We start from the raw sequence: 121,896 nt of genomic DNA on the forward strand, positions 1-121,896 counted from the left end.
TTTACTGATTTTCAAAATAACGATTTGGTTCCCTTACATCTATCAAAGATTGCCCATGAGAGTTGGGTGGGGGTTTTTGTTGTTGTTTTGACCAGTAAGGGGATCGCAACCCTCGGCACGGTGTTGTCAGCACCACGCTCAGCCAGTGAGCGCACCGGCCATCCCCATATAGGATCCGAACCCGCGGCCTTGGCTACCAGCGCTGCACTCTCCCGAGTGAGCCACGGGGCCAGCCCAAGTTGGGTGTTTTTTGGTATCATTGTAAACTTAAGAATTTAAATACACAGCTATCATCTTTACTGATGTTCAAATTGTTCTCTCTAGCCAGTGGGAATCTCCTCAAATTAACTTCTGAGTTTTTTTTATATAACTCTAGAAGTCTTTGGTTGCTTCCTTCCTTTCTCAATAGCAAGATGTCCCAGACTAATCTTTAACATTTTCTGCCTCAGATGGGGAATCAGCATTTCTCCGAGGAACACCGACTTTTTTTTTTTCAGTGGAATATGGCCACAATCTGGGAAGGGTGTTTATTCCCCAGGGCAGTTCATGGACAGTTTGTTGCTTCTAGGTCTTTTTGTTACTGGACTCAGGTCCAGCTGCCCGCCCCCTTGAGAAGAAAAGAAAAAAACTCAGAAGTCAGTTAGAGAAGCAGATGTATTCAGCTGAAGGAGATGGTACACTACCCCATCTCAAAGATTTACATTTACTGAGGGGTTTTAAAGAAAAGGTTGAGGGAATGGAATGTGGGAGGTGAAAAGCAGAAGAGAAGGAGATGTGAGTTACAAGGAGTCTGTTTCTACGGGTCAGGTATAGGGTCTCGCCAAAGCCTCATCTCGTATCTGTTCTCATCTTCGCTATTATCTCAGGACCCTGCAAGATTTTGATTTGTGCTGGTGTACTTGACCCAAGGTCAGTTTCAGTTATTCAGCCTTGATCATTTCTCAAAACGCTACAAGTCTCAAAGAAAAGAACTGTTAGCTTTGCAAAGTACTAATTAGCTTCTCGGCCTTGTTTTCCTACTTAGTGAGTGAGATAAGAAAGTCAGGGGATGGGAAGAAAGAATGGAGAAAAAAACTGTCCTTTTAAAAATCCTACCCCCTTCTGCAGCCCAGGCAGCTTTAGGTCCCAGCATGGCTTCAGTCCTGCTCACTCCAACATTTTCAGTGGGCAGAGCTGGGAAATGTGTTGTTAAAGAAATAAAACAACATGTTTTATTGCTATGTCCAATTCAAAACCAGGACTACCCACATCAATCTTACATCTGTATCTCCTTTTTTTAAAGAAATCCCACCGTAATTACTCATTTGCCTTTTCCCACCATGAACAAACAGCCTCAGAATAAGAATCTTGGCACTATACCCTAACAGACAAAACTGGTAATGTACATGAACAAACAAATACACACACACACACACACACACACAATAATATTCATTACAATATTAGTTAAAAATTGGGAAAAACTTAAAGGCTTATAAATAAGGGACCTTATAAAAGAGGCTTCAGAGAGTACCTGGCACTGCCATCTCTTCTGCTACATGAGGACAGCGTTTTTCTCTTCACCACGTGAGGACGCAGCAACAAGGCGCCATTCTTGGAAGCAGAGAACAAGCCCTTGCCAGATACCAAATCTGCTGGCACCTTGATCTTGGACTTTCCAGCTTCCAGAACTGTGAGAAATAAATTTCTATTATTTATGAACTACCCAGTCTAAGGCATTTTGTTATAGCAATACAAACAGACTAAGATACTACCTATGGAGATGGAAGTGAGAAAGTGGATTGCCTTTGCAAAGAGGAAAAAAAAGTTCATGGCAAAGTAGAATTGAAAGATAACATGAATCTTTCCATGAATTTTTTGAAGTATCCTCGTATGCTTACCCCTCCCTCACCATAAAATTAACCATTTATTTTTAAGGTTTGTCCTTCCATTTTTTAAAATATAAGCAATATGTTATATATATATATGATATAGTATATACAACATAATACATATTATATTCAATATGCATATAAATTTCCATTCTCTCTTTTAAAATAAATGGAAGCATACTATGCATTCAATTCACTTAAAGTGTACAATTCAATGATTTTTAGTATTTTCACAAAGCTGTGCCATCATCACCACAATCAATTTTTAAACATTTTCATTACCCCAAAAAAACATTCCCATCATCAGTGTGGTTTCCAGTTTCCCTGCATCCTTGCTACCCCTTGTTATTGTCATCTTTTTTATTATGGCCATCTCAGTGGGAGTGAAGTAGTATGGTATCTCATTGTGGTTTTGATTGGCATTTCCCTAACAACTAATGATATGTGGCATCTCTTCATGTGCTTGTTGGCCATTGGTATATCTTTTCTCTGATGAAGTATCTGTTCAAATCCTTCACCCATTTATCAATTGGGTTATTTGTATTTTTATCATTGTTGTAAGAGTTCTTTATATTTGAGGGGTACAGTCCTTTACCAATATGTGATTTGTAAATATTTTCTTCCATTCTGTTGTCTTTTCATTTTCTTTTTTTTTTTAAAGATGACTGGTAAGGGGATCTTAACCCCTGACTTGGTGTTGTTAGCACCACACTCCCCAAAGTGAGCCACAGGGCCAGCCCTGTCTTTTCATTTTCTTGAGGGTGTCCTTTGAAGCACAAAAGGTTTTTTTTAATTTTGATGAAATTCAATTTACATACTTGTTCTTTTGTCACTTGTGGTTTGAGCATCATGTCTGAGAAGGCTTTGCTTAACTCAAGGTCACAAAGATTTACTCCCATATTTTATTCTAAGGGTTTTATACTTTTAGTTTCTGCATTTAGGATTATGACCCATCATTATGAGTTAATTTTTGTCTATGGCATGAGGTAGGGGTCTAACTCGATTCTTTTTTTTTTTTTTTGGATGAACACTTTTTATTTTTTTTATTTTTTTTTTGTTTTGTTTCTTTGTTTTTGTTTGTGCCTATTGGAAGCTTTATTTTTTTCCATATCAAAGTTGTTTATTTTATTTTTTTTTAATTTTGTCAATATACATTGTGGTTGATTATTGTGGCCCCTTACCAAAACCTCCCTCCCTCCCACCCAACAATGTCCTTTCTGTTTGCTTGTCGTATCAACTTCAAGTAATTGTGGTTGTTATATCTTCTTCCCCCCCCCCCCGGGTTTTTTTCTCTGTGTGTGTGTGTGTGTGAATTTATTTATTAATTTTTAGCTCCCACCAATAAGTGAGAACATGTGGTATTTCTCTTTCTGTGCCTGACTTGTTTCACTTAATATAATTCTCTCAAGATCCATCCATGTTGTTGCAAATGGCAATATTTCATTTGTTTTTATAGCTGCGTAGTATTCCATTGTGTAGATGTACCACATTTTCCGTATCCACTCATCCAATGATGGACATTTGGGCTGGTTCCAACTCTTGGTTATTGTAAAGAGAGCTGCGATGAACACTGGGGAACAGGTATACCTTCAACTTGATGATTTCCATTCCCCTGGGTATATTCCCAGCAGTGGGATATAGCTGGGTCATATGGCAGATCTATCTGCAATTGTTTGAGGAACCTCCATACCATTTTCCATAGAGGCTGCACCATTTTGCAGTCCCAACAACAATGTATGAGAGTTCCTTTTTCTCCGCAACCTCGCCAGCATTTAACGTTCAGAGTCTTTTGGATTTTAGCCATCCTAACTGGGGTGAGATGGTATCTCAGTGTGGTTTTGATTTGCATTTCCCGGATGCTGAGTGATGTTGAGCATTTTTTCATATGTCTGTTGGCCATTTGTATATCTTCCTTAGAGAAATGTCTACTTAGCTCTTTTGCCCATTTTTTAATTGGGTTGCTTGTTTTCTTCTTGTAAAGTTGTTTGAGTTCCTTATATATTCTGGATATTAATCCTTTGTCAGATGTATATTTTGCAAATATTTTCTCCCACTCTGTTGGTTGTCTTTTAACTCTTTTAATTGTTTCTTTTGCTGTGCAGAAGCTTTTTAGTTTGATATAATCCCATTTGTCTATTTTTCCTTTGGTTGCCCATGCTTTTGGGGTCGTATTCATGAAGTCTGTGTCCAGTCCTATTTCCTGAAGTGTTTCTCCTATGTTTTCTTTAAGAAGTTTTATTGTTTCAGGGTGTATATTTAAATCCTTAATCCATTTTGAGTTGATTTTAGTATATGGTGAGAGGTATGGATCTAGTTTCATTCTCCTGCATATGGATATCCAGTTATCCCAGCACCATTTGCTGAAGAGGCAGTCCCTTCCCCAGTGAATACGCTTGGTGCCTTTCTCAAAGATCAGATGGCAGTAAGTGTGTGGGTTGATTTCTGGATTCTCTATTCTATTCCATTGATCAGTGTGTCTGTTTTCATGCCAGTACCATACTGTTTTGGTTATTATAGCTTTGTAGTATAGCTTAAAGTCGGGTAGTGTTATGCCTCCAGCTTTATTTTATTTTATTTTTTTTTTTTTGCTCAGCATTGCTTTGGCTACGCGTGGTCTTTTATTATTCCATATAAATGTCTGGATAGTTCTTTCCATTTCTGAGAAAAATGTCTTTGGAATTTTGATGGGCATTACATTGAATTTGTATATCACTTTGGGTAGTATGGACATTTTCACTATGTTGATTCTTCCAATCCAAGAGCATGGGATATCTTTCCATCTTCTTGTATCCTCTCTAATTTCTCTCAGCAGTGGTTTGTAGTTCTCATTATAGAGATTTTTCACATCCTTGGTTAACTCAGTTCCAAAGTATTTTATTTTTTGGTGGCTATTGTAAATGGGCAGGCTTTCTTGATTTCTCTTTCTGCATATTCACTATTGGAGAATAGAAATGCTACTGATTTTTGTGTGTTGATTTTGTATCCTGCTACTGTGCTGAAATCATTTATCAATTCCAAGAGTTTTTTTGTAGAGGTTTTAGGCTGTTCAATATATAAGATCATGTCATCTGCAAACAGGGACAGTTTGACTTCATCTTTTCCGATCTGGATGCCCTTTATTTCCTTCTCTTCTCTGATTGCCCTGGCTAGTACTTCCAACACTATGTTGAATAGGAGTGGTGAGAGTAGGCATCCATGTCTAGCTCCTGTTCTTAAAGGAAGAGCTTTCAGCTTTTCCCCATTCAGGATGATATTGGCAGTGGGTTTGTCATATATGGCTTTAATTATGTTGAGATACTTTCCCTCTATACCTAACTTATAGAGGGTCTTTGTCATGAATGAGTGCTGAACTTTATCAAATGCTTTTTCAGCATCTATAGAGATGATCGTATGGTCCTTGTGTTTGATTTTATTAATATGGTGTATCACATTTATTGATTTGCGTATGTTGAACCAACCTTGCATCCCTGGGATGAATCCCACTTGATCATGGTGAATAATTTTACATATGTGTTGCTGTATTCTGTTTGCTAGTATTTTGTTGAGGATTTTTGCATCTATATTCATCAAGGATATCGGCCTGTAGTTTTCTTTTTTGGTTATATCTTTACCTGGTTTTGGTATCAGGATGATGTTTGCTTCATAGAATGAGTTTGGGAGATTTGCGTCTGTTTCAATCTTTTGGAATAGTTTGTAAAGAATCGGTGTCAATTCTTCTTTAAATGTTTGGTAAAATTCTGCTGTGAATCCATCTGGTCCTGGGCTTTTCTTTGTTGGAAGCTTTCTGATAACAGCTTCAATCTCCTTTATTGTTATTGGTCTGTTCAGATTTCCTACATCTTCAGGTTCAGTTTTGGGAGCTTGTGTGTGTCCAGAGATTTATCCATTTCCTCCAGATTTTCAAATTTGTTGGCATATAGTTGTTTATAGTAGTCTCGAATGATTCCTTGTATTTCAGATGAATCAGTTGTAATATCGCCTTTTTCATTTCTAATTTTTGTTATTTGAATCTTCTCTCTTTTTTTGTTAGCCATGCTAATGGTTTGTCAATTTTATTTATCTTTTCAAAAAACCAACTTTTTGATTCATTGATCTTTTGTATTGTTTTTTTGGTTTCAATTTCATTCAGTTCTGCTCTGATCTTAATGATTTCTTTCCATCTGCTAACTTTAGGTTTGGATTGTTCTTGTTTTTCTAGTTCTTTAAGGTGAAGTGTTAGGTTGTTCACTTGCCATCTTTCCATTCTTCTGAGGTGAGCATTTAATGCAATAAATTTCCCCCTTAATACTGCTTTTGCAGTATCCCACAGGTTTTGGTATGATGTATCATTATTTTCATTAGTTTCAATAAATTTTTTGATTTCCTGCTTGATTTCTTCTTGGACCCATATGTCATTAAGTAGAATGCTGTTTAATTTCCATGTGTTTGTATAGTTTCCAGAGTTTCGTTTGTTATTAATTTCTAGTTTTAATCCATTGTGGTCTGAGAAGATACATGGGATAATTCCAATTTTTTTGAATTTGTTGAGACTTGATTTGTGACCTAATATGTGATCTATCCTGGAGAATGATCCATGTGCTGATGAGAAGAATGAATATTCTGAGGTTGTTGGATGGAATGTTCTGTAGATATCTGCCAAGTCCAATTGGTCTAGAGTATTATTTAGATCTTGTGTTTCTCTACTGATTCTTTGCCTAGATGATCTGTCTAATATTGACAGTGGGGTGTTCAGGTCCCCTGCTATTATGGTATTAGTGTCTATTTCCTTCTTTAGGTCTAATAGAGTTTGTTTTATAAATCTGGCTGCTCCAACATTGGGTGCATATATATTTATGATTGTTATGTCTTCTTGATGCTTCAGTCCTTTTATCATTATGTAGTGTCCCTCATGGTCTCTTTTTATGGTTTTTAGTTTAAAGTCTATTTTGTCCGATATAAGAATAGCTACTCCAGCTCGTTTTTCTTTTCTATTTGCATGGTAAATCTTTTTCCATCTTTTCACTCTTAGTCTATGTGAATCTTTATGGGTGAGGTGGTTCTCTTGTAGGCAGCATATAGTTGGGTCCTCCTTTTTAATCCAGTCAGCCAGTCTGTGTCTTTTGATTGGGGAATTTAAGCCTTTTACATTAAGAGTTGTTATTGAAAGGTGTTGATTTATTCCTACCATTTTCTTGGTTGTTTGGTTGTCTTAGGTGTCTTTTGTTCCTTGCTTTCTGATTTACTGTTTGGTTTCTGTGTTTGTTGGTTCCTTAGGTTGTAGATAGCCTTTTTGTTTGTTTGTTTTCTCTTCATGAATGCCATTTTTATTATTCTAGTGGGTTTAGATTTTTCTTGGGTTTTTATGGCAGTGGTAGTTATTTTTCAGGAACCAAACCCAGTACTCCCTTGAGAATTTCTTGTAAGGGTGGTCGTGTGGTAGTGAACTCCCGCAGTTTTTGTTTGTCTAAGAAATATACTATTTGCCCTTCATTTTGGAAGGATAGCCTTGCAGGGTAGAGTATTCTTGGCTGGCAATCTTTGTCTTTTAGTATTTTGAAAATATCATCCCATTCCTTTCTAGCTTTTAGGGTTTGTGATGAAAAGTCTGATGTTAGCCTGATTGGGGCTCCCTTATAGGTGATTTGACGCTTCTCTCTTGCAGCTTTTAAGATTCTCTCTTTGTCTCTGAGTTTTGCCTATTTGACTATAACATGTCTTGGAGAAGGCCTTTTTGGGTTGAAAACGTTTGGAGATCGTTGCGCTTCCTGGATCTGAAGATCTGTGATGTTTCCTATACCTGGGAAGTTTTCTACCACTATTTTGTTGAATATGTTTTCAATGCAATCTCCATTTTCCTCCCCTTCTGGAATACCCTTGACTTGGATATTTGAGCGCTTAAGGTTTTCTGATATCTCTCTCAGATTTTCTTCAATGTCTTTGATTCTTTTTTCTTTTTCTTTTTTTTTTTTTTTTTTGTCTGCTTGTGTTATTTCAAACAGCCCATCTTCAAGTTCAGAGGTTCTCTCTTCAACTTCAACAAGCCTGCTGGTTAAACTCTCCATTGTGTTTTTTATTTCGCTGAATAACTTCTTCAGTTTGGCAAGTTCTGCTACATTTTTTTTTCAGGACATTGATTTCCTTGTACATTTCCTCTTTCAGGTTCTGTATACTTTTCCTCATTTCATCATGATGTCTGGCTGAGTTTTCTTGTATCTCATTCAGTTTCCTTAGAATTATCACTCGAAATTCCTTGTCAGTCATTTCAAGGGCTTCTTGTTCTATAGGATCTAGAGTTTGAGTTTTATTAACTTTTGGTGGTGTACTTTCTTGATTTTTTGTATTTCTGGTATCTATTTTTTCATGTTTATTCATTGGGGCAGGGGGTTTCACAGTCCACTGGTTTGAGACTGTTGACTAACTAAGATGTTGCTGTGATTGCCAATTTGGTATGGCTACCTCTGTGACTGCTCAGTTGGCCTCTAGTGCCTTGTGTGTGTGGTTGCCTCGGGTCTTGGGCCTCTCCAGGGAGCCTCCTCTCTGGTCAGCTTGGACTCTGCTGGGCTGCTGGATCACGGGGTGGTACCACAGGGTGTGTGGTCTCTGCTGAGCTTCCACTTCCCCGTGCTGGACTTCTCCCTGTTCCATGCGCTCTGGCCCGGGCTTCTGGATCATGGAGTGGTGGCCCCACAGGGTGTGCGGTTTCTGTCGAGTCTCCGCCTCCCTAGCCAGACGTCTCCCCACTCTGTGCGCACTAGGCTGGGCTGCTGGATATCGCAGTGGCAGCCCCGCAGGGTGTGTGTTTTCTGCCCAGTCTCTCCCTCCCTAGCCAGATGTCTCCCCACTCTGTGCGCACTGGGCTGGGCTGGGACGTGTCTTCTGCAACCCTCGTCTATCAGCCGGGCCTTCAAGATCCTGCTCGGCACCACCTCGCCCAGGAAGTCTACCAGGTTTCTGCTAGGCGCAGACGACCGATTGCTCTTGGTGCCTTTGTAGCACTCTGTAGATCTTTCTCGGGACTTATCACCTTCCTCCTGGTATCACGGTTATTTGTGTACTTGTCTTATCTCCTACACCAGAGCGTGAGCTCCTCGAGGGAGGAGCCCGCAGCACACGGTTCACCTTTGAATCCCCCCGGTGCGGACTGACTCCAGTGCCCACCCGCAGTTAGCTCTCTGGCAGGTTAAAGCGAACTTGGGAACGCTCTGACCACACTATTCCTAACCAGAAATCGGTTAGGCGTTTTTCCAAACTGGTGGCCGCAGAGATGGTATCTGCCTCCCGGTAACAGGAAGTTTACTGGCGGCCGGAGCCCAGGATGAAGTGGAGTGATAGTAGGCCCGACCCGCACTTCCCTGCCCTCCCGGCGCTGGCCTGGGATGCCCCACGCCACCAGCCCCGCCAGAGAACCGCAGAGGGAGTGGGAGGGGAGGCCGGCCCACAGGCCCCGGGAAGCTCCGCGCCGGGGCAAGCAAGTGGGAAGGCTCAGTGAGGAGCCGAACCAGGAAAGGAGGACAGGCCTGGCCGAGCCGGGCCGGAGCCGCCACCACCCGAGAAAATGGAGGCAGCCCTGGGGCCGGTGAGTGGCCCGGTGGGGCAGGTGGAAGCCAAGCGGGCGTCTGCCCTGCGAGCAGGGCCAGGCCGGGGGTCACTCACATGGCTGGGCCGGGCCGGGCAGCTCCCTCTCTGCCTCCGCGTCATTGCCGTCCCCATCCTCAGCCGCCGCCGCCTCGGGCTTCTCACTCGGTCCCACGGCACGGCTCGAGCACTCCCAGGAATCTTCTTTTATGCTGGCCTGAAACCTCGAATCCTGAATAGGGCAACTGGCCACCTTCAGCACGGCCCCGGCCTCCGGGATCCTGGCAGCGTCGACAGCGGCCCCAGCACATTGTTCCCTGTTTAGAAACTCGCTTTTGCAGCTAAGAAACAGTTCTTTTCCTGCTCCACACTTCAAAGCTGTTGCCTGTAAACAAGGCAGCCTCTCCTGCCAAGGGCAAAGTGGCGGTCAGCCCCCACGACCTGCCACCAGCCCTAACTCCATTCTTTTGCATGTGATATTCAGTTGTCCTAGCACTGTTGAAAAGATTATTTTCTTCTTTCCCCAATTTAACTGTGTTAGCACCCTTGTTGAAAATCAATTGGCCGTAACTGTAATAGTTTATTGCTGGACTCTCAATTTTATTCCACTGATCTATATGTCTATCTTTATGTCAGTACCCCATTGTCTTGATTACTGTAACTTTGTAGTAAGATTGAACTTAGAAAGTGTGAGACTCCAACTTTGTTCTTCTTTTTGAAGAGTGTTTGGCTGTTCTCGGATCCCTTGCATTTCCATATGAATTGTCAGTTTCTGAAGGGCGGGGAAGGGAGCCAGCTGGGATTTTTATAGGGATTGCATTGAGTCTGTAGGTCAAATTGGGGAGTATTGCCATTTCAGCAATATTAAGTCTTCCAATTCATAAACATCAGATATCTTTCCATTTATATGTGTCTTCATTAATTTATTTTAACATTATTTTGTAGTTTTCAGAGTACAAGTTTTGTACTTCTTTTGTTAAATTTTTAATTTATTCCTCAGTATTTTATTCCTTTTTTTTTTTTTTCCTTTTTTTGGCAGCTGGCCAGTACGGGGATCTGAACCCTTGAACTTGGTGTTACAAGGCTTCATTCTAACCAATGAGCTAACCATCCAGCCCAGTATTTTATTCTTTTTGATGCTATTGTGAATGAAATTGTTTACTCAATTTTATTTTCAGATTCCTCCTTCCTTTTTTGTTTTGTTTTGTTTTTGTTTTTGTTTCAATAGACTTTATTTTTTAGGGCAGTTTTAGGTTCATAGCAAAATTGAGCCAGATAAGTACAGAGAGTACCCACACATCCTCTGTCCCCACACATGCACAGCCTCTTTCACTATCAACATCCCACACCAGACTGGGACATTGATTACAAATGATGAACCTACATACTATTACCTATCATTTACATTAGGGTTCACTCCGGGTGTTGTATATTCTATGGGTTTTGACAAATGTGTAATAACATAAATCCACCATTATGGAATCATATAGAATAGTTTCACTGTCCTAAAAATTCTCTGTGCTCTGCCTACTCATCCCTTTCTCTCTATAACCCCTGGCAATCTCTGATCTTTTTACTGTCTCCATGGTTTTGCTTTTTCCAGAATGTCATACAGTATGTAGCTTTTTCAGCTGGCTTCTTTCATTTAGTAATATGTATTTAAGTTTCCTCCATGTCTTTTCATGTCTTGATAGCTCTTTTTTTTTGTTTATTTATTAATATTATTTTCTTTTTTAAATTCTGTGATGTTGCAGAGAAGTTCCAGGGGAGGGGGAGAAGGGAAAGTGAAAGGAAATAGGGTGAGAGAAGGAAGGAGGGGTGGTGTGGTTGACGCCTGTGGCACCCCTCTCATTCCTGCAGGAGAAACCAGGGGGTTCCAGCGGTGGCTTGGTCATTCCTGGGCTGGGTGCAGATGTCAGGGGGTTGTGGCTGAAGCCCTTGCCCCATCCCCCACTTAGCTCTTTTCTTTTTAGCACTGAATAATATGGCATTGTCTATATGTGCCACAGTTTACTTATCCATTCACCTAGGCATCTTTGTTGCTTCCAGATTTTGGCAATTATGAATAAAGCTGCTGTAAACATCTATGTGCAGGTCTTTATGTGGGTATAAGTTTTCAACTCATTTGAGTAAATACCAAGGAGCATGATTGCTGGATCGTTAGTAAGAACATGTTTGGTTTTGCAAGAAACTGCCAAATTGTCTTCCAAAGTGGCTGTACCATTTTGAATTCCCACCAGCAATAAATGAGAGCTCCTGTTGCTCCACATCCTCATCAGCATTTGGCGTAGTCAATGTTTTGGATTCTGGCCATTCTGGTAAGTGCGTAGTGATATCTCATTGTGTTTTAATTTGCAATTCTCTAAGGATATATGGTGTTGAGCATCTTTTATGTATTTATTTGCAATCTGTATATCTTCTTTGGTGGGGTGTCTGTTCAGGTCTTTTACCATTTTTTTAATCAGGTTGTTTTCTTCTAACTGAGCTTGAAGAGTTCTTTGTTAATTTTGGATAACAGCCAGTTATCAGACATGTCTTTTGCAAATATTTTTCCCAGTCTGTGACTTGTCTTCTTGACTTCTTGACTTCTTTGGTTTTTTAACTTAACAGCAGAATTGATGTAAATATACTCCTCATTCTTTTTACAACTGCAATTATTTTTTTGTTTATAGTTTAAATTTTTCCCAAGGCTTATATATTTGTATAATTTAGTAAGATACCAGTATTTGTTTTGAAATAAATAAAATTGTGTACCCTTCATCACTAGTTTTTTAATGTGGCAAATATTAGTATATTAGAGATGCCAATAATTGCCTGCCAGCCTACACCTTCTAAGGGAACTTATATTGTGCACAGACATTCTTTCCCTATCAGACACTTTACTGGACCATATAACCACTTATCATCACCATAACTGATTGGGCCAGGGAGTATGGCACTATATCCAATACATTCCCCCTTCTCCCTTTTTCCATCCTAACAGAAAAATCTCTTTGTTTAGTTATCTTGGCCAAATGAATTATAACAGGCTGAGCACCTCCTCAGCCTAAGAGGATGAATCCTGATTAGTCTAAGTCAACAATGATAATTGCCATTTCCCTTGCCTACTCTGCCATTGAGATGTAAGGAGGAATCTGTTGGAAGCCTTCTGGGAAAGTTTTTCCTTGCTCTCAAAAAGGAACACATGATATAGTGTATTAGTCCGTTTGTGTTGCTATTACAGAAATACCTGAGACTGGGTAATTTATAAAGAACAGAGCTTTATTTGGCTTATGATTCTGGGACAGCTGCATCTGGCATGGGCCTCAGGCTGATTCTACTCATGGCGGAAAGTGGCAGGCAGCCGGCAGGTACAAGCAGATCTCATGGTGAGAGGAAGCAAGAGAGAGAGAGGGGAGGTGCCAGGTTCTTTTAAACAACCAGCTCTCGCAGGAACTAATAGAGCAAGATCTCACTCAGGACCCCCAAACCCCAGAGAGAGCATTAATCCATTTGTGAGGGATCCGCCCCCATGACTCAAACAGCTTCCAACACTTTCACATTGGGAAGCAGATTTCCGTGTGAGTTTTGGGGGGAACAACACATCCAAACTCTATCATTCCACCCCTGGACCCCCCAAATTCATGTCACTCTGACATACAAAATACAATCATTCCATCCCAGCAGTCCCAAAAGTCTTAGCTTGTTCCAGCAACAACTTAAAAGTCCAAAGTCCAAAGTCTCATCTGAGACCAAAAGCAAAAGTCCTTCCAGCTGTGAACCTGTAAAAATAAAAAATAGATTATCTACTTCCAAGACACAATGGTGGAACAGACATTGGGTACACATTCCCATTCCAAAAGGGAGGAATAGGCCAGAAGAAAGGAGAAAGAGGCTCCAAACAACTCCAAAACCCAGCAGGGCAGACATGACATATTAAAGCTCCAAAATAATCTTCTTTGACTCCAAGTCCTGCATCCTGGGCACAATTCTTAAGTCCCACCTTCCACAAAGTCCTAGGGCAAGGACACAATGCAGCCAAGTTCCTTGCTATGGTGTAGCAAGGGCAATCTTTTATCCAATTCCCGATAAGTTCCTATCTGAGACCTCATCATCTGCATAGTCTTTACTGTCTGTTTCTTATCAGCATTCTGGTCACAACCGTTTAACCATTTAACTCTAAAAAGTTCCAAGCATTCTCTCCTCTTTTTGTCTTCTTCTAAGTCCTCCAAACTCCTCCAACCTTTGCCTATTACCCAGTTCCAAAGCCACTCCTACATTTTCATGTATCTGTATAGCAACATCCCACTCTCCTCAGTACCAATTTTGTTTAGTCTGTTTGTGCTGCTATAACAGAATACCCGAGACTAGGTAATTTATAAAGAACAGAGGTTTATTTGGCTTACAATTCTTGGACAGCTGCATCTGGTGCGGGCCTCAGGCTGCTTCTACTTATGGTGAAAAGCGGCAGGCAGCCAGTGGCACATGACAAGAGGAAGGAAGAGAGAAAGCGGGGAGGTGCCAGGGTCTTTTAAACAACCAACTCTTGGGCCGAGCCGTGGTGCACTCGGGAGAGTGCGGCGCTGGGAGAGCGGCGACGCTCCCGCCGCCGGTTCGGATCCTATATAGGACTGGCCAGTGCACTCACTGGCTGAGTGCCGGTCACAAAAAAGACAAAAAAAACCAACTCTCGCAGGAACTCATAGAGCGAGAACTCACTCAGGACCCCCACCTCCAAGGGAGAGCATTAATCCATTCAATGAGGGATCCACCCCCATGACTCAAACAGCTTCCAACACTGTCACATTGGGGATCAGACTTCCACATGAGTTTTGGGGGGACAGCACATCCAAATTCTATCACAGGGTCAGTTCATTTTCTGTCTCGTAGTGTTGTTAGCCCCTGTGATGTCTGAAGCTATAGCAGCCAACTTGGAATCATTAAAGAAGCCAGCCTCAGAGGAAAAGCCAACAGCTAAGCACAGCAAGCAGAAGGATGGGAAAAACCTGGGTTCCCAATGATATTACTGAGGACATGCCCTATCTCTAGATTATTATTACTTATGATAATAAACGTTTAAACAACTTTGTGTTTCTGTTTTGTTTTGTTCTGTTTTAATTTATAAAGAAAACAAAATTTATTGCTTACATTTTCAGAGGCTGGGAAGTCCAGAGTCCAGGAAACACATCTGGTGAAGGCCTTGTTGGTGGTGACAGTGATGCAGGGGTCTCACATGGCTTTTAAAGCCCTCAGAATCACACCCACACAAGCCATTACAACATCAAATGGATTAATCCATTCACTATGGCATAGTCTTCACAATCTAGTCACCTTAAGGCCCCACCTTTCAATTGCTATAATAGGATTTCCCGCCCTCAACAGTGACAGTATGGATTAAGTTTGGGGGGACATTCAATCCAAGACATTCCACCCCTGGCCCCCCAAAACTCATGTCTTTTTCAAATACAGTGTATTTATATTCATTTCATCCCCAGAGTCTTAACTTATTTTAACTCAAAAGCCCAAAGTTCAAAGTCCCATCTGTGAAATCAAAACAAATTATGTACTTCCAAGATATAATGGTGGAAGAAACATAGGGTACATATTCCCATTCAAAAAGGGAGAAATAGGCCAAAAGAATGGGATAATAGGTCCTAAGCAAGTCCTAAAACCAGCAGGGAAGGCATCAAATCTTAAAGCTGAAGAATTCTGTACCTCGATTTCATGTTTGATGTTCTCTGCACACTGGTATGGGGGTTGGATCCCCAATTCCTCAGGCAGCTCCACACCTATAGCTTTACTAGTCTTTGGCCATCCTTTAGCTCTTGCAGGCTGGCATTGCACACTGGTAGCTCTACAATTCTGGGGTGTCTATGGTGGTCCCACTCTCACAGTTCCACTAGACATGGCAGTGATGGGGTTTCTCTGCTGCAACTCTGACCCCACATTTCTGCTTGGCATTGCTCTGGCAAAGGCTGTCTTCAGTTGACTCTGCCCCTGTGACAGAACTCTCCCTGGGCCCCTAAGCTTTTTCATACATTCATTAAAATTGGGGTGGAGGGTCCCAAGCCTCCACAGCTCTGGCATTCTGTGTGACTGCAAACTTAACACCACATGAACACCACCAAGGCTTCTGGCTTGTATCTTTCAAAGCTGTGGATCCAACCACACCTGGAGCCAATTTAGCCACAGCTAGGGCAGCCAAAGCAGCTGGGATGCTAGTGCATGAAGCAGCTTCCCAAGGTGGCCCTGGGCAACAAGCCCATGGATGCCACCTCATGCCTGTTCCCTGAGACCATTCTGTCTCCCTAGACCTCTGAGCCTGGGATGGAGAGGTTGGCCCCAGAGACTTCTGCAATGCCTTCAGGGCCTTTTTTCCCTTCTCTTGATAATTCCTTTCTTTTATACTAATCTCCTTAGCAAATTGTTGGTGTGTCGCTGGGTTGCACCATTGTGTTTTTCTCCTGAAAATGCTCTCTGCTTCTCTACCATGTGACCAGGCTGCAAACTTTCCAAATCTTTATGCTCTGCTTCCCTTTCTATTATGCATCCTGGCTTTACATCATGCCTTTTCTGCCATAGTTCAGCATAGGCTGTTGCATGTGGCCATGAAGCTTCCTTAATGCTTTGCTGCTTAGAAATTTCTTCTGCCAAATACCGTGGGTCAGCACCTTGAAGTTTCACATTCCATAAAATGTTGGGGCATGAATGGAATGCAGCCAAGTTCCTTGCCAGTTCATAGCAAGGGTGATGTTTGCCCCAGTTCCCAATAAGTCCCTTCTCATTTACGTCTGAGATCTTCTCAGAATGGCCTTTACTAAATGTCCATATTTCTATCAGCATTCTAATCACCACCATTTAACCAGTCTCTAAGAAGTTCCAGACTTTCCCTCTTCTTTTTGTCTTCTTCTGAGTCCTTCAAACTCTTACAAACTTTGCCCAATACCCAGTTCCAAAGCCACTTCCACATTTTCAAGTATTTGTTACAAGCAATACCCCACTACTCTAGTACCAATTTTCTGTATTAGTCTGTTTCTTTTGCTTATAACAAAATATCTGGTACTGAGTATTTTATAAAGAAAACAAAATTTATTGCTTACATTTTCAAAGGCTGGGAAGTCCAAAGACCAGGGAATACGTCTGTCAAAGGCCTTGTTGGTGGTGACAGTGACACAAGGGTCTGACGGCACACAGGGCAGGTGGTGGAGCAGAGCATTTAAACAACTTTGAGTTGGGTTTTCTTTTTCTTTTTTTTTTTTTTTTTGCGACCGGTAAGGGGATCGCAACCATTGGCCTGGCGTCATCCGCACCGCGCTCAGCCAGTGAGCGCACCGGCCATCCCTATATAGGATCCGAACCCAGGGCAGGAGCGCCACTGCGCTCCCAGCGCCGCACTCTCCCGAGTGCGCCACAGGGTCGGCCCTGAATTGGGTTTTCTAGTACTTTTAGCAAAAAGCATCACAACTGATAAAATCAGATACCTGACTCAAGAGTAGCCAATCCCCAGGCTGACCAGCTGGACACAGAAAAATGCAAACTGCCATTCATTCACACTCATGCAAAAGCATGGAGCTTAGGCCCACACATTTCTGCTTAAATCCAGAGCCACTCTCCAGCCCTAGACTCTCTGAGGCCTAATCCTAGTATGTCTCCCATTTGTAGAATGCCAGGAAAATTTGTCCCCTTCATTGCAATTATCACCTTTAGTTTGAACTAGCTTGGACAGCTTCTCTATTTCTTGTAACCAAGTGAGTCTGACTACAGCAATTGGGAAAAGTTAGTACATTGAAAAATAACCCACCACCTTAAAAAAAAGATATGGAACATGTCACGTTTAGCCTAAAAAGTGTAAGAGATACCCTATACCACATTTTACCCTTCTAGCTACCCCTATAACAAACTAAAGACTAAAGGAACTAAAGTCCATTTGATGGGAAAATGTGGAATCTGGTCTAAAAACTCCATTTAAATTACTGTAGTATATTTTATATTCTATATTTTATACACTTTTCAGGAAGATATTACAGTACACATGGAAATTTATAGGGTTTTATCTTATTTCGTTTTTGCTGAATGATTTGAGACTAATGCAGAGATTTTGACACTTCTTGCCCAAGTACTTCAGCATGCATCTCCTAGGAACATTAGTATTCTCTTAGCTAAACACAAAGCAATTATAAAAATCAGGAAATTTAACATTTAGACATTGCTATTATTTAATATACAGTTCATATTCAAATTTCACTAATTTTTCCAATATGATCCTTTTTATATAAACTTTTTTTTCATAATCAAGAATCACACATTCATGTAGTTGTCATGTCTCTTTAGTCTCTTTTAATCTGGAACAGTTCCTCAGCCTTTCTTTGTCTTACATGACAATGACATTTTTGAGGAGTGCAGGCCCATTGTTTTGTTCCCATTGTTTCCTCATAAGCCAATTAGGATTATACATTTTTGGCAGAAACACTGCACAAGCAGTATTATGTCCATCACATCAGGACACACTTCAGGTCTGTTTGTATCATTTGGGATGCTACTTACCCTTTCAGCAAACATAGCTAGGAAATTACTTTGTTTGATTTAAAAAGAGAAGAGGAAAGAAAAAGCAGGAATTTACACCAATCCAGCTTCACAGGGTTCTTCTTTACCTTGCCCCATTCCACACTTGCATCTCCCTTCTCTAACAGTGAGAACTCTGGCTCCCAACAGGATCAATATAGTTATTTGCTCAATACGAGGATACTTCCAAAAGTTCATGGAAAAATGGAATTAAAAGATAACGCCATGCTGGCTGGTTAGCTCATTTGGTTAGAGCACGGTGTTTATAACTCCAAGGTCAAAGGTTCAAATCCCCATGCCAGCTAGCCGCAAAAAAAAAAAAAAAAAGATAACATGAATCTTTTCACGAACTTTTTAAAGATTTCTTGTGCTATAATACATACAAAATAGTTTCAGAATTGCGACACCTGTACCACTACCTATAATAACCTTATTAAGTGGAGTATATAAAGTCAAGCTACCATGTCCAAATGTTACTTGAATAAGTCATTTCCTTCTGTGTGTCTCCATTTCATGCGCAGTTGTTTCTTTGTTTCTGTTTGTATTCAATTTTAGAACTTCTTTCCCAAACTTGTTGATTTAACTTTATTTTATAAAACATTAACATGATTCCAAAAGTCAAAACTAGACACAAACACACACCCAGAGAAGTGCCATTCTCTCTCCATATCCCTTCTCTGCTGTCCCCACCCTCCCCCTATAGGTAACAAATCTCATTCATTTCTGGTTTTCCCTTCCAACATGTCTTTTAGTAAAAAGCAGATGCGTGTATATTATTTCCCCTTATTTCTTATGCAACAGGTGGCATATTAAATGTTCTCTCTCGGGCCGGCCCGTGGCTCACTCGGGAGAGTGCGGTGCTGATAACACCAAGGCCCCGGGTTCGGATCCCATATACGGATGGCCGGTTCGCTCACTGGCTGAGCGTGGTGCTGACAACACCAAGTCAAGGGTTAAGATCCCCTTACCGGTCATCTTTTAAAAAATAAAATAAAATAAAATAAATAATAATAAATAAATGTTCTCTCTCGTTTTTTTTTTGTTTTTGTTTTTGTTTTTTTTGCTTTTTTTACTTAATAGTAAAGCCTGGAAATCACTCCATAAAGCTGCCTGATGCTCTATTACATGTGTGTAATATGATTTATTCACTATGTATCCTATGTATATAAATTTAGGTTATTCCCAACATCTTACAATTACAAATAATATAGCAATATATAATCTTATGCATATGTAGTTTTGTGTTGTTGAAAATGTTTCTTCGGGATAAATTCCTAGAAGAGAGATTGTTGGATCAAAGGGTAAATTCATATGTAGTTTTCCTAATATTGCCAAATTCACCCTCTATGGTGATTTTACCATTTTGTATTCATGCCAGCAATAAATGAGAATGCCCCTTTTCCATAGCCTGGCCAACAGAGTTTAGTGCTTTTTAAGCCACTAGTAATACTCATTTTTAAAAAATAAAATAAAACCATAATCATCATATCCATCTACATATCCTAAAATTGATTTTTTTCCAAAAGAATTTTAGGTGGAAGTCCATGAACTATAAACACTTTGCATCCATGAGTTTACATTATGTAAATTTGGGACCATCTGGATTTTTCTTTTTTTTTTTCTTTTCTTTTTTGTTGTTCTTTTCTTTTGTTTTTGTTTGTTTCTTTGTTTCTTTTTTTATTTACAGCTGTGCTTTGGAGCAATTGTGATGAGACCCTGAAAGAAGGCAAGCACCAAGCCCCCATCATGTAGCCCTGCCAAGTAGTCTGGCTGCCACCTCAGCAGCAGGCTACTGTGGGAATATTATGCCCTGAAGATAATCACTCAAATTTATACCCACACACCCCTTTTCATTGTCATTGCTCTCTTAATCTACACTATCTAATGTGGTCACTACTAGCCACTTTTGGCTACTAAGCACTTGAAATATGGCTGGTCAGAATTGAGATGTGCTGTAAGTGTAAAGTACATACCAGATGTCAAATATTTAGCTTGAGAAAAAGAGAATGCAATATATCTTATTGGTATTTTTATGTTGATTACATATTTAAATGACACTATTTTGGATTTATTAGATTAAATAAAATATATTATTAAAGTTAATTTCACTTCATTCTTTTTACTTTTTTTTTTTAATGTGGCTACTAGAATTACCTAAGTGGATCACATTATATTTCTATTGGACAGAACTGCTCTAAACAAATAAGAAGTCTATATAACATCAGTCATCTCCAAAACAGTTCTTGTCACAAAATTTTCGTAAATTTAACTTACTAAAGAATAATATCTAAGACTTTTTTTTCCTGTGCATATTCTCTGGGGAATAAAATCAGTATCCCCTCTTGGTGATTTTTTACATTTTAATTTTTTAGAGCAATCCTCAAATCACTGGATATCAGTAGGTATCTGATGAAGACTGCTAAACTTAATGGTGTGGCCTCATTCCAAGGAGATTTTCAGTAAAAGATCAGGCTGAGATGGTTACCTTTCAGCTTTCATATCAAGGAAATTCATTTCATTAAAATTCAATTAATTCAGGCTTCCGGTCAAGATGGCAGAATAGATGGTCCCCAGTGTCACTCTCTCCCACAATTCAACCAATTTACAACAATAAAAAAGCAATGACAGCCAAGGTGGGGCTGCTAGAGCTCAGGGGAAGAGGAGGAGAGACCTATGGAGTGCATGAAGGCAGGAGAAGCCACAATGAGAGAAAGAAAAAAACGACTCTGACTGTTTCAAGCTTCAGCCACATCCAGGCTGGAGCTGCTGAGCACATGGAGCAGGAGCCAGCAAAAGCTGCAGCTGTGCCCTTCGGATGAAGTTGCTTGGAGGTGGCAGGGGAGAAGAGGGCTTTGATGGCCCCCAGGACAGCAAGACCACAAATAGGGTTCCCATGGACCCACATAGGAGTGAGAAGCCACAACAACTCAAAAAAAGGAGCCACTCAGAAGCCGGTGAGTCATCACGAGGGACCAGCGCATGGCCTGTCCCATGGGAAGTGTTTGCAGCACAGGTGGTGGGGAAGATGGGCCCACTGGGAGAACACTGGGGCACAGCAAGGACAGCCAATCTGCCCACCAAACAGCGAAGGACCACTCAGAGGAGACTGGTCAGGAATACAGAATTGCAGGGAGTGCAGTCTGATGAAAAGACTCAGGCCTAGATCAGAGTTTCTACACAACCCAGGTGCACCAGATCTCTCGAGAGCCAGAAGTACCTATAAAGTCAGCCAATAAAACCTGAGCTGCACAAAAAGCCTTCCCTAGGGAATCAGCAGCAAAGCAGCAATCTAGCTCAACCACAGAGCTCAAGTACTGGTCCCCACAGGAAGTTCCCCCGTTTTAGAAGTAAGCAAAGGACAACAAATTAGTTCCAGTGGAGAGTTTAAATGGTGGGAACAGCAAATAATCCAAAACAGAAATGAAAGAAAAAAAACCCTCAACCAGAGACAAAGTTTCATATTAACTAGTAAAGGTCTCATTTCACCAAAGAACACCTATAACACCTAGAAGGACCGGAAGTCCCCTGTGCTACCAAGCCAGAAAGGGCTGGGGGCCTCAGCCACACTACCCAACACCCACAACCAGTCCTGAGGGTGGGGGCTGAGGGCTCGGCCATGCCCCGCAACACCCACAGCCAGCCCAGCGGTGATGACTAAGCCACCACGGGAATTGCCCGAGCTCTCCCAAGCTGGGGCGTGGGGGGCCTCGGCCATACCCCCCTGACTCATGCAACCAGTCCAGTGTCAACCACCAAGCCACAGCAAGAAGGGCCCTGGATTCCCAAGCTGGGATGGTGAGGGGTGAGGGCTTTTGCCACACACCCCCGACATCTGCACAAGCCTAGCAATGACCAAGCCACTGCTGGAAGCTCCCCAGTCTCCCCTATGGGAACGAGGAGGGTGACACAGTCCTCAATCCTGCTCCTCCTCCTTTCTCCTCCTTCCATCCCATTTCCTTCCCCTTTCCCCTCTTCCCCTCCCTCCCAACTGCTCCACAACAACATCCTAGAATGTAAAAAATAATATTAATAAAATTACATTTTCTTTTAAAAAAATAAAATAACATTTAAAAAAATGAATTAATTCAATGCAACCCCGGTAAGTGTCCTCCTGGGTTCTGTGACAATCTTTAGTAGTAGATAATGCTATCACTGGGAAGCCTCCTGTTATTAGTCTGTTTATGTTGCTTTTAACAAAATACCTGAAACTGGGTGATTTATAAAGAAAACAAAATTTATTGCTTACAGTTTCTGAGGCTGGGAAGTCCAAATTCCATCTGGTGGTGGCAACAGTGACCAAGGGGTCTCACATTGCAGATGGTGGAAGCAGAGAGAGCAGAGAGAGAGAAAGAGACAGACTTTCCTCTCTCTTCTTTTAAAGCCCTCAGAACCATGCCCCTGACCACCATTTTTAATCCATTCACTACAGCATGGTCCTACAATCTAATCACCCCTTCAAGCCTCCACCTTTCAATTACCATAATAGGATTTCCCACCCTCTTAGCAGTCACAGTGGGGCTAAGTTTCTAATACATAAAACTTGGGAGACAATTCAAGCTTCAATAGTTTGGGGGGGACATAATTCAATTCACTACACCTCCTTTTACTCTGCTTGTTTCCTCTGAACATTACTTTTTACCTTTTCAACATCTGCAAAGGTTTTTACACTGGGTCTATGAGATGTGCTTTGATGAGCTCATGAACTTCTCAAAATTGTATTTAAAGTTCTGCATGTATGTGAATTCTTCTAGATGGAAGAGCTGTTGCTTTCCTCAGGCTCTCAAAGCATCTATGACCCGCAAAAAGTTAAGGACTAGATCTAAGGAAACTAAGTAGTGGCTTACCTTTTGTATTAGTTTTCTATTGCTGCAGTAACAAAGTACCACAAATTTAGGAGAATCCATTTCCTTGCTTATTCCAGTCGTTGCAGAATTCACACCTTTGTGGTTGCAAGATTGAGGTCCCCATTTCTTTGCTAGCTGTCATCAGCTGTTCCCAGTTTCTAAGGGCTGCCAGTTTCCTTGGGTCATGGCCTCTTCCTCTACCTTCAAAGCCAGGGTTTGAGTCCTTCTCACACTTCTAGTCTCTCCTGCCTCTTCTTCAGCCCCCCCCCCACTCATCCCTCTGACTTTCTCTGCTGCTTTTAAAGGCTCATGTGATTACATTAGGCCCATCTGGATAATCCAGGATAATCTCCCTATTTTCAGGTCCATAATCTTAATTCCCTCTGCAAAGTCTCTTTTACCACGTTAATTTAACATAATCACAGATTCCAGGGATTATGGCATGGACTTCTTTCAGGGACCATCGTTTGCCTACCACTCCTTTCCACCCATGTTTGTGTTACCCGCTCCATTCCAAGCACCGAGAAGGTGCAGCTGGTGGCTAGCCCCTTTGCAGGGGGCCCCTCAGCAAAGTGTGTGAGGCAATGCTTGTCCTCAACAGCTTCCTCAGTCTTCTTTTAGTTATCGATTATAAAGTTCCACCCAAGCTCTCCACCCACAGACTCAATGCACTTAGACCCAGGAACACCCCCCACCCTTCCTGCTCCTCAGACCAGACTGTGATCTCCATCTCTTTCTTTCCTACTCTTAAAAAATAAAAAAATTAAGTTCCTCAGTTACATCTGGGAAGGATCTAACAAAATAATTTGCTTTAACTTGTTATCACGTGGTAGAAGGGGTAAAAATAAATAAAATAACAAATAAATTGTTAATAACTAATAAGCAGTAACTCCTCCTTAATAATCTTAGAAGCAAAAAAAGATTTACAAAATGTATTAAACTGCATAGCAAATTTGTTATTAAATTTCTGTGACATAATCAAGGTGTTTCCAATGCTTATTAAATACTTCTACTCACCTATGCCTTTTTTTTTCTTCTTATCCACAGCAATCAACCTCACTTACTTGGTTTTATCTTGGGACAGTCATTCATCCTGCTCCCTCCTAGGAGACTCACCCTTTGTGCCAGCCTTTCAGCCCCAGCTCAGTACACAGGCCTCCAAGAGAACATCATAGATCTGCCTGTTGTGAAGTTTACAGACAAGCAAGGAAAGAGGCTGCGTGACACAGGGAAAGGCCCAGGTCTCCTGGCCTCTACCTTCTTGAACTGACTCCTTTATAAAGGAGATCTTTATAGAGTTCCTAGATATTTCCTCATAGCATCTGTGTTTTTTAGAGAAATAAATGTAAAAAAGATTTGGGAATAATTGTATTCACCAGCACAGATAATCTTTTTATTTTTAGCTTAAAACAAAATTTAGCAGCCAATCTAAGAAAGTCATGAAGAAAAAAAATTGTTTAAAGATTAAGCCAGGGCTTGCTTACAAACTCTCTCTGTCTCTGTCTCTCTGTCTCTATCACACACACGTGCACACACACACGCACCTATTTCTGCTATGCATGCTTGCAATAAGATTCAAAGATTAAAATCTGTTTTGTTGTTGATCGACTTTTGTTTTCAGAACTCAAAGTTTCCAGGAGTCCCCCTCATTAAATTAACTCCTAGACATCATATCCAAAACGGTGGGCCTCTTCGGCACAACACCTATTCACCTGCCAGAGCTTGCCACAATGGAAAGGGGGACATCACACTTTAATATGGCTGTTTTGATGTGAGACTACTTTTTATAATGTCTGGAAAACAAAACATCAATTCTCTTCCTCTCTCCCCCAAACTCCTTCACTTTTCATCATCAGGTGATGTGTACAGCACAGTCCTTCTCCCAACCCTTATATCCCATCTCTGATCTCTGCCCCATTCCTCACCCCTACACCCCAGTCACCTTTGAAGGTAGATTCACAGTGAAGGTAACAAAGCTTCAGCTTCAGGGCCACCCACTTGCAAGGCCCCTAAGAGTTGTGGAGGGGTCTTGGTGGGGAGGGGAAGCCAGGTTGCAATCAGAAAGCATTTCTAGGGCTGGCAGTTAGCTCAGTTGGTTAGAGTGTGGTGCTGATAACACCAAGGTCCAGGGTGAGTAATTCTGGTAAATTGCCTAACAGGATATTGGAAGAAAGGATTCTAGATCTCCAAAGCATCAGTAATTTGTTGTGATTTATTTTCTCATCCTAAATAGGTACTTTTGTACTTTTGCATATTTTTTCTTAAAGCACCTACCTCCCAAATTGTAAAATCTTCAGCCCCACAAAACCTGGGTCTGCCACTGCTCACCTCATCACAGTCACTGTGGCATCCCCAGGTCTCAACCCTCTCCTACTCCATTCCTAACCCTTCCCCCACCCCCAGCCCTCCCTCAAGGGTGGGCACTTTGAGGGTGAGTAGTCAATTTAAATACATATCACTTACTAGCTCTGTGGCCCTGGGTGAGATAGTGAAGTTCATTGAGCTTCATATTTCCCACCTGTAATGGGTGGACAATGATAAGACCCAGCCAGAAAGGTGATTTTTGAAAAAATGAAAGAAAGATGATTTTTGAGGATCAGAAATAATGGATGAAAAGTATCTATTGTCTCACTTGGCATGTAGGCACTGAATTTCTATTACCTAAGATTTTCAGTTACTGTGGTAGATGGAGATGAGGAACACAAACCACATTCCAGCCAGGTAAATCCCAAGAAGAGTTCTAGTCCTTACACTTGCTTGTCATGACTTACATACATCATCAAGCTCTTAACAGAGTGTTGCTTTAGGTTTGACCCTCATGTTAGACATCTTCAAGCCCAATCCTCGGTGTCTCACCCTTTGGTAGTCTCCCCAGATCTTCCTGTCTGTCCTTTTCTGCAGATGCTGGAGCTCTGCCTCAAAGGTCTGCTTCATGCCCCACCCTACCCCCCATTCCTCCAGCAGGTCTTTTTTGATCTTTATATCTAGTTTGGAAAAACATATTAATTTCTGCTTCCCCCATTTAAGCTACTTCCTAAGGATTTGTCTATGATCAGTTACTTTCTAATATTCACTGGGTACCTGTGTACATACAGGACATTTTGTTAGGCTCTTGGGAGAAAACAAGGTAAATAAGACCCTTCTACCTTAACAGGCTTAGAGGAAATAAAAAATGGATTCAAAATTACTACAAAAGGATAAAGAATGTGATAACTGCTGTAGAAGTTCAGAAAAATAATTTTTTAAAAAGTGTTGGGGCTGGAAGAAATAGGAAAGATTGAATGAAGGACTATTCAAATCTCAACCTTTGAGATGGAAAGAAGTTCCGTGATGATACAGAAGGAAGGGGAATGTGCTCCATCCGGTATGTCCAAGGGTCTGGCTTGGTGAAAGTGAATAGAGGAGTTTGAGATAAAGCAGGAAAGAGAAGTTGGGATCAGATTGTAGGGACCCTGAATGCCATGCTGGAGCGTTATCATGAAGGCAGTAGGGACCCCCTGGAGAAGGAGATGAAGAAAGAGAGAACGAGCAATTGTGATGGGGAAAAGTGATGAGAACTGTACATTAGCCACGCCAGTGAGGTCACAGTGGTGGGACAGATGGGAAGGGAGAGGCTGGCGGTGAGGAGCCCCCACCAACTACAACTGCAGCCAGCTTCAGTTTATGGAACAGAAACTGCAGGGGGTAGGGGTGCTCTTGGAAGAAAAACCTTTTACTAAACATGAAGACAAGCATTGAATAACTAAATAAGCAGACACATGGCACAGAACACACAAGAGTCAATGAAAAAAGCAATTCCATCCAGCCCAGGCTTCTGATCCTTTTATAGCAGACTCTAGCCCAGAGTTCACCGGCCTCTTCCCATATCCCCCACAACATCTGCCTCGGCTCACTTCCCTTCTACTCCATCTCCCCTCCTAGCTTCTCTTCTGCCCCCTCCCAACCAGTTCTGTGCTCACCAGACATCATCCTCAGCTCTCTCCTGCGATCACACACTCTCTGGGTTCCTCTCAAACCTTTAGGTTTGAGATCCTAAACCCAGACCCACGTATTCAGATGCCTGCTTGACATCCACATGAAAGACCCACAGACACCACTGTGTTCTTTACCTTCCTCTCAAAAGCTGCTCCTCCCACACCTTACACCAAAACCCCAGGGGGCAGCTCTCCTAGTCTCTCCCCCTCTCACTGCCTCTACCAATTCTCTATTCTCAACAGTACCAAATCCATCCTTTCCTCAGCATCCCCATTTCACTGCCTTAGCACTTCAAAATGGTTCCTGGAATTATTACAGTCGTCTGCTAATTAGTTCTCTGCCTCCTCACTGTTACCAAATTTATCTTTAAAATATAAATGTGATCCTGTAACTCCACTACTTAAACCCTTCAATGGGCCTCCATCCACCCCACCCTCCATCACCTCTTCCAGCACAGCATTCAAATTCCTTAGTGTTATGACCTGGGCCCCACATAAACTCTCCACCCTCCTCTCACCATTCCCACCATCATCATTCACGCATGCATTCACTCAGCAGGGACTCAGGGAGCATCTGCTATGTACCTCACACCACATGCAGCAGCCACATTTGCAGTCCCTGGACACCCAGCGCAACGTCCCATCTACCTGCATGTGCTTTCCAGCTGCCTGGAACTCCCACTCCAATCTCTACCTTCACCCACACCTGGAAAATTCCTCATTCTTTTGTTTTTGTTTTCTTGAGTTTTGGGGGGGCAGAGTTGGGGGGCGGCTGGCTGGTATGGGGATACGAACCAGTGACGTTGTTATTACCAGCACCAGAAAACTCCTCATTCTGCAAGACACAGATCAGGTGCTACCTTCTCTCTTTTAAGCCTTCCCTGAACTGTTCCAGGTCTATTCTGCTTTTCTGTCCTCACAGCATGCATGCTCTTCCACTGTTATTGCACCTGCCACACTACATGGCATTTACCTGTTTACTTGCCTGTCTCTTCTTCTACATTTTTATCTTCTTGGGGACAGTGTTTATACACATTTAATTCTTCCTTAGGTGCCTAACTTACACAAAGTAAAAACTCAAATAAATTTAGTTGACTCATTTCTAAGACCTTTTCCAGCTCTAAAATTCTGTGGTTCAGGAACAGGATAAAGGTGTTTTGTTTTTGTTTTGTCTTTTTTTTTTTTTTTTTTTTTTTTTTAGTTGAGAATATGTCATAAAATCCCATCCCACTCCATCCAAAACTATAAATTTGGATTTTCATATTTGGGATTTTCTTAAATATCCTGCAGGCAGCAGGCAGCAAGTGCAGATGCCATGAGACTGTTGATACTGTGCTGGCTCCTCTCTAAAACCTATCTGCTTTATAAGGAAACGTTAACTGTTAATCCCCTTTCTTCCTGATCTGTGTCTTTACTCCTGTAGTCTTTAAGCAGGGGAAAGATTCCTAGAGTGTTATACCATCTCTAGCCCCAGGAGGGCAACAGGGAGGCCCGGCTTGTGTTAAAACCCTTCTGGCCACCAGATGGACCCCAAACACCAGTTTTATGGAGGCAAGGACTTTGGATCAGTGACATTTCAGAGTTTTCCTGCATTCCCTCTCGCTGAAAAGTGAAATTTCTCTCATATGCGACCAAATACCTGTTAATTGTCTAGAGTTATATGTCATTTTGCATAGGAAGAGGAAATGTAGCGGGGGAAAGGAGCAACGCTAAAAACTTTTTAAAAATTGGTTAGAGAGAGAGAGACTCTCTTCAAGCCCCAGTAAAAGAACAAGAAATATGACTGTTGAGTAAGGATTTAGGTGAATCCAAAGAATTATCATTAATTTTTTTAGGTGTGTTATTTGGTGTTTTAGTTAAGAAAATAGCAAATATACATACTTAAAAGCAAAACAACTAAAATAGCCCCACAAAAAGTTCTGGGGGGATGATGAATCCCAACAGTGATCATGAAATTATATTCCTAAAAGCCTGGCACTCTCTCCTCATGGCTCAAACAACTAGAATGAGAGGTGTTGTGAACTGCAGAAACTCCTCCAAAGACACAGTTTTTCTGGGCCAAGGAAGAAACATTTGGCCACGTGCTGCTCCCCGGCCCTTGGTGGACTGGCAGGTGGGAAGGGGCAGGGCCAAGTGCAGGAAGCAAAACCTGCATGGAAGGAAGTTGCTTTGCCCTGAAGAGCAGTAAACTCAGGAGAGGGATTTTCATGTTAGTTCTGGACAGACCTCCGGAATTTATATTCTCTTTAAATGCTTTCAGGCCCTCCCATTAAAGATGGGTAGCAATCATTTACCTCAAGGAAGAAATTTCCATCAAAAACATTCACACCCAGATTGGATGAAAAGACTACACTGGGAGTGCATGGTGTTTTCATTTGGAAGAACTAGCAGGAAAACTTGTCCAGGGAGCCTCGTGGTTATTTTAATTTTGTTATCCACAGAAGAAATCTTCCATGCCCTGCTTTTCTTCTTCATATGCCGGTGCTGTTTCTCCTCAGCTAAACGAAAACTGTTCATATGGAGGCTGATTATAAGAGGTATTTTTAATCAAAAAATAAATGTTAGTACCCAACCACCCACACAATGTATGTGACCTTCCCTGACTCCCCCCAACTAAAGTCAGTCCCCATATTATTCTCCATCACAGACCATCATTAAGTGTTGTTTACTTGTTTGGTGATTATCCCCTCCAATAGAACATAGGTTCTATGAGGGCAGGACCTAGGTCTGTTCCCCATTCTCTCAGCTCTTAAAATATGAATATTTTCATATTCAGAATGCATTTAGTACACAGTCATTCGATGAATAAATGACTGACAAGAAAGTTTAGTGCCATCCACATTCTACCAAATCCAAGAGGGGTAGGGGAGTAGAATCCTGGCTGGTTTCTATGTTGAACATTCCTTCGAGCATGAACAAGACTATTAAGACTATTGCTATTTTTCAATAGAGCCCAATTATAATTACTGTTCATTTACCTATGTTCTCTAAGAAGGACTACTTAAGGCAATTATTGACATTAAAACATAGAAATGTGAAATTTCACTGTTGAGATGGCAATCTATTTAAAATATGTCCTAATTTTACTCACTTGTTAGAAGGCTCTTCTGACAAATCTCTATAAAAGCCAAGTCCTCCCCTAATTGAGCCCAATGGCGGTAGAGCCATTAGTATGCCACAAAGAGTTGTGCAGGGGAGTGAGCTAATCCCAAAGTCAAGTCCCAGCTCGGCCAATCACTGCCATGTGACCTGGAGCAAAGTCAGTTTTCTTGAGCCTCAGCTTCCTCACCAAATGACACGTCCCCTGAGGCCTGTGTGCCTGGCACATGTTGGACCCTCCCAACTATCCAATTCCCCTGCCCTCAGCACCAGCCAAGAGCAGCCAAGCTCTTCGGACCTACTCACCCAGCATTAGTAACCTTTTACTGAAGAAATGAGAACACAGGCCATGCCCCCCTTGCCCCAACTCGAACTTTCTCTCCAATGCCCATTTTTATACACTCTTCCATATCAGATGGATGTACACAATGCGTGCACACACTTCAGTTGTCCTACTTAATAGAACTACACTGCTCCCCTGCCGCCTCCACAAAGTCTCTGATTACAGCTTTTTACCTCATTATTCAATACAGCCAAGCATTCAAGGGCCAGAGAGGGTAAGTAAGTTACAGAAACTAAGGTTTTTCTAATCTTGTCATTAATGAGCTGCAGCTAAGGGGTATACATACAGCATTTAGCCACAGACATGGCAGTAAAGGGGTAAATTTTTTTAATTAGAAAAAATTAGGAAAAAGCAAACTACCCAATAGAAAAATGAAGAATTAAAAACATAAAAAGAAATGTAAAAGGCCTGTGAATATATGCTCAGGCTTCTTCATAATTGAGACAAATCAAAACAATGAGACATCATCTTCACCTAGAGGATTAACAAAAATTAAACTCAATAACGCCCAGTGTTGGCAGGAATGTGGAGAAACAGGTATTCTTATACACTATTAACAAAAGTATAAACTGCGCAATCAACAATATCAAAAATTTAAATACAAAACTCAACTACATTAAATCAACTTCTACTCATCAAAAATCTACTCATTTAAAAAGTAAAAAGATAACCAACAGATGGGAAAAGATATTTGCAAAACATTTAACTGATAGGCCAGAAAGCACAATATATGATAAAATTCTATAATCAGTAAGGAAAGGATAAGCACTCCAACCAAAAAAATGGGCAAAGGCAGTTCTCATAAGAGGAAACATGCATGGCCAAATAATACGTGAAAAGATGCCCGACCTCACTAGTAATCAGAGAAATGTAAATGAAAACCACAACAAGAAAGCATTTCACACCAATCAAATTCACAAAGATTGACAGGTTTAGCAATAGCAAGCGTTGGGTGAGGAAGTGGAGTAACTCTGACTGTGGGTAAGAATATGCATTAGAATGATCACTTCGGAGAATAATTCTAATATTATTAAAGATTCCCATAGTCTATGAACCAGCAATTCCACCTGAGGCAAACACCCTAGAGAAATACCCACATGTGTACAATCAGGAGATATGATATACACAAGAATGTTCATAGCAGCGTCACTTGTAACAGGAAAAAACTGGTACAACTTTAATTTCCATTAACTAGAAAATTGATACCTAAATTGTGGTATATTCATATAATTTGGAGTTATACAGTGAAAATAAACTAGCTCAGAAATGGTATCAACATGGAAGAATCTCAGAAATAAAATATTGAAGAAAAGATGTAAGTTTCAGAAGAATACATACAGCAAAATACCATTTATGTAAAATGTAAAAACATTCAAAGCATTGCTGGAGAGTGATAAACACCAAAGTCAGGATCCTGGTGTCCTCTGGATGAAGGGAAGGGATGGCAATCAGGGTTGCACAAAGGAGCATTTGCTCATGTGGACAATGTTATTTTTTAAGCTGTTTTTATTCTTTCTGTCTTTTCATATGTCTTAAATAGTGCAGAATAACACTTTTGAAATTTAATGTACATATACTTTCACCTAACTCCACTGCTAGGAATTTATCTTACATATGCATTAGCACATGTGATAACCATCTGCAGAGCATTTTACCATCATCATTGTAAAACCCATAAACTGTTTTTTCACCTAAAGACTTTGTTTTTTAAGAAACTCATTCAAAGAGGAAATTAGGACCCAAAGCACATTAGCAGAGCAGGCCGGCATGCCCCAGTGACATCAGGCGTTGCTGTTCATCTTGCCTGACCAGAAACAGTGCATCTGGCCTTGTGCCGTGGCGCTGTGCTGGTCCCACTCAGCTGGCTCACTCTCCACGGGGCTGAAACCCAGGCAGAGCTTAGCTGTTGGCATCATCACCAGAGTCAGCACTTGGCTCACACAGTGGGCATACCTAGGGGTCTGTAGAGCCTTCTTGGGCTCAGGCCTGGCCTTCATAGTCAGGAAGTTCATGGCTGAAGAGAATGAAGCTGAGTGTGGAGACAGAAGCTCAGGGTGCTGGGTGACCCCAGGAGAAAAGCCCCATTTCTCAGCCTGGTCTGGGAGCTGGGAGCACAGCCTAGCAATTGTTACTCAGAACCTCTGCACTGCACTGAAACCAGAACTGTGTTGCCTATATCTCTTTTATCTGACTACTGAATAAAATTTATTTCCAAAAATAAAGGGCTACAAATAGAAGTTTGGAAATCTTTGAACTACAGAATACTGATAGACATGTGGTTTTCAAAAGATAATAAAACTTTTTACAACCATTCTTCCATTTCTTCAGCTGTGGAAAACAAACAAACAAAAAAAGGCCTGATAATACCCACTTTCCCAAACCTTGCAGGGCTGCTGGAAAGATCGAATGAGGTAACAGAAATCTTCAGCTAAGAGGCCCTTAGGAAACAAATTTATTATTTCCTTCCTTCATAATGGACAGTATTTCCAGTTCAAATAATTAGTCAGGCAAACAAGACTATGTGTTTTTCTAGAAGGAGAAGCAGGAGAAGGAGCTGAAGAGGAGGCGGAGGGGATAAGAAGAAAAACAACAACAGCTCAGTTACAACTTTAGAGAGAAAGAAAGAAAGAGAGAAACTGTGTTCAAGCACCTGACACTAAAGGAAATGGGGGGCGAGACAGGAAGGGAAGCCTGGAGAGGGAGGACACTTCTATTAAGTACTTGCTGCATGCCAAGCACTGTGCTGTATGTGAGAGGCTTCAAACATTTCATTTAATCCTCACAGATTGAAATGCAGGGGTTGTTATCCCATTTTATAGGTGAGAAAACTAAGGTTCAGAGAGAATAAACAACTTGACCAAGGTCAGGCAGAGACACTACTTGCCCAGGATGGCTGCCTCCAGGGTGTGCACGTTCCCTCCACAGCCTTGCAGCTGGCTCCTCCTAAACGTGGATGTTCCCTGGTCCTCCTGTTCTTTCTCCCTTTAACATCTGCAGTATTTCTTTCATCTTTGAGTTATTTCCTCCGTACAGATACTCCTTCCTGATTTCCAGCCTCCTAGACGTTTCCCAGCTAAGAGCACACCGTCTTGACAATCGCCATCTCTAAGAGGGGTGCATCACCTCGCCATGCACACCCCCTCCACGTGGGGGTTGCCCTCTTCTCCCTGCCACCGCACTCAAAAATCCACATCCCTTTTGGCAATTTCTCCCCTTCCCGTATACACTATCACTCAATTACCTCAAGTCTTTCTTCAAAATATCTCTTACCTCTCGCTGTTGGTTTCTGCGTGTTCTAACACCACAGCACTGTGACCTTCTGTCTCCTGGCTCCTTGCAGAAGCCTCCATCTGCTCTGCCGTTGTGCTTCCACTTTACCCTGCACACTGCTGCCAGATGTATTGTCCTCACAAGCACCATCTTCATCACACCATCTACCTGCCCTCCACCTCTGCTGGATCTGCCTTTATGGGTCAAGTCCACACAGTCTTGCTCAAGGCAGCCTGCCTCTGGCCTCCCCGTGGCTTTCCAGCCTCATTCCCGCCGCCCCCTCCAATTCCTCAGTTTGGCGAAAGGGTCGCTCACTACATGCACTCCCCCCCCCCCCCCCCCCGCGCCAACATCATGCTCTGTTCCTCCCCTCCCCCCTGTGGTGCTGTCCCCCAGCAGGCTGTCCCCCTCCTGCCTCCTGCCCCCCTCTCAGTCGGGGCCTCCAGAGCCCTTCTCCCAAAGCCTGCAGGACTCATTATCTGTACTGTTCATCGGGCAAGTAATTAGGCGCGCTGCCTTGTAACTCTCTTCTATTTAGCCTGGAACAGGCATCGAAACTGACTAGTGCTATTTAATCTCTGTAGCTCATGTCTAGATCTAGATCTAGATCTGATCACCCTAAACAGTACAAAACACTCGAAGGTGAGGACTGTCGAATAGGTCTCGGTTTCTCTCTACAGTGCCTCATACGTAGACACTAGGTGCTGGATATATGTGTTGATTTCATTTTTCTTCCCACACATGTTGGACTCAAACAAATAGCCAGGGCTGGTCAGAATCGAAAGCATCAGCCTTAGAAGCCTGACTTTGGCCACCACAAATCTCCCTCAGGCCAGGCCAATTTCATCTTAACCCCTCAGCTCAGGGTCCTCCACAGGCATCCAGAGCCTCGGCGGCTCTCGGCTCTCAGGGGGGCCACTATTCTCCAGAAAGGTCGCTGACCTACGTCGCCGCCCCCACCCAGCCCCGCCTGCTGATTTGGTGATGGTGTTTCCATGACCTTCCCTGGTCCCGAGCTAAAAGGAAACAGGCCCGGGGATGGGGGGATGGGAGGGTGCCTAAACCCTGAACCCTGACACCCGCGTTGATGAAACCACCCCGGCCCCCTTCAGGGACCGTCAAAAGCACGCAGGGAACCCCTGCCCTTGGGAGAGAAAGAAGACACTGCACCTTTAAGTCTGCAGCCAGTTGAGAAAAACAAGCTGTGATTTATATAAGCGGGAAAATCATGTGATTTGCAGGAACGCTCCCTCCTCCGGCTCCCTCCCCGCGTCGCCTCCAGCCCTTCCCCGAGGGGCCGAGGGGCCGGCGGCGGGCTCGCGGGCTGCGGGGAGGGCGCGGGCCCCTCACAAAGCCGCCCGCGGGGGTTCGCTCCTCGGCTCTTCCCGGTGGCCCCCAGACGCCGGCGACAGAAGGCGGCGGCCTCCGGGCGCAGACGAGCTCGGTCCCCACGCGGCCTCGCAGCAGGGTGCTGCGCAGGAGGTCCCCGAGGTCGCACAACGCCGAGGGTCCCAGCTGCCCGCGCGTTCCCCCACCCGGGGTCGGCTAGGCGGGCGCCCCCTAGCGAAAGTGTGCGATGGGGAAACTGAGGCTTGCCCCCAACTTCTCAGGGAAGAAGGAAAGCCGGGGCCCCCCACACTGGGAACGCCCACGGCCGGGGAGAGTAGGGGGAGAGCAGCTGAAGAAATAATTTAGTAGAGGAAGGGCATGATGAAAGTAAGCCATTTCTAGAGCTGAGAGGCGGTTGTGTTTAGACCAGGGGACCTAGCCCTCAGAAAAAAACTGATGTGGCCTTTTCAGACAGGGCCAAGAGAAAAAAAAAAAAAAATGCCTGATTGGGAGGCCCTAAGAATCAGCATAGATCTTTTAAATATTAGAGGGAGGGTGGAGTAGCTGCGAGGAGCCCACGCCCACGTGAAGTTAACTCTGACAGCTTCTGAAGGAAAGGGAAATGCTTAGATCCTCTGCAGAAACTGGAGGGGGCAGGACCTGAAAAGGTCGTCTCAGCCATCCCCCTGCCGCTGGAGGAGTATACTGGGCCCCTCCGGGAAGTACTCACAGTGGAGGAGATTCACAATCACCTCCAAAAACAAGGCCAGGAGAAGTCAAGGGGCTTTCTCAAGGGAGAAGGGCTGGAAGGCGAGGCAAGAGTTTCTCTCAGTGCCACATCCGTTCCATAAACCACAGCCATGGGCTCTGAAATTGTCCAAGGAAGGAAACCCATAGCTTCTCAGAGTAACCAGTTCCAGGGGTTGAAGCTTGTCAGAGATACTGTCTAAATTCTGTTTCATTTTCCTCCACAGGTCATCTGCTGGGGATGAGGCATAAGCCCAGTTCACATGGAAGAAGAACATGACACACTTCACCAAGTTGCTGATCCTTATCTCACCACGACCTCCGCCACCAGTCTCCACACCAGCCACCTCGGCTTCCCACACAGCCAGCTGGGCTCCCCTTCCCCTGCAACAGAGGGTCCTTAGGCTGAGGTCACTTCAGGAACAGTGCCTCAGTGCCCTCTGTCACACCAACAGTGAGGAGACCCTTCCTGAGGGGGAAGCTCCAGTTAGGCAAATCGAGATTCCCGGTTTTTCTTTAAATCCTGAAGAAGAAAATTATAAGTTAACAGGAATGCGAGAAGCTAGCACTCCATGCATTCAGACAGTTTCCAGCGTCATTCACTCAGTGGTTTAGTGATTCAGTATGTGCCTGGCACTGAACTGGGCACTGGGGTACAATGTGAATAAAGCAGACGTGGCCCCTCCCTGAGCCCTGACACTCTGCCCCACCGCTCTGCCTCCCAGGACAGGAGGCTATGACAGATTTCCCTTCCTCCACCAGCATGTGTCTATCCCTAGCCCACCCACAGCTGGTGTTGCTCCCAACCCCAGCTGCATATGTCTCATGTGTTCTACCAAGAGCTTCTTCTATCAGAAGGCGCTAACTCTCTGGTCACTGGGTGGTGGGTATAAGGTAACCTAAAGGCCTGTCCAGAAAATGAGATCAAAATTGGCAGCAGCCTGGGAACCTCCCAAAAAGGATATAGCCACCAAAATTTATAATTTAGTTCAGACCCCACTTGACTCTGTGCCACCTGCTTTCTCTGATATGTTCTTTTTCTGATATGCCTGGCTGCCCCCATCCATGTCTCCTCTCTCAGAAGCTTCCCGTCCATCTCAGAGCCCTCCCTGGAGAATGCAGGTGCCATCTTCCTAATGCAGCTCAGCTGCTTCCACAGGGGTCCTGAGCCCCTCAGCCCCGCACAAACACCTACCCGAGGTCTCTGGGTCTGTTCCGTTGCTATAAGGCCTCCTGGTTGAGGGTGCTCAGACATCCACCCTTAACCACAAGTCTGTCAACTTCTGCCGTCCAGTCTTCCTATACCACACCAGCCCCTGCCTTATTCCCAGTATTTTCCTGATTTCTCCTATTTCTGGCTTCCCTAGGCCATTCACAAGTACAGCCTGATAATGTGCAAGGGAGGACCTGGCAATAAGCCTGAGGTGAAGGAACATTTTAAATGAACAAACAGAAATTATGGCCCCAAACTGAAAACACCCTGGAAGCCACAAACTCCGTTACCTTCAAAAGAAGCCAGATCTGGACCTCTGAGGTTTTTTTAAAAATGCACCAAAGAGTGTAATGAGTGAATTAGTGAAATCAGCTCATCATGGACACTGTCTCTTTCAGGAAATGGGGCCTCAGGAAGAAAAAGGCATCCCAGCCCCAGCCAAATTCCATTCTGTTTCAAATTAGCCTTCCAGTAAAATGAGGGGGCTGTACTAACTGGTCTTTAAGGTCCCCCTAGCACCAAAGCTCTGAGGCTTTGATTCCCCTAAACAACCTTTTGGAATGCTGCACATTCTGCTGAGTAGAAAATGCATTTGTGCTCCGGGCCTGGGTCTGCAGCTGATGCTCAGAATTGGGCTTTCATGACAGTATTTCCAGGCCTCTTTCCCTCTTTCTCTGTTCCCTGAAAGGGCCTCTGGTCTTTCCCAAGCTGCGTGAGCAGAAGGGAACATGAAGCTCCCCCAGAGCAGAGGGGCCTGCAAGAGGGAAAGTTGGCCCAGGCCCCAGCACAGGCGGCCTCCGACTGCAGGGACAGTCTTCCCTCCCAGCTGGCAGGGGACTTCTGGAACTTCTAAACAGCACATCCTTGGCCAGTCCAGGCCCCACAGCATCCTGTACCCCAGTTTACAAGCTTTTAGTGGTAACTAACACATTTGGCAAACCTCCTCGAGAGTGAGCCAATCCCGGCCTTTTTCTCCAGGACCCAACTAATGAAGGGATGCTGGGCTGGGACAAAAATGGGATCCAGCCAGACAAGCCCAGAGCCTGGGTTCTCTGGGCCAAGGCTGGAAAGGACCAGAGGGAAATGTCCTCGGCCGGCCTCACAGCGGTCTCCACCACCACACAAACTAGTCCAGAGATCTCGGGATGTATCAGTGATTCCAGGCAGGGCTCCATCCCCAGCCCACACTCCACCCAGGACCTCGCCAGGGAATCGCCAACATTCCCAGAAATACAAAGCACGGATTACTCTCCATGCCAGGAGCCACCCAGACCCTCTCCTCTGGCTCCTGACAGGTCCAAAAAGCGTATGTTTCCATCAGAGACAGTTACAGCCCCATCTCTCTGCTTTGAGACAATTTTAAAGAGAATGTTGTTTTGAAAGCTTAAGACATGTTCTGGGCTTGGCTTTGGTTCTAGCTCCATCTTCATCTCTCAAAAAAAAAAAAAAAAAAGAAGCACTTCCCATGTATATGGAAATCTTAGAGTCAGTGAGCTCAGCTGAAGGGACCTCCTAAATTATCCAAGCTGTGCCTGGTCCACATTTTGCCGGAAGGTCTCCAAGAAAAGATCCGTCCACTCTTTCCTCCACACTGTCTAACTAGACTCCTGCCATGTAATATTCAAATATTCAAGCAAATGACTCGAGCCCCATCCCCCCAACTGTAGGAATCCCATCATTGTGTCCCCTTAACCTCGCAGTCCCTCTTGTATTGTGCCCCTCCACGTGCCCAAGATGCTCGGAGGGTTCGTGCATCCTCTGGTGACCTCTAGCTCAGACTTTCTGCATTCCACCTCTCAGCCTTCTCCTGCACCTCCCCTCCTGCAGCTGTGTCCTCTCCCAGCACCTCTTTATCACCCTGGGCACTGCTTCCCTCCTGCCTTCCCCCAGCCACCACAGCAACAGACTGTCACTCAAGGTTTAGGGTCATAGAGGGGAATCACAGTAAGTAAATGAGACTCTACTAGTAGACATTACTCTCCTAAAAATTCATCAGCTATTCCCCACCTCAGAAAACCTCTCACTGTTCTCTAAGTCCCAACATATACTATCTTCTCCAACCTCTCTCTTCTCCTCCAGATCCTTCTATCCAAACTCCAAATCCTGTGGATTTCTCTTGCAGAACAGTTTGTCTTGCCTTCAGCATGCCCAGAGGGTCTCATTGTTCTCAGCAGAGCACTTCCCAGTCAGGGTTCCTCAGAGCATAATCCTCAGAAAAGAGGCATCTATCTCCAGGATAAATGCGGGCCCCTCCCCAGGAATGATAAAGCACAGCATTTTGTTTTCTATGTAACACTTTCTTCCTATCCACCCGCCACCAACGCCCCCTTACATCTGGTACCCCTGACAGTCAAGAAATCCACCCGAAATTGCTCCTGTTTCCTTTTTTCTTTTCTTTCTTTTTTTCACTCTTCTATGGGCATGGAGCACTGCTAATCAGCATCCCTGTTGTAGCTGAAAATGGTGATCCAATTAAAAATAAGTCAGCATAAGACAGACACGAAAAGACAAATATTGTATGATTCCCCTCACATGAGGTACCTAAAGGGGTCAAATTCTTAAAGCCAGAAAATAAAATGGTGGTTGCCAGGGCTGGGAGACGGGAGAAGGAGGAGTTATTGTTTAAAGGGTATGTAGTTTCAGTTTGGGAAGATGAAGAGGATGGGTGGTGGTGATGGTTGCACAGCACTGTGAATGTACTTACTATCACTGAACTGTACACTTAAAATGGTTACAATGGTAGGTTTTATATTATGTATAACTTGCCACAATATAAAAAATGTCAGCAACAGGGCCGGCCCGTGGCTCACTCGGGAGAGTGCGGTGCTGAGAACACCAAGGCCCCGGGTTCGGATCCCATATACGGATGGCCGGTTCGCTCACTGGCTGAGCGTGGTGCTCACAACACCAAGTCAAGGGTTAAGATCCCCTTACCGGTCATCTTTAAAATAAAAAAAATAAAAAAAAAATGTCAGCAACATTCACTCCAACTCTGAGAGACTTGCAGTTAATTTGACAAAGTGGAGGCTTTTCCCTCAGCAACCTTGGGTCACAGCACATCTCTGAACCCCTGTGCACAGAACTCCCGAGCTGAAGAACACCCTCACCTTCTCTCAGACTTGGCGACAGGCATTTTTCTGCTGACCCCACCCATATAGCTGTAGGCATATGGTCCCTTTTCAAACTGGAAAACAGAAGAGCCACAGAGCAGTTGTCACTGGAATAGGAGGCTTCAGACCTTGGTTGTAAACCTGGTGCAGTCATTAACTAGCTGTGTGGCCTTCGGCAAGTTACTTAATCTCTATCTCAATGTCCTTATAAAGAAAAACGGAGAAGATAACAGCCAGTCCCCGGTGAGATCACGAATGTACACACACTCTGAAAAGCATGTTTATCATCTCTTATTTCACTTGGTCAAACTAAAAACATCTCTAACATAAGACGGAAGTTGCTACCTGGAAATGAGGTAGCCAGCAAATAGCTCAGTAAATACAACATAAAGATAATACTTTGATCTTGATCCAACATCCCAAAATCATCATTTTCATCAAAGATGGAATGAAGCAAAGCCCTTCACAGTCTGGTCTCTACCAAGAAAACCCCATTTTGTGGAGACACTTATTTTCCCCATGTTTACCTTGTGTTCAGAGCCAGTATTCAGCTTTGTCCACAGGCTGCCCATCGAATTGCCTGGATGAGGCGTGGAGTGGGATTCAAGCAGGAACACTGCTGCGGAAGAGAGTGTGAGGGGGCACAGGGCAGTGTCGTGTGCCATCAGCACGTGTTCAAAAATGGCACCTTCTAATAACGTTCAAAGCACTCTAATAGGTTAACCGTCAAATGACTAATGAAAAGGTGCCAGCACAAGTAAGGTGGCTACAAGACCACAAATCTCATAAAAGAAGGTGGCCCAAAGGTGGCTTCAGTTGGTGGCATTGGCTGTCCCTCAGTATGACCATCAGCCAACCTGGCTCTGGTTCCACAGGATGTAGGAGTCAGCATTGCTCTCCAATAAGTGTCTCTCTTTCCTTCAGTCCTAAGGAGGAAGCTCAGGTCACCACAGCCCAGGTAAATCCACACCCTTCCTCCCTTCAGTCACCCCTGCCTCACAACGACCCTCTCTGGTTCTTCTCACAGTCTTCCCCTCCCTATAAGGTGAGACTGTTCAACGGCCCCTCCTCGCCTCTGTGGAAAACCCCAGAGAGAGAGGTCCCATGTCTCACGCACTTCACAGGGACCCCGCTCAGCCCAGATCTATGTCATCTGGGTAAGGCTTCATACTGATTTCGCCAATAATTATGTCATGCTTGTCCACACCCATTCCCACATCACCTCCTTCCGAGTCCCTTTCCCACTCACACAGGCAGTGCCAGCATGTGAAAATGAGAGCAGACCCGAAGGACCCAGGCTGGGTATCGAGGGACACAACAAGGGCCCAAGGTTTGGACCACGTGCAACTTCAGGCTGTGACCATGTCTTGCCCAGCCCCCAGAGCAGCTGCTGCACTTCAGCTGCAGAATCTGACAAAGAAGCTAATTTTTTCACTGAAAGCCAAGGAAGGGGTATGGAGAGGTTTCCTGTGAGCCATTCTCCTATGGGGCAGCTGCTTCCCTTCTCTCCTCTGGCCCTTAGGTGGCCTGTTCTTGCTGCAGCCCCATAGCCCTCAACCTACAGCCAGCCAGGGGCATCCGCAGATCACTACAGCCCAGGTTCAGGGACCTCTAGGGGCAGAGGGTTGTTGTGGGCCTCTGAGAATGTCACCATGAGTTCCAAAATGTTCTTCTTTCCCATTTTGTGGGATTCTAACTTTTCTTAGTACCCAGGCAAGGGCAGACCCAGGAGACTTTGATCCCATGGGCAGCTGGTGGAACACACTGTTGCTGCCAAAGGGGCCTCATCCTGGCCTCCCCTCCATCCTTCCTCTCAAAGGTGGCCTGTTTCAGAGCAAGCTGCTCTCATGCTAACCTTACCACACCTTCCCAGCAGCTTGGGAGGAGCCCTGGTGGTAGGGCAGGGCTGGGGGAGCTGAGCAGTGACTCCAGCTGGGAGCCCCCTAGAAGGCAGAGGAATTTAAGAACTCCCCATCCCTGAAAAGAGCCAGACTGGTTCCTCACAAGCAACCATGACGTGTCCATCATGGACACGAGCACAGCCTGAAGTGTAGGAACCACAGTCCTCCACCAGCGGCCCTCCCAACTCCTCCATGGAGGAGTATTCCCCTTCCGAGGCCCGCCCGGGCCCTGGCCTGCCCCCAGCCTTCTCACAGGGTGCTTGGAGGAACTGCAGCTCGGCTGCTCCAGCCTTTGCCCTCACAAAGGCACCTCTGTCACAGCCTTTCCCTCATGCCTCATGCTCCCCACTCTCTCGCACTACCCCCCACCACACACATGCACTTCCTACGGGAGCAGATTCCAAGCCGAGTTAATGTCGGATACTGTCTCCCAACGACATGCTGGAACAAAGGCTGCACATGACTAAGTGTGCCGGGTGCTTGTCAGGGCCTCGGCAAACGTAATTACAGGGAGAGGCAAAGCCACTCTCAGCAGCCACACCTGGCCATACAGTAAACAGCACTTCTTCCTGTCGAGCTGGGGGGAGCTGAGAGACAGGGAGGCGACAAACCACAATTTGAATCATTTGGAGAGAAGCTATAAATATAATAATGAGTCATTTGTAAAATATAATTTCATCCAAAAGCCTGGAAAAAATAGGGAAGAAGTTCTTATGCTATTTCAGGCTAAATTGTTCAAGGGTGTTCTGCCAGAATCAGGGGAGTGGACCCAGCTGCCCACCAAGAGCCAGGCTGCGATTCACACACAGGCCTTCCCAAGCTCCCCCAACCATAGTATTTCCTCGGACACCACTTTCCTGTTCCCTCAGAATATCCTGAGACTGGAATGCTCATACTTCAGAGTTCACTCCTTGGAGACCTGATAAGAATCATGGACAAGCCAGCCTGGCATCCAGGCTGTGCAGCCTGAGAACAGTTTGGGACAGGCATACTGTTGTTTTTGGCAAATGCTGCCCCAGCCTTGGGGCCCGAACAACGTTTCATGCACAGGGTGGCTTTTCCAGTGCAGCTCCGGGGTCTCTTCCAACCTGTACTCCAGGTGCTCTGGGTGGAAAGGAAGAGCCTTTATAAAGCTCTGTCTGGGAGAGGCAGCTGAGGTCAATAGGCTTGGCCTAGGTCACCACTGCCACTCTGGTTAGTTGTCAAGAGCATGAGCTGTGGAATTACAGCAGGCCACTTCATATCTATGTGATCTTAAGAAAGTTATTTAACCTTTCTGGGCCCGGTTACCTCCTCTATTAGATGGGGTTAATAACAGTACCTTCCTCAAAGGGTTGTTGAGAAGATGAAGTGAGTTAATATGTAAAGCAGTTAGAATAGGGCCTGGCACAGAGAGTACTCAAAAATGTTAATAGGATTATTGTTATATTTCTCACTGGTCATCTTGGTACAGCAGGAAACCATAGGACGAAGGCACCAGGGCACACGTGGTCAACCTTGGGTGGTCATAGATAAGCTCCTGGCTTGCCCGTTGACCTGAGCAAACTCCTTAATCTCTGTGGCCAGAGCATCCCTTTTAAACCTCCTTACACCCGGCTTTGCCTCTGAACTGAAGTGCAGGTAGGGAGACGGGAGAAGGGTAGCATTGTCTCTAGTGTTTAGGGCTCGAAGTCAATGGGTACTTTAAAGCAACTGAACGCTTCCCAAGATCTAACTTCAGCCCCTCCTTTTTTCTTTCCCTCTTTTCCGCCTCTTCTCTGTCTTCTCTCCCTTCCTTTCTTTCCTCTTCTTCATGCTAAGCCTCTCCTCCCTCCTTGTCTTGCAATCCCAGGGCAGAGCTGGAAGGGTGGGATGAAATTAAAATACTCAAAGCCTCTGTCCCACCCAAACCAGCAGGGCCTTTTCCCCTGTTGCTGAAAGCGGCCTTGAAAACCCTCAACAAGACTTCGCCCTGCAAGGTGGCCCCTACACCCATGGAGGCCAGAAGAGGTCAACAGAAAATCTACATGTCAAGATTCTGCATTTTCCTTTCTCAGAAACCAGAGCACCATAGCCAGCCCTAGTCCAGAGGGAAAAGTAGGATGTTTATGCAGCAGGAGCCTTTTCTCCTATAACTGCCAAACCATCACCCCTCTCACTGAGAGGGCATGCCCTGTGCTATGCTGTCCCCACCTCTGGGGTGGACTTCCTCCTCTCTTGGCCGGGTAACTTTTTTTCTCCAATAATTCTTTAATATTATAAAATACTTGTCAGTGTTCACATTTTCCTGAATGTCCTGTAAATTTTGTTTCTCCTTTTTTTACTACATTGGTTTGAATTAAGAATCTAAACAAGATGTATACGTTGTGATTGATTGATATGCCTCTGAAATCTCTTGCAGTTTGTAGTTCTCTCTCCATGTAAATGTCAGTATCTGTCTGTCTCTGTCTCTTTCTCTCTTTGCACTATTTTTTTAATGAAAAAAAACCTGGTTGCTCACCTTATAGAATTTCCCATCTGAATTTTTTAAAATTAAAACACAGTGGTGTAATTTAACATTTTTCTCTATCCCTTATTTAGCCTGTATGTTGGTAGTTAGATCTAGAGACGAGATTCAGTTTTGATTATTATTAATATCTTTTTTTTTCCTATTTTTTTACAATATTACTTCACAAAGGTGGTGAAATGTGCCTCCATTAGGGTATATTTACCTGTTGTCTTTCTTTTTGTCATGTTTTCAGTCATTGATGATTATTTCCTAGATCCATTAATTCATTAGAGTCGCAGAATTGTGATAGTCTAATTCTATCATTCCTTGTTCATTTGTTAGATGGAATACCTCATTTCCAGTGCTCATAATTGCCTTGTATAGATCCAGGCTTATATCTAGTATAATTTTCCTTCTACTTGAAGTACTTTTGTCAACATTTCTTATAGTGTAAATCTGCTGATGATTAATTCCTTCGCATTTTATATGTCTGAAAAAGTTTTTATATCACCTTCCTTTTTGAAAGCTATTTTTGTTAGGTATAGAATTCTTAGATGACAATTTTTTTCTTTCATACTTTAAAGATGTTACTCCATTGTCTTCTGGCTTTCATTGTTTTCAAAAAGACATCTGCTGCCATTTTTTGTTCCTTTGTACACAATGGGTCTTTTTTTCCGCTGGTTGCTTTTAAGATATTTGATTTAACATTGGTTTTAAGGAATTTGATTATGATGTGTCTTGGTGTAGTTTCTTGGTATAGTTATTCAGTTTCTTGTGCTAGGGGTTCATTGAGATTCTTGGATTCATAGGTTTATAGTTTGTCAAATTGGCAATAGATTTGACCATTATCTTTTCAAATATATTCTGCTCCTTTTTCTGGAGCTCTGATTACATAAATATTAGGTTACCTAAAGTTTTCTCACACATCAGTGATGCTCTTTTCTTTTTTTCCCCCTCGGTCTCTCTTCTCTGTTTCATTTTGGATAGTCTCTATGACTTTATTTCAAGTTCATTTGTTTTTCCTTCTTTAATGTCTCATCTGCTGTTCATATCACACAGTATATTTTTTTATTTTACATTACATTTTCATCTCTAAAAGTTTTATTTGGATTTTTTTTATGTCTTCCATGCCTTTATTTAACATGCTTAATCTTTCTTTTACTTTCTTGAACACATAATAACTGTTTTAATGTCCTCGTCTACTGTCTTTTTCTAATATTTATGTCATTTCTAGGTCTGTTTCTATTGATTGATTTTTTTTTTCTTTGTTATGGGTCATATTTTCCTGATTATTTGCATGTGTGGCAATTTTTGACTGGGTGGTAGGCATTGTGAATTTTAGCTTGTTGGGTGCTGGATATTTTTGTATTCCTGTAAATACTCTTGAGCTTTGTTCTGGGACACAGTTAAGTTGCTTGGAAACAATTTGATCCTTCCAAGGCTTGCTTTTAAGCTTTACTAGTTGGAACCAGAATATCCATTAGTCTGGGGTCAATTTCCCCCCACTACAGAGATAATACCCTTCTGAGTACTCTATCTGATGCTTTGTGATTTATGAGGTTTTCCATTCTGGCTGATGGGAACATAAACTATTCCTTGCCTTTTGTGAGCTCCAGGGATTGTTTCCTCTGTTCCTTCTGTGTGGTTCTTTCCCTAGTCTCAGGTACGTTCCTCACACACTTGCTCTGATCAGTATTCAGCTGAAGACTCAAGGAAACCTTCTGCAGATTTCTGGCTCTCTCTCTCTCTCTCTTTCTATCTCTATCTCTATCCTTCCTCTCTTTGCATCTCTCTCCTCTCCAGTACACTGCCCTGTAAACTCTAGCTGCCTTGGCTTCCCTGAACTCCCTGCTCTACCTCTTCATCTCAGGGAGACTATTGGACTTTCCCGGGTTCCTCCTCTTTGAGCTGCAGCCTGGAAACTCTCTCAAAGCCGTTGTCTAGAGCAATCATAGGGCTCAAGTCATTTGTCTTCCCTCTCTCAGGTATCCTTGTCCTGTGCTGTCTGGCATCCAAAACTATCACTTCATATATTTTGTACAACTTTTTAATTGTTTCAGGTGGGAGGGTTAATTTCATCTCTGCTATTCCATTTTGGCCAGAAATAGAAGTTGGCCTGGGTAACTTCTACTTAAATTTGTACAATCAGCTCAAGTCCCTGCTTTCAGAAGATTTCTCTACACCCCACCATCACTTCCACCACTACAGGTTGTATGCCCTTCCTTAGAAAGCTTATAATACTCTACTTGTGAGTATGATTATTGTTCATAAGTCTCTCTGCAGGGCTGCTATACTGCTTCCTAGTCTGTGAACTCATCTGGGGTGGGATTGCATCTACATTTTTTTGTACCCTCTCTGATATCTGGCGTACAGTAGGTGCTGAATTAAATGTTTATGAGAATGAATGAAGAGAAACCCATGTTCACTTGGCCATCACCAGCTGGAACTAAACAATGATAAGACCATACCTATAACTGGTATGTGCTGTTACTTATCATAACCAGCAGGTACTGACATTGAAAGCTGTCTCTGTGCACTTCCCTTGTCCTGAGCTGAGTTGGCAGTGTCCAGAGCACTCCCAAGAATGTGACTTTAAATATCCAGACCTTGACAATTCCAAGGCCTTCTATGGAGGGTGTGTGGAGCTGAGATACATGAGTCACCCAAGGTGCCAGAAAAGTGTAACTGCTTCACTAAGGCTGTCAAAATACTCCATGTCCAGATGTGTGGTAGAGGGAAGAAGATAAACATGGAAAATCCTAGTAAGCACTCACCCCAATGTTTGGCACATTCCCCATCTCCCACAGATGTATCCAGAACTCTCTGCCTGGGGCAAGGGGCATTAACAGAGGATCCCAGGCATGCTCAGTGCCAGCTCAGTGTCTGGACAAAGCAGCCCTATTAGGTGCAAAGCAGGGTCAAACATAATCAAGGAGCAGGTAAGCAGGTACTCAGGGCAGGTCAGTCCCTAGAATCACAGTCCACACACTTCCCAAATCCACCTTAGTCCTGGAAACCTGTGCTTTTCAGGCCTAATAGAAAGATTCTGCAGACCTCCCACTCTGTGCCCTACACAGTGTAGAGATACTGGGAGGACAAAATAAGTCCTGCTGCCTGTCCTTAAGGAACTTAATAATTTTCTAAGTGCAATGTTTCCCAAAGTGAGGTTCCCTAGCCACCCACATGTGAATCATCAGGGATATTTGTTAATAATGCAGATCCCTAAACCTAATCCTGGATGGAAGGAATCAGACCTTTTGGGAATAAAGCCCAAGAATCTATACTTTTAATGAACTTCTTACATGCACAAAAGTGTGAGAACCACTGCTTTAATGTTTCATCCCTGTGAAGACTCACTCATTGTGTTGGGGGACCTAAGAATTATGTTAGGAATTGAAAAGTCTCCAGTCATTGTCATCTGGCCTTGTAGTTCCTTTTGCACTATAACTCCCTTAGTGGGCTTCAAGCCTATCTCTTTCTAGTTGATTCTATGTGCTAGATATAAAACCAGAGGTCTAGGCTGGTCGGTTAGTTCACTTGGAGGAGAATGGTGCTGATCACACCAAGGTCAAGGATTCAGATCTCTGTACCGGCCAGCCACCAAAACAAAACAAAATAAAACCAGAGTTCTTGTTGAGATTAGTCTTTGAGTCTAGCGTCGGGCCTGGATATTTCTTTCTCTAAACAATAGGACTTAGTGCTTGTATCAGTCTATTTCTGTTACTTATAACAAAATACCTGGAACTGGGTGATTTATAAAGAAAATGAAATTTATTATTTACAGTTTCTGAGGTTAGGAAGTCCAAAGTCCAAGGAACACATCTGGTAGTAGCAACAGTGATCCAGGGGTCTCACATTGCAAGATGGTGGAAGCAGAGAGAAAGATAGTTCCTCACTGCTCTCCTTTTAAAGCCCTCAGAACCACACCCCTGATGACCATTTTTAGTCTATTCACTATGGCATGGTCCTACAATCTAATCACCTCTTCAAGGCCCCACCCTTCAATTACTATAATAGGATTCCCCACCCTCAACAGTTACAGTGGGGATTAAGTTTGGGGGGGACATTCAACCCAAGGCAGCACTCTTCCCAAACACCCAGGCTTAAGTTTAATTCTGAACTGTACCTTAGAACAATTTGATGAAATAGGCTGAGAGGCAGCCCAAACCTGGTTCTTGCCTGTAGGCTGTATCCCACTTACATCTGTAATGGGAGTGACGGTCCACTTTGTTTGGGGGAGAGTAAAAACCAGAAAGTGCTTGGGAAGGGGCTAGGGATCAGGTTTCAACCATATTCCAGTCTTATTTCATGCAATGCATTCCCCCAATCCCTGCTTCTGCTCATACTAACATATCTTGGAGCAAAGTTTTTGGGATTTTCCAGTTCTGCCAGTTTCCAGAATCTCAGCCATTTTTTACCATAGGCAGAAAGGGCTTCCTGTATCAAAGCTGTATTTTCTTTCTTCTCTGTTTTTGGGTAGGCTAGTTTGAATATAAGGTTACCTTTTTATAGCATCTTACTAACATCAACAAGAAGGAGCCAACCCAATCTGACACTCTAAATTTTTCTACTAAGTCATGTGCTGCTACAGCCACAGTAGGTACATACATGATCTGCATCCCAAAATGCAATAGGAAACTGCATAACTAGCTATATCAGATTGACAGTTTCTCAACCCAAGGTGACGGGTTTCTTACTGCTATTCATCTTTCTTCTTTGGTTGAACCAATTCCATTTTCAGGGCCTGTTTCTTGAAACTCTCCACTCATGGAACTAGTTTCTATATTAGTTAGGAAACTTTAAGTTGGAATAAACAACCAGCTTAACTCAACCAGCTTAAACAAGATGGAGAATCTATTGGTTCACCTTATTATAAAGTCCAGAGGAAGAGGCTTAATCCAAGAGTTCATACCATATCACCAAGGACTCAGTTTCCCTCTCCCATTCTACCTCTCACAGTGGCTCCATCATCACGTTTCGTGCAGTGGCCTCCCAACAGCTCCAGGTTCATAAAGTGACTCCATCCGTCACACTAATAGCTGCCATACAAGTCCTGAGACTTACATCCTCTCACTGACTTGAAACGGGTCAAGTGCCCATCCCTGAACTGGCCATTGTGGCCAGTGTGCTAATTAGCTTAGCAACAGTCAGGGGGATAAGACCCCATCTCACCCAAATTACATAGTTGAGAATGTGAAATCTTCTAAAGGAAATCCATGCACTATGGTAGGAAGCAGGGAATAGACTCTGGGTAGGCAACCAGCAAGGTATTTATAGTCAAGCAGCCACAAATTAGTGTGATCGACTAATTTTTTTCCATACTTTAGCCAAAGTAAACTTACTAAAACTCAAATTCAATCCCATCCTTCTCCTGTTTTAAATCCTTCAGGCTTCCCATATTCTTTAGAATAAAGTCAGTACTGTTAATAAGGACTGCTGGGTCCTATATGATTTGGCCACTGTTTATCTCCAATTTCTCTCTCTTCACTTCCTCCCTCACACTTCAGACAAACTCACCTTATTTAGTGTCTTAAATTTGCCATGTTCTTCCTGAGCTTTCACACATGCTTTTCCCCCTGAACTACTTTCATTGCATCTCTTTGGCTAATTCCTGCCCAATCCTCAGATTTCAGCTTAGGTGTCACTTCTTCCTATGAGCTTTCCCTGAGCCCCTTGTACTAAGTAGGGTACACTTCTGTGGACTCCACAGCACCTTGAACTTCTCATACATATCATTTGTTTGCTATCACTGGCATTTTATAAGGAGATTAGCACCATGTCCTTAAGAAATGACCATTTGAACTAAGGGGTAGCTGCAGAGACAAACACGGGACAGAGAGTGGTTAGGGAAACCTTTAGAATGACCCCCGTGTCTTTGGTCTGGGTAATAGAGGTATACGGGTGTCAAGGTAAGGAGTTTAGAGTCTATCATGTAAGTGATGGAGCTGCAGCAGGTAACCTCAGGTGCCCTGCACTCCATGCCACTGCTGACCTCAGATTCGGCTGCAGCTGAAGCAGTCCCCCACACACTGAAAGCATCCCTCTGTAGTGGCCACCCCATGGCTGGCTTTCTGTCTTGGGCAAAGTCCAGGGAGCTCATTCCGCCAGCATGCAGGGCAGCCCAGAAACGCAGGGAAGTTAATTTCTCCAGCACAAACCTCAAGCAACGGGGCATGAAAGACCATTGAATAAGTGCCCTTGTCTTCTATTCTTCTGAGGGACAATCTGAGATGCCTTCCACCCATTTCCTCAGGGCCCCAACTGGGTTGAGCCCCAATAGCCCACAGTGGTAAGCAGCAAAATGACACACACTTTATGGCTTATCCTGCCTTGGCCACACACCCCCTGATACCCACAGCTAGCCCAGCGAAGACCACCCAGATGCAGCAAGAAGGGCCCCAGGTTCCTGAGCTGGGGTGGTGGGTGGCAAGGGCTTTTTCCACTGACATCTGCACCTAGCCCGGCAATGACCAAGCCACCGCTGGAAGCCCCCTGGTCTCCCCTGTGGGAATGAGGGGGGTGCCACAGGCCTCAATCCCGCCCCTCCTCCTTCCTCCTTCTTCCATCACATTTGCTTCCCCTTTCCCCTCTCTCCCTCCTTCCCAACTGCTCCACAACAACATCCTAGAATGTAAAAAAATAATATTAATAATAAAAAAAATTATAACAATAAAAAAAGAGAGCATAACTTCTAAATGGGGTTTCTCTTCTCCATCTACCTAGTGGTTCTCCAATGTGTGCAAAAGCTTACATAAGCATCATCTGGGGATCTTGTTAAAAGCATGCTCACCTTGCCCTGCTTGACCTGGCCCCTGCTATTTTTCTGACTTTACCTCCCACCACATTCCTTTGTGCTTACATTGCTCCAGCCACACTGGCCTTCCTTCTCTTCCTCAAACACACTCATAAGTCCTCTATGCCTCTATGACCTTTGGACTTGCACAGCCACAAATGACAGATGCCACTACATGATCTCTGCTCAAATGTTACCCCCTTCAAAGCAGTCACTCTAAAATAGTGTGCATGCACACACACACATACAAACACATGCTCTATCCCACTGACCTGTTTTATTGTTTGCATAACACTTATCACTATCTAAAAATATCTAGCTTACTTATTTGTTTACTTGGATTTTGTCCACTAGCTCCATATTGGCTAGCACCTAGAAGGTGAGTTCCTATTTTACTGCTCTATGCCAACTCCTGGCATATTCAAACTGCTCAATAAATATTTGTTGGATGGATGAATAGATACATGCCTGCAGAACTCAGGAGAGAGAGAGCTGTGGGTATAGATTTGGGAGCTGGCATCACAACAGTAACAGTGGAAACCATTTCATGAAACAGTTTGCCCAGTGAGAGTGGGTAGAAGAAGTGAGGAAGACCAGAATAGAATCCAGGAAAGCATCAGTAGAATGGAAAAAGGAAAAGAATCCTGGAAAGGAAGCCAAGAAGAAGCAGCCAGAGGGGCTGGACATGCATTGGAGGGAGAACCGTCATAGAAACCAGGATAGAAGAGAGTTCAAAAAGAGGAAATGGTAGGCAGACCTAGCAAAGATGAAACTGGACCAAAAAAAAGGTGAAACTGGACAGAAAAATGCTCTTGGATTCTTGTCACTAGGAAGTCACCAGTGAACATCCAGTTCTAGTAAAATGACGGTAACCAATGAACATTGGATAAATGTCCCAGCCTCCCACCATTTAGGGGGACAATTCTGATGTCTCTGGGAGGAAGTAACAAGCTCAAAAGTACACCCTTTATTGGCTTTTCTTCCTTTCCTATTTCACGCTCCCCACTTCCTTTTCCCTACTGCTCTTCCCTGCTCCCTGGGATCTCCTCCCACATAAGCTATTAGCATTAGAATCCTGTTTCAGGCTCTGCTGTCAGGGAAATCCAAACTAGAACAGACTAGCTGCATTTCTCATCTCTTTTTCTGTTTTTTGATGAAGGAGCAAGACTTTCCCTTACATCTCATTGTCCAGAACTGGTTCGTGTGCCCATGTCTAAACTAATCATAACCACAAGGGAAAGGGATTATGAGGATTGGCCTAGAACAGTCATGCTTCATTCCCTGGGTCTGGGCATGCCATCCATTCAGAAGAAGATCAAGCCAGGTGCTGGCTCTATCTCCAAATCATCATGATCACCATGAAAAATGAGTGTGGGCTACTCACAAGGATGGCAGTCTAAACCCCAGTATATAAGCCCACCTGCACCAACCACAGCCAGGGACTGCTGTGCATTCAGTTCATACCTCCACTCTGATGGGTGCCATGCTAGGTACTGGGGACCAGAATGCAAAGACCATGTATTATTCCATTTCTACTGCTTATAACAAAATACATGAGACTGGGTAATTTATAAAGAAAATGAAATGTATTTGCTTACAGTTTCAGAGGCTGATATGTCCAAAGTCCAAAGTCCTGAGAACACATCTGGTGAGGGTCTTGGTGGTGGTGACAGTGACCCAGGGGTACCACATTGCAGAAATGGCAGAGCAGAGAGAGAGACTTTCATGTGCTCTCCTTTTAAAGCCCTCAGAACCACACCCCTGACCACTATTATTAATCCAGTCATTATGGCATGGTCCTGCAATCTAATCACCTTTTCAAGGGCCCATCGTTCAATGAATAGGATTTCCCACCCTCTCAACACTGTCACTGTGGGGGCCAAGTTTCCAGTACCTGGAACTTTGGGGGATACAATTTAAGCTTCAGTGAGTTTGGGGGGACATTCAATCCACAGCATTCCACCCCTGTCCCCCCAAAACTCATATCCTTTTCACATAAAAACACATTTATTTCATCCCCAAAGTCTTAACTTGTCCCAGCTCAAAAGTCCAAAGTCCCATCTGTGAAATCAAAACAAGTTACCTACTTCCAAGATACAATGGTGGGACAAGCATAGGGTACATATTCCCATTCAAAAAGGAAGAAATAGGCCAAAAGAATGGGGTAACAGGTCCTAAGCAAGTCTAAAACCCAGCAGGGTGGTCATTAAATCTCAAAGCTGGCGAATCATGTACCTTGACTCCATGTTCAACATCCTCTGCATGCTGGTGCAGGGATTGGGCCTCCAAGTCCTCAGGCAGCTCTGCTCTTATGGCTTTACTGGTCTCAGGCTATGCTTCAGCTCTCGCAGGCTGGCATTGCACACTGGTAGCTCTACAGGTCTGGGGTCTCCACGGTGGTCCCCCTCTCACAGCTCCACTAGGCATGGTCCTGGTGGGGTTCTTCTGCTGCAACTCTGACCCCACATTTCCCCTTGTCATTGCTGTAGTGAGGGCTCTATGCAGTGACTCAGCCCCTGCAACAGATCTCTTCCTGGGCCTCCAGGCTTTTCCACATATCCTCTGAAATTGGGGTGGAGGCTCCCAAGCCTTCACAACTCTAGCATTTTGCAAGCCTGTAGACTTAACACCACATGGACTCTGCCAAGCCTTCCAGCTTGTATTTTCCAAAGCTGAGGGTCCAGCCACACCTGGGGCCAATTTAGCCACAGTGGGAGCAGCCAAAGCAGCTGCAGTGCTCGTGCTGGAAGCAGCTTCCCAAGGTGGCCCTCGGCAGCAAGCCCATGGAGGGCACCTTGGGCCTGTTCCCTGAGACCATTCTGTCTCCCTAGGCCTCCAGGCCTGTAATGGAAGATGCAGCCTCCAAGATTTCTGAAATGCCTTCAAGGTGTTTTTCCCCTTCTCTTTATAATCTGTTTCTTCTGTACTAATCTCCTTAGCAGAGGGTCACTGGGCTACAGCCTTACTTTTGTGGCTAGGCTAGAAGTCTTCCAGTTTTTTGGCCTCTGCTTTCTTTAAAATTATAAATTCTGGCTTTGTATCATGCCTTTTCTGCCATAACTCAGTGTGGGCTATTGCAAGTAGCCACACAGCTTCCTGAAGGTTTTTCTGCTTAGAGATTTCTTCTGCCAAATACCCTGGGTCAGCACCTTGAAGTTCCACATTTCATAAAACTTTTGAGCTTAAACAGAATGTAGCCAAGTTCCTTGCCAGTTCATAGCAAGGGTGATCTTTGTCCCAGTTTCCAATAAACTTCTTATTTCTCAGACCTCCTTAGAATGGTCTTTACCATCCATATTTCTGAGAGCATTCTGGTCACCACTATTTAGCCAGTCTCTAAGAAGTTCCAAACTTTCCCTCATCTTTTTGTCTTCTAAACTCTCACCAGCAGCTAGGCTTTTTCTAGCCTTCTTCATATTCTTCCAGCCTCTCCTCTCCACCCAGTTGCACAGCTGCTTCCACATTTTCAGATATTTGTTATAAGCAACAAACTACTTCTCTGGTACCAATTTTCTCTATTAGTCTGTTTCTACTGCTTATAACAAAATACATGAGACTGGGTAATTTATAAAGAAAATGAAATGTATTTGCTTACAGTTTCAGAGGCTGATAAGCGAAAGTCCAGAGAACACATCTGGTGAGGGTCTCAGTGGTGGCAACAGTGACCCAGGGGTCTCACATTGCAGAAATGGCAAGCAGAGAGAGAGAGAGAGAGACTCTCCTGTGCTCTCCTTTTAAAGCCCTCAGAACCACACCCCTGACCACCATTATTAATTCATTCACTATGGCATGGCCCTACAATCTAATCATCTCTTCAAGGCCCCACCTTTCAATGAATAGGATTTCCCACCTATCAACACTGTCACTGTGAGGGCCAAGTTTCTAATACCTGGAACTTTGGGAAACACAATTTTTTTTTTTTTTGACCGGTAAGGGGATCACAACCCTCAGCATGGTGTGGTCTGCACCATGCTCAGCCAGTGAGCGCACCGGCCATCCCTACATAGGATCCGAACCCGTGGCCTCAGCGCTACCAGCACTGCACTCTCCCGAGTGAGCCACGGGGCTGGCCCCGGGAGACACAATTTAAGATTCAATGAGTTTAGGGGAGACATTCAATCCACAGCAAACCATAACATAGAATTCCTAATGGGAAGTGGGTATCATCTAGACACATTACATACACATGACTGTAATGCAAAAGCACAGAGGACAGCACAGTTAATTCCAACCCAGAGAGGGCAGGTTTCATCAGGATAGATTAGGTTACGCTGAAGAAACAAATAACCCCTCAGATTTATGTATCCTGCACTACTGAGCCTCATGGGTAGACAGGAGGTTCCACTTTATAGCATCATGCTCACTCCAGAACCCAACCTGATAGAGCAGCCTTTATCTGGGTATTGCCCATCACTGAGCCAGACAGAAAGAGAGCACACAAGGGTTTTGAATTAGCAAATGAATTCTTAAATTCTTGGCTCAGAAGTGAAGTGTATGATTTCCACTCACAACCCATTGGCTAAAACTGGTCACACAGCCCCATCCAACTATAGAGAGCCAGGAAAAGAGATCCTACCAGAAGGCAGAGAGGCAGAGATATTTGGTGAACAGTGGAAAGACTTCCAGAAACCATCCAGGAAGAATTTGAACTGAGCTTTGAAAAATATTTTAGTCTTCAATAGATGAAGTTAAGGGCCAGGAAGGAGGACCTGCCAGATAATCATATAAGAGAAGTCACAGAGGAATGAAATGCCAGGCTAGTATGACCAAAGCCAGGCTTCATGAGGGGGTGGAGATTGGGCTGGAAATGGAACTGGACAGGAAGGCTGAGCTTAAATGGTGAAAGCCTTTGAATAGCATAATAAGGATTTTATACTGTAATAGATTATTGGCAATAGGGATCTACCAAAGAGTTTTTAACTAGGAAACTAACATGATCTGATTTGCGTTTTAGGAAGGTAACTTTGGCAGCAGAATGGGAAGAAGAGTGGAAGGGAGAGAGACCAAAAGCTGGGAGACTACTATAAGAGGCTGTTGCAATGGTCCAGGCAAAAGATAAGAAGGAACGGAAATGAAGGAGGGTCTGGGAGGACGCCAAGGAGAAGACAGATGGGAGAGACATTTCCAGTCTAGAAAGGACCATTGCCTTTTTTTTTTTTTTTTTCACTTTTATGGAAATATTCAAACATGAGCAAGAGTAGAGAGAATAGTTTAACAAACCCCGTGTACCATCACCCAGCTTTGTTATCCACACATAGCCAATTTTGCTTCTTCTACACTCCCCTTCTCCCTCACTAAATTATTTTCAAGCAAATCCCTATTACCATATCATTTAATCTGTAATTTCTTCAGTATGTGTTCTAAAAAGTACAAACTCTTTTGTAACATAACTACCCAACCATTATCAAACCTAAAAAGTAATAATAGTCACTTTATGCTATCAAAGATCTGGTCAATATCAAAAGATCTCTGATTGTCTCTTTTTTTTTTTTCCAATATGTTTGAATTAGGATCCAAACAAGTATCTCTTTCTGGATCTCTCTCTCTTGTCATTTACTCATTCGGGATTCTGGGTCATTTGTCCCAGAATTTTCCAAATTCTAGATTTCACTGATACAATCCCCCTGCCATCATGTGCATGCTGGTCTTCCTCCTGCATTGCCCTGTGGTGGCTGGATCTAAAACTTTCCTCCTTTTAACGAAAGCAGAGGGCAGAGAAGGGACGTGGGGAGGGGACCATTATTTACCAACACCTACTATATGCTGGGCACTTTGTGGATTCTTTTATAAATATTTCATTTTAATGCTCACTGCAAACACTTGAGGTGAATATTTATCATCACTATTTTCACAAATAAGGAAACTGGGACTCAGGGAAGTTAAGTAACCTGCCCAATTTCACAAAGCCAGAAAATGAAGGAATCAGGACTGGAACCTGGTTCTGTCTGACTCCAAAGTCCCTTCTCTTTCCACCACACGCACTGCCCCAGAGAGAGAAGGAGCTTGGCACATGAGAGGCAGTGCCAGGAAGGAAGTCTACTATCTGGAGATCTGGGACAATTTCAGTTAGTAATAGACAATGCAACTTTATATGTGCCAGGTCCGTTACAAACATCACAAGGACCCAAATGATAGATGCATTATTATCCCCATTTTACAGATGGGGAAACTGAGGTCCAGAAGGGGTAAGTGGTGCAGAGATAGGAATCAGCAGGCCAGCTTTTCTAGCTGAGTACTAGAAAGGGAGCTCACACTGTTGGTCTAGAGTGGATCTTGTCCTTTCTGCCATATTCTCCAACCAAGGACAGCAGTCACCCAGCTCACAGCAGTGAGGCAGGAGGGAGGGCCAGACCACGCCTAGCCCCATCAATCTGGGCAGCCTGGTCTCCCTCCTAGAGCTTTCTCGGGAAGTCCCACTTCCTGCTGCAGTGGGGCAGGAATCCAGGAGGAGCTTACTCAAAGGGGAGACTGAGGCAACACTCCCTGCGAGCAGCTCTTCCTCCCCAGACCTGTCATGGACAATTGGAAAGAAAAACCAGGACATTCTCCCCCACCAGGATATTCTGTATGCTTTGCACTTGCTGCTGCGTTTCCTTCATCTAAAAGCTCTAAAATTTCAAATAAAAAGGTACAATAAAAGCAGCAGCAGGATAAATAGCCATAGTGATCTGAGCTGAAACCCTGGAAGCTTTATTCACATCTTTAGAAAAACTCTGAAGGCTCCTAGTAGCAGCTGCAGTACAAAGCCTCACACTTTAATTCTAAGGCTGCCAGAAATAGGTCTGTCAGGCCTGAAATATCACTGCATTTCATTACTCTTAAATGTGCATTACCATCTCTGCTTCATTACCAGCTGGGGGGTATTCTCCAGATCAACTCCGGAGAGTACTGGGGATCTGGGACATATGGGGAAGGGCAGAGGTTTGACTTGGGGTTAGAACACAAGGATGGGAGGGGCGACCTAGTGGGCTTAAAGATTAGACTGAGGCCCACAGAAATGGAGGATCCTATTATTAACGTGTCCCCAACAGAGGAAGGCAGGCACTTGGAGAGTCTAATGTCACCAACTTGGGTGGTGAAGCCAGAAGGAGAAAGGAAGAGGCAGAGGCAGGGGTACTAGGGTGGTGGTGAGGAAAATTGTTGAGCAGAGAATGGGGCCTAAGGAAGCAGTGGGGCAAAGGGCGCCGAGCCTCTGAGCCTAGAGGCAGGTAGGAATTGGTCAAAGGCAAATTAGGCCATCACAGCCAGGGGAAATCACAGGCACAAAGCAGCCAGTGCAAAATCCTGGAGGGAGCTGGCTGCAGGAGGTATGAAAGTTTGGAGCCCGGAGCAATCTGCATGTTTATAATAAAACTGACACTCAGGGCAGCTCTGAATAATTCAGTAGGCACTGTGATCTCATTACAGTGTGCATCCCTGGGTTACAAAGGGAGAGGGGCTGGCTGGGCCCAGGCCGGCTGCCTTCGCCTGGCTCTCTGAAAGGGCGTGACAGATGGGCTGACGCTGGCCACCACCCAGTCACGCTTTGCACGGTGATTGGTTTTCAAAGGAGAACAGGGTTTGTGAATGGAGCCAGCTTGTTGCTTGCTGCCTTCAAATGGATGCTACTGGGTCGCGTGGCCGGCAGGGCCCCCTTGTGAAGGGGGTATCACCAGTGGGTGGTGAACAAGCCAGAGGTGACTCCCTCACCCCTTCCCCTGTAACTGCTGAAGCTGAGGTGGGGGGAAGGGAGGGAAGGGCCTCTGGGCCTTCTCTCTGCTGATGAGTTTAACCCTCCATTGGTCCTCCTGTATCAGCTAGAATGAAGTTCAGGTGTGTATACCAAACCAAACAAAACAAGTTAAAACCAGATGGAACTTTCTTTTTCTCTCGTGTAAAGAAACCCAGATATAATCGGTATGGACCTAGTTTGTAGTTCCACCACCATCAGAAACCTAGGCTCCTTGCCTCTCACTGCTCTGCCGTCCTTAGACCTGAGTATGCTACACCTGGCCCAACATGCCTGCTCAAGCTCTAACGTCATATCCACATTCCAGCCATCAGGAAAAAGAAGATGGGCAGAACATGCCCAGGGTGCATGCCAGCCATTGAGATTTCCCAGAAGCTGCTACATAAAAGGTTACACTTAATAGATGATGGCTTAGTTACATGGCTTCGCCTAGGTGCCAGGGAAATGTAATATTTGTTTTATATGGCCATGTGTTTGTTCAGAGACAATTCTCCATGGTTCTGTTCCATTTCTGCACATCTTGCAAGCGATGCATTGACTGTCCTTTGTTCCAGATGATCATTTCCAGGATAGAGTGAGCAGCTTTGGAAGATGTACAGTATCTCCTTCCAAAACAAAGGGCAGGCATTCTGCCAGTTATAAAATATACACGGCCCATTATAAAAGATTCGGGTTCCCTAAGTTCAGGGTTCTCCTGAAATGCAATCCACTGTGTGTCCGGGCATCCCTGGCTCTCTCTGCAAAGCCCCGTGCGAATTGGTGCTGATACTCTTGCTACTGCTATTGCTGTGAGTAATAAATTGTCCTTCATCTTAGACCCAGGAGTCTAGGCTTCTACCAGCAGCTGTGACATGTATGAGCTAATTTGTTAGCTTGTAAATAGGATAAAATTTCAGACCTTTCACACTTCTTGAAAGTGTTCAGCTAAGAGTCAGGGTTTCTGCAGGGTTAGTTACTGGAAATCTGCCATAGGTCTCTTCCTAGCTACTCGAGCTGCCCACACAGCTATTCCTAGGTATGTGGGCCCCTCCCACAACCAGAGAGGAGCATCTCCAGGTGAAACTCCAGCCACTTCCAGGATTCTAACAGGTCTTGAATGCCTAATGACAGGGGTTCATGTGCCTGCTCATCTCCTCTGCTCCGAGTGTTCTCTCAGGAACCCCATGTCTCCTTCCTTGTCTCCATCCAATGTTTCCAGATTGGAGGAGGTTGCTGGATTCTGCTCTGACCTCTGCACCTGGAATGACTCCACACCTTCTCCTCAGTTCCCTAGAGCCAAACTATGCCTCTTCCTCTACACTCCCCACCCTCATCACCCCCATGCACCTTCTCCCCACTCCCCCTCAGCCACCACCCCCTAGATCCCACCTCCCAGCCCTTACCAATGTCTCCCATATCAGATGCCCCTGGAGCTGCAAGCTTCAGTCAGCCTGTTCTGCAACTACCTCCCTGCCCTAGGACAGTCCTCCTCTGGGCAGTGGAGGTGGGGCCCAGCCAGCGCTTTCATGCAACACTACATCCCCATGCCCCACTTAAGATGCTCATGTGTGATGGAGAGGAACAGGTCCACCTCTTTCCACTTCCCTTCCAGTCTCTTCTCTCTTCATCCTGAAAGCCACAACTCCAGAGTCACTCTTAACTCTTCTTATCTCCACCCAGCACCACCACCATCCAGTCACTAAGCCCTGCCTCCTAAGTTTCTCTCAAGTCTGTGTCCTCTGCACCAACCCCACTGCCCTGGTTCAGGCCCCATCACTTCTCACCTGGATTCTCAGATGCCCACCCACTGCCCTAAACAGCCAGTCCACACTCCACAAAGCTGCTCAAGAAACCATTCTAAGAATCAAAGTGGCTCATAGCCCTCAATGGCTTCCTACAACCCACTGAGCAATGTTCAGAATCCTTACTATGGCACCTAACACCTGATTGTTCTACCTGTCCAGCTCTTCCCTCTCCCGCCCTGTGCTCAAGCTCCACTAGGCTACTCTGCAGTTGCCTTCGCATGCCCTGCTGTCAAACAAATGCCCCTACACCTTTGCACCTGCTATAGATTCAGAGGGGAATGCCTTTCTTCTCTCCTCTTCCTATGCACCTATCACCTCCTATCCATCCTTCAAGACCCAACTCAAGCATGATCTCATCTGAGAAGTTGTCCCTATGCTTCTCCACAATACCAGCAGCTGGACTCTGCCCCTCTGTGCTGCCACACAATTGTGTACACACATTAACCCCATTACGGCACACCCCACAATGTATGCAATTATTTGTTCACATTACTTGTCTCTGCCTCCAGACCATGAGCTCCTGGAGAGCAGAGACCATAATTGTTCATCTTTGTGATCCAGCCATGCTCAATAAATCCTTGCTGACTGAATGAATGGATTGTCTCTCACTTCACTCATCTCCAGTTCCAAGGCTAGCTCAATTGCAAGCTGTGACCAAAGTAACACAGCCCAACATAGAGGTTGTTCCTCTGAAAGTTTCAGGACTAGAAGATGATTCCAGGACAGAGAAGAAGAGCAGTGTGGCTGGGGAGGAGGGAACGGAGGTTTGCCCCTCATGAAGATCAAGGAATGGGAGACAGGTGATTAGGGGCTCAGAGAAAAGTCAGGTCCCAAGGGCAATGCAGACTTGGATTAGATCACCCAGAGCAGCATCTCCATCCCCTTCCCGGTATGTGCATGGTTGGAGGAAGGAGACAGAGAAGTGGAACCCAGGGCAGGCCTTGAGGTCTGAATTTATCTCAGGTGCTACCAGAGCCAGCAGGCAGACCCAGCAAGAATCCCTTAATAGCACTCTCAGGAAATCTGGGGCTCAAGGTGTTTCCTAGGCCCCCGGGACTGGGAGCTCAGTCCAGGGCCAAGGACTCAGCTTCCTGCCTCATTGCCAAGGAAAGAGGCCATTTCTACATACTGAGATCTGGATTACATATTAAAAGGCTTCAAGCCCTAAATGCAATGTGATATTCCAGACTAGATCCTGGAACAGAAAAAGGTCATGAGTGGAAAAACATGAAATCCAAATAAAGTCTGTAGTTTGGTTGATAGTATTGTACCAATGTTAATTTCTTCATTTTGACAAGCATACCATGGTTAGGTAAGATATTAGCTTTGGGCGAAGCTGGATGGAAGGGTATGTGGGGACTCTTTATACTATCTTTGCAACTTTTATGTAAATCTAAAATCCCCCCCCCAAGCATATTAAAATAAAACAAAACTAAAAAATACTTCAAAACCTAAGCTCAAGATTTAAGAGGTAGGAAAATAGAGAAAGCATTAAGTTTAAACAGAAGGTGAAGGAACAAGAAGAAAGTTTATGTATTTAATTCTTAGTTGGGAATCTGAAGACCTGCGCTATATTCATTCAGCCTCTTAACAAATATTTTTGGCCTATAAACAAATATTGATGTGCCAATCATTGTTTTCAGAGCAGTGGATACAGCAGTGAACAAACAGAGCCAAATCTCTGCCCTCCTGGAGCTCACAGTTTAGTGTGTCCTGCGCCAGTCTACTTATCTAACCCCACTCCACCCTACAGGCTCCAGCGTACAGCTCCCAGGACTGAGTGGGGCCAGTTCCTCTCACATCACATCAGGGTCCGGGAAGGGCCGTGCTTGACCGAAAAGAGTCAGGAGGCTTGAGGTGGCTCCAGAGTGTGCACAGAATTGGGCTAACTCCCTCTTGACGTCTGACTCGTCATGGAACCGTGTTTTCTCCTTTATAAAATGATCAAATTAATAGGAAATCAACTTTCTCCCAGAGATAAGCTGAAGTTCAGTAGGCGTGAGAGTGTGTTTAAAGGATAAAAGTGCTTGTATTAATATGATTGTTGTAAATATTTAGAGTCAGACCAAGAACTGGGTTAGGGACCCCTCTTCTGGAGTTATTACAAACCCTTCTTTTTTCGTCGTCAAAGAATCCCCAGGACTGGAGTAAAAAGTAGAAGCAAACGTTGCGCGCTCACCCTGTGTAGGGCAGTCCTCCCAGATCAAGGTCAAGGTCAGGCCCACGAACTCAGCCCTCCGCAGCCTGCGGGAAGGGCCGATGGCACCCCAGCCAGGCACCCCCACACACACCCCGCACGCGGGCTTCGGCTCCCAGGGGAGGGACCGGCGGCTGCGTTCCTCTTTGGCCCGGGGTGCCCCTAGAAGTACCGGAGACACGGACCGCGCCCCCCAAGAGGCCCAGCGGCCGGCGACCCGGGCCGCTCCCCGCGAGGGGCCCCGCGCAAGCGGCCCCGCCTGGCCGCGGCCCAGCCGCCTTCGGAGGGAAAGTTGTTGCTCAACCCTGAGGAATGCGGAGCCAAAGCGGCGGCGGGAGGCAGCGCGGGAGATCGCAGAGGCCGGCAGGCGGGGACCGCGCAGGGGCGGCGCTGCAAACTTCGCCCTCGAGTAAGCAGCACCTCCGGCGGGGCGGGGGCTCAGCCACGTGCGGCTAGACCGCCACGCCGAGGCTGCCCGCCTCCCGGGCCGTTTGGGAACGGCGGCATGGCAGAGGCAGGCCTGAGGACGACGTTCACGATTGATCTCCCCGTGCCCGAGGAGTGCCTGGAACATAGTCGGCGCTCAATAAACGTTTTTGAAAGAATGCCCTAATGCCTCCCGACCTCAGTTTCCTCCTGTGTACCACGAAGGGTTTGATCTCTGAGGCCTCTAGCAACTCTGAAGTTCTAGGATGCTGAGATTCAATCCCGTGTGTACTGCTGTGGTTTTGCTTTTAGTTTTTCAGGGACATTTTTAGTGCTACCCTTTATGATGTGCCAGGAGTGAATTTGACACCAGATGGCTTTTTTTTTTTTTTTTTAATAAGAAAGACAAAGGGAGGGAGAAAAATATTTTCCAACTGGCAGTGCTGACAGCATTTTGGAACAGAACCCAGGGAGGCAAAGAGGAGCTGTTTCAGCCTGATTCTTCCTCCTTCTGCGCACACTGCCACCCTGGACTCCACCATAAATGGGGTAGATCATATTGGAGCTTTTCATAGACAAGGCAAAGGGAGCATCATCACAGGAAACTCCACCCTGGTTAGTACTTGCTTTGTCCGCTCTAGCCGGCCTGGAGGACTGGCCCCTGAGGCCCAGGGTTATGGATTCCAGCTACAGGCTGGGCTCCAGCTAAAGGCTGACTCTGGTGTCAATTAGAAGAATAGAGGGCACCTGGCAAATCAAAAGCTAGAGCTCCCTGCCTGGTGAACCTTCAGGAAAAATAGCGAAAGTGGCAGTGTCTCTTCTGGAATTCCTCTTCTCTCTCAGATCCCACCTCCCCATGAGGTGGGGGTCCTTGTATAAAATGGGGGTCCGTGAGGGGGACTGGTTCTTGTATAAAATGGCCTCTAGCTCAGTTCTTAATATGTTGTGGCACGGAGGAGGGAAATTCCTAGAATAAGCCAATTTGGCAGTTTGTACAGTGGTACCAACCGGGATGCTGCTGCAGTCTGTCTGCTTGGGTTCAAATCTTGGCTCTCCCACTTACTATTTGTTTGACTAGGACAAGTGACTTTACCTCTCTGTGCCTTAGTTTCTTCAACTCTAAATTGCAATAATTGAAATTCCCACCATGGAGGATTGTTGTGTGGATTGAACGAGATAATACAAGAAAAGTACCAGTGGTCCACCTCTTCAACAGACCCTGACACAAAGTAACACTCAATGTTGTCTTGTTTGTTCAGCTACAGGACCCCCAAAACTAGAACCGCATACTAGTTCTCAAAGTTGCTGCCTTTGAAAAGCCCCCCTCTGGCACTGTCATCTCTGGGCAAAGTCATCTCTGTCCAGCTGACTGGTTTCTCCCTTCTCCTCCTTTGCATCCCCAAGAGACTAGAGAAAGGCCCCACAGGATGAGCAGAAATCATGTATCAGGCTCCAACTTGATGAATCACCCCCAAAGGGAACTGGGACGTGAGGAGAGGAGGACTGTTGGTGGCAGGTTAGGAGGCTGTAACCAATGCAATAGACAGTTAATAAGCCAATGCACTATATACCATAAAAGGCTTGTGATGGACAACCACCACTCTATAGGATATCCCTGGTTTGTTTTCTATTGATAAATTTCTTTTCTCTCTTTTATTTATTTGTTTGTTTGTTTGTTTCTTTGTTTGTTTCTTTGTTTGTTTATTTTGGTAGCTGGCCAGTACAGGGATTGAACCCTGGACCTTGGTCTTATCAACACCACACTTTAACCAATTAATTTAAATTTATCAGGCCAGCCCCTAATAAATTGCTTTCTAATTGTTTCAGATGCAGTGTTCTTGAATCCTTGACTGGCAAACTCCTTGAGGCCAGGTTTTGTCTTTCTGTCATGGTATCCACCACACACAAACACCCAGAAGAAGCTAATCACCAAGTAAAGTCTTCAGAAGTGCTTGTTGATTGGCTGAGCTGTTAAACAGAGGAGCAGGTGGAAACTCCAGACTGGATGGGCAGGGGGAGACAAGAGGCAGCTGGGCACTTGGGGGACCAGAAGTGTGGGTCATCTGCTAGCCCCGAGTATCTTCCTTCCCTTCAACCCACAGGCTCCCCCTCCAAATACTCCATTCAAACTTTCCCAGCCTCCAGAAAGTCAGTGACCTGGGTTCCCAGCTTGTCATGCCACAGGGGAAGTGATTTCCATGCCAGGCATGGGAAAATACATGTCTCCAGCAGCTCTGTCACTCCTGGCCTGCAGGAGCTCCGGGGCAAACTTTGCTGCCATCTCTTTCTCTTCCCTGAATGGGCATTGGAATTCCACTGCACTGGCCAGGACAGAACCAACTACTGCCCTGAGTCATCTTCTGGAGTTTTCTTATAGTTCTTCATGTGGCTGGCTCATTCCCACCCTTTGGTTCTCCCCTTCAGCAGGGACTTTCTTGAAGACCCTCTGTTAAAATTAACTTCCCCCCGCTAAAGTTACCTTCCATCATCTTATCCCATTTATTTTGTTATTTAAATGCTTGTTGGCGCCCCACCTTGCCCAGACTGAAGGGTCCCTACGAGCAGGAGACTTGTCTTTCTGTCCATCACTGTATCCCAGACCCTTTCATGGTGCCTGGTATACAGTAAGTGTCTGCTTAATGAGAGCTGGCCTCCTTATCCCTGAGTTAGTTTCCTTCTCTCTAGCATTTTCAGTCAATTCTTTTCTCTTAAGTAAGTCTTCTCTTTCCAAAACAATGCATCAGTCTCCTTTTTTTTGGCGGTTGGCTGGCGCGGAGGTCCAAACCCCCGACTTTGGTGTTATCAACAATAAGTTCTATCCAACTGAGTTAACTGGCCAGCCTCCCCAGCCTCTATTTTTCAAACTCTTTCATTGACCCTACCCTTTAGCCATCAGCTTGTTTTTCCCTTCTTCATTCCACCAACAACCCAGGAAAGATAGCTGCCATTCATATGTCAGTTAGAACCTTTCAACTGAAAGCACAGAAGACCAGCTAAAAGTTTCTTAAACAATGAATAAGTCTATCATTTTTCAGAGGCAGAGAGGGTTAATTCCACCTTCAACAAAGCCAGGGCTCCGAGTCAGCTTCTCTGTGGTTTGTTCTGAACCCCCTGGCCTAGCGGGCTCCCCCTTATGTCTCATTGGCCAGGGTTACCTCACATGCCTATTTCTAAACCAGTCACTGGCAAGGAGGCAGGAAGCACCCTAGTGGGATGATCCTCTTCAACATTCATCCCCTGTGGCTGAGGAAGGGGTCTTCTTTCCTGAGTATGGGACAGGTAAGTTCCAGAACAAAATCAAGGCTTTACCAGCACAGAAAAAGGGTAGGGAGTGGCTGTTGCATCTATGAGCTGCCCAATAATCTTTCAATAATTTGTTTTTCTGCTTAAGTTAGCCAGAGTTGGTTTCTGTGGCCTGTAACCACAGAGCCCTGGCTGATCTACACTCTGGGGCTGCGCAGTGAGGATGACAGGAGTAGCATTCACAGCCAGGAGGAGTGATGTCAGCACACATCCCCAAGATAGAGTAGGATGGCCACACAGAAGCAGATGTGAAATAGCACTAGGACTCAGAGAAAGTCTGTGGGGTCTTGAAAGCTGAGTTGTTAGGGCTTATAGCCAAAGGCTGTATATTTCAGGTGACTTTACTGTGATTATACCCCCAGGGAATAATCTGGGGAAGGGAGACCACATGGACGTACAGTAAATATTGAAGTGGGCTGAAGTGGCCCCCTTCCCTTTTTAAAATTCTATCTTTCCTTGGTGCCCAAGAGGGCACCCATCTGGATGACTGGCCTCTCCCACCCACTGCCTTTCCTTCAAGAAGACTTGAACAGTCACACCTCAGTTTCCCCCACCTCATCTCTCACCCTCCTCAGGAACACGCTGCTTCACAGTTCTGCACCGAGCAGCTCTCCTACCTCTCGATCTGGAGACTCCATCATCACTCAGACCCGCCTCACCCCCAAATCTGAGACTCAGACCTCCCTTCTCTGGCCTGAACTCCTTTCCTTCCTCCTCTTGGCTCCCCACTCCCACTGAGCCCGTTCTGGAGAACCTGGTCCGGTCGCTGGCACATAATCAACATCTGATTAGTGGCTATCAGTGTTGTCTGAACTTCTTCTGCCTCATGGCAAATGTCCTGCCCCAAGCCAGCTACTTCACTGCCCTCCCTCTGGCTCTGGAATGCCCCCCACCCCCTCACTGTCCCTCTGAGCTGGAGGCTACTGCCCACTGCTCACTGCCTCCATCCCTGTTCCCTGCTGCACTCACCCCTGATTCTCACTGTCCCAACTCAACTCAGCCTCACTAGGGCCCAGTAATTTTTTCCCTTGGTTGGGGGTGGTGGGGGACAATCAAGTTCCCAAAGCCACTTTTCTGAGCCCCTGCAGCTCCTCTTCTCCCCTCCCCACCTACCTCCTAACAGACAGCCAGCTCCCTGCCACTTGCTCAGCAGGAGCAAGAGTGTCTGACACAGGGGTCACTACTGTCCACCACAAGAAGATAACTCTGACTTCTGGACGCAAGATGGTGGAGTAAAGCCTCCTTTCTCTCTCAAAAATCACCCCCAAAACAACAAGGAAAATAAAAAACAGAAAACCAAAGTCCATCTTTAACTAAACTAGGAGACATTTAGAATCCTGACCCATATCATATGAAAAGAGAAAGTGGATGGAAGAGCGGCAGATGACCCCAAAAAGCCCAGGAAAGGCAGGCCAAAAACATCCAGAGGCAATACCCACCAGAGGCAAGTTTGATTCTTCCCTCAGAATCCCAGAAAAGCTCAGGAATTGGAAGTAGCAATTAAGTCAGAAGGCATAGGTGAGGCAGCGCCTAAAACCTGGGAGGATGCTTGAGGATCTGTTTAAAGAGCAATTAGACTGTCAGGAAACCCAGCCATAACCAGCAGACAGGTGACTTGTATCCCCATCCCCATTCACACAGAAGATAGGAAGATCAATTCTGGAAAAATTGAAAGAGAGAGATTCTTGACTTGGGGGTGGAAGGGGGGTGGAGAAAATTCAGTAAGGATCAAAAAGTGAAAGCAAGTCAGCATTCTGAACTGCATCAGTCAGTCTCCCTGCCACAGCCTCTCCCCACCTCCCACCCTACATCCCACTCTGACTCTGGTCAGGGGGGCTTATAACCTTCAAGCAGGAGACAGACTAGAGGATCTTTTCCTGGACAAACCAAATTGTGCCAGAGAAAAAAGCCTATTGGCACTGACAACTGGTACTCCCCAATGAAGGGGCCTAGCCAGCCACCTGATTGCCCCATCATGAGCCCACATTGAGAGCTTCCAACTGGCTATCTAGTGCCTCCTCCTCAAATGTGAAGGGACAACCAAGGAACACCAGACAGCTAAGGGAAGTTTCCAACACAACACAAAGCAAGAACAGAAAACATGAAATCAGGAAACAGAGACAATACAAGAAGAAGAAAATTTCAAATTAATATCCTCAGATAAGACACTGCATGCATCCAAACAACATAAAAAACTATTTTTAAAAAAGAAAGAGGGCTGGCCAGTTAGCTCAGTTGCTTAGAGTGCAGTGCTGATAACACCGAGGTCAAGGGTTTGGATCCCCATGCTGGCCAGCTGCCAAAAAGAGAAAAGAAAGAATCAGAGAACATGAAAGCACTCTTGAAAATTAAAGAATTAAAGAAAAAGAAGAAAAAGAAAAAGGGTTGTAACAATATACTTAGTAAATAGATTCGGATATACCACAGAAGATATCTCCCCCAAAATAGAACAGAGATGGTTAATAAGAGAGAAATAGTAAGAAAATTAGAGGCTCAATCCAAGGAGTTTAGTATCCAAATAATAGAAGTTGCAGGAAGAATGAAAAGAGAACGTGGTGGAAGAAGAAATGTCAAAGAAATAATGAAGAAATTCCCCAAACTAAAGGACATAAACTGTTGGAACGGAGGTCCGTAAGCATTAACATGCATCAGAATATCTGGAGAGCTTGTTAAAGCACAGATTGCTGGGGCCTATCACTAGAATTTCCAATTCAGTAGTTGTGGGGTGGGGCCCCATAATTTGCATTTCTAACATGTTTCCACAGGTGATACTGATACTACCAGTCTGGGGACCACACTCAGGGGCCCACACTTTGAGAACCACTGTGTTAGATTAAAAAGATCTATCAAGTGCCCAGAAAAATGAATGAAAAACAATTCACACCAATATACTCTAACATTCAATATATCAGGGATAAAAGAAAAAAAATCCTAAAAGTGGGGGTTGGGGGAATGAGGGGAGGTGAATTCAGTCTCAGGAATCAGGGCTGGCCTGTGGCTCACTTGGATGAGTGTGGTGCTGATAACATCAAGGCCAAGGGTTCGGATCCTTATATAGGGGTGGCCGGTTGGCTCACTTGGGAGAGCGTGGTGCTGACAACACCAAGTCAAGGGCTAAGATCCCCTTACCGGTCATCTTTTTTAAAAAAAAGGAAAAAAAATCTCTGGAATCAAAATGGCAAGAGCTTCTCAACTGCAAAATTAGAAGCTGGAAAACAAAGGAGCAATGACTTCACAATTCTGAAGGAAAATGATTTTCAACTTAAAATTCCACACCCAGCCAAAACTATCAATCAAGTGTCAGAGTGGAATAAAGCCATTTTAAATACAGGAGAGAAAATGTAAATTTCTCAGGAAGCTGCTGGAGGATGTGCTTCGTCAAAACAAGGAAGTAAACCAATAAAAAAGAAAACACTGGGTCCAGGAAAGAGGAAAAGGGCAAAGAGATTACTGTTGATAAGAAGTCCAGGGTGACAGGGCTGGCAGGTTACCTCAGTTGGTTAGAGCATGTTATAACACCAAAGTCAAGGGTCCAGATCCCCATACCGGCCAGCTGACCCCCCCAAAAAAGAAGTCCAGGATGACAGGTGTAACACAGGCTTAGAGAGTAACACATCAAGAGAAAAGGGCAAAGATGGAGCACCCCAGCATAAATGTCTCCAAGGCAGAAAAAAATAGGACTGATAAGATTATCTGACAGGTTTGGACATATGCAAAATTGTACTGAGAGGGCATTTTAGAGAACTGTTGAAGGGAGTGGGAAGACAGAGCCAGAGATTCAAAGAAAACCAAGCAAATAAAAAATGAGGCAATTAACTCCAGAAAAAACAAAAAAAGTTGTACAAGAAAGGAAATGTAAACAGAGTATACAACAAAAAGCTATATTAGAAAAGGAAATGTAACCAGAATACTTGCCTCAAGAATAAACAATATTTTCAAAGTCAATAATGAAATCTCTGAACATGGATTTAACCATGTTGTGATATAAATATAATAGGAGTGTGGGGGGAAGAGGCGAGCAGAGAATCAAAATCTCCTCTACCAAAACAAAAAGTCAACAAATTAAATAGATGAATCCAGAATGGCAGTAAATATATTATTTAGAAATAAGGAAGGAAATACCAGAGGAAACAGCTAAGTGTTGAAAATGTTTGCCCCTGGAGACTAGGAAAAGGGTTAGGACAAGGCCAGGGGGACTTCTGTTTTTGTTACAAGCCTTTAGGCACTATTTGATTTTCCAGCTATGTGTATGTATTATCTTGATAAAATAAATATTTTATAAAGCAACTATAAGTCTGGTGCTGTATCCTCCACTACAGCATGCCTGCACAACTCCGTGAGGACTCAAAGGGGTTAAGGCTTCCCTACCCTCATCCCCTCCAGGTGGGCATTATTCATCAGCTCGCTCCTCTTCCTCTCTCACATGCAACTTCAGCTTCTCCCGTCTCCTGTTGCTGTGGCAGCCACCAGTCAGGTAACTGTACTGTAAGTTTTCAGAATGTGCCCCTGGGGCTTTGCATGCACTGTGCCCTCAACTCCATTCTCACCCCAAGTGATTATCTCTGGTTTAGGCTTCAGGCCTCAGCTTAGATAGCATTTCTTCCATGGCCACTGCCCCACACCCTGCCACACCACATTTTAGCACACCGTATTGTAACTGCCCCTCACTTTGGCTCTCCCACTGGACTGTAAGCTCCAAGAGGGCAGGAACTCTGTCTTATTCATTGTAGCCCCAGGACAGAGCATAGTGCATAGTAAAGGAGTTAGTAATTATGCAAATGTATGAATCAGTGACACACTTTCAGTAAGGGCTCAATAAATATTCAAATGTGTGAATGAATGATTCACAGTAAAATGCAGAGCCCCATCACATAATGCACACAGGTATCAATATTCAACACTGTACCCCATAGATATGTACAGTAAATTATGTTTCAATAAAAACAAATAAACAAAATTAAATGCAGAGCTTCCCTTCCCCCATCCTAAATATTAAAAGTCTTTGCTTCTCTCCTGTCATCTCCATGCTACTGTCTACTCTCCCTCCTTCTTACAAGGTTATACTCCTCAGGCAAGTTAACTGTAGCCAGTGCTCCACTTCCACTTCCAATCTATTCACTCCTACGTCAGCCCCATAAAGAAGCTAGGGCCCCTTCATGTGACCAGGGTCAGCTCCAGTACAGGGCTTTCTAACTATCTGAGTTTGCACTATATTGGAACAATTATCTGTCTGCCCAGCCTGGAAAGAAATCAATCCCCTCTCACTTTCCCTGTCCCCAGGCCCAAAGTACAGCTGTCAGAGGTCTGGGACTCAGGCTTAACAGAGGGGACCCGGTTAGCTTTGGACAAGGACGGATCTTGGACTACACTAAGCACCTGGCCACACACACAGTAGACACTGGTGTGTAAAAACCAGCTGTGCCTCCCCCCAGAGTTTTTGAGGCCACAAGAGGCTGGCCCCCTGCAGGTCTGGGGAGAGGGACCAGAATCTGCATCACTGGAAGGCCTCAAGGTCGCCTGCCAGGTCAGGGGCATCCTGCTTCCCCACCCCTACAGCACCACGTGACCTCAAAGGGCCGTCTGGGCTCTGGAATGCAGCGACCTAACCAGTGCCCCTAGAGGGGCCAGCGGAGCGGTGGAGGAAGGGAGCGAGGGAGGAAGGGAAGAAGGGGCCGCAATGGGGGCCCAGAGGACTGGAGGGGTGGGGGTGAGGCGCAGGAGAGGCCCCTTCTTTCCTTTCCCTGCAGCTCCCTGAGCGGGGAGGAGCGAGGGAAGAGGGAGGTTTGGCTTCGTCCAGGGAACCTGAAAATAAAGGCCGGGAAACATGATCTGCTCCTGCAGCTTCCCTATTTAGGAGAAGGGCTGGCGCCAGGCGCTTAGTGGCTGCTGGGGGCACAGGTCACGTGGCCACCAGGCCCTGTGGGGGATGGGGAGGCCATGAGTGAGAATCAGGGGAGTCCCTGCCGGCTCCTACTCCAAATAGCTCTATTTGTCCTTATCTCACACTCCCCCCACACTGTGGGGATGGGACGGTCAGGGGTCTGCCCTGTTCCAGTTCGTCCACTCCACATGCCCATTCTGAATGCTTGAAGGAGGTGTGTCTGTTGGTTTTGCCAAGCCTCAGTTGGCTTCTGACTTGTTTCAGAAGCTGGGTGTAGATCTGACTCTGGGCCCCAGTTTCCTGTGCCCATGGGTAGCCTCCACTCTGGATCTGGGACTCCCCCATCCTGGCTGGTGGAGAAAGTACTTAGGAAGCTGGCATCCTGCCTCCCAGTCTCCTTGGCTCAGTGCCCCAGGGAGATCAGCAGTGCCCAGAGAGGAAGGAGCCCGCTGGGACTGACTTCCAACAGATCACCATGTGCCAGGCTCCATGAGAGGCATTAGGAGTATGCCAATAAAAGGACAGCCCCTGCCCTGAAGGAGCTTGCCTGGCAGCAGGGGAACAGTCAAGTAAACCAGAAAGTACAGGAACTTGGAGAAGATGGTACCTGGGAGAATTTGAGGAAGAGATGGCACTTGAATTGTATCTTCAAGGCTGAGGAGTTACCACACAGAGCAGGGGGAATGGCATCCTGGCAAAGAGAACTGCTTATGCAAAGGTGTGAAGGCACAGGATACCAATAACAGAATCCCAGGTCCCTAGTTCCTCCTGACAGAAGCACAGGTGAGGGTGGGGAAAGTGCAGGAGATGGGGTAGGTAAGCTGACAGGAGCCAGATCCTAGGAACCATGTGTGCCCAGGTAGGCCTCTGAGCTTCATCCTGAAAGTCTTGGGGAACTGCTGAATCATTCCATAAAGGTAGGATCAGGACAAGACAGAGCCAGATTTGCATTTTCTAGGAGGGCTGGGGTATGGATCTGGATTTGGGACCAAGACAATGAAAAAGGTTGATGAGGAACTTGTTGCCAGCCTCCAATGAGATAGCAGCAGTGGGATGGAAAGGAAAGGGTCTGACAAATACTTGGAAGGGAGGAGCCACCGGTCCTCAGGACTGATTGGGAGAGAGTGTGAGTGGGAAGGAAGAGACTTGGGTGACTTCAGGTTTTTGGCTGGGGAACCAGGCAGATGATGGATGCAGAATGAACAGGTTTGGAGGAAAGGTTAATGATGATGATGACAGTAGTATTTACTGAGCACTTGCAGTGTTTCAGGCACTAAACACTTCACATATCTCATTTAATCCTCATAATAACCTATGAAGTAGGTACTATTGTTATCTCCATTTGAGTATAAGAAAACTAGGAGGTACAGTAGCTAAGTTGTAGGGTTAGGGGGCCGGCCTGTGGCTCACTCGGGAGAGTGTGGTGCTGATAACACCAAGGCCACGGGTTTGGATCCCATATAGGGATGGCCGGTTAGCTCACTGGGTGAGCCTGGTGCTGACAACACCAAGTCAAGGGTTAAGATCCCCTTACCCGTCATCTTTTTAAGAAAAAAAAAAAGTTGTAGGGTTAGTATGATGAGCATGCCTGTCTACACTTTGCAGAATGCATCGCCCAAAAGCCAAAATGCTGCTGAGGTTTCTGTTGCTCTGAGAAGCTATGCTCCCTACTACTAGCTCCATGATCCCTCCCTGGCCTTCAGCACCTGGCACCCCCACAGCTATTCAGTCACTGTACTGGGTCTCCCCTCCTCACCTCATCCTACCTCAGCCTCAGGACCCTGCCCTGGAAAGCCAGGACAGGACCACACTGCACAGCCTCGTAACAGGAAGGCACAGGGCTCTGGAACCCTGGTGCTGAGACCCCGCTTTCCCAGTTACAATACAAAAGGGAACTGAGAATGCAGGAACAATCAGAGAAATCAAGAAAGTAGATGTGTTCCGCTTGCAATAATAAAAAGAAATGTAACATTTGGGTGATATCAGAGAGAATCAAGAAAGGTCTCCCATAGCCCAACCCTGTTCTTATTTTCTGTGGGAAAAGGGCAGGGTCCTGGAGCAAAGAATGCATCTCCCATAGAGGAAGCTCCTCCAGCTCTTTTTCCCTTTCCCCAGCCTTGGTTCAGGACATTCAGTCCTACTTCAATAGCTGTGGGAGACCAACAAAGACAGCCACTCGATGTGAGCCCACCCACCTATCCCCCTGTTCTAACACTTGGGGGAGTGGGGCAGTGCTGCTGTTTCCAAATTGCCTCTCACCAACCTTCCAGTAAGAAAGCCCAGGGGGAAAGGGATGGAGCATGTAGGTGACCTGGAGAGAGTCAGTGGGTTTTCTCTTGGGAGAGTTTTCAGGCCTCGAGAGCCCTGGCTTCAATTATCACCCTTGAACCTAATTAAATGGACTACCTAAAGTCACATAGCCAGGAACTGGCCCAGGGCCTGTAGGCAGGAAGTTATTTATGAGGCTGTTTTAGGCATAAGTTAGAATGTCCACTTGCCTCCCACCTCCATCACCACCTTAACTATAGGAAAGACATGACCCTACAGAGCTTTCTGGAGTGGAGACCTGTACCCAGTAATCTGGAGGCAGAGCAGCGAGATAGCCCATGACATCAAGAGTCTGAGCCCTGCCTGTCTGTCTTTTGGGGTTCCAGTCTCCAGTAAAGCTGCTGCTGCCTTTTTAGGCTCTGGACGCACAAGAGTCCTTACCAGGCCTCTCTGGGACCTTCTCTCATTCATGCTTCCTTCCTCATTCATCCCTCCTTGCCGAGTTCTTTTCACATCCATGTGCCTATGGCTTTGGAAAGGTTTCTGTCTGTTATGTATAAACCTTTCTTTGACCTTAGAGCAAGAAGTGCTTGAGAACCATCTCCTCTGCATCTTTCAGGGACAGCCAGCACCCTATACACAGAAGGCATCCACAGCACAGAGAAGTAAAAGTAGCGTTGTTCTAATACTGGCTCACAACCCAGTGGTGCATCATAAAATTAATTTAGAGGGTCACAGCCAGCACCTTAAAAAAAAAATGAAAAAGAATACAATACATACAATAGAAAATATCAGAGTGCATGCACATAGCAAGGATAAGTATTGTCCCATGAAACTTTTGTTTCAGTTATCGCACAATATAGAATGTATTTTTTACTGTGGGTCACTGAACCTCTAGACAAAAGAACACTGATTAAGACATAAAGTCAAGATACACACAGCAAATGCATAAAGGCCACCTGTTCTGTGTCAAGCACAAGAGACCTAATGAATAAGACAGCCCTTAGACTCAATCCATCTTCTGTTTGGTAAACCAACAAAGCAAATAGTTGCAAAACAGGGTGCCAAGTACTCTGAGAGAGTATGTAGAAAGCTATAAAATCCTGACATGTGAGTGGGCATCTGGAAGGGCTTCCCAGAGGAGGTGATGTAGTCCAAGTTCTTAGCAAGAAAAGACAGTGACTAGGTTCTAGTATCTCCTCCGTTCTATAGATAGGAAGGGAACTCTGATAAAGTGTCAAGAGTTCTAGTCTTAAAGTCTAAAAACATCTAGTCCTGCCTCCTCTTCTAACAAGCTGCAAGACCTCAGGTGAGTCAATTAACCTTTCCAGACCTTGATTCCTCATCTACAAAACGGGCATCTACAAAAATGAACATAATATCTTCTCTGTCAACCTCAAAGAAGTTAGAGATCAAATGAGACAGATAATGTATATAAAAGTACTTGTAAACTATAAAAGGGGAGGAATTGTCTCTATAGTTGAGGAAATGAAAGTATGGAGAGGTGAAGTGTCCCACACAACACTACAGTGCTGCGGGTAGTAGGTCCCCCTCAATCCTCATCCTCAGCTCCTGCTGCACTGCTCCCACTGCAATTGAACTCCCTTATAGGAGGGCTACGTCAAGGTCCAAAAAGGCCTCCTATCAACCTGACTATTGAAGATTTATCTTAAGGATCCCATTGTTTTAGTGATGGGAGGTAAATATGTGAGAACTCCATTTCCCCTTCTGTTAATGAATTAGCATCTACCCAAATTCAGTGTTTAAAGTTACATAAGCATCATTCAGATCTGTAACAGCAACTTTCATTTTGGAAAAACAGCATTTCCACTAAAATGTTACATAAAAAGGTTTTGTGTATGTGTCTAGGAAAAGTAGGAACAGGCACGCAATGAGCACTATTAAGGCACACAGGCATATACATATCAGGACCTCACCTGTCCTCATGAAGAAACCATATAGGGAGTAGGTGGTTGATAGTACCTGGTGAATTAAGTGGTGGCCTACTTGTCTTCCCACCAGTAAGACCTGATGCATGTTGGGCAATGTCAACTGCAGCAGGAAGGCCACCAGCCCCCCAGGGACCAGAGAAGCCTGACCTTTCGGAAGCCCCCTCCTTTGCAGAGTGAGTTCCATTGAATCACAGACTATTAGGGTTGGAATTAGCTCAGAAGTCACCCAGTGCAGTCTCACTCTACACTACTCTTTCCAACATTGACTTAATAGCCCCCTTCATTCCAAGGCAGCCCGTGTCACCTGTGGACAGATGTAGATCCCTGGAAAGACCTGATACTGAGCTGAAACTTGCCTTTCTGGGGCTACCATCTCTTGGGAACAAATGTAAGTCTGTCACCTACAACCTTGAGCAGGGGACTCATGAGAGTTTAAAGTCCAGTAGCCGTAGCCTGCGGACGGTGCTCCGGGGGAAGCACAGAGCCGAAGCTTTTCTCTTAGAGACCTCTATCCATCTAAACCGAGACTGAGACTAACGGGGGGTCGAGAGGGGGAGCAGGACTAGGCTGGTAGAAGCGGGGTGAAGAGCCTGAATGGGAATAAGTGAGTGGCTTTGAGCAAAGCCCTGCACCTCAGGTCTCCTTTGAAGTGTTGGGGGTCACACAGTCCCGAGGTCGCTTCCAGCTCTGACACTCTGGAGTCCTAGGTCCACCCACACAAACCCCCCTTTAGGTATTCGATGGTTGTACCCTTATGTGAACAGGTGGGTCTTTGGATTCAAGGGCTAAGCAGGAAGTAAGGTAACTGCCCCGAACCCCTCCCACCCCCCCATCCCCGGGTCCGACACGGGTTAGGCTTCGAGGATTGCCCTGGTTACCCGAAGAACGGAACCCTTCTGCCTTCCCCAACTACAGTCACCAACACAAGGACTACCCAGCACTGAGCAGGGAAATGTGAGCTTTGGAGTGGCCTTTTAAGTAGTTGGGAAGGGGGTGTGGCCGAGAACACTGGGAGGCCGCAGTCTGTCTGGGGGGAGTGGCCCGGGGGCGTGGCCACAGCGACTGGAATGTTGTTGGGTCCTCTCACCGCATAGTAAGGAGGGGTCACGCCTCTTTTTTCCGAGAGGGCCAATCGGAGCGCCGGAGCGGTTTCAAGTCTCCCCCGCCAGCCCGCCCGCCCGCCACCCCACCCCCCTTGGGGATTCGCTTTTTCCGTAACAAAATAGCAAAGCTCGGGACGGTCCGCAGCCCAGGCCGCTCACAGGTGAAGGGACCCGGAGCCTAGGAGGCTGCCCCGGAGCAGGAAGCGCCGGCGGGCCGTGGAGAGACCTGGTCAAGAGCCGATAGGCGCGCGGGGGTGGGCGCTGCAGCCGCGGGTTGTTTATCTGGAGTACGGAGGGGAGGGGGGAGCCTGGAAACCGCCCCGTGTCCCATTTCCTCCTCTTGTTTTCGCTCCGGATTCTCCATGTTGGACCCAAACTGAGGAGCCCGGAGCTGCCGCCGGGGGATCGGGGCCGGGGGCACCCGGGGGAGCCGCTGCCCGGGCCGCCCGCCCTCCGTACAGGCCGCCTCCCTTCCCGGCCTGGGGAGGAAACGAGAGGGGGGATGTGAACAGCTGTGGGAGTCGGAGTCTCGGAGCCGGAGCGGGCCCCCGCCCAGGCCCCCCAGCCCAACCCGCGCGCCCGCCAGTCCTCCCGCCCAGCCAGCCCGGGCCCGCGGGATTGTTAGATGGAACACGGCTCCATCATCACCCAGGCGCGGAGGGAAGACGCCCTGGTGCTCACCAAGCAAGGTAGGGGAAGCAACTTCCCAAAACTTTGCGTTGCCCCCGGGCAAGGAGGGGGTTAGCACAGCCCGGAAACCAGGTCTCGACCCCTGACCTCTCGGGGCTTACAGCAGGCGTTTCCAACCGGACCCCTGGGTCCATCCTCCCCCGCGTCCCGGTCGGTACTCAGACCCCTATGGGGGCTGCGCGGAGCCGGGATTCCGGGCGCTCGAGGGGGAGGGGCGTCTTCGGTGCAGCTGTCACCCTGTCCTGCAGCCCCTCCCCCCGGGGCAGAGAGACAGAGGGATCGTGCTCGAAACACGAGCCCACTCGCGGCCGCCCCCTCCTGAGTTCGGGGGTGGGGTCGCCACTTTCCTGCACCGCAGAGCGCGGCTGCCCCAAGACGGCCGGGAGGGTAGGGGAGGAGAACGGGGTGTGGGGGGGCCCCGAGATGGAACGGAACTGGGACTGGAGTCCAGCATTTCCCAGGCCCCCTGAGCCCGAGGTCACTCCGGCAACGGGTGGTGAAGGCGTCTGGCGGGACTTGGGACCAAGTTCACCGCCTGGGGGCGGGGGCGGCCGCGGTGGGGGAGGGGCCTGGGCCCAGACGGACCCGATTTGGCGGGTCCACGGCTTATTGCTGGGCCAAGGACCTCGGCGGCGCCGGGTTGCCTCCCGCTGGTTTCGTTGAGCAAACAAGCCCGACCCCGAGGCCCGGTTGGAGCCCCTCCCTGCCCCGGTGCGCTCCCCCGGGGCCGCCGCTGCACACACAGAGCCGCGTTTGTTTAGCCAGGGAGCGGTGTCCCTGGTTACATAATTCGCCGGATGGCATCAGACCCGGCGTGGTTCTGAATCGCGCAGCGAAAAAGTGCGAGTTCTCTGTAGGCAGCGGCTCGCGGCCCCCGCCTTCTTGGGGATCAGGTGGAGACACGAAGGGGGTCGTGGGGCCTCTTTGGGGTGGGCTTGGGGACGGGAGCAGGGTGAGGCCGAGGCCTTTCCCGGGGGCAGGGGAACGGTTGGGCCCCGAGGATGGAATCAGTCCCAGTTCGGTCACAGTGGGGGCCCCCAAACTCTTTCACCCTCCCCCACGTTCTTCCTCTGGCCTTGAGAAATGTGTCCAAAATAGCAGGCAGAATTTCCAGGGGGAGTAAGGACTAGTGTCGCTTTTTTTCTGGGGAACTCCCCGGACAGGGGCCACCTGGCCCTGAGGCTGGGGAGAGAGCACGCTCTTGGGACCAAATCCAAAGCGTTTTTGCGCCGCGCCCCCCCTCCCCCAACAGGGCGTGAAGAGCAGTGCTTGCTGCAGTTGAATGTACTGGGGCCTAGAGCCTAATGGACAGCCCCACCTCCACCTGTTTGGAAACATTAGTCAGCGGGTCACTTATTCCTGGGGTTCACGTTCCCAAAGAACTTCTCAAACTTGCCTAGGGACAAAGCAGCTGGGTTGGTGGTGTCAACCTTTCCCAAATACCCCTAGAGGAAGGGGGGGGTGCAGTGCATACTTCTTGCATCACTGGCCCTTCTTTAAATAAGCCTGCCCTGAGGAGGGATGGAGACTTGCCCACTCAGCTCCCCTCCCAGAAGGCTCTGCCTCCCTGACCTCGGTGTTGCGGAGATCCCTGCTTCCCTGGCTGCATCACTGACCCGCCTCTGTGACCCAGGCAGCAACTTCACCGCCTCTGCTGGCTACTCAGCTGTGCCGAGGGCTGAAAAAGGGAGGCTGCCTGTGCGTATAACTCACTCCTAACTCTTCCCACTCTTTTCCGAACCTCATCCCAGGAAAGGACCCTAAGAGCTAGCCAGAGGTGAAGAAATCTGGATGTAGAAAGATTCAAGAGGGGGCAGTGGTGATGAGAAGCTGGGAAGAACAACCCTGTGCTTCCCCACTAGGTCCTCCTCTCATGCAGGGGCTCAGGAGGGTGCCTTGGGGATGGCGGGGCCACACCAGGAGTGAGGGAAAGCTGGACTGTGAAGCAGCATCTTGTAAATCAGGGCTGGAAGTTTCCTCCACCAGGATGGATGGCAGGCAACAGAATAGATAAAAGCAGAAAACAAGGCAGCTGTCCTTTTGATAGTGTTAAGTTGCTGGTGTTGGTTGGATTTTCTTGGAATTACATTTTTCATATTCTTCTTTGTGTGTGGTTTGTCCTTCAAACTTTTCCGTCGAGGAATCTGAATTCTCAAGCCATCAGCCACCAGCTCTCTCCCTACCAATGTAATTTGACTGCATTCCAGGGGAGGCATACTCTCTTCCTGGGCTGCTTGAGCACTCAGCAACTACCAAGCCAACTTTCTGAGTCCCACATCATTTATAAACAAAACCTGCAACTTAAAACAAAAATTGGGGGGTGGAGGGAGGAGAGCAGATGTTTTAATTAGCTCCTTTTGGAGTTCCTTCCCTTTCCCATCCCTGCTTCAACGTCCCATCTCCATGCCTTGCCTACTTGGAAAAAGGGGAAAGAATGTGAGGCAGTTTAGTAAGTAAATTTCTGGAAAGAAACAAATTGCTCCTAGCTTGGGTGGCTTTTTAATGAAGTTGTTTTGCCATTGCAGTGTTTTTTTTTTTTTTTTTTTTTTTTTTTTCTTTTTTTTTCTTTTTTAGCATTCTGTTCTCAGAGCTTTAAGTCTGTCTGGGTGTGTTGATGATTCAAAAGTAATTACAGTAGGGGAAGTAGAACAAAGTTGCTGAAAGCATTAATGGTAAAAGCACCAAAATTGGATCATCTTCCGAGACAGATGGGTGAAATGGCTTCCTGGTACAGCAGGAACAGGATTGTGTATAACATCAAAAATTTAAAAAGTTAATATCATTGTGGCAAGAATGGCCATTTATTGCAGGTCCATAGGAGGGTATCGTCCCATTGCTGAGAGGTTGTGCCATGGCTTTGGGGTTAGATGGGGAAAAGCCAAAGAAACAGAACCTACCCTGTAACCTCCTAATGTGAAATGAGAGGGTGGAGGCAGCCTTTTCCCCAGCTCTCAGTGACCCTTAGGCCTTTCGGGCAAGTAAGATTTTTTGTTCGTGAGACTGATGCCCCTTCCTCTGAGGGAAGGGACAATGATGCCTCGGATTCATCTTCTCACATGTGGAACTGGGCAGGTTCTGATAGCTAATTGCAAGGATTCTTCTGAGAGATTTTAACCATCCCTAAAAATTAAGATAGTGGCTGGTTTTTCTAGGTTCTTTGTTTCTCCACATAGCATAAGGGAGAAATTCTCTCAAAAAAAAGTTCAAACACCTTTCACTGTAGATGTAGCTAAGTACTTAACTTGAAAAGCTTAGAAATGAATCTTGCTGGAGCTTTCTTCTGTAGCCTGCTGTGTGTGTTGGAGTGGGGAAGGTGGAATGCTCCTTGGCAGAGCCTGCAGGATCCAGGGTGTTTACAGGTGGCTCCTCTCCTCCTGCCCCTCTGATTTCTCTCACCTCTCCTTGCCTAGCTTTGGTCTTGGCCTCTGTGCTCTCACAGTGGCTGCAGAGGCTTGCTTCTGTGTCTCCTTTGGAGTTTTTCCCCCATCTTGGCATGGGGGTCAGGCCTGTGTTTCCTCCTATCCCAAGAACCCCAGGGCAGTGCTGCTAACTCAGTAACAGAGTTTGTAAATGCCTAACATCTGGGGCTGGGGGTCTGCAGTTGACTTGCAGAGGTTTCAGCTGAGGAGGACTTTGGAATTGTGAAAGATCCCTCAAGGGATGGCAGAGGTGGTGGTGGTCCTATCTTCTCTTTTCTCAACTAAAGAGATCTTAAACTGGGTGGCAGGGGTCCTGTCTCATCATCTCTGTGGGACTTTCCAAATCCCTTATAATGGATATAGTTAAAATGGTAAATACTACAGAAGTCACATTTCTAGCCAAGGTAAGTTGATGCTCCCAACCTTTCTATGGAGAATTAATTAGTAGAAGTGTTCATAACTAAGTATGAGAAAGAAAAACAACATGTAAATATATATGGGCTTGCATGTGTGTACACACACACACACACCCACACACACCCACACACCCACACACACCCACCCACCCTCTTCTCTTTCCTCCTCCTCAACCTTCTTCCTGCTTTGGGTAATTTGGGGTATTGTTTTTTATTACCATTTTTGGAAATCTGGTTCTTGAATTGGGTGAAGTGAGACCAGGGCTTTTTCTTTTCACAATGAGAGTTGACAAATCTCTTTAATATTCTGAAAGACTTACCTGTAAAATAGGAATAATGATAGCTACCTTTCTATAATGCTTGTTACTTAGAAGGTGATAGGAACTGTTGATGTCCTTCTTCTTTATGCAGCTAGACCACTCTGCCTCCTTCATTCCCCCAAGGACATATAGTACATGGTCGTGTGGGTCTTACTGTTAAAAACAGGTGGCCAGAGGTCAGAGGGAACAGTGATGTGGGGGCTTTGGGCCTCCTAGAAAGATCAGTGTCTGAGGCTTGCAAACAGCCTTGCTGCACAGACCCTTTCTTTTGCCAGTGTGACTGGGGATGGGATTTTATCTGCACTAACATAAGTTGCACATGCCTTGGGGCTTTTGCCATTCTGTCAGGTGCCTGGGCATCTGGAGGTGGAAGGAGACCAGGGAGCCATGAGCCTCCTGTAAGAATCTCTAAAGTCTAAACCTTCTTTGCAGTTGCTCACCTTCTCCAAAATGGATATAACAAATACAAGATCACTGTGTGCTACATTCTCTTGCTGTTTGCATTGGCTTTGAGAGTTAATGAACTCAGTGAGATTCAGATTTCTTTTAGGGAATTTTAACACAATATGAGAATAAGAAGCGGGTTTTGAAGAGAAATAGATGTTTATAAGCTATGTCTTTGCTGCTTTGGTTTTCAGTACAACATTAAGAAAGCACAAAAGTAGTATTAAACTGTTTTTCATCCTGTCAGGCTGGCCAGCTCTGGGAAACATGGAATTAACTCACTTGTCTTGAGGACATGGAATTGGGTGTGGCCCTGACATGATTCCCTCCCTCTTCTGAGATGTAGGGAAAGTTCCCAACTGGGCTGCAGATGAGTTCATTAACATGAAAGTCTCATGAAGGAACTAGTAGAAATCAAAGTCAAGAAGCTGACTTCTTAGAATTGGAAGCTTCTCTGAACCAGAGACCAACTGGAACAGTTTCTTTGTCCACAAAGTGCCCAGCCCTTCAGGTCTCAGTATACCTGCTCCAGGATCTGTAATTACAGAATGGGTGCTCCAGTGGGCACCACAGTCTCCCTTTGGGCAAGAGGTACGTATGCCCTGTTTTATTCCTCAGCTGTCCTAGGAGTTAGCCTTGAACCTGATCTCTGAGTGGATCTGACATTTCCTTTCCCTCCCTGGTACTCTTAGTCCCCCTCTCCCCACAAACCAGGCTTTGCTCTTACTCTCTTTTTATTCTATACCTTCTTTTATCTCTTAACATAGTTTTTCCATCATGTTGAATTTGCTCTTTCCCACCCACACTGTTGTCAGGGAACAAAGGTGGCCCCAACCCCAGGGAGAGCTAACCCCAGACTGATGGGAAGGCTCAAATCGCATAACACAGGCCTGCAGAAGCCTTCCCAGGACAGCGAATCCCAGCTCTTCTGTTTTCATAGCAGAATGGGGTAGGGCCTCTCCTTCACAGGAACAGGGGCCAGTGGGAAGAGACAGCAGGCTCAGGTCTTTAGACTCATGTATGGAATAGAACAGTTCCCCTAGAAAGGAAAACCAGACCCTGCGTATGAGTCCTTCAAGGCCTGCAGAGACACTGGGCCAGTCAGATGTAGTGGGGAGGGGGCCAAGTGGACTTTGGCCAAATCACCTTCCAGTGCCAGAAGGGTTAATCAAAGACCCCTGGCAACCTTTAGATGCTGGCTCTCAGCCAGGTACACACATCAGAATCTCCTGTGACACTTACTAAAAATACAGATCCCCCACCTGGGACCTATTGAATCAGAGCACGGGCAGGTGGGCCAAGCATGCGTGTGTTCCAGTTGCTCCCTGTGATTCTGACAGGTGTCCTCAGAGAAGAGCCAGGTAAGCACAGCAGTGGCTCCAACTGCCTGTTTAGCCTTGAGCAGGAAGATTCCCCTTAGGGGTCCAGTTTTGCTGTTTGTTGAAGATCCTGTGGCTACTCAAGGGGAGTCCTAAAGTTTTCTGAGTGAATGGACAAAGTAATGATCCTTGCTATCCAGTAATTGTCAGAGCCAATATTTATAGAGCACTTACCACAGGCAAGGTATTATTCTAGCATTTTATATCTAGTATCTCACTTAATCCTCATAACAAGCTTATGAGGTTGGAATTGTCCCTACTTGACAGATAGGAAAACCTCCACCAAGAGCTGAAGCACCTTCCCAAGGGTACATGACTAGTGCCAGCCAGATTCACACTCCAGAGTCAAACTGTAACCATAACCCACACTGCCTCTCATTTGTATTGACATTCCACTTTTTAGAGTGCCTTTGACTTCAGCTTCAGGTGATCTGAAGTCACCTTGTAAGGGACTGTGCAGGGGAGACCTTTGCTGATTGGCCTGTGAAGAAACTAAACCCCAGAGAGTTGTGCCTTAGACACGACCACAGAGCTGTTGAGAGGCTGATCCAGGGCAAGAGCCAAGTTTCCTGACTTCTAGTTCAGTGCTCTCTCAGGTGGACTCACCTATACTGGTTGGCTGGTCCTGGGGGAAGCTGAGAGGTAGAGGAAGGGTAGGTGAGTGTCCCTGGAGGTGGCTGTTTCCCTGGCAGACTCCTTCCTGCAGGGGCCAGCCACTGGAGGAAGGAACTGGTTGGCTGGTTGGCTAACCTGAGAGAGAGAGAGAGAGAGTTTGCCTGGCGCGCGTGCGTGCGTGTGTGTGTGTTTGCCTGGCTTGGCCCTGAGAGAGAGAAATCTCTATGGTCCCTTTTAATGTGAACATTTTGAGATTGAGACTTGACATAAATAAAAGTGTTTTGTACTTAATGACCAGCAGCTGACACTTACCAAGCTTCTGTTAGGGCCAGGATACTTCCTTAAGCTCCTTATAATTCTCTGCTGAGATATAGGTAGTATTCCCATTTTACAGATGGAGAAACTGAGGCCCATGGATGCACACCTTATACATGGCAGAGCCAGGATTTTAAGTGGCACCCTGTGTAACCAGTATATTGTTCACTGGTCAGAGAAGAGAGACGGTTGAGGGTTCCCTAGCTTTGTCCTGTGCCTTCGCTGCTCTTTCTCCTTCTCACTCGTGCTTGTGTCAACCTAAAGCAGGGTTACATAGCTAGAGGGGAAAGAGACATGTTCAACTAAATCCAAGCATTCCAGAAGGCAGGAGCTGAAAACAGTCACCAAGAGGGTGTGTCCTGCTAGCCAGGTTTCTGTTAGCCTCACAGCCTCCCACAGGGGCCTGCTCAGCACCTCTTCAGGAAGTGAGGGGGCTCAGGTGGGCAAATGTGGTTTACAGCCCCCACAATGATACCTCTGCTCTAGCTAGTACTGTGTGGGGTGGGTAGGATCCAGCCCTTTGAGTTTTCTTGGATGGCATCTCAGGTTTGTCCCTGCTGTCCTATGGGCCATCAGATCTCTTCCTGACATCCCCCAAGAGCCTTCTGGAGTGGGGCTTTGGGGGTTGAGTGTGCTACTGACATATCTGTGAGAAAATGCCTCCTCCATCTCTGGCCCAGGATCTGCTGCTGTTTCTGGGGACCCCATTCCCACCCCGCTCATGTTTAAAGTATGTTGGAGCTGCCCAGGAGGGTGTTTTGGCGCTAACTCCTTTAGAGTCTGATTCTGAAGTCAACAGATGATCTTGATCACACTTTAGAAATTGCCAAGAATCTCCTGCTCCCAAAACTGCATCCTTCTTAAGATAAGTTCCCTAAAGTTGAGATCAGAGATCAGATTGCTAAAGCGCACAGGGGAAAGGCAGGAAGCAAGGCAGTGTGTGACCTGTAACTCCCACCCCCACAGGTGACATTAAGGTATCAGGACTGAAGGAAGTCCTTTCTTAGAAGGAAGAGAGAGATGTGCAGGAAGCCCTCTGGCCCAGGGAAGAGGATCTAAAAGAGATGTTAGCTTAGGTAGGACTGCCTCAGTTGGTAGCTGCAGGGAAGACACCAGTGTAGAACATGTTGGTATAAGCCATACAGCGTAGCTAAAACTGCTTTTAAAAAAAAATCCATACAGTCAGATTTACGGCTACTTTTTGGAACTTTGGGAGCTGGTGTTGAGCTAGGTGAGGCCCTACGTTGTTAGCTGAAGAGAACAGTGTCAGTGGTTGGGCACTGTGGAAATGAGCATACTCTCCCCGTTGTTTCCAGTCTTTTCTGCATGTGGGATGTCTAGGCATCTCTCACTCTCTTTGTTCCCCTGCCGACTCACCTGCTGGCCCGAGGAGCCCTTCCGTCCACTTGGCACTTTAAGGCCTATCCTTAGCCAAGGCACAGATGCCCCTTGCCGAGGACCTGGGAGGACTCCTCTCTGTGGAGAGCCCCAAATCAGATGTGTGTTGGCTGCAGGGCCCAGGCAGCCGGCCAAGAAGGACCGGAAATGCTCCAAATACTCTCTTGCCTCCAACAGCTAAGGGGAGGGAGGCCCCTCAGAGAGGCCATTTTATAGTGATAGCCAGACTAAATCCTTTGCTGTGGGGGATGGGAGGTGGTGGGGAAGGAAGTACTTCTGGAGTATGAACCAAGAAAGGATGCTTCTACATGAATGGGCTTGTTAAAATCTGATAGCCTGAGAAGTTGTGTGAAGAGTTCCTTTGCTGGGACACAAAGCTGTGTTGTTGGCAATGGTGATATCTGGACCTGAGCTTCAGAAGAAGATTAAAAATAGTGTCATCCTGGTACAGTGGGTCTTCATCTGTGTGTGTGCCCACATGTATGTGCATGCACATGCTTCTTAACAAGCAGAGGCAAATGCAGTCCACCCTTTGTATCCTTGGGTTTCGCATCACAAATTCAACCAACAGTGGATCAAAAATATTTCAGAAAAATAACAACAATAAAAACAATCTGAATTTTTAAAAAATACAATTTAACAACTATTTACATAGCATTTACATTGTATTAGGCATTATAAGTAACCTAGAGATGATTTAAAGTATATGGGGACTGGCCAGTTAGCTCGCTTGAGGGGGAGCATGGTGTTGGTAACACAAAGGTCAAGGGTTCAGATCCCTGTACCAGCCAGCTGCAAAAAAATTAAAAATAAAGTATATGGGAGGATGTGCGTAGGTTACATGCAAATACTACGCCATTTTATATCAGAGACTTGAGAATCCATGGATTTTCGTATGGGGGTGGCCTGGAACCAGTGCCCCAAGGACACCAAGGGATGACTGTAGTGTCCTCATCTAGTGCTTCTTGGGGGCAGTGAGGGTGGACACAAGGGGAGAGAGCAATGTTCACCTCAAGTGTAACGGCCTTACTTGCCTTCCTGCTATCCACAGAATACCAGTTGGGGAGTTTGTAAGCTGGGAAACAACTTTTGTACTGGATTTGATAGAAGGTATGGGGTTGTTTCGACTTTTTGAAACCTGCTTATCATCAAGTTCCTCAGGCACCTTTCTTTCCCCATGGCCTGTTCTTGGGCTTCAGCCACATGATAGGCATGGGAGGGCTTCTGATCTCCTGTTGCTGGCCTTTGGGGGTGAGGCCCATGATGTTGCCAGTTAGTGGTCATCTCCCTTTAGATAGGTAACTAAAACAAGCTCAGCATTTAGCTTTAGAATTTGCACAGTGTCTCATTCTGAGTTTTGTTTATCCTTTTCAGTTATGAGTGAGGTCTTGCTGTTATCCCAATTTATGGATAAGGAAACTGAGGCCCCAAGAAACTGTATGGCTGAGTCAGTAACTGGCAGAGCCTGGACCCTAGCACAGGTGATCCTCAGAATAAAGGGATAGCTCTCATGTCCCCCCTTCTCTTCACACTCTGCCTCAGTCGGAAGCCTGGCAGCAGTGAGCTGGAGGGTGTCCTGGCTTCCCTGTTTTTAGCCACCTGCCTGCTTTCTTCTTCAGCCAGAACTGGCTCCCTCATTGGATCTTTGCTGGTCGTCCTCTAGGACATCTAGTCCCAAACCAGATGTTTGGAGCAGGGAGAACAGATGCACATTAACAGCCAGGCAGGAGAAGAGGACTGGTGTCCACAAAGAGGGCAGCAAGGGGGTAAAGGAGGAAGAGCAGCTAGTTGTGGAGCTACATGGCACCCACTGGAATGCTGCCCTCCCTCATTGGGGAAACTGCAATGAAATCCCTACAGGCCTGAAAATCCTCTGTGCCTGATGTTCCTTTCCTGGGAAAGCAGGCTGGTGCCCCTCCACATCACACCCAGAGGGGAGGGGGTAGCCTGCACCTGGCTGTCTGGGACACAATGCTGAGTGCTGGCTGAAAGGAGCATGTGAAAGGCTCTTTGACACAAGTTTCAGATCCCATTCTGATGTGTGGTTCCCCCTCATCCTTAAACCTACTGAAGAAAGCAGGTCTGGATAAAGTCTTGGACCAAAGCTCTTGCTTCCAATCCTTCCCCCCTCCATGTCATCTTGATCTCCCAGCGGTATCTGCTGGTTAGAGCAGGTACAGGACAAGGGTGGGGCTGGATTCCCTGGAGTGGAATCCCAGAGCCTTGCAGTTTGGTGGCCTGTCCAAGAGGACACAAGGGGAAGAGGCTGGACCCCAAACTGGTCCTTTACCAGCCCATCCTAGAGAGGAATAGAGCAAAAGTTCCCAAGAAGAGACCTTGGAATGTCTCCAAACCTCCCACAATGTCCCTGAACTTTCAGAGGCTTTATGGGTAATGGTTGAGAGCCTTGCCTCTGGGTTCAGGCAGATCTGTATTCAAATCCTGGCTCTGCTATCATACTACTTGCATGACCTTGAGCAGGTTACTTAACCTCTTTGTGCCTCAGTTTCCCTTCTGTTAAATGGGGAATTTTAGTGCCTACAAATGGGTTTGTAGTGAAGATTCAAAGAGGTAATGGTGTCAAGTGTCTAACACAGGTCTGGCACATTGTCATTGCCCAGTAAACGTGGCTGAGGCCCAGAAAGACAAAGTAGCTTTGCTCAGGTGCTCGGCTTCTTCAGTGCCCACCTTCCTCTCCTCACATAAAGGAGGCTTTTCTGTTTCCAACTCTGCTGGGCTGCTGCAGACTAGTGGAGGTTTCTCCAGGTACTACCTCTAAATGACAGAGGCTCTGGAGTCCCCTGGATTCATTCACTCAGCCAGTCAGTTATTGAGCACCTGCTACACAGAGGGCAGAGGCTGATGAATGTACCAGACTGAGGCCATTGCAGGCCTTGCAGGGAGGCGGCCATGTTGGGGGATGCTGAAGCAGGCCCTGGTGAATTCTCAGGAGCAGTGTTTGTAAAGGTGAGGAGGACAGATGGCCTGGAGATGGATTGAAGGAAGAGGGGCCCCACCAGGGAGGGGAGAAGTGAAGGATGTATGGAGTGTTGACCTTGCTGTTTTGGGTCTGGGGTACTCTGCTTGGAGTGCCTGCCCCCAGGGTTAAGTCATTTGTGATTTCTGAGGCTCAGGGGCTGCTGGTTACATTGTGTTTTTGAGAAGACTCTCATCCCCTACAGAGTCCAAGCTCCTTGTCCTGGGCTGAGGCACTTCTGCCTGCTGGGCCTCCTGCAGTGGGTGCAAGAGAGGCCTTTCCATGGCCCCAGCCAGCTGCCCCTTTCACCCCGCTGCCTCTTAGGATTACTCAGCCTTCACAACATCTGTCAGTAAGATACTGAGTGCGTTCCTGACGGGCTCTCTTCAGGAAAGGCCCAGGCTGTGTGGCCTTTTAAGAAAGGCTCTGTGCCCGGGTTAAGTCTCTGATTGTGGTTCTGCATGAAGAAACCATAAACCAAAGGAAAAATGATGGTTCAGCTTTGGTCTTGAAGCTTTGTGTCAGTGTCTGCCCTGAGTCCCTGGGCTTGGAATTTAATGTGGGCCATACAGGCAGGTGGGGAAGCCGTCCTTTCCCTCCATTTTCTGCATAGATTATTAAAGTGGGGTGGGGAGAGTCCAAGGAACCTCTCATTCTGTCTTTAAGTGCTGGGCTCTGCTCTGAATTTTGTCTCCTTGACACAGGGACTTTGGGGGATGCCCCCAGCACAACTTCTTCATAAGAAAATCTCCAGCCTCTGGAAATGTTGATTCTTCGAGGGCCAAGAGCTTGAGTGATGTCCACGTTTTCAGGCTAATTGCTGGAGAGGCCCAGTCATTTTCTGAAAGGTTTCCAATGGTCAGCTATACCAGTGTCAAGGAATCTGGCCTAACCCAAGGAGGAGAGGGTGAAAGAGCTCTGTACGGGATGTTTGGGGAGGCCTGGCCTGCACCTGCAGAAAGTCCTCTCAGGTGGTACTGACTGCACTTGAATGACTGCTGTGGAGGGCCGTTTCCTTGCCTTTGGTCCTGGGGAATAGTTTGGTTTTTCTTTTCTCCTCTCTAGTGGCACAGGCAGCCCAGTGACTGGTGTTAAATGGCTCTCCCATCACACACTTGTGCAAGGACCACCTCGGTGCGGGTCTGAGGACTGGACCAGGCAGAGGGAGCTCCAGCTTACTTCTGGGTGCCCTACCACATTGCCTTTCCCTTTCCTTCATCCCTAGCTCAAAAAATAACACAGGGGAAGTTGTCCTGAGTGGCACATTCTGTTTGTCTTTCTTTCACCCACAGACAGAGGTATTTCCAGCATTTCTTTCCCTGCACAGTAGTTTGCCCTGTGCTTTAAATTGATATGGCTTGGGTTTAATCTTTAGGCCCATCTTCTACTCAGGCTGTATCTGTAGGACAAGTGGACCCCAGAAAGTGGGGACCTCTGGCTGAGGACCATTTGGCAAGTGGGTGTGCAGCGCCACCTCCTGGCCACAGTACCCACTGTGTGTCCACTCTTGCTCAACAGTTGCCAGGACAGTTCATCTGAAGCAAAAGGAACTTGCAAAAGATATTCTGAAGTCCATTTCTGGTCAGTCCTATAATGCCCAAAACTTTTTATATTTGCTTGCCCTTTCTGGGGATGCCTTGCCAAGACTCCTATATTGCCAAAGCCCAGATTGTCAATGTGGGACTAAGCAGCTGCAGCCTAGAGGCAGGAGCATCAGCCTAGGTCCTGAGGCTGTGGATGTGTGTGTCCCAAGGGGTTAATCCACCTGTGTTTTACCACTTAGGCTCCCTTTCTTTGAGGGGAGCGAGTATTAAGGGAAGTGGCTGGGGTGTGGGAGGGAGAGAAGGGTATGAACAGAGTACAGCGTATTCCTTGGGGCTGTGGCTGTTCTGGAGTTTCTGGTCTCTTGTTTCTAGTCTGCAATTTTTAGGCAAATTGGGCTCAGTTCTGCTGCCATTGAGCCAGCATCTAGAGGAACACACTGAACAGAACTGCAGCTCCACTAACCCAACGGGGACTAGGTTATTCCATTGTCTAGAACGGATAGTCTTCCTGGAAGCTGGTGTTGGGGAGGCTTTTTGTCTTTGTGAATTAATTTTGAGGGCATCTTCAGTGTGCTATGACTGGAGCAGCAGAGCACCTAGATAATATACCTGGCCCCTTCAATTCCTGACATTTCTGCTTTGAAAAGAAAATGTTGGAATAAACATATACATTTCACCCTAACTGTATGTGGTCATTTGCCAGGTTTATACTGTGTGCCTTGGTGTAGCTGACAGATTAGAGGGTCTATAGGAATGGGCATAGCTAAGCTATGGACAGAGACTCATGTCCCTATAGCTAATGTCTGTGTCATTCCCTCCACCCTAGGCCTGGTCTCCAAGTCCTCTCCTAAGAAGCCTCGTGGACGTAACATCTTCAAGGCCCTTTTCTGCTGTTTTCGTGCCCAGCATGTTGGCCAGTCCAGCTCCTCCACTGAGCTTGCTGCTTACAAGGAGGAAGCCAACACCATTGCTAAGGTAGCTGGCTTGGCGTGGTGCGGTGCTGGTAAGGAAGGAACTGCTAGTGGGAGATGCCAGGTGGCCTTGTCTGAGGTTGCAGAGATCTGTGGCTCAGAGGAGGCCCTTCCCCTGTCCTTCCCTTAGTAATTCATCTCCTGTTGCTTCCCATTTGTGCATGGCCCAGCCAGATGTTCCTGTGGTATCTGAGGGACCCTGTGGTCCAGATCCTTCCAGGTTCCAGGAACTATGCAAGGCACTTTGCATTTGTCTCATGTGATCTGCACAGCAACCTTACAAGGAGATCCAGAGGATTCCCACTTTGCTGATGTGGAAACTGAGACCCAGAGGGTTTATGTTGCTCCTGAATAGTTCATGGTTAATAAATGATAGTGGCAGGATTTGAACTCAGATCTCTCTGGCTCTAAAGTCTGTTTGTTGTTTTCTACTATGCAGAGCTACCTTCCAAGTTACCTGGTTTGCAGAGAACCAAGGAATTGAAACTACCACACTTTCAATAAACCCTTTCAGGAGTTCTCACCTGTACTTTGCAAAGTATTTGGAAATGTGTGGGGTTTTTTTATTGTCACAATGACCAGAAAATATGTCTAGCATCTCAAAGGTGGGGCCAGCCCCCAAGTAACAAAAATTCTGCCCCAAATGCCAGTGGTACCTCTCTGAAACAACAAGGTCTAGCTGTCCTTCCTCTCTCAGAACTAGGCTAAAGACATGTACATCAGTGAAAAGTCACTTCATTATCCAATGGGGGGAAATGGCTAAATAAAGTACAACATGACAGTATTACTAAGTGATTAATTTTTACAAAAGGTTCTCGGTAACATGGAGATGGATTGAGTTGCAACATTAAGTCAAATAGCAGAAAGCAAAATTTTAAGTATTATATTACAGAAAAAAAGACTGCTAACACAGACTTGGAGGAAATACACTAAATTTAGCTTTTCTAAGTGCTGCAACTTTAATTTTTTTCAAGGTTTTCATTAAGAACACTTACTACTTTTTACAATCATATTTTTGTTATTAGCAAAAGGTGCGGGGGTGAGGGGGTTCTTTCTGATCTCTCTGCCTTCCACCTCCCTTCACATTGGCTTGTTTGATGTTTTGTAGGAGCTCAGTGCTCCCCCATACATCCCCCTAAAGAGGGCATAGAAAACATGTTCTCAAAGAAAAGCTTGGGTTTAAGGACTAAGCAGGAGGTTAAACCATCACAGTGAGGAGTTCACATTTTGTCTCTACCTCTGGCTCTGTGTCCCTGAATAAGCTGTTCTCTGTTCCACATTTTGTCCAACTGAGAGGCATTGGCAGCTGAGAACAGGAACACTGTCTTCTCCATCCTCCGTAAGGCCTAATGTGGAAAGGAAGTGCTGGCCTTTCTTCTCCTTTCCTGCCCAGCTCTTAAGAAAAGTCACTTTTTCATGTTAGGAGCTTCCAGGTGGCTGGGTCTTAGAGAGAAAAGTTGCCATCTAGGCCTGAAGCAGAGGCAGTTGGGGTGGACAGGGCAGGGGAGACATTGGTGAGTTGGCACTGACCACCTTCTTCTCTCTCTCAGTCGGATTTGCTCCAGTGTCTCCAGTACCAGTTTTATCAGGTACGTGAATCTGGCTGGGTAACATGTAGAACCCTAGGACCCTGTGACCACTGGCTAGCCCCTTGGCCAGGGTGATGCCCTCGCTCCTTGGTGCTAGTACAGCCACCTCCCCACCCTGGGAAGCCATTTGTTGCTGAGGGCACCCTATGTGCAAGGCATTAGGTTTTGGGAGACAGCTAGTGTTGCACACGCTCTTCGTGCAGCTACTGTCCATCCCACAGCAGCCTTGACTGCCACCTCCAATGTCCTTATCATTTAATTTTCCATTGAGAGGCTGAGACCAAGGAGCCAACTCTGCCTCTTCTTCTCCTCCTATGCCTTTAAATGGTACCTGTCTGGGCTGGTGATTCCATCTCCACCAACAGCCTAGCTCTTCCCAGAGTTCTGCTGAGGAGAACAGTTGGGCTTTCTGGATGGGCATATCTCAGCAGCTTTGCTCTGGTTTTAGATCCCAGGGACCTGCTTGCTCCCAGAGGTGACAGAGGAAGATCAAGGAAGGATCTGTGTGGTCATTGACCTGGATGAAACCCTTGTGCATAGCTCCTTTAAGGTAACTTGATTAATCTTGGGTCCTCTTGTGAGCCTGACAACAGGTGGTGTGAGATAAAGGTAAGGATGGAAGAGTGACCAGAAGGAAGAGAGCCAGGTCACTGGCATTTTGGCCAGCCTGGTGTTGGAGATATCTAGAGGCCACACTGAAGAATGTTGAGTAGAACCCCCTTGGTCTCCCCAATTGCTGCCAACAGGCTGCATCTGCTCCCTAGCCACATAGCAGAGAGAGGCACCACAGGGGCTCCATACAGGGCAGCCCTAAAAGAGTGCTTGAGTCAGCTTTGGCCTTTGCCCCTGTTTGTCTTATCAGGATGTTTGTTAACTCAGGAAGGCCCTAAAACTCTCAGCTCCGGTAGAATTGGGGGGATGGGCACGGGAGCTGAGGAGTAGGGAAAACCAGAAGGGGATATCTTACCCTGTACTGGGGTGAGAACCCTTAGTGGGGTGGCGAGAGGAGCTTCCTGGAGTCTAAGATCTGTTCCTCCTCATCCCTCTCAGGGCTATGGTAGGGGCTTCTTGTCTCTTTCCCACCATGCTGACATCATTGACTTTTCTTCCTTCTAGCCAATCAACAATGCTGATTTCATAGTGCCTGTAGAGATTGAGGGGACCACTCACCAGGTGAGCTGTCTGCCAGGTCACACCCAGCCCAGAGGGTGGGGCAGTTTGCCTTCTCCTTCACCTGTGCTGGGGTCCTCTGCCCTTCTCATGGTTTGCATTCCATCAGTTGATCTCTCTTCTGTAACTTTGGCCTCTCCTATTATGTTAGTATCTTTTATACTCAAGCCTTGCTTATTTAAAAATAAAAAATTCAGCCCTACATTCCCCTGTCACCCTTTTTTTCTCTTCATAGCCAAGCTGCTTGAAAGAGCAGTTTATGTTATTTAATAATAGTGATAGCTATCATTTATTAATCACTGTCCCCATGTGACCATCACTGTTATATGACTTACTGCATTTTCTTTTCCTGAATAGTGTGTGTATCTGCCTGCTACAGGCAAGGAAACCAGTACTAGCAGTTTTCTCAGCCTGGGATGCCCAGCTACCCTTCTGAAAGGCAGCTGGTTAGTTGCTTCCTCCCCAGTCCAGGCATCCCCTCTGTGAAGCCTTCCCTGGTTGTCCTCCCCTTGCGTCCCTACACTGGATTCTGTCCAAGTAAGCGCTCAGTGTGCATTTATCAAAGTAAAGAGCACTCAAATCTAAATAAGACCAGGCTCCAGCCCTGCATACCTGCTCAGTCCAGGGTTAGGGATTATGTGAAGGCAGTAGTGAAAGACCATTTATTCTAAATGCTTACCCAGGAGGCCTGCCAGCTGGCCTGAGAGTCAGGGACCGTTGGGGCTGATGCCCTGATAGCCCTCATACTTGTTTACATGGCCTGGTCAAATAGTAGAGTTACTAGTAGGGAAACAGGACTTGAGACTTCCATAGGTTGTTGTCACATCTATTAGAGGCTTTCTTCACCATCACCACCTCCCCAGCTGAGGTGCTCCACCAGGACCAGCACCAGCCCCTGATCAGAACCAGGCTTGGCCCTTGGACTGCCCAGCAGAAGTCTAGTTGAGGGTATGGAGATGTACAAAACCCATGGGGAAAAGATGAAGGCATATTTTCAAATAGGCAGGTACATGCTGTGAATTCCTGGTTAACAAGTCTGGGTGTCAGTAATAAAAAAGGGATGAGATTAAAACAAGGGAGGGCTACTTGCCAAGGTGGGTTTTGAGCAAAGAGTGGTGAGGGGATGCCCAGCTTGATAAATAGCTGCAAGGAGGAAGGAGCTTGTTGAAGGTTGAAGAAATGGCAGATGAACAGGTGCCAGTTTGTGGCTGCCTAGAGCAGAGGGTTCCTGCTGAAGAGCTAAGAGAGATCTGTTGAGTTGGTAGCCAGTTTTGACCAGCTCCAGGAGGCAGAGTCATGGCGGGTACATGCTTTTTGAACTAGGGAGTGACATATATAAAAGGAGCTTTGAGGAAATGGTTCTAGTGGCACCTGTGTAGGCTAGAGGCAGGGAAGCAAGAGAATGCAGACTAATGGGAGAATATGTAGCCAGAGAACCTTTCAGGCTGGCTGATTAGCTCGCTCGATAGAGCGTGGTGCTGTGATAACACCAAGGTCAAAGGTTCAGATCCCTGTACTGGCCAGCCACTGTGTGTGCCCCCCCCCCCCAAGAAAACCTTTTTCAGGCCAAAATGTGCAAGATCATGAAAGGTACGCACAGGTATCAGGGCGGCTGGCAGGAGTGAGCAGAAAATGGGGTGCTACAGCAAGATGTGTCAGGGTGTCTAGTCTGTGGTCATTGAAAATATCACTTTTTCCTGGTGCAATTCAGAGAAGCTGTACAAGGGCCTGCGGTTTCATATCCTTGCCTGATGGTGATCTGGACAGACTGTCCTTCTGGAGCCAAAGACAGAAAGCTCGCAGAGAGGCTGTGGCTGGATTCAAGTAATCCAGGATAGGCTGTTTCCATCTGTGAGGCCTATTCTTGATTACTTGTTTCTGGAGGCAGCTGATGGTCTGCTGCCGGAAACTGAGATGGCTTCTGGGTGACATGGGTATATGCACTTCTTCCTGAGCTGGGTTAAGGTGAGGACCACTAGGCCAGCAGAAGGCTGGTGAGAGAGGGAGGGGGTGATGCTAGTGCCCTGGTCTGTGAGGCAGAAGGCTTCCAGCCAGGCAGTCCAAGAGGCTAGGGTGTGGGCATCTGGATGTATTTTCTGCTCTGTGTAAGTGCTGAAGGTGGCTGACGCTGCGATGCTTCAGCCTCACAGGGATGTCTCCAGCAAACCTTTCTGCTTTTCCTCAGGTGTATGTGCTCAAGAGGCCTTATGTGGATGAGTTCCTGAGACGAATGGGGGAACTCTTTGAATGTGTTCTCTTCACTGCCAGCCTGGCCAAGGTACCTGGGGCACAGGGGGAGAAAAGAACCAGGAGCAGGTGTGGCGGCCACAGAGTGGTCCAGCAGCTTCTTGCTAGTGTGCAGGAAGCCACAGGGGGACCAGGACTGTATCCAGACTAAGGCATCTTCCCTCCTCGCAGTATGCTGACCCTGTGACAGATCTACTGGACCGGTGTGGGGTGTTCCGGGCCCGCCTGTTCCGTGAGTCCTGTGTATTCCACCAGGGCTGCTATGTCAAGGACCTCAGCCGCCTGGGGAGGGACCTAAGGAAAACCCTCATCTTGGACAACTCACCTGCTTCTTATATCTTCCACCCAGAGAATGCAGTAAGTGGTCCAGACATGCCCACACGGCAGGGATTGGGGGAGGGAGTGGGTTACGGAACCATGGGCTTTACCAGAGGAACACACCACCCTCGGAGGCCCCAGCTAGCCTCCAGGGGCTCTGGGGCAAGGGAGGAAAGAAGTGGCAGTCAGGAGATTTACACCTCCTTTTCCCTGCCCCAGGTGCCTGTGCAGTCTTGGTTTGATGACATGGGAGATACTGAGTTGCTGAACCTGATCCCAATCTTTGAGGAGTTGAGTGGAGCAGAGGACGTCTACACCAGCCTTGGGCAGCTGCGGGCCCCTTAGCCTTCTCTGCTTCCAAGCAACAGCCATCCTAGTAGGGGACTTTCCTACACTGTGCCTTTATGACCAGCCTGACAGAGCGGAAGCTGGAGCACTTCACCAAATGGGGCCTGGAAATAGGGAGAAGAGACTGGAAAGAGCCTTAGGACAGCAGATTAGACCCTGAGCGGGCAAATATCAGACCACCAGTACCCAGGGCTACCTGCTCCCTGAGTTGGGTTCTCAAGAGTGTGTGTGCGTGTGTGTCTTGCTGTGAACGGTTGCCCTGGGATATAGTGTTTCAGTTGGGGAGAAGCTAAAAGATCAAGAGTCTTTCCAAGTTAGTTCATCTCCTCTCCTGTTACCCTAAGAGCGACTGAGCTCTATATAGGGATGAAGACTATTGAAGGCTCCATTGCCAAACCATGGCCTTTCCTCAATGTTGAAGGCCTATGCCAAGGAGAAAGGAAGGGTCAGAGGCTGCCTTTGGATGCCCCAGGCACACTCCTCTCTGAAATCTTTCTTCAGCCAGCTGCTGCAGACAAAAAGATGACATATCTGGAAAGATGACAACTTGTTTCCAGAATCAGTACCCCAGTGGCCCTCAAGTCCTGTGGCCCAAGGGCTGCACTTGCTTCCAGCCAAGTGCCTGGCATGGGCCCTTTCTGTGTCTCCCCAAGGCTTGGGCACTGGACCTGTCTTCCTCACCACCTAGCCATAGCCTTAAACCTGTGGGGAAGGAGTTCTTGCCCTGGAGGAGGACAGATAACTGATTTCCGTTCTTTTGACTGTGTTTTAAATTCTCTTTCTAAACATGGAGTATTAGGCCTGGTTTGTTTCTGACAGAGCTGCATCCTGGGCCTGAGATAAATGTGAGAGGCACTGGGGGTGCAGGGAAGAGAGAAAATCCCCAGAGCATGAATTTGTGTGTCCTCTGGGCTTGTAGATCAGCTCGGTTTGGGATTGTTTCCATAAGTCTGCTCTTCAGGGATTATCTGCTGGTGCAAGGACTTTTGTTCCAAAGGCTGGGAAGAGCTCTCTAAGCTGCTCCAGCCCCTCCTGTTTCTTGGGCAGGGCTCTTTCCTGTTGTGTCTTCCCACAGGGCCTGTCCTGTGCCAAGCTCTGTCTGTTCCAGCCTTCATCCTTCCTGGCTGTCGCTTTTCCTCTCCAGGGCCTCAGAACTCCTGCTTTTCCTGGGCTGAGGTAGAATGGGTGTTCTTGTGATTAGGTTTGCAGCCTAACACACATGCCTCTTGCCTCAAGGTAACAGGTGTGAGTGGGCCCCTCTCAGACCTGCACTCTGGGTGTCCCTAGCTTAAAGGTTCTTAATAGTGAGTGCTTTAAAAAAAAAAAAAAAGTCACAAAATGGAAGTTTCCCCAAGGTGGAAAACAAAAGGGGAAGTGCTGCTGTAATTGAGAGCACAATGGGCCCCCAAAAAGGAGCCCCACCCCACCTCAGTATCACTGCCTTAATTGTGGCCTCCCCCAGGGCTGGGTGGTGGTCTCACCTCTCTTTCCTCCCTCCTTTTGGGGTCGAGGGAGTTCCTATCCTCATTTCTGTTTTCCCTGGAGGCAGGTGTTACAAAGCATTGTGAATTGCTGCAGGTGCAGGGACACTGCCCACTCAGGACTCATTCCCATTATCTTTTTCAATTTCCCCGTACTAGGTCCAGCCTCAGGAACTAACTAGTTTCGAGAAAACCAGGTGGTGGAGCAGCAGCTTGGTGTTCTGAGCAGTAACTGGCTGGCTAGCATCTTTCTCTAACACTGTTGTGCCATTTTCCCTCATCTCACGGTTGTAAGGCCTTGTCATTCTCTGGTGTCACAGAAGTAGAACAGAGTCCCCAAAGCTCATTTGGTCATTTCCTCTAGCATCATTCCCTGGTGCCTGTGGGGTCCTGCTACAGGGAAAGGAAAGAGGGGTGCCAGTACCAAACCAGCAATGACATCTCCTGAAGGAAAGTGGGAGCTCAGACTCTAAGGCCAGCTGGGGCTTCAGATCCAGGCCCTGGCCCGTGCCACTTTCCTAATACTGCAAGAGGGGCCTCTCTCTCAAGCCCCACCCTAAGGCTTAGCCCTTGGGTTGACCAAATCTTCTGCCATCTGGACCCAGCCAAGTTTTTCTGACTAAAGCAATAAGAGGCTCTAAGCTGATTGAGTTCTAAGGACCCTTTCTGCCCTCTTTTGGATCTCCGTGTTCCAGGTGGAGGAAGCACCTGTACCACTCGCTCTCCTATTAGGCTTGTCCAAGTACTTGGAGTGTGACTCATGACCAAAGCCCAGGACGGCTTGTTGGGAGTGTCCCTGCTGCTTCTGCATGAAACCCCTGCTTTACAGGCCTCACTCCCGTCAGAACCCTGCCTGCGCACCTGCAGTTCTTCCACAGAAACATCATTGCCACTTCCCCCTTTCTTTCCCCAGAGAAAAAGCTCAGCCAGATCTAAAAAACAGGGTCCATCGATGTGGACCAGAGCCAGCATAGTGTCATTATTTTCTTACCAGTTTCTAGTTTCACAGTGTGTTAGGGGCAAGTGATGATTGAAAACTTGCTCCTCAGAGGAGTCAGGCCAGACTCAATCTTGGAGGAGGGTAAGATGGGGAGGGGGCTAGTTCACCCCTGGATCTATTCTGGGGCTTCTCACCAGCCCTTTCCATTTGAGACTGTTCTTCGGGAGGCAATAGGCCACCATGCCTGATAACAATTCAAGCCATGCCAGGAATCTGCCCACCTGCCAGGGTCAGTTCTTTCAGGTGCCTCTTCAGAGACACAGTGTCTCTCTCTGATTGGGCTTCTAAATCAAAAGCCTGATGTTCGTGTCCCTCTCATAGGGGGAGCTTTGGACACAGGACCAGTTTGGAAAAGGGTCAGGTAAGGGTTTCCACTCTGCACATTGTAGAGGGGATACTCTGTAGGCCCATGGGTCCCTTACTAGAGAGATTGAGTGAATTTGCCTTTAGTTGACCTGGGACCTTCTGTTTAGCTCTCCTGCCTCCCAAAGATTTTGACCATTTTGTAAACGTATAAACTCACCTCTGTTAACATGGCCCAGAAACAACTTTGTGCTAAAAGCATGAGAAATCTAAAGGCAGTTGTTCCCTGGGAAATGGGTCTCATTCTATTCTGCTGCCCCTAACCTGTTCCTGAGGACTCATTTAGTAACCCTTGCAAGGCTGTCCTGCATCCAGTGTCCCAGCCAGGCCAGGCGTATGAGAAAAGTAAGCCCGTTTTCCCCTTCAGGTCTTCAGGTGGTTACTTAGCCACTGTTATCCTTCAGTCACCTTTTTTGTAAAATGGGGGTTTAGTTTTTTGTCTTTCCTGTTTTAAAACGCCAGTAAATATCTGCATTCAACCAGGGGAGAGGAGATCAGAGGCCTGGCCAGCTGCTTCATTCCTTTAATGTGTGGCCTGCCCCTGAAGCAGACCTTCCTCTTTGGGCCCTGTGAAATTCTTTGGTTGTGATTACCCCAAGTTTGACAGGTTCTATCTTGTGCGGCTTCCCCCTTCGGGATGTGGAGGGTAGGGCATCTGCTTCCCACTGTGACTGGGCTATGGGATTCTGACTACCTTGCTTACAGATTCATGGTTTGATAAATTTCTTGTATTCAAAAACTTGAAATGTAGGACGCCATTACGTGTCTGTCTATATTTTTGGAATATTTGTATTAATTAATAAAAGCAGGTTTAAAAAACCTATCCAGGAATGGAAGCTGCCTCCTGACCTGCGGTGGTTCATTTGGGCACTTAGCGGGAGCCACCCTTCTTTTCTTCTTTTCCTTTGGTCACAATGAAGTCAGAGCACCCAGACTGAACAAGCCGTTGCACCCAGCGGGGAGACCAGCTTCAGACTTGGCACTGGGCTTCTCTGCAAGGTTACAGAACTCAGGCTGTGTTAGCTCTTCCCTGGACCCAATTTGGAAGTAGTTCTATTGCCATCCAGCTGCTTAGCAAGCACATGCTGGGTGTCCTGTTGACTTCTGGACATGAACCAGAAGCCCTAAGGGAACTGGAGACTTGACTCTTGTGTGTGCTGCTCACTGATTCTCCCAAACCAGGAGACCTGAAATTCAGAGCCCAGCACATAGTAGGCACTCAAATTTTATTGAGTGGACTGATATATGACTAGTGGAGACCCCAAGGAACAAAACAGCGTGACTTAGTAACTCTCCTGGCCCCTTTTCCAGACCCTCTGAGAAATGCCCAGAAGCTTCTCATGGAGGCTTTTGCCTGCCTGGACATCCCAGGCACTCAGCAGGCAGCTCCAGCCCTTGCCTCCTGTCATCAGCATAATGCATCCGTATCTACAATGGCAAATTTCATATCCTCCCACCCTTTTTCCTGCATTATTGATGGACTGTGCACTTTTAAAAAATCAATTAGATCAGGGTGTGGAGCTGGAGTTAAAAGAGAAAAGAAGCCTTTAACAGTCTGTTCTTGTTTTTGCTGTTTTGAATAGGAACAGATAAAGCTTTCCCTCTGGTTTGAATAAGTCAAGCCCAGGGCTAGATTGGCTGTGATTGGCCAGGAGTGGGAAAATGTGGTTAAGATGCAAACACAAGCAAATATAACCCGGTGTCTCTGCAGCCATTGCTAAGCTAAGGCAGCAGGACCTGGAATCTCCAGCTTTGGGGTAATTCTTCAATACCGTTGCTGCTTACTCGTGAGAAAACTGGGAAGACCGGTGAGAGAAGGCAAGGTAAGTTATGGTTTTGAGTGCGTGACAGGCAAACAATTCTAGGGAACAAGGAAGAAATGGTAGGAAGAGGAGATAGAAATTCTCTTGGCTCTGTTTTCTGGGATGAGTTCTTTAAAGGGTTCAACCAGGAGTTTGTGTCTAGTTTTGCAAACTTCCTGTTGAGAAGTACAGAAGTCCTTCTCAGAGATTATTGAACATTTTCAAAAGGTCGGAAAGACGGAGAAGACTCCTTTCACCTATCAGAGAAAGATAGTATGGGGCAAGGCAGAAGTTAAAAACAGCTTTCTCTGCTTGGGGCCCATCTATAGGGGCATCTCTGAGAATTAAAGGCTACTAGCTTTTACCCTGGAATTTCAAAACTGTCCCTGCACTCCAGAGGTTTCTGCAGTCCTCTCAAAGGGTACTGAATAAATTAGGAGCTGGGGAGGAGGGAGGGAGAGACCCCGCTTTGGGGGACTTAGATGTCACAGATGTAATTATGCTTTCTTGGTGGTCCAGTGTGGCAGAAGTTCCTTCTTAGCGCATATCCTCTCCTGCATTGGGGTCCCTGGCCTATGAGCCCCTTATTTCCTAAGTCTCCGCTGGGAAATGGGACTGCTCTCAGCACTGAGACTCACAGTCCTAACGAATGCCAGTTGGTTTGGCTTTTACCAGTTTGGCACTTCTCTGTCTCCAAGGAATGAATGAATTGGACCTTGTCCCCTTCCCCCTAGTTGGGTCACAGCATTTGCCTTTAATGACTGAAATCTAGGTTCTGAAGAAAACCTTAACAAATATTTGCTGGCAGTTCTGAGCAATACAGGGTGGGGCTGCGCTAGTTACCAAATTAAATCCTCAAACGCTGGCTGCTACACATCATTACCCTGCTTTAGTCCTGCCATAACAGTAGACAAAGAAGTATGCATTTTGATTTTTTCCAAAGTCCGTACTAGATAATAGCACATATTCTCCAAACCTGGCTTCATCTATCAAGGCTCCAGATAAGAATGGTCAGACATATTTCTCTTAATAAGCACGATATTCCTCCAGATAGGAAAAGTCCATAGTCCTTTCTGGGTGATTTTTTTTTTTTTTTAATCCTATGTAAATCCAGTAATCCCATCCTTTTTCCTTTGCCTCTCAGGAGAAATTAATCTAGCATTCATTAGTTATGCATATTATCAGATTGCAAGCTCCTTGAGAGCAGGAATCAGGCAGGCATTTTAATTATATAAAACCTTTGTGACCTTGGATGTGTGTAGGTGTTTAAAAGTCCCAGAGGTGCCTTGATGTACAGATGCACAATCCACAGGGACTTCTCTTCACTGTTCCCTCTCTCCCCACCCTGCCTTGCTCAGTCCTGAAGGAACTGGAGACCTCTAAATTATTCTTAGAGGAGATTGGTTTTTCCACAGAGAAGATAGGGTCTGTGGGGGAGGGGGACAAGGAAGCCATCCACCCACAGGCGAGACCAGGCCACACCTGCCTCTCCTGCTGCCACTGGGAACCCTTTGTCCCAGGCCCAGCCCTGCCATTTTACTTTCCCTTTTCTTCTGCAAGGCACAGGGAATATATTAGTCATATGACAAAAACAGGAAGAGGTGTTTGAGTTTTAGGACAGTTTACTTAAAAAAAATATATAATAAAAGTCAAAAGAGGTCAAAGAGTTACTGTGGAAAGGACCTTGCAAGCAGGTAATCTGGGAAGAGTTAGGGGGAATGAGAGTGCGAGAAGGCAACTCAGTTTGGAAATACTTTTTCTGACCAGCTTCTCCCAATGTGCCACTGAATTTAGTAAAGTTTAGGAAGTATTTAGGGTTGAAGTATATCAAACTGGCTAAAATCACAGGTTTTAGAATCATATGGATTTCGTTCTAGGGTATGACCTTGGGCAAGTTATTTAACCTCTCTAAAACCTCAACTTTACTACAGCTTAAGATGAAGAAAATATATTCACTTTTGGAGAATTAAACAAGATAACATATGCACAGTGAATCAACATAGGGCTTAAAATATTATCACCCCTTTAACAAATAATCGTAGCTATTACCAGAGCTCTTAACAAGGAAAGTAGCAGGTGGGAAGCAGAACATTCAGGTGGGAATCCCTGGGCCAGCCAGACTTACCATGTGAACTTGGACAAGTTGTTTACCCCACCATTGTGAAATGGCGCGAGGTTGCACCACAAGGACATGGCAGGATGGCTGACAACAGATTGGGAAGTGACTAGGAGAAAAACTGGATTGATGCCCACCGTGAGAGACATCATCTCCCGTCTTGCTCTGTGATGTTTCAGTCCTGGGAAGATAATCACCATGTCCCTGAGCAGCGCCTTCAGGGCTGTGGGCAATGACCCTGGGATCATCACCTGGAGAATAGAGGTGAGCTGGGCTGGAGGCACACCTTACTTCTGACTGCTGGGATCTGAGGACAGTCTGGCTGCCTGGGTCTGCCAGACCACAGCCCTCCAGCACTCCTTAGCCCATGGCTTGAGAACAGTGAGAGGCAGCATCAAAGTGCATGTTTTCCTGTCCTTGACCCCACCCAAGTGCTCAAAGCAGGTGGGTGGCAGGTGGAGGGAATGCGTTTAGCCCTGGAGAGCAGGGCTCCAAGCAAAAATAAGTTTGTCGTTTATCCAGCCATCTGCTCAGTAAGTCTGCACTCCAGTAAATGCCCTGGAAAGATGGGTGGGACCCGTCCATCCACTTCTGGCTGCTTCAGTCATTATCTTCCACTGGGAGCTCTGGCTCCTACAAAGCATGGGGTGGGGGGGCACTGCACAGACGGGGCATTGCTTATCCCTTCTCCACCTGGGCTTGAGGACCTCTGGCTGACTCCAATCTCCAGCAATTCATAGCTGGGAACCACCCTGGCCTGGATAGCTGCACCTGCCAAATGTGAGAACCTCCCCCTCCCCCACTTCCCACTCAGAGCCCAATCTGTTGCTACTGCACAAAATCCAGAGGTGGTGCCTCACTTCACTGTCCTCAAGTAGGAAGAGTGAGTCACAGCTCTCTAGCAAGCCTCTCAGAACTTGTGAGAGGCCCAGGTCACTTGCATTGTTTAAGACTCCCAGTTTATTTAAAACTTTGTAGGTACTAAAATGGAGTTACAAAAATTGCAGTATATTTAACATTTTTACATTTAACACACATTTTACATAGAACATACACAAGTATGGCTGCAGGTTTACCTCACTTGGAGAGAGTAATGAAGATCTACATCGAGGCTGTGGGAATGGCCCTCCCAGGACAAGCCATACATGCAGTGTCAAATCAGGGCCCCAACCCAGACTCCAAACATGGGACATGGCATGGAGCCCCACACACTGCTAGCAATCTCCAAATGTCATTATCCTCTTCACCTCTCATAGTCCCACAGAATCCCAGCGTTCCTCCCTGCACAGCCTTGGCCAGCACTGGGTGGTCAGAGTTGGAGAGCAGAGTGTTAGAGGCACTGGCACACCTGCTCAGAGCAGAGTTTTTACTTAAGAGTTTACATCCACCTCTTTTCCCCGCAAAGGGCTGGAGGTGGCTCAAAAGGCTCCCCACAATATAGCCAGAAGAGGCCAACTGCAAAGTGGGGAAGAGAATAGGGTGAGAGACCAGGACAGGGACCCAGATTTGGATCCAGGGTGATGCAGGCAGAGCTCATAGAAGCTAGAGGGGTAGCCACACTAATTCTGTGGCTGGCTGCCTCATCTTGTGAGGTCTGTGGGGACATCTTCCCTTCCTCTCCCCTACCACCTGTGTCAAATGACAAAGAGGAGAGGGAGGCTGGGGAGGGAGTGGGAATGCAGCCTAGACACACCCCTTGTCCTTCCAGAAAATGGAGCTGGCACTGGTGCCCCTGAATGCCCATGGCAACTTCTATGAGGGGGACTGCTACGTCGTTCTCTCGGTGAGCACCATCCCCTCACCCCTGAGAGCCAGTTCTCAGGCTCTATTGAGAGATCTGCTGGTGATGGAAGGTAATCAGGTCCCTGGTATCTGCCTCAATTTTTCCTCATTGCTGTGCAGAGCAGGCCTCCAGTTTACCAGCAAATATCATCAGGCCTGGATTTTTAATTTTGCATTAGAGGACAGGGTGGGGCCCTCAGACTGAACCTCAGCGAGTCACCCACGAGCAGCACTTCTCCCTCCCGGGGCCCAAGTCCCACACTAAAGTGGTGTGGAAGAAGGCCAGATAAATGCAAGGCTTGTCTCTGGCCTCCAAGTGCTCATTCAAGTGGAGGAAACACTATCCCACATGAAGGGTACTGACAGAGCCATGCAGATGTACAAATCAGCACTGTGCCTGCATGTGCAGGGCAGCCAGGGGACCTGTAAGGTAAGTCTGCAATCCAACTGGGAAAAGATTCCCACTGGTCTCCATTTATTTTGGGAACAACAAGCTTTCAGCTTCCCCCAAATGTGGGGAGGAGTTTGGGCTGCCAAAGCTTGAGCCATGATGACAGGTCTGCACAGAAGCTGGGGTGTCTCCAGCACCCACTGCAGGGAGAGAGAGGGCCCCTGAGCCTGCCAAGGGCAGGGCACAAGCCACTATGCTCTGCATTCTTCCCATGCCCGAGGGGCCAGCAGCAAAGAGGAGGTGAGCTGGCCCCTGACCTGATCTTTCTGGCTACATCCCAGACCCGGAAAGTGGGCAGTCTCCTCTCCCAGGACATCCACTTCTGGATTGGGAAGGACTCCTCCCAGGATGAGCAGAGCTGCGCAGCCATCTACACCATACAACTGGACGACTACCTGGGAGGTAGTCCCGTGCAGCACCGAGAAGTCCAGTACCATGAGTCCGATACCTTCCGTGGCTACTTCAAGCAAGGCATTATGTGAGTAGCAATACACAGAGCAAGGACGGAAATAGCACCTTACAGAAGAGGAAACCCAAAGGGCCAATATGCATATAAAGAAAGTAATCAGAGAAACACAAAGTAAAACAAAGCTATCACTTCCACCTATTAGAGTAGCACAAATTAGAGTGCAGGGTGGTGCCAAGTGTTGGTGAAGCTGTGGGTAAACAGGAGCCCTCGTTCCCTGCTGGTGAAAATGTGGACTAGCGCAGCATTCTGGAGAGGAGTTGGTGCCACTTAGGCAAACCCCACTTCTGGGTTTGTAATTCAAAGAAATCCTCACGTACCCAGGTCCATAAGGGCACACAAACCAAAATGATCATAGCAGTATAATTCAGGGGGTGGGGGTAGGAAGCTGCAGGCAATGTGTCATCTGTCACTGGGAGACTGGACATCACACCGAGGAGTACTATGCAGCACCTGGAAGCAACGGATTAGATGCATACGCAACACAGGACAGCTCACAAACATGGTGCTTAGTGAACAAAGTAAGAAGCAGACTGAGATATATAACAGAATATCCACTTTTGTTTTTAAAAATACATGCATACCAAACAACAGAACACATTTTACCAGAATGAAAATAAAGGAGAGATGTTAAACTGTTCAAATGGAAGCCTCCAGTAGGGAGAGGACTGGGAGTAGAGCATGCAAATAAAAAGGAATACAGAGACACCTAACACAAGAGGGGGCTTGCAAAGGCCAGTGATGATAATGTTCCATGAATTGAGGAGTTTAACGTAAAACTTTGCACTTAAGGTTAAAAAACAAAAAGGGATTCCAAAGTGCTAGACAATTCTGAGGCTGGGCCAACCCCAGCTTCTTGCAGGTTGGTCATCTCCACTGACTAAGGACCTGCCAGGCACAGAGCATCACACTGAGTCCCTGGGGAACCAAAAGATAAAGCCCCTCTGCTCCAGGTTGCCTTATGCGTTCCCTTAAAGAACAGGATGCCTGGTACGGAGGCTAGTTGGGTGACTGCCAGGGGCAGGAGAGCTCTTGGTGTAGGTGGTCTTAAGGTTCTGCTGCTGCCTGACTTGTGCCCCTCTCCCATTGGCACACGGATATTTAGACTGTTCCTAGGACAAAACAAGCCCTTTCATGCTGGGGGTCTTTATCACTGACATTTCCTCTGCCTGCAAGCACTATTCCTCTGGTTATTGACTCCTTCTTACCATAGTATCTCAGCTCAAATATCACTTCAAATATCACCCTCTCTCAGAAAGCCAGTCACTGAGTCTACTTGCAGGGCAGCAGCTACCACCACCTGTATTTAGCTTGCTGATTTATTGTCATCACCCACATGGACAGAGGCTGTGTAATTCACCACGGTTTCCCCAGAACCTAGCACATAGCAGGTTCTCAATAAATAACTGAATGGATGTTCTCTCAGCTACAAGAAGGGGGGTGTGGCCTCTGGGATGATGCATGTGGAGACCAACACCTACGATGTGAAGCGGCTGCTACATGTGAAGGGGAAGAGAAACATCAGGGCCACCGAGGTAAGTCCTTCCCCATCTGTCCTGGGCCAAGGGCTTCTCCACTTGGCACCTAAAAATTCCTCTTGAACAATGTTTACCTCTCATCTGCAGGTGGAAATGAGCTGGGACAGTTTCAACCGAGGTGATGTCTTCTTGCTGGACCTTGGGAAGGTCATCATCCAGTGGAATGGCCCAGAGAGCAGCAGTGGGGAGCGCCTGAAGGTGTGGCTCTTTCTAGTCTTAGCTCTCTCTCTTCTCTCCCTCAGGCCTAGTCATGGGGCTTGCACTCTCTCAGGTGCCTTTTCCTCCTTCCTTCCATGCTGGCTCTTCCCCAAGAACCAAGGTGGACACTGCCTTTGAGTAGAATCTGTCTTAGAGTCAGACAGAGTATGTGAGTCTATAACTCACCCCTGGGTCCTTGGCATCAGAATAACTCCTGTGTTGGGATCCAGGCTGCTCCCCCAAAGCCATCAGGCAGAAAGGAGTCCAGATGAGCTAAGTGCTTCCTTGGGCTTTGACAGGCTATGCTTCTGGCAAAAGATATTCGTGACAGGGAGCGAGGGGGCCGTGCTGAAATAGGAGTGATGGAGGGAGACAAGGAGGCAGCCAGCCCAGAGCTGATGAAGGTCCTTCAAGACACCCTTGGCCAACGCTCCATTATCAAGCCTGCAGTCCCTGATGAGATCATTGATCAGCAGCAGAAATCCAGTATCGTATTGTATCAGTGAGTAACTAAACCTGGCTGCTGGCTGGAAGCTGGGTGGGGGATGGTGTCTCCTAGAAAAACAGGCACCTCTGCTTGGCTTGTTTTGGGTGCAGGCACCTGGCTTTCTTCTTAGTCCTTTTTAAATGCAGCTTCTAGAGTGTGGAGATCCCCTCTCAAGGAGGTGGGTATCTTCTGTTCTTATTAGCAACTCTTCTGATCTCTTGGGGAAACCTTTCTTTTACTTTGGTCTATACATGCACAAGGATATGGAAGGGATAACATTTGGGAGAGAGATGCACAAAAGTCTCCTCCAGAGAACAGAGTCTGTACTTTCCTGTCTGCATTCAAACCATGTATGTCTTAAGAAGTCAAACTCTGCCCAGAAACTCAACACTAAAACAGGCAGAAAAACATCAAGCTGACTACAAGATGCTTTGTAGAAGAGAAGGCACAGGCTAACCTCTCCCCTTCTGCAGTGTCTCAGACTCGGCTGGCCAGCTGGCAGTCACAGAGGTAGCAATGAGGCCTCTGGTCCAGGACTTACTGAACCATAATGTAAGTATAGCTTGGGTGGGTTTAGCTTGGGGTAGCCAGACCTCACTTCAGAACCAGATCCTGGGCAAAGTCCTTCCTTCTGGTCTTGAGTAGCAGTAACCACATTTATCCCTGACTGCTTCAGGACTGCTATATCCTGGACCACGGTGGGACCAAGATCTACGTGTGGAAAGGAAAAGGAGCCACAAAGGCTGAGAAACAGGCGGCCATGTCTAAAGCCCTGGTAGGAGCTACAGACATGCTATATTGTCCAAATAATTCTGCCAATAACACTACAGGGGCTAGCTGGTTAGCTCAGTTGGTTAGAGCATGCTGTTATAACGCCAAAGTCAAGGGTCTGGATCCCCATACCAACCAGCCACAAAAGACAAACAAAAAACACACCACATGTGTTCAGAGAGCCATACTAAGCACTTGAGCATATAAATTTGCAGTTACATATAAAGGGTTCAAAATCCAGGTTTTACCTTTATCAGCTGAGGGCTCTGGGGAAGACTACTTAATACTCCTAAACCTCAGTTTCCTCATATCTAACATGGGGATAATGGGCCGGCCCGTGGCTCACTCGGGTGAGTGTGGTTCTGATAACGCCAAGGCCATGGGTTCGGATCCCATATAGGGATGGCCGGTTTGCTCACTGGGTGAGCATGGTGCTGACAACACCAAGTCAAGGGTTAAGATCCCCTTACCGGTCATCTTTTAAAAAAATAAAAAATAAAAAAAATAACATGGGGATAAGAATACCCATCTCCCAGGTTGTTGTAAGGATTAAATATCATTTGTAAAGCACTCAGAACAGTACTTGGCACACGGCACATTCTCAATAAAAGGTGGCTATTATTATTGAAGAGGATATCACATATCAAGGTTAATAGCCTTGTCCTCAAGGAGCTTACGGTATTTGTGCAGACCTATGCAGATAAACCAAGCAAGATGCACTCACCAAGCAATAAATGAGCAAAAAAAAAAATGTGATATGAAGTCAGTAGAGTACATAAGTGCTGAAAAAATACAGCATACAGGATCTTGCGAAAAAAAATCAATAATAGTCATAATCATGACAGGCCAATGAAGAGATGCCAAAATGTTCCACTCAGTCATTTTTTTCAGGCAGGTAACTTGGTCCTTAGACAGAAGTGAGTTAGAATTTGACTCTGACTCCCAGATGGGAGGGATCCTGCCAACTGACTTCAGAGGGGTGAATTACCAGATAAGCAGACAACTCAGTGTATTCCCCAGCTGACCTGCCTTTGCGGGGTGGGGTCTACAGGGCTTCATCAAAATGAAGAGCTACCCCAGCAGCACCAACGTGGAGACTGTCAATGATGGTGCTGAATCAGCCATGTTCAAGCAGCTGTTCCAGAAGTGGTCAGTGAAGGACCAGACCATGGGCCTGGGGAAAACGTTCAGCATTGGTAAAATCGGTGAGATTGCCCCAGACCATCTTCTCACTGCCAGGACTCTCTAGAAAGGCAGGCATGGATGCTTCTCATTCACTCAGCTTTTCCCAACTCCTTCTCTGCAGCTAATGTTTTCCAGGACAAGTTGGATGTGACTCTGCTGTACAACAAGCCAGAGGTAGCTGCCCGGGAAAGAATGGTGGATGATGGCAATGGAAAAGTTGAGGTAAGCCCAATGATTCAAACGTTAGAGCAGGCAGCACTGGCCCCCTTGGCTGTTCCTCCTGTAATGGGGGGCAGGTGATTCCATGCCTGCTTTGCTTCCCTTTTCTCCTCTGGCACTTCAGAAGTATTCTCTAAGAGGCTTGAGAGTCTGCAGAGTTTTCCCACAATGCTTCAGGGAAGTGAAAGGCATACTCCTAAATGTGCTGTCAATAACTCACCTGGAAAGTATATTTAAATCATCACTCAGCCTGCAAAGACCTTGCGGTGATGGGATGCACCTGACCAGGATGGCCCAGTTCTTCTCAGGATTCAAATCATGTAAATGTGAATGTGATGAGCCCCCACCACTGGGAGAGAAGAACCAGAGGGGGAAGGGATACTTGGAGTGCCTGTCAGCACCTTGCACACACGAATCCTGTTAAGCATGGCTCAGTTCCCTACAGGTACCTGTGTCTTTAAACAGGACCCCCATCTGCAGGGAATTGTGTCTCCTTCTCTGCCCAGGTCTGGAGAATCGAGAACCTGGAGCTGGTCCCTGTGGAACATCAGTGGTATGGCTTCTTTTATGGGGGAGACTGCTATCTGGTTCTCTACACATATGAGGTGAATGGGAAGCCACGTTACATCTTGTACATCTGGCAGGTAGGCCTGGCACAGGCTCTCAGCTTTGGATCCTCATACTTCCTGTGGCCACTGGGTTGGGAAGTAGGGGTCCATCACTCCCCTCTCACCACTGCAGGGCCGCCACGCCTCACAGGATGAGCTGGCAGCCTCGGCATACCAAGCGGTGATGTTGGATCGGCAGTTTGATGGGGCCCCTGTGCAGGTTTGGATCAGCATGGGGAAGGAGTCACGCCACTTCATGGCCATCTTCAAAGGAAAGCTGGTTATCTTTGAGGTGAGGACCCTCAGATAAAATTACACTATGAGCAAGAATGCTCAGAACTAAGAATGCCCAGCAGGGGGATACCAGACAGGAGGGAAGGGGAGGGGAGGAGAGGGTGGGGAGCAGAGCTTGGGTTAAACATAGACAAGAAGGGAGTTGATCTCTCTAAGACACTTGAATCCCGACAGCCTAAGGCTTCAAGTTGAAATCAGTGTCTAATTAATATTCAAGATCTGTCCTAATCTGACCCTTATTACCCGTGCAGGTGCATTACCCTCAGCTCCCTAATCTGCACCTTCCACTCCAGTCAGGTGGGCCTCCTCATTAGACCTCACATGTACCATACCAAACGTGCCCCTTCAAATTCAAGTCCCACTTCTTCCTTGAAGCTCTGGTTGAAGCACTACCAGGCAATGCGTAATGTCACATGCTCGATATCACACAAGTATGGGGTCAAGTCCTAGTCTTGTCATTTTTTAGCCAGGTTTCTAAGTCTGGGTTTTCTCATCTGTACTGTGGGATAATAATATCTACTTCATAGAGTTGTTGTGAAGATCAGGGAAATGATACAGGCTTAAGGCACCAGTCACAGAGCCTGACATATTTTCAGAATGAAAGCTAACATTATTGATACCATAACTCCAGCTCACCCTGACCCTTTCCAGTTAGCCTAGGAGCTCCTCAGTGGCAAAGACGGTGTCAAATACAGCCACGTTCAGCTAGCCTAGTGCTCTGCTCACATGGTGCTCCTTACACCTGGACTCTGCTTTTCTTCTTCTCTCTAGGGTGGGACTTCCAGGAAGGGAAATGCTGAACCTGAACCTCCAGTAAGACTCTTCCAGATTCAAGGAAATGACAAATCTAACACCAAAGCAGTAGAGGTTCCAGGCTTTGCCTCTTCCCTAAATTCCAATGATGTCTTTCTGCTGCGAACCCAGGCAGAACACTACCTGTGGTATGGCAAGGTAGGATGGCTGGACCCAGTGGTCAGACCAGCCCCTCGGAGCCCAGCCCTATGCACCACCCCTGCCCACCCCCATCAGCAAGGTCAAAGGAACTAAAAAGTAGGCTGGAGCAGTCCTCAAAAAGAGAGGCCTTTTCCTAAAGAATCTTCAAAGGGAGCAACAATATTCCCCACAATCAGGCCTCCAATTAGAAACTCATTGACAGCCCTGCTTATACCCAGGAGGTATCCCATAAACTTCTGCACAGATGGAGGCTGGGATAAGTCAATCTTCCCACATAAATTTGGTGGATTATAACAGGACAGGCACCAACATGGAACAAAAACACTAAAAATAAGGGCTGACTAAGTAGCTCAGTTGGGTAGAGCATGGTGATGAAGTCCAGGGTTCAATCCCTGTATTGGCCAGCCACCAAAAAAACCCCACAAACCAGTAAAAATATAATGTTGTCAATTCATATTGCATTAGTGCACTAAAAAGCACTAAAATCATGGGGCTGGCCAGTTAGCTCAGTTGGCTAAGAGTGTGGTGTTATAATACCAAAGTCAAGGGTTCAGATCCCCATATTGGCCAGCCACCAAAAAAAAGAAAAAAAAGGCACTAAAATTGTTTTACAAAAGAGAATTAAAACCACAGTGAGATAACACTATACATCTATTAGAATGGCTAAAAAAATTGACAATATGAAATGTGAGCAAGGATGCAGAGCAATAGAAACTTGCATAAATTGCTGGTAAGACTGCAAAATGGCATAGCTTTCGGAAAACTGACAATTTCTCATAAAGTTAAACATACACTTACCATATAATCCAGCAATCCTACTCCTAGGTATTTATCAAAGTGAAATAAAAAACTGTCTTCACACAAAAACCTATACACAAATGTTTAGAGCACCTTTATTTGTACTTAACAAAAATTGGAAATACTTTTTTTTTTTTTAAAGATGACCGGTAAGGGGATTTTAACCCTTGACTTGGTGTTGTCAGCACCACGCTCAACCAGTGAGCAAACCAGCCATCCCTATATAAGGATCTGAACCCGTGGCCTTGGTGTTATCAGCACCACACTCTCCCGAGTGAGCCACGGGCCAGCCCTGGAAATACTTTTTTTCCAACTGTAAAATGAATAAACAAACTGTGGCACTTCCACACAGTAGAACACTACTCAATAATATAAAGGAACGAACCACTGATACAGTGACATTGATGAATCTCAAATGCATTATGCTAGACTCAAATGCTAAATATTGTATAATTCCATTTATGACATTCTGGAAAAGGCAAAACTAGAGTGATGGAGAACAGACTAATGGTTGCCAGAGGCTACGGATTCAGGGAGGGTTTAACTCCAAAGGGGTAGCCCCAAGGAATTTTGGGAGGTACTAAGGACGAAACTGTTCTGTGTCTTTACTGTGGTGATGGTAACATAATTCTACCTGTCTATCAAGACATAGAACTGTATGCCAAAAAGAGTGAATTTTACTGTATGTAATTTTAAAAATAAATTGAAGTTTTTTCTCTTTAAAAAAAAAAATCAAAAGTAGGTGCTAAAACTCCAACTGAGGTCTGGCCAGTTAGCTCAGTTGTTTAGAGCACAGACTTGTAACACTAAGGTCACAGGTTCAGTTCCTGGTACCAGCCAGCCGCCAAAAAAAACCCATTCCAACTGAAGCTAAACAAGATGACTCTTGTCCACATCCACTGTGGGTTTCAGAGTTTAGTCCTGTTCTTTGCCACCAGACTCCACTTTCCTTCCCTCCTTCCCAGCGCTAGAACAAAGTCATCTATCTCCCCATCCTGAGGGACTGTGGCTTGGTAGCTAATTCTGGCCACACTGAGATATTAGCTCAGAAACTTCTCTTTCCACGTCAGCATGCCCCTGTGCGACTAACATCTGTGTTCTCCCTGCCTTACTCTCAGGGGTCTAGTGGGGATGAGCGGGCAATGGCTAAGGAGCTGGCCGGCCTTCTCTGTGACGGCACTGAAGACACTGTGGCCGAGGGCCAGGAGCCAGCTGAGTTCTGGGACCTACTGGGAGGGAAAACTCCCTATGCTAATGATAAAAGGTATGGCAACACAGTATCGCCCTCTGCTTGGCTCCCCCTGCCTCCCAAGCTTGTGAACTGCACAAAGGCCAAGATCCCCTTCAGTTTTAAAAACATTTCTAAGCAGCTTAGTGCTGCTAAATGAACTGTATTTCAGACTCCAGCAGGAAATCCTAGATGTCCAGTCCCGTCTCTTTGAATGTTCTAATAAGACTGGCCGGTTTACTGTCACTGAGGTCACAGATTTCACCCAGGATGACCTGAACCCAGGTGATGTGATGCTCCTGGATACCTGGGACCAGGTAAGACACAGCCACAGAAATGACAAAGATCCCCATAGTTTAGGCTGTTTTTGTGTAGTATCTCCACATCAGAATAGACCAAGGGTAGCCCTGGACCATCCCCAAGTCAATCAAACATTTGTCAGTGTTGACTAAAGGAAGAGCATATTTTTTCAGGCTTGGAGTGAACAGAATGATGTTTAAAACTCACCAGTCTGGGCTGAGCCCCTGGCGCACTCAGGAGAGTGCAGCGCTGGGAGCGCAGCGACGCTCCCGCTGCGGGTTCGGATCCTATAAAGGAATGGCCAGTGCACTCACCGGCTGAGTGCCGGTCATGGAAAAGACAAAAAAAAATAAAACTCACCAGTCTGTGCTAGGAGCATGTGCTACAAAAAAAGACAAAAAACAACTCACCATACTGGGAAATTTTCCCACCTTGTTTTGGGAAAATCAAGCCATCCTATCATCATGCATTTCTTTATCTTAGTATCAATAGCAACAGGTTCCAAATTTAGAGGATATGGGCCTTTTAAGGAACAAAGGGGTGTAGATGAGATATCTTCAAGGCAACCCCTCCTCCACGTGCCATTTTCTTCAGTTCAGCTCAGCAAATATACTCTGAGCACCCCCTCTGTGCTAGTCACTGTGTTAGGTGGGTGTCACCAAGGTGAAGGGCCCCTGCTCTCAGAGTTTACAGGCTGAAGGGGGAGCCATACAGAGAAACATTATTTCACTACGATGATGTATATACAAGGTGCCATGGGAGCACAAATTAGGGGCACTTGACACAGTTTAGGGGCTCAAAGAAGACTTCCTGGAGGAGATGGTTCTCAGGCTGAATCTCAAAGTATGAATAGGTATTAATTGGTTAGAAAAGGATGGAGAAGGCATTCTGGGCAAAGGAAATAGCACACATAAAAGCAAGGCATGAAATATTATAGCATATAGGAAACTAAAAGAAATATCAGAATGTAACAAAGAGTTAAGGAGAACCCTAGAAATGAAACTGAAGAAGCAGGTATGACCTACCATGTGAAGAAGTTTGACATTTACTCTGGAAAGCCACTGAAACTTAAGGGAGTGACATGGTCAGACTGGACTTGAGATAGATCACTCCTGCAAGTGTAGGAGAAGAAGGAGGGGGTGAGGATGAAGAAGACTGTTCACTGGAGGCCAGTCAGTAGACTATTGCAGTGGTCAAGAGCTGCTGTGGGCCTGCATAAGGGCAGTGGAGCAGGGATAGAGGGATGGTGACAGATTTGACAAATACATGGGAGGTAAAGTTGGCCAGCTCTGGTTACTCACTGGATATGGGGGGTTTCTAAGATGACTCCCAGGTTTCTTCCTTAGGTGACTGGATGAATACCACTAATCAAGCGTGAAGACTAAGACAGATACAAGTGTAGAAAAGAAGAGCTACATTTTGGGGATGTTATATCTGAGGTGCTTAGAGACAGCCAAGAGGATTTATTTTGCACGAAGTTGTATTCAGGAAGCTGAAATTCAGAGAGAGTTCAGGTTTGGAGATGTAGATTTGTGAGATACACAGGACAATTAAAATCATGAATATCAAGCTGATTCTGGGAAAACCTTTCTCTGCTGAACAAATTAGGCTGAGGCTATGAATTGCTGAGGGGATAAGATAGTGTAGTGTGTATGATCTGATACTTAGTCCTCGGTATAATGGCTTTAACAAATATTAAATCTCTACCACAACAGGTGTTCCTGTGGATTGGAGCTGAGGCCAATGCCACAGAGAAGGAAAGCGCCCTTGCTACAGCCCAGGAGTACCTGCACACTCACCCCAGTGGCCGAGATGCTGCCACACCAATCCTGATCGTTAAGCAGGGGTGTGAGCCTCCCATCTTCACAGGCTGGTTCCTGGCCTGGGACCCTCACATGTGGAGTGTAAGAAAAGATGGGGAAGATGTTCTTACTGCCAGGGAGCTCAGAACTAAGAGCTCAGTGGAAAAGTGGAGTACTGATTCAAGGGCCTTGTAAAACCAGGACCTCATTTCCCCCACTCCCACTCCATTCCCTGCTTTTTACTTTTCTTCTCTTTTTCACCTGCCACAGCAAAAATTAGATAATTCACTTGTCTCAGCAATAAGCCGTGAAAATAAGTAGTTTATAAAGTGTATCCACACACATCATCATTTTGATTTTTACAACTACCCTGATAGCCACCGCAAGTATTATGCTTCTGATTTTATAGATGAGGGAACTAAGAGGATAAATTATTAGTCTAAAGTCACAGTTAACCAATAGGAAGAAGCCAGGTTTTTTGACTCCTAGTCAAATGCTCTTTCTTGAATCTGGTAGGGAGGATTGAAGAGCAACATCAAAGAATGTAGATCATGTTTAAGTATCTTTCAACCCTGCATGGACCCAGAAGGAGGAATTTTCATTTTTACTTATCCTTGAAATGTCCTCTCATTCCCTGGCTCTTTTGCTTTTTCTGAAGATACAGACCAGGCCTCAGATGTCCCTACCCTATAAACAATTCCTCACCCTGTGTTTTCTATCTCTTCTTCTCAGGCAGGAAAATCATATGAACAGTTAAAAGAAGAGCTGGGAGATGCTGCTGCTATCATAAGAATTACTTCTGTGAGTTGGGTTTGCTCTTAGAGAAGCAAGTCACACAGGCAACCAGAGCCAAAAAGAAACAGCAAATGCTACAGATTACACATGGGCAAAACCCTATCATGTCCCTCTTAGTAATATTCTAGTTGTCTATTTTGACGTAAAGATTTTTTCAATTGATAGAAAAGCATGTCTCAGAGCCAAGTTTCTTATTTTACTGCCTCCCAGAATTTAGAACAGACCTGCTGTTAAAAAATAACAACAACTAATTTTGTTATTTAACTCTCTCTGCCATTCAGGACAGATTAAATTTATTGGCAGCATTTTTCAAAAATAATAAGCTTCTAACCCAAATGATATCAATTTTTGACAGTGAAGTCCACAGAAACTTAGGTCATTTACACCTATTTTAATGGATAAAAGAAAAAAGGAGTCTCTGGCCAGGAATCCAACAGCTCCTTAACATCAGGATGAGCACATGGCACCAGGTGTTCAAACCATCTGGCAGTTTTGTCCTTTGTGCTCTACCAATTCAAATTCTAAAGCTAGTAGTAATGTAATGTCTTTAAGTTGTCTTTAAGAAAAGTATGACTCCAATCTGAATTCATTTAAAGGCTGGAAATGTAGGGCCTAAATAAAAGTGCCAAGAGAAGATACATGATCACAATCTTTAAATAGATTTAAGCATAGCATATATGCCAAACCAGCTATACGGGACTCACCTTAGACTTACTGATCAGCTTTCCAAAGAAGGACCCCCAAAACCCCCAAATCTGAATGTTTTCAATTCCCAGATGATTCTGACATGCAGCCTGGTTTGGGGACCATTGTTCTGAAAGATGATTACAAAGGGTGAAGTGGTATAAGTCAAAATGTTAAATATACACACACAGAACTGTGATCACAGACACTGAACAGTCTTTTTTCCTTTGTCTACATTCTTATCTTACCTAGGACATGAAGAATGCAACCCCCTCCCTGAACTCTGATAACAGTGAGCCAAAATATTACCCTGTAGAAGTTCTGTTGAAAAATCAGAATCAGGAGCTGCCTGAGGATGTGAACCCTGCCAAAAAGGAAGTAAGTGGCTGAAGGAACTGTGTCTGACCTAAGGGGAGCTCTCTATGAGGAAAGCACCCATCTCAGTAAATGGCCTAGGATAGTTCTGGCATATTGTAGGCACTCAATGGACATTTGAACTACCAAGTAGATCAAACCAAAAAGCCAAAGCTCCTTTTTTTTTTTTTTTGACAGCTAGCTGGAACAGAATCAAACCCTAGACCATGGTGTTATCAGCACACACTCTAACAAGCTGAGCTAACTGGCCAGCCTTTCCAGAGCTCCTTCTTCATTCTTTTTCTGACCTCCTACATCAATCCCTCAGCTAGTCTCTGTCCACTGCTCTCCATCTCTCTGCTGCTAGTCAAGCCTAGCCATCATGGACAACTGCCATCCACCTGGTTTCCACCCTGTCCCTACAATCCATTCCCCATACTATAGCCAAAGGGCTTTTAAAACCAATGACACTGTCCTGTTTAAAACACCTTGAAAGGCTTCCCAGTGCACTTGAAAAAGGAATATGAAGGCCGACACAATCTGACCTGTCTACCTCTTGATTTCATCTCATATACCGCTCCCTCTTCACTTACTACCCTTCGGCCAGTGGCTGCTTTTCTGTTCCTCAAATATGCTCATTCCAGCCTTTGAGCCTTTTTACTTGTTGGTACTCCTGCCTGAAAAAACATTCTTCTCCCAGATCATCACAGAGCCAGCTCCTTCTCATCATTTAGGTCTCAGCTCCAATATCACCTCCCCAGAGAGGCCTTCTGTGACCACCCTGTCTATTCCCCTGTCCCTTAATACTTGTTCATTGTCTATCTCCCCCTCTAGTAATATCTTTCAGACGAAGGACCTTGTCTGTCTTACCAACATATTCTGAGCTTTTCAGCACCTAAATCAATACCGCCTAGCAGATAATAGGCGCTCCTTAAATTTTTGTTGAAATAAACTAATATATTCATGTTGAATGAATTTTCATTTTCCCCTTTAAGGACTTGATTTGGGAAGGTTCTCTGGATTTCTCACAATATCTTATCTAACCATCTTTTAAGTATCTGGACTACAACTTTCTTGAAAGCAGAAGCCATATATTAATAATCTTTACTTGGATATAAAACATTCATTACATCAATAAATAAACCTTAGGAGAAGTTTATGCTCTCAGTAAGATCCACCTGATTTTGCATTTGAAAACTTCTAGATAAAAAGGGTAGTGAAGGGCATAAAACAAGGAAAACCATCATTCAATTCAGTTCTCCATTCTGCCAAAACCTAATGTCTATTATTCATCCATAATATATAACCCATTTATTGTCTTTCTGTCAAGAAAATGGTGTTAGCTGGGACCAAGAGAGCAGTGAATCGAGTCAGCTTCTTCCACAGGCTAAAATGGGACTCCATGACCTGAAGAACACCTCTCCCATGAATAATTTAAGTCTATTACAGCCTTTCTGAGGAATTCATTCTACTTCCCCCTTCAAGGTTCTACCTAGGACTCTCTCTTAACCCCACTCTCCCCACTTCTATTGGCATTGATAGGTGCCATGTCTTCCTTCTAACCGAAAACTTTGTTTTCTCTCTTAGAATTATCTCTCTGAACAGGACTTTGTGTCTGTGTTTGGCATCACAAGAGGGCAATTTGCTGCTCTGCCTGGCTGGAAACAGCTCCAGTTGAAGAAAGAAAAGGGGCTTTTCTAAGGCAAGAAGGCATATACCTATTGCAAGACCACAGAAGAGAGCAGATAGCGCCAGTATCAGGAAAGAATATCTACCAATTTCTGCATGATATTCAGTTACTTAATTTAGATACAATAGAGTTTGCAAATCATAGAATGTTCTCCATTTTTCCTCATCCTTGCATTCCTTGGGTGTTACATACCTAAAATGTTAACTAACCACTTTTTGGTTTTTGTGGCCTTCTAGCTAAAGCCTCAGCAGGAAGCACTAAAACTGCATGATTCTGGAGAAGTCACAAGAAAGAGAACCAAAAACTAAGCTTAAAATGTTTAACATAGGGCCGGCCCGTGGCTCACTCGGGAGAGTGCGGTGCTGATAAAATGTTTAACATTATGCCAGGACATAACGTTTGTTTTAAATTTTAAGATCGGTATTTCTAAAACCTATTTAACCCACAAATCATTGAAGTTATTCATGTATACACCCTAAGGTCAAAATCCAAATGCCCAGATCTGTTATGTGCCAGAGCATTTTTAACTTTTCAAATAAATATACCTATATAAGCAAATGGAATTCCTTTCAGCATCTGGGGTTTGCCTGTGATTGTAACTTTATGCTATGTTGGGAGAAATGTTTCAGTACTGGGGAAGTAAAGAGGCAATGTTGAGTGAGCTCTCTAGC

At 46.1% G+C, this 121,896-nt stretch overlaps 2 protein-coding genes across 2 annotated transcripts; both read left to right on the forward strand.

Moving 5' to 3' along the window:
- Positions 1-77,803: 77,803 nt before the first annotated feature.
- CTDSP2 (CTD small phosphatase 2) lies at positions 77,804-101,539 on the forward strand. The gene is made up of 8 exons (XM_063075207.1): positions 77,804-78,388; positions 92,043-92,191; positions 93,738-93,776; positions 94,225-94,326; positions 94,893-94,949; positions 97,132-97,224; positions 97,365-97,550; positions 97,731-101,539. The coding sequence occupies exons 1-8, from the start codon at positions 78,325-78,327 to the stop codon at positions 97,854-97,856; spliced, it is 816 nt and encodes a 271-aa protein (XP_062931277.1). The 5' UTR covers positions 77,804-78,324; the 3' UTR covers positions 97,857-101,539.
- A 3,280-nt stretch (positions 101,540-104,819) lies between these two features.
- Positions 104,820-121,376, forward strand: AVIL (advillin). The gene is made up of 19 exons (XM_063075718.1): positions 104,820-104,885; positions 106,330-106,404; positions 107,136-107,332; positions 108,747-108,855; positions 108,946-109,056; positions 109,356-109,558; positions 110,017-110,095; positions 110,220-110,318; positions 111,366-111,519; positions 111,621-111,721; positions 112,225-112,362; positions 112,460-112,618; positions 113,392-113,571; positions 115,491-115,636; positions 115,773-115,917; positions 117,616-117,804; positions 118,435-118,503; positions 119,434-119,559; positions 121,123-121,376. Exons 1-19 carry the CDS (start codon positions 104,820-104,822, stop codon positions 121,234-121,236), a joined length of 2,460 nt encoding a protein of 819 aa, XP_062931788.1. The 3' UTR covers positions 121,237-121,376.
- Positions 121,377-121,896: the final 520 nt, after the last annotated feature.

This window comes from Cynocephalus volans, chromosome 12 (genome assembly GCF_027409185.1).
Source record: "Cynocephalus volans isolate mCynVol1 chromosome 12, mCynVol1.pri, whole genome shotgun sequence".
Taxonomy (NCBI): Eukaryota; Metazoa; Chordata; class Mammalia; order Dermoptera; family Cynocephalidae; genus Cynocephalus; species Cynocephalus volans.

Bases quoted from the DNA above. Each gene is read 5' to 3' on its own strand.
- CTDSP2 (XM_063075207.1), top strand. From the start codon at position 78,325: ATGGAACACGGCTCCATCATCACCCAGGCGCGGAGGGAAGACGCCCTG. The intron at 94,327-94,892 runs GTAACTTGATTA...TCTTCCTTCTAG, and splicing joins TTGTGCATAGCTCCTTTAAG to CCAATCAACAATGCTGATTT. The intron at 97,551-97,730 runs GTAAGTGGTCCA...TCCCTGCCCCAG, and splicing joins TCTTCCACCCAGAGAATGCA to GTGCCTGTGCAGTCTTGGTT.
- AVIL (XM_063075718.1), top strand. From the start codon at position 104,820: ATGTCCCTGAGCAGCGCCTTCAGGGCTGTGGGCAATGACCCTGGGATC. The intron at 109,559-110,016 runs GTGAGTAACTAA...CCCCTTCTGCAG, and splicing joins TCCAGTATCGTATTGTATCA to TGTCTCAGACTCGGCTGGCC. The intron at 115,637-115,772 runs GTATGGCAACAC...ACTGTATTTCAG, and splicing joins CCCTATGCTAATGATAAAAG to ACTCCAGCAGGAAATCCTAG.